This window comes from Gymnogyps californianus, chromosome 13, assembly GCF_018139145.2.
Source record: "Gymnogyps californianus isolate 813 chromosome 13, ASM1813914v2, whole genome shotgun sequence".
Classification (NCBI taxonomy): domain Eukaryota; kingdom Metazoa; phylum Chordata; class Aves; order Accipitriformes; family Cathartidae; genus Gymnogyps; species Gymnogyps californianus.
In genome coordinates, this window is record NC_059483.1 from 5,884,365 (window position 1) to 6,026,445 (window position 142,081).

At 41.3% G+C, this 142,081-nt stretch overlaps 1 protein-coding gene across 1 annotated transcript; it reads left to right on the forward strand.

Annotated features, from left to right (window-relative positions):
* The first annotated feature begins 63,116 nt into the window (after window positions 1–63,116).
* MDFIC2 (MyoD family inhibitor domain containing 2) lies at window positions 63,117–109,123 on the forward strand. Its single transcript, XM_050904957.1, has 5 exons — window positions 63,117–63,204; window positions 90,117–90,155; window positions 98,986–99,054; window positions 104,081–104,302; window positions 108,864–109,123. Exons 1-5 carry the CDS (start codon window positions 63,117–63,119, stop codon window positions 109,121–109,123), a joined length of 678 nt encoding a protein of 225 aa, XP_050760914.1.
* The last annotated feature ends 32,958 nt before the right edge of the window (window positions 109,124–142,081 follow it).

The window sequence follows — 142,081 nt, forward strand, 5'->3', positions numbered from 1 at the left end:
AATTTTACTGCAGATAACAAGATGCCAGCTCCTGCCCTGCTAGACCTCAACATCACGACCAGAAATGCTGATGATGCTCTGCAAGATCTCCTTGATACACTGGAAGCAAGCACACAAAGACAGAAGGGTTAAAAGAGTGAAGTCTTAGGGAGGTCTGGGCAAAACTTATTTTAGTTTGGATTTAGACCAGAATTTGCCATTTGAATAACCCTAACATATACATGACAGAGGATAATGTATGTCCTTTTTCTGGGCTGGTTTACATAACTGCCTCTGTAGACTATGGTCCAACAGCAGTGCCTTTCGGGAATTTCACTGTGGTCAGTAAGATCTTTGTTTTAACAAAACTGCATAACAAAATATAGCTTTTACTGGCTGTAAAAAATTAAGTGGGAAATACAGTGTAAGGAAATAAGAGGCACATATTGAAAAGGGGTGGTGTTTTTTTTAATAAAACTTCCATACAATCATAAGGCATTGGAAGAGTTTGATCCTTTCCCTTTTATGTCTGCACACGCTCTCTGATGCAGAGGAGAAATGTTAAGTTTAATTAGTGCTGCGGACCCTGCAGGAATGTCTTGTACGTAAGAAAAAAAATCACTTAAATATGTGAGCTAGAAAGATTTCATGCGTATATAGTTAGTCATATAGTTAAGTGTTTGCAAGATCACCCCGGAGATTGAAGCCACTCCAGGACAAGGACCTCATCTTCATACTGGCGTCTAATGCACCTCGCACGCTGTTAGTGCTATAATAAATAATAATAATATGTTAGCATTAGGTGAGCATCTCTCGCATGATCAATTTCCTGCTGTTGCAGGAGGGTGAATGTTGGTGGACTTTGATCCTTCCGAGATTTTATGTTTCTATCATAAGAGAATCATAGCACATAAGCACATTTTTTACTAATGCAGTAAGTAAGGTGGCAATATATATTGCACTGACATTAAATGAATATTAAAAGGGATTGAAACCATTTCCACACCATGAGGGAAAAAACCTCCGAGAATTAGATATACAGTAGCTATTCAACAAAGATCCCACTTTTAACCTTCTTCATAGATTAAAAAAGTCGAATCCATTAGAAAGAAAATCTAGTGTTAAAGGTATACAGTAAAGTATCTTAAAATACAATTGTTGTTGTTGTTTCTAAGTCTGTTTTGCCTACTGCCAAATCTCCCTCGCCCTTGTACACACATCCCATCGCTTTTCTGTTTCCTACTCTCTCATCTCGTTGTAACATCTCAATAATGTATTACAGCACAAATCCTAAATGCACGAAGACTTAGTTTAAAGAAAAAAGTGAGATACAGCACTTCTGTGTATAAATAATAAAGGCAGATGTTTCAAAGAGGGATATACATGGCAAAACATCTTATTTGTTGGAGGGCATCAGTTTTGTGTACATTGCACACTTGTAATTTACAGGAGTTTCTTATTTTTGTAACATCTCTACACAGCCGTATATTAAATTAGAGATTTCAAACCAGACTGAACAGTCTTCTTTTTACCCCTATTTTGTTGCATCTTGCCAATTCAATGTTTTATTATGTTTTCTGTCATAATATTACTCTTGTCCTTAGAAAACATGTATTTATTCCCACTTGGAATATAGTGTAACTACTGTAAAGCACTGCTCAAAAGATGACTACAAATTCTGTCTGAGAATAGAAAACTTGAACTCTTCTATTATCCAAATATTTTTCAAAGATTTCGCTTTTGTATGCATGGCAATTGCTGACACACATAATGAGATCATGGGAAAAGCCACGCAGCTGACCTGAACTTTTGGGTATAGAAGTATAAAACTATGAGACCTAATAAACCCAGTGCATGACCCCGTGCGGTTTTCGGACTTAAAGAACTAAATGCTATTGTGAGAGGAATGCAAGCCTACATATTTTTTCCTGTAGCATGGCAGAGTTCAGATGTATTATATTTACAGTTGTCTATAAATGTAACGATATAGCATGAAGCATATAGACATCTCCGGTCTCCAGCCTCACCAAGAGAATATCCTGACACCTTCTTGTCACACGCAAGGCAGATATTATTTTTATGCACCAAACAGTAGGCAGGATGCAGTAACAGACTGACTCTGTGCTACCACAGTTCGTCTGAGAGGCTGTCAGCACATACTTTGCCTACTTAACGTAGCTCTTTCAAATAATATAAAAATACATTGGGCTTCGATTTTCCACCTAGCTCTTGATATGCCCGGCTAGTAAACAGGGAGCCAAAGTTTGGTGCATCATTTGAAAAATAGTTTATATATAGAAATGCTGCTCTAGGAGTTAGCGGTTACATATCTCAGCCGTTGAGCTCTGCATACAAGACTGGTTATTATATTTAAGGGAAAATTTAAGATCTCCTAAAGATTATAAACTACCCTTAATTAACCCCCATGGATCCCATCAACACTGGAATGGGCATGCCTAAATGAAAGGCATCACTGTAGATAAGCTGGAAGCTGTGGAAATCAGAACTTTAGCATATGAGTATATAGGACTAACTCTGTCCTCTGAGACTCAAGGATTATTTTGGTATTTAGGTGAGCACTTCAGAAGAGCACTAAATTCTGAGGGAAATGCAGAAGTCTATTACTGCTTGAAAACTAGATTCTTTCAAACATACACAGACAGAAAAAATCCTTTTCCCCAATAGTACAAGTGATATTAACTTAGAAAGGATGCATTCTCATTATAAGAATAAAATCAAGCACCAAAACTTAGTATAAATGGCAACAATCTAAGGCATGACTATTCCAGTAAGACTAAAAGGGATTTTTTATTATGTTAATTCTTAAAGATTTTTTTTTAATGTTTTTGTTCATCTTTCATTTTTTGTATTCCATTAGTTTCCTATTTAACTATAAATAAAGGGTGAGTTAATGGTTGGTAATGCAAGCATGTTACAGTATAATCAAAGTGTTTATTTCTTTTAAAGTCTTACCCTGTATACCTGGCTTCAATTAAATAAATGTTGAAGTGTGAGATAACAAAATATAAATACCTGCCTAAATTATAAGTTATATATTCATTTTAAACCATGGAAAAATTCTTCTCAGCCCTGCGTTAGCTAGTAGCTATACTCAACATTCGAACATTGTTTATTCTTTACTAACTAATCATCCTTCATGGTCTTTCAAAAGTTCCTGGCATTTCACTAGTTTACACATTGATTGAATACTGTTCCCAGAACTGCTTGTGGCACTGTGCCAAATGCTGTGATAATCAGCTGGAAGATTTATTCCAGTTGAGGAGTGTTATAAACATAAGGATTCATAAGGCTCAGCGTTGAAAATGAATACTGATGCTTTCTTTGAGATGGCTGAAAACTTTCTGTGAGCCTTCAATAAGACGCAATGATAGTCTTTACAATCTCCTTCTATATATAGGCTTTGATTTGAAAAACATATTAGTTTAACTTGATTTGATATAAATATTAATAACTATCAGAGGTTTTAACAAATTAAAATATAATTTTACAGTGGCGTGTGCAGAGCAAATCGTACATGAAAAAACCTTAAGGAAATTCATGGATTAACTACTGTGCATGGGATCAGACACATTTGCTGCAACAGGATATGTTATTATACTGGTAGATGGGTGGAGAAAGAATACAAAGGAAGCTGAAAAAATTCAAAGGGAAGCAGCTGGCAGGTAAATGCACTGAGCTAGAAAGAAATAATAAGGAGAAAGGCAGTGAGTGGAAAACGGAAAGGATAGTAATTTCTTAAATAAAGAAACAAGAAGTAGGGAGAAATGTAAGCTAGAGACGGGAACACAGAATAGCAAACATTCCCAGTTAGAAAGAGGGAAATGCAGTTTGCTTACTGGACTAACTGTAACAGTAAACTAATATTACAGAAACTGAAAAGACTATACTGAAAGACTATCGGCTTAATTAAGAACCAGTGAAAACATACAGCATGGCTGAATGGCATGTCCAATATCTACAAGGCTAAAAAGAGTTTCTATAGAAATTAAAAGAAGTAGTAAAACGAATGAAGCAACTTCATTGCTTTGTATGGCTGCTGCAGTCAGTGAAATGATACCGGCATCAGCTTCGGTCACTGCAAATATCAAAGCCAAGATATTCCAAACTTGCAATTATGGGTGTCCAATTTGATGCATCTGAGAGGCGCCTTATGGTCCTTCCAAATTTCTTTGCCAAATAAGAAGACGTCACTTTTCTTAGTGCATGCAGCTGTGATAAACTACCCCTTGATGATCAATTCCTCAACACCATCTCCAAAACGCTTTTGGGAAGCACACTCTCTTGAGCAATGAGGTGTTCCCCTGCACCTTATATAAACATCGCCTCTTGCACACGTGTTCACAGTCACCCATATACCGAACATTCAAATAACTGTGCATTGAATTAAACCTTAAAGCAGTCATTAGGGACTTCTGCACTACAAGCATCTTTAAATATTTGGTCATACAAAGTTTATTGGTACTACTCAAGGATAACAATTACCTAATAAGGACTTCAGAGTCTTAGATGAACATCCCATGATAATGCTTTCAGAAATGTGATGAAATAATAATTCTAAAACCTATCCTTTATTAAATGTGGCAAATGCAATGGATTGAACCCCACAAATATTATCCTTAATTTAGAAAAAATTGGCAGTGGGGAAGTCTTCAGGAATCTCTGCTTCTGAAAAAGTTATTACTTTTTTATGCCTTGTCTTAGAAACAGGTAACAATTAAGTATTTCATAGATTGGTAGAATGGAGGTGTCACTAATACCTAAAAATATCAGAAGAAGCATACCACAACACAGCCTTGATCTCCAAAACTCTTGCTATATATTGTACATCCTCACTCAGATGAAACCAAGGTACAATACTCATGATGAAAGCCTTGTGTGGGAACTTGTGGTTTCCTCTTTGTTGCATGGGACGTGTTCACCCAACAAGGCAATTTTGGGTGGTCAGTGGCTCTCTACAGCAATGCTGGAGCCAGGGGAATCAGGTGTTTTAGTGGTTATTCATGTGGGCAAAGGTGATGTTTCACAAGAACTAACAGAAGTATACATTTTGAAAGCTGCCAAAATATTATGCAGCTATAGAAAAACAGAAAATACCCAATAGAGGACCTCAATGTTTCAATGAGTGCACATTTTGAATTGTCTGAAGAAATAAGACATAAGCAAAGACTTGCATGTTCTGACTGGGAACGTCTAGATGTTTGCAGCAAGAAGGGGAATTGAAGAGGGAATGAGGAGATACGAATTACAGTGTTTATAAGAAAATAGTTTCTTGGCAATATTTCATCTTCTTTTTAACATAATTGTTATAAGAATGAATTAGTGTTTTGCCTTTCAAAAAAGAACAAAACTTTTTTAAAAACAAAACCAAAGCCTCCTTAGTCCACTTTGCAAAAGAAGTTTGGATGAAGACCTCTTACTGAGTATTCCTGAGCCACTGAGGTTCTGATATTTTATTCTTATGACAAAGGCTCTAATGAGAACAGGAAATGGCAAAACAACAATCCATTCCTTAACAGAGATTTAAAGGAAAGAGAAATAGCGAGAAGACAACTGATTTTCATAAGAACCTAAAATTGTCATTTTGTGGATTTGCTCAGACGCCAAAGGAAGCCTTTTACTATCGGTAGAATTTAAGAGAGAGCGCATGAGCAAAGCAGCAGCGTACTGTTGACAGCATGGCCCTCTGAAAGTGTCAAAAATATTGGTAATACACAGACAAGCACTGAAGATGACTGACTAAAAAACAGTCTCTCTCCATTGGAGTTACCACAAATAGGCCAAAAAATAAGAGGGAAATCAGACATGTTTATGTGTCAAGGAAAATTATGTTGGTGTATCTGCTTTCTGCTGTGTTGATGAGGACCACTTCTAGTTTGAAGCCCTGTAGACGTACAAATGTGGCCAAAAGCATCAGCTAAAAAAGGTTGCATCACTTCTCGTGTCTCTGGTTGGAATCTCATGGGTATTCCCCATTCCCTTTGAAGTATGGATCCCAGAACAGGATATATTGCCCTCTTAGTGGTCTTGACACTGCAAGTGGGGCAAGACCACTTCTCTTCTACTATTTCATATTCCTCTTTTTCTACTTTGCATTGGTGCTTTTTTTTCCACATTGTCTTTTGCATTCTTTATGGAAAATACTGCTGAAGACTTGCTTCTGGGTCGCTAGTGTAATATATAGGTTAAAATAGAGAGAGGTGAATATGATTTCTATTCTTGCATAACATGGATAAGGTACTCTGGATTAGGGGCCAGTTGGGAAGGAAGAGGAGAAGAGGGAAGAAGTGTCTTGCATGGTAAGCTCCTCTGCATGACGGAAAAATTACAAAGAACAAGACTGAAATCACTCATAGTTACAAAATGTATAGAGACATTATGCTACAAATGAAAAATCCACTCATGCTTTAGGCAGCACTGTGGTGGTTCGTTTGAACGGCAAGAGTTTCAACAGCAGCTTCAAGTCATGTTAACGGGTAGCCGCTTGGTAAAGGAAAGCTTGTGATCCCCAGAGCCTGCTACCTATCTTTTGCAGTCAGAGACTGTGCAGACATGAGGCAGATGCAATTTGTTACTAAACATCTTTCAGAAATAAAATGATTTTTAACCTTCAAGTAAACATATCTACATTACCATACTTGACAACTATACTTATACTCAGGTATCAGTTACCTAAGGTTATACTTTTACCAGTCAAAGAGCCTTCAAACTGAAATGAATAACACCCAATCATTACAAAAAAATGATGACAAAGTTATAAATGTCTAAAACTCCCAGTCTGCACTTGGTTTCACATTTAAAATATTGATTGTATCAAAGAGAGAGGAACTGTCAATGTCAACAAGAAGATCGTTCAGCAAATGAGATCTCCAGAAGGGAACAATACAAACAGATTTATGGTTTTTGATGCCAGAAAAGGGGTATCAGATTCTATTTGCATTGCTAACCAATCAATATAACTTATTAATCTAATTCTGCTGGAGTACAGCACAGTGCATGTATTGATGTTATTCAGTGCTTTGTTAGGAAACAGATCAGAAACTATTTGAAGATCTTTAGTCTTATAGTCTTATAGAAGGTCATTATACTTGAGATGATAGATATTTTTTAAATACTCTTTATTTGAATTATAGTAAACTAGGAGTGCCAAGTTTATCAGTATGCCCTTAGTAAGGTGAGACAAAGCTTTCTGTGAAGAATGTACCATAGATATAGTAAAACCAATGTTCTTCAGTTCTTCCTCTGCAATTGTACTTGAAGGTAGCTGAAAGGGTTATCAGCTTCATAAAAATAGATTTTTTTTTCCCCTTATCAGATGGTTTAATACAGATTATAAAAAAGCTTTCTTGCTATCATTTACAAATTCATGAAATATGACATTCTAAATTAAAGACTAAGACTAGTCTGTTTCTAAATGAGAGGCTGCAAATATCCATCACGATGGCTCCCAGCCCACAGGTAACGCTGTATGGGGTAGATGGCTCCCTGACCCTTATTCCATCTCGCAGCACATTGTGGCCTGAGACCTTAATTTTGCCTCTTCTGCAGCTGGAAAGGTCAATGTTTTTACTTCTCAGCGCTCCTCTCATTCCTTCTCCACATTTCTGCAGAGATTGCCATGGAGGGGGAACAGTCTGATTTCTGCGTTTTGTTCAGTCTTTTCCGAAATTTACCTTTTGGGCAAAATAGCATATATATTAAAAAGGAGTTGGATCAGAAAAGGCAAGTTCATATTTTGATAAAAATGCAGGGGTTTTTTTGGTTTTGTTTTAAACAAACCAGGGCTATCTGGCAGGTATTCTTGATGTCTGAACAGTAACTGTTCCTGTTGCAAAAGCATCCTTGACAGGACGAAACAGTCTCTTATTTAGCTATCTATAGTCAAAGTACAGATCAGTAAGATTTTTTGGCTTTGCGGCATTTTGAAAGAGAAGAGCGGGGACCTCCATCAAAACCAAAACCACAATGATGCAGAGGACAACGCTGGTCATATCCGAAAGATGCTGTCCTTCCCCTCTAGTGATACTCCTGTATTTTCCAAACTGACGTTTAGCTAAATAATCCTGTGCATGCCCCAAGAACAGCAGTTTCCACAGGAGGTGAAGGACGCGTAGTGCTGAGAGCAATTGTGAGTTGCTAGCCTACAAGGACTGTGCATCTGACAATCAATCCATAAACATTGGAGAGAGAGCGCAAAATTGGACCCTTTAAGTTATTTCCCCACATTTCAAATCTACTTGACAACAAATCTGAAAGTCAACTGTAATTTTAATCATCCCGTAATGTTTTATGTTAGCCAATTACAGGGCTCCAAGAGATTAGCTGAATGTTTCATGTCTGATAAATATGTGACTCGGACTAATTCACTGGACCCTTCTCTAACCTGAGTTAGGTATAAATGAGTAGAGCTTCACTAAAATCAATCCAGCTGTATCCAGTTATACTGTCACAGAAATTGGTGCTATAGACTTAGGATAATTTTCCTAATAAAAATAAATTTTAAGCAGTAGATTTTTTGACTCATACTTGTAATCTAATATTTCAGGCAATATACAGATCTACTAAATCATCCGCTTTCCCTGCATGCATTCCAGATGAGCTTTGCTTTTTACATCTCTACCTACTAGCAAGAATGCTCATGAAACACCCCATAATTCAATTATAAGTACCTCTAGGAAACTTCTAATTATATGTTAGGCAGGTTAGAAATGAAATAGCCATGCTACCCTTTAGTCTTGGATAACAGACTTGAAACGGTGAAAAGAAAAGTTCATCTGTTCATTAAGAGGCCAATTGTAATACAGTTAAGGGCTTCAGCAAGCTGTTTTGTTGAGATCTGAATATCCGTGAAACAAGCCCCTCCAAAGCTGGAAGGTTAGCGAGCCTTGCCTCTCAGCCACTGCATCAGCAAAGAATGGGGAGCTAGTCTGGAGAGCAGGTACCGTTCATTAGTCATTTGTTTTCTCTTACACTAAATTCAGTTGTAGGAGTTCACAGGATCAGAATGAAAAACAACTACAGGTACTTAAAGGTGCTATTCTTTTCATAGAGATGTCTGCACTAGTCTTAATTAAATCTCCCTCTGCAGGGCTTTAAAAAAAAAAAAAAATCATACAAAACAAGAACGTGTCCATCAGGCAGGTTTTTCTAAGCTTTGACAGCTCTAAATGCAGGCAGCTGCAATACAAGCTTGTCCTCAAATCCTTGACAATGACCTTAACCTCAGGGTGAAAGATAATGTAGTTGCTATGCTCATTCTGTGCAGAGTGTCTACTGATCAGAGGCTTGTGGCAAAATATGTATATTTTTTTCTTATGATATAGACTATTGTTCACTTGCAACTCAAGTGATAGTGCAACATTATCTCTGTGACAGTTTATTTTTTTTATATTTAAATGTGAAGGAATGGCACAAATTCAGGCAGACTTCCACTTCAACAGCTAGACAAATGACTTTGTAATGCCTTCCAAATTAACCCCTCCACAGCCACATGGTTGAAGGTGAAAAGAAAAATTAAGCAAACAAACAATCTAATCCCAGGTACTTTTACAAGGGACTTCACACAGACACCTACACCAATGACAGGGAGATTTCCCGTATCGAGTGGTTCCTATTACACTTAGCACAGTGTTATTTAAGAGCAGTATCCTCCAGTGGTGAAAATGGTCACTTAACTGACTTCCTTGGAGTAATGACAATTTACATCCTAAGGATCTGCCTCAAACTGAGAATCTGCCTTCACTATTTAAAGGCAGATACATTTTGAACTAAGAAGAGAGACAGTCATGTAGGAACACTGTAATCCAAGGTGCATAACTTCAACTTAAACGACAAAGGAAAATTCCTACAGTAAAACTTCACTATTGACATTATTATTATTAACAATACATTATTATTATTTTTTAATGATTATTGAGATTTCAATAATAAATTAAATAGGTTTAGGAACAGCTATGGGAATATATTCTGATTTAATCTGGGGGTACAGTTGCCCCAGTGCCGTTGGCGGTGGGAGCCGCTGAAGGGAAGGAGGCGTTCAGCTGCTCGGCGAGGGGGCAGCTGCACTGCCGGCTCTGCGGAGAGGCTCGGCTTTACTCCTCAGTGACAGAACATATGGAAATTTTAGCTGCTAAATATCAAAGTCTTTGTCGTTCAAGTGCAAACCGCAATTTCTGTCAGTGTATAACCTGGCTAGATTTTGAAGGTTTTCACAATAAAAGGCACGTTATGACATAAAGGCTGTACCCTCATCAACCTTCAAGTCCCTGTTCTGAAGTCTGGGCATAGCAGACCTGTTCAAAAAGAGCAGCACGATTGCACTACTTGCAAATATTTCTCATAGGAGCATACAAAAATAGTAATTTCAAGTGACACTTGTTAAGCACGGTATTTCTCACAAAGAGGAAAATCTTTTTCCAAAGGCATTCTGAACAAAAATAGGAAGAGACGTGGATAGCATAGAATGCACTTACACTACACATACCTTTTGGTGGGTGTGCACTCTGTGGACATGTCTCTTCTTATTCAAAGAGCTGGGTTTTTTTTACATTACATTAGTCAGCTAAGAAATTAAGGAAAAAAAATCATTTTCATGTGGGAGCCAAAACTAAATAATTCAATGCTTAAATGAAAACAGGAAAAGAAATTTCTTTTGGATTTAATTAAAATATTTTACCATAAGAAGGTTTGATTTCAACTTCAGATTCTTAAAAAACATTAAAATGAAAGTAAGCTAAATTTAGCCTTGAAAAACTATGTAAGATTTTTTTAAAAATACTAAATAAATATTTTTTGTATATAAAAAACTAAGATATTAAAATGCTCAAAAATCACTTATCAGTTTTGACCCAGATGTGTATAGAGATTTAATTGCTTTGTTACAGCTTTGGCCAAAATCAGTCCAACCTGACTGTAGTACCGGTGGGATTCTGACAATCAACCAGATGTCACCGTAATCTTTGAACTGATTTCACGAATGATTGCCAGCCTACAAAATGTTTGATCAAACCCAGTAACCTGAGCTTGATTTTACATGTAACAAGTATTCAAAGATGTGGTTGTTTCATTTCTTATGAGAAGACAGAGGCAGAGACACAGTTAGTGTGCGCATGGGGAAACTTTGCGTACAAGCATTCAAAGTTTTTTGTTAAATTGGTCCAATAACAAAATTATTACCCATAACTACAAGCTCTAGCACGTAATATTAATTATTTTTATCTATTCCCTTCTCTTGGTTATCAGTACCTACTGAAAAAAAGACTGGCCTTCCCAACAGGAAGGGAAAAAATTTGGAGATACAGTCCTTGTCTTCACTCATTTTCTGTCCACACCTATTTCAGATGAATAACGTCACACAGATCAGTAATCCCCGTCTGTGGGATCTGACCCTTAGATTAAAATAATCCTGCAGAAATCTATAGCTCCTCTTTTCTCAAATGGCTCATGCTTTTTCATGCCATCTTTCCACTTCAAGAATGTGCTTCTGCTTTTTCCAAGATGCTATTTGCTTGTGGTTGCTACTCTGTTCTTTTTTAATGGTTTCTTGAAAACACGGCTCACGAGATCCTACCAAAATATGTTGCTCCCTGTGTTCCATTAAGTTTTCTGCCAATCAGTTCAAGATTTTACGTTTTAGTTTTATTTTTTTTCCTATTAAAATAAAATCTCACATTAAAATAGGAGGAAAAATAGAATAGAAACCGATACCAACTTATAACTAGAAAGGTATATTGAGACTGTGTTAACATGATATTGTCAGACATTTATAAACTTCTTCCAATGAACTTTGAATTACCCTGGTCCTTTCATATTTTCCAGTTAACATACATACATCTGCTGTGCCATGTAATCAACTGATTGTTACACAAGCATTTGCTAAAGCTATGACAAACTCAGATTTATGAGGTCAAAAAGTTCAAACTTAATCCATTCAATAGCTGCAATTTATCGTCTGATGATAATTGTATACACAAACATTGTAATGATTTAGATGACATAGTGTAAAGATGAAATCCGTTTATTTTAAAAGGGTTTCTAACCCCTAAAATACGTTGCCATGAACACCTTTCTAGGTCCGCTTTTAACAACATAGTTATTATTGTTTTATTGATCAGGATTTTATTACTGATTTGACACTTATATTTCACACTAATCGAAAAAGTTGTAATTTTTCTACAAGAATAAGACTGTAATTAATTATATCATTATTGTGTTTTCAATTCCTTCCATTTAAAGGGGCCTAGAAAAGAGTGCTTAATTTATCATACATGTATTATAAGGAATATGTAAACCTCTTTAAACAGACAGAGAGCATGATCCTTTTGGAGATGATGGGATATGACATAGGCACTATATTTATAGATTCTTACCTCTATAGTGACCTGATTTTATAGTGACAGCTATTGTGGAATGGGATAGTAAATTAGGAACTTAGAAAGCTTGGGTATCTAAAACTATTACTATTCATTACTTTTATAAGGCTTATTAGTGACGATTCTCTAATACTTTCAACAGATAAGAAAACAACCTGCCAAGAGCAGAGAATGGTATGGCAGAACAACAGTGTTATGTATACTATATCATGTGTGTAATTTTATATATGTATTTATATACACACATACCCTCAGTTCACAAATTTAGGAAACAATTGCTACAAATGGACAGCAGCTGTATCCATCTATTTCTTCTAAACATAAAACATGTTAGTGATTGTAAAATTCAGAGAGACTTTAAAACAAGTAGCTAAATGTGAAATTTAAATTGATCTTTGGTTTATTGCCATTGATTTTGTCAATTTTCTAAATGTAAGAGTGTTCACCACTGGGAACAGAAACCTGTATATATATCAGTAAAATTTATGCTTTCAACCAACATAAACTTCACAGGAGGAATGATTGTTCTTGCTGTATAAAATAAAATGCATGTGAAGTGAAGGATTTTCTTCTCTAATTAGACACTGTATATTTTTTTAACATCATGTTAGTAAATCTACCACATAAATTTAAATGCTATTAGCAATATTGCTTGCCCATATCCAGTTCAGTTTCCTTACTATAGATTTTCACAAGTACTTTGTAATAATGGTATTAACCCATATGCCTAATTCACACGTACAGAAAACATTATCAGTACTCATAGAAACAGGCCTCTAAAGTATTTTATAAAAATGTCAGCATAAGCATAACCTAAACTGGCAGATACTTGTATGACTCTAATGCTAATTATTGTTTACCCAATTAAAATACAGTAGATCTACATTTTCATACTGTAGTGTCCACTTAGCCCATGAGTCCCCAAGCACTATGCCTACCACTTGCGAGTGGGGGTTGCTAAAGCTGATGTAAAAGAAAATATCCTGCATTTTCCAGGCTGCTTCTCTGAGTGACAAGTGTGGGATTTTGCTCACTGATGTAGCCGAAGTGCTGTTTCAGTTAACATTAGGAACCCGCCCTCATCAAACCCAGCTTGATCAGTTAGGGAAAATAGCACAACTGTCACAGAATGGCATCCTGAGCGTATTTGTTTTCCTAGGATTCAAATCAAACCACTTGCAAACTTGTTTCACAAACATTAAATATCGGGGGGAGGGAAGAAAACATATAACCTATTTTAAAACACTAAGTGAAATAAAATCAATGGCTGAGCTCATTTTGTGTTAATAGTCTTCAAATGCCTTCATTGTTTCACTGTTCTTAAGCAACACTCAAGACAGACACATATATAAGGCTTTATATTACCAGCCTCAAAAAAAGGAACATTTTTTTTTTTGCTGGTGTAATGTCTGATAAGATATTAGTACACAAAAACATTTGCCTTAAAAGATAACGTCACTTATCTTAGTATTGTAATTCACTGGGTACTGAAAAGATGCCCCTCATATTAACATATCTGCTACATATGCACGTTCAGTCAGTTCACAGGAAAGCATGTTTGTTTCCTCGAAGAGTGATTTTTAAAAAGCATTATGAGCCTTACTGTGTTTTAAGAGCATTATGAGCCAACCTGCAAAACGAGCACAAAAAGGGAGCAAAGAATGAGTACCGCTTTCTGTTGTTCATATGCACATGACCATGTGATGAGCCTCCAACAAGGGGGCAGCAGCCAGAGCCACTGCTAATCACTGCCACCCCCCAAAACTGCTCCAGGGACACAGACCAAGCACCTCACTTGGGCAGCCAGCAGCACTACCCCCCCAAACCCCCCGACCTTCACTCAGAGGTACACCAGTTCCTCCTGAGGATGGAGCAGCATGCGTTTTTTCCCTAAAAATACAAGACGAGGTGAAGAGATGCTGGTGTTGCCTCCCTGCGCTGGAGATGATGACTGGGAAGTACGTCTCAGCGCTGCCCTAGTGTGACCTGTCCTGCGTGTCCCACCTCCCTCAACACTCGCCAGGCACCATGCCAAAGATCTGACAAGCTTTAGGGGAGGATGATTGGGGTGCAGTTCCCCCAGGCGAAGGAGACGTTTCCTGGGTGTAGCTCATTAGCAGAGAGGGGTTTTGCCAGTGCCAGCTTGTGGCATGACTCACTGCTCCGATCTCCTGCAAACTGAAGCGCTGACTCTATAAAATGATTTGCAAACAAATGCTTACAGGTATGATAAGAAATCAAACGCAATTCCAAACTATACCTAGCAAGGAGAGACTTTTCTAACTGTGCCACCGACAGTGCCTGACCCACCATCCTTACAGCATTCACCCTGGGAACATGCATGGAAGTGGTTAGCACCGTCAAGGCTAGGTCAGCTCTTGGCATCTGCAGGGGCAAAACTCGCTCTTCACAGCCACCAGCTTTCTATGCCTCCTGCATTAGGCAGAAGGCGAGTAGGATTTTCAGGGTTATAACTCTTTAAACTCCTGCTTCCATTGCATGTAAGTACTTGAGTCCGTTACTGGGTACAACCTGCAGATCACCCCAAATATGGTACTTTTCCCACCTCTGGCCCTGCATCAAAGGCAAAGAGCACAGCTCCCTCCAACCCAGCCTTTGGATGAGGGTGCTTTTGCAAACAGATTTTTAAAAAAAATTGTTTAAAAATGCTCAAAGTAGAAACTGCCTTATGATGCAACAGGTACAAAACATTCATCTGGCCCCATCAAAGGGGCAGAGAACAGAGTTCCCCAGGTAACGAGACTTGTGTTTGGAAAGACCGACAGACAATGCTATTATCTCTGATTCCTCCTGGATGGGCTGCTGCCGCCTCTCCTGCACTTCTTGATACACACATTTCCCTTAAATATAAACCCACCCGGTCGCGTGTTTTACACGGTGGCTGCTAGCAGAGCCTGTCTTCCTCGAGCTCTTCGATCTCTGTGTTTCAGAAGGGACGGTTACAACGCAACGAGAAGATAAACAAGCTATAATATCTTGTTTTTGCTACTGAACTCATGTTATCAGCAGTGACTTTGACATTTGGTGGGAGCTCTCGTTTTCATACACTCTAGTTCTATTGTGCTTTTTCTGATAAGAAACCTCAGTAACAGAAGTGTACATCTGAGAATGACAAGAAAAACCTCCTACTTTTGCAGCAGCCTGACTGCATTCCCACTTCCACCAGTGCTACAGCAGCTTAGGAGCTGCTTCCAGTTTGCATTGGAAACTGGGAGGGATCAGGGTCAGTCTCCCAGTATCTGAATAAAGTCAGTTTGGAGAATTTGGCAAAAACATCAGTGATAAATTTTTCTTTTTACTAGAGCAAAATGAACCTACTTGACTTATTTGCTGAAGAAAAATGTAGAATTTATCTAACTGGATAAAATCTCTTCTCACCTGCTCTGCAGCGCATGTGGCACCTTTGGCTTCAAAAGCACCACGTTCATCCTAACAGCAAAATGCTGCTCTGTCAATTTTAAATACATATAACAAATCCCTCCACTTTGGGTGAGCGTGAGGCGGTGGGACCGTGGTCCTGATTTCTGCAGCAGTAGGACTGAGATGGAAATCAAACCTTCAGTGGAAAGAGCCTGCGCTGCTTCTGTTTTCCTCTCTCCCACCCTCCAGCTTTTCCAAGAACTTGTTTTCTATAGATTTGCTAGCAAACTACTGTCTCACTTCCTAGATCCCACATCACGAGGGGTATTTTCACCTCTCCTACTGTGGGCAGCGTCTTGGGGATGCAGGTAGAGCATCAAGCGCCTGCCACCAAAGTAGACAAAGCATCCCAGAGCTTTCGTAGCCTGCAGAACAACAGTAAAGGGGCTTTCTTTCTGCCAACTTGCTTTACTGAGGCAGTGGTGAAGGCCTCATCCCTAGATGCAAGGTTTGTTCAGAAACTGGGTGCCGTAGCAAGAGCCCAGCAAGGCACTCGAGGGAGGGATGCAGCACTACCTCGGGGTAGTGAGCTCCCGAGGGATGTTTTGCCTGGTGGCATGCAGCCAGGAGGTGTACCTGGTCCCTCTGCTGAAGCGTGGCCTGGCCGCTCTTACCAAGCAGGCCAGAACGGACGAAGGATTTGAGGTGGCAGCGGGGCTGAGGCATTCCCAGTAGGCGCCAGGGCAGGCAGGTTGCTGAGCTCTGTTTTCTCCTGGTTCACAGGTACAAATCACAGCTGCCTGGCCCTTTTTTTTCATCCTCTCCTCCCTGGAGGGTTGTGTGATGAGGTCAATTTGAGCTGTGCTTACCTGGAACTTATGTTAGTGGAAGGGAAAATGCCAATTACTTATATTTAAAAATAGACGGAGAGAACATGCTTTTCTCCTTTTCTTTTTTTTTTTTTCCTTGCTGATTGCCTGGTGGCACTTATGGCTGAGAGAAAAATCAAAACACCATCACTGATTAGGCATTCAAGGCTTGTTTTTGTTTGGGTAGCAATCTAGAGGCGGAATGAGATGCTATCTGGTGACAAAGGGAAAGTACACCCTACCTCGCCCCAGGCACAAGGCATGCTACTCCCTTCCAACAGCAAGACTTATAAAATCAACAGGCTGAGTTTAACAAATTTTACTGTTTTACTAGAAAGGTTCCATGTGCCCACAGATTTCCCCTGTGCCAATGAAGACTCGTGCCCTTACTGCAATAAACAAGAATGAAATAGAGCCCACAGCATCGCAGCCGCCTGTTACGCAGCTCTTCATGGTAAAGTAACTTTGACTTGTCTGAAGAGAGACCAAAACGCCTTAAAGTTACTTTACAAAACACAGAAGTGACCATGTCACTTGGCTACAGGTGAGTAAACAAGGAGAATTTAGAAACCTCCAACAATTCATCTCAAAGTTTCACTTTGATGAGAGAAGAATCCTTCGTTCGTACGAGGGATGTCGCATCCGCCTGGGGAACAGGCACTCAGAGAATGCGGCTGAGGTCCTTGGTTCATATTCATTGGAAACCCTTTGGACTTCAAACACGTCAGCTATTGTAAGTGGGTGCCTCTGAGACACATCTAGCTTCCTTTTCATTTTGTTTCAGTTTTTGAAGCACATTTGAATTGTTCAATTTTACGGCAGTCAGAGAGGAGTGCTAGGACAGAGCCATGCTTGCTAAGTTATCTTTGTGTCTTCGGATATATTTTAGGGTAACAGGAATTTTAGGAAGGAATTCATAACTATACAAAAGAAAGACTTATGGGCTTTGCAGCCAGTGTGTTAGGGTTATTAAAATATGCTTTGTTATCTTCACACGTGGTAGAAGCTTTATGAATTATTCTTATGGAGATGATTCCTCGTTTTAATGTCTGAAAAGCCCTAAAGTTAGATGACACTTTGATTGCTGCTTTCACTGGGTAAGTACTAACAATATCTCTGCTGCTCAGGAAAATGAATATTCCCATATTTTCCCCAAACCAACCATTGCAGACATGAAAGACAACAACAGAATTTCTCTTTGTTTTTCAAAACTTGTCCAGGGAGCAACCCTGGACTTGCTGCACATACACCAAACTAGAAGAGAACTACTATCCAAAGACAGTGAATGAAACTGTACGGAAGACCCAGAAAATAAATCCTTTAACATGTTAAGATACCTTCTGGAGACGTTTGTGCTCTGTCTGTTACCCAGTCTGTTCAGGATATGGAAGAACAGAAAGAGTGAATGGATGCATCCCTTGCCCTTCTGAGTCAGGAGACATTTAAAAGCTCTATTATTAAGGACTGAACTGGCATCTCGCAACATTTCTTGAGATTGAAGGAGTATCTGCTGCTCTTGAGCCAGCAATGTAGGATGGAAATGCAGGCGTATGCCTTGGGCCACTACAGAGATTATTAGGAAAACTGTGTCAGTGCTTCACTTGGTGCAGTGGCATTAGCTCAGCTGTACGGAGGAAAAGAAGGGGTAAAAATGAGGGACCTCCCTCCTCAGGCACCACCAACGTGTCACACAGTGGGGTGGGAGTGAAAGTGGTATTTCCATCACTGCTGCCAGTGGCACCCGTGACCTGTACAGGGCATGGGGACACATGTTATCCCCTGGGGCAGAATCACAGTGCACCCAACCTCAAACCCAACAGCCTTGTCTGATCTTAAGGGATTTCAAAATATAGGGAAGATAGTTCGGGATTTGCTTTTTCACCCCCAATCTTTTCTTCCTGAAAATTCAATAAGAACATCAGTACACATGTACAGACACATGGACTACGGGTGACTTTTCCAAGCCCTTTTTAAATGTTTGTGTGTCACAGTGGCTATTTGATACTTGTATTGACTTATGGAAATTCTGGCCATTCAGGAAAAAAAAAAGATATAAGGTTTTGGGAGACAGAACTACAAATATATTAGTATCTATAACAGATCCTGAAGAATTTAGTATGCCAAAAATCAGGTATAAGATTTTGAACATGTGTATGATGGTGGATTTTTAATGCATAGAACATGTTTGTTCTTAGAGTAATAGGAACAAATGACTTTGTAGTGCATGAAGCTATTGGTTGAAAAGTGTTTGTAAAGTGGCTGATACAGATGTTGTTTCATCAGTACTCATACAGGACATTAGTAAAGTCATACTGTATTTTTCCAGACACTTGCAGAGCAAGTGTAAATTTAAACAATAAGCTATTTTCAACACATTATGGAGTGCCTAACCACCGGACAGAGCTGACAGATGCATGTGTACATTGGATGATTTCAACAGATTAAAGCACATGTTTGGGGGTTTGGTTTGAGGCATACTTTCCACAGGATGAGATCTCTGATACTTATTATTTGTTTTGCTCTTGCCAAGCTAGAGAGGTTTCAAGATTGATAACAATTGTTAGAGTTTACTCTCTTAAAACATTTACTTAACATTAGCAATACAGAGTGTTACTTGCAGGCTGTTTCTAACACAAAAGTCTATGATATTTCCTATAAGAATTAAATAAGTTTCATTCGGCTCGTTAGACAAACAAATATAATTAAGTTATTTAGCTGGTCATCGGCGCATCAGTCAGTATCATTAATTCAGAACACTGTGTTTAGGTCCAGCCTACACCAAGACCAGAGCAGGTCCTGACACGTGAAGCCCCCTTCAATACTTCATGAGCTTGGGTCTTGGTTGCACCATGCAGCTTTGCATTGCAAAACTGGTCACTGAAACCATCCACGAACAGTGCAGTATTCACTGACATTGACCTACTGGTTTCTGTGTTACTGTTTTTCCAGTCATGACTTATATGTGGATCCACTGAGCAACCTCAGAATAGAGGGTGGTGCGGTGGTGGGCTTGTGGGGTTGGGTTTTTTTGGTTTGTGGTTTTGTTTGGTGGTTGGTGGTTTTTTTTCCCAAGTTCTTATTAGCTAGCTGCCTTTTAAAAACCCCTAATCTATGGATTTTATTAGGATATATTTATCCAAGTTGTTATGGTAATGGTACATTAGAAATCAAATGAAATATTTGTTGGCATGACAAAATTAATTGTTGCCTAGGGTCTGGAACAAACACAACAGTAGAGATAACATGCCACTAATATGGCTTGTTTGAAGTAACAATACTGTATCAATTAAATTGGGGCTAAGCTACGCAGCCTTCCTAAGCTACTTAGCTGATGCTTGGGGATGTGAGACTTTACAGCCTATGCCAAGGGAAAATGGTTGGACTTATTGTGCTAATGAGTAGCTGGAATTTACCATTTTCTGTAATACACACTCACTTTCTTGTCCAGTGTTTGGTACTGTTGCATCCTTCTTCAACTGGGAACATAAACAGTATTTCTGCACCTCCCATAGCACCAGCATTATGGGAGTCTATTTCTTCTTTTTTTTCCTCCAAGTAGCTTGTGGAGTAAATAAAATTTTGACTGAACTTGAGATAAGCTTAAGTCACAGTGTCCCAACATCCAGGCATCAAACTCTCAGGAAAGGCTGGAGCTACAGAGTTGCAGGCCATTGCCTAAAGCCATTGCTTTAGGATTCATGATCCTGTCTCCAGTTCGGTGCTGCTTATAATCAAGAATTTGTTGCAGGGTGATCTCCTGACTAAGGGATACAGAAAGACTGAAATTCTACTCTGCAAAGAGAAAACAAAGGCCAGTACAGCCCGCTTTTGGAGGGACTTGGTGTATTGGTCTTGGCACAGATCTTTGGAGAATAATTAGTTTCATCCCTAGTATAGGACATAAATCTCTGCATAAGGATCATCACAAACACAACTCATAGATGCTATGGAAGCTTTTAACCCTTCACACTGAGCATAGTCAATGGACAAACTCAAGTCCCAAAACTTGTGAGGCAATTTGTTCTTCTCAGGTGAAGCGTCCAGAAAGCCCATGGCATGGGGGAAGTCAGATCTCCCTGGTAGAGTTCCCAGCCCAGATGTGTGAGTACAGGATTTGGAAAATAACAGCTAACAGATCTGTATGCTACCAGTCCTATGTCTATCCAGGTAAAATTACAGTGCATCCTGCTCTAAAGCATACCTCTCAGGTAGCAAGCGGATGCAAACTACTCTGCACTGATCAGACCAGTCTATGCAGCAGCGCATCCTCTTCGTGCCTGTATGTTACAGAACCGAGACTTCAGGTAAAGCCACCAAGGCCTGGGAGGCTTCACACACCTTCCAAGTGCAGTGAGTCATCACAGAGACTCCGCAATCGCCCCAGGAAAAAAATAAGTGGATAGGAATGCAGTGCCCGGAGATCTCTCTTATCTACAGCCCCTGTTCTCCAACCATGTTGCAAAGACTTTATCTGCGCTTTTGCTCTGTGTGACAGGAGGGTCTGGCAGCGTAAGCCATATCTACAGGAGAGCACATTTCAGTGGAAGTCCCACTTTCCCTGAGTTTTAACCCTTGGTCCTGTGGAGTAAAGGCGTGTATGTGACCCATATAGTTGTTACAGTGTGTTATCTTAGATGACTCTGACAGATCTTGACATGAGATGCATTTTGATATGAAAGCACCAAGGCTCTTATCTCTTGCCCAGAGAAAACACCTTTTACTTGCAAAATTCTTCTCTCTATTGGCCATAACAGGGTACAGCTGAGCCTTGTGAAGAAACAGACTTTTTAAAACATATGTATTCAAAATCAGAAATTAGCTGTTAGCAAAAAGACTGGCACATACAGTATAAATGACTCTGGCCCGCAAGTATGTTTAAAAAAAAAAGCAGAGTTGCTGTACACAATTGTATTTCACCCAGTCCTAGGAAAATGCATGTTTCACCTAGATTATGTTGTATGCAGCCCATTTTCCATACAGCTGTATTTACAGCATAATGTAGTCACTGAATGCAACTATGGTACCATACAGAAACCTTTAATAAGACACCATAACTTTTGTGTCCATCCACCAGGAATGTGCTGCCAGGAGATATCATATTTACAATATAAAAGGGGACGTATTTTAGATTTGTCCCAATTAACCTTGTAACGAGATGTATTGGAGTGCTTATTAATGACAGTAATGAGATGCAGACAAGACAATGTATAAAACACCATTGGCATATAAATTATATTCATATACACAGATACCTTTATGCACTGGACATGAAGGGAAATTATTAAGAGGCAATTTTGTAGGAAAAAAAGGCTAATTAGACAAAAATTCAATACTTTTCCTAGCTTGTATCCATCAACGTTAGAAAACCTGTTTGCCCACTGACTGAGGAATTGTTCCCACTGCTTTTACTGTGCAAGTTACAAAACTAATTTTATGATGGTTCTCTTGGAAGTATTTGATACAAACAGCTACATATCCATTATCCTTTGACTATGTATTGCTCTGTTTAATTTGCTTTGGTATGGATGCACAAATTAAAAATAAAATATCTTTTCTATCTTTTGAAAGCTACTCTAGATATAAGTTTATTTCTCATTGACACAAGTTACAAGCACCTTATTTACAAAGATCCCCCAAGTCTTAGATTTTATAAGGCAGCATAAAGGCCCCAATCCCCGGCATAAAAACTAACATAAGTGTTTAAATTGGTAAGTGGGAATTGTCCACTTAAAATTTGCAGATCTACTCACGTGAGTGAAGTTATTCACACATTCAAGTGTTTTGTTGAACTATGGCCTAGTTTTGCTGTTCTGCCATCACATGTCTTCATTAAAGTCATGGCTAAATCCCATCCAACTTGGAAAAATTTAAGGTGTGCCTTTAGCAAAATGGAGACTTTAAAATGATTGTCATGACCAGCAGTAACAACAAACTGATTACCATGCTGAGCTTTATAATAGCATTTCACTTTCTTTTCATTATTAGAATTATAATAAACAGATAAATTACATCCACACATACACAAACAGCTATGTAAGCATGGCTGAAATAGTCAGAAAATCACTTTATCAGAGGAGTGATTGGATCTCAAAGGATACTAGAAATTATGTACAGTAAAAGCAATAGCTCATGCATGACTTATAGTGATCAGGAGAGGCAGGAGGCAAAGGAATAAAGCTTCAGATACCTAAGAGTTGTTCATCTTATTACAATTGTATCCTGCCGTGTTACTTATTACTTCTTTAAAAATACTAAATGAAGGGAAAGTACTTTTTTCAGCCTTGTTTAACTCTGAAAACCACCACACCTCCCATATAACTTTAATGTCCTATATTTTTTAAAATTAGTTGGGAAGGGAGGAGGAATGAAGCCAAAGTGGACAAAGAATGGAAGAGGAGGGGAAGGCAGCAAAAGCCTCGGAAGGACTTAATGCAGTGAATAAGACAAGTTGCAGAGGTGATGAAGGACAGTTCTCCAAAACATCAGAGCCTGTCCTCTGCCTTGCCTCTCTTTGCAGAGCTGTCTGTGACCGTGCGGAGGGATGGGGGCAGTGCTACCCGCTGCCCAGAGATGTGCCACCGCTCCTGCCGAAATGGGACAGGACAGCTATTTCTGCCTGCCCGCTCATCCAGCCAACGCTGTTGAGATCAGGATTGCTCAGCACCCCAGAGTCAGCCCCTAAAGGAGGTTTCCCCTGAGATCTGTACAACGTCTAGCAGAAGGGAGCCCCAGACGTTGATGTGAAACAGCCATTGTCCCAAGGAGTCTATAACCCAAATGGACAAACTATGAAAGGGGCCACCCTAGAGTCCCACTGAAGGCAAAAGGTCAAGTCTTCTGGGTCAGTGCACTATAGTAAGTCAAAGATCTACACTTGTACCAAGCCAGAATTAAGCTAAACTCATGCAAAATCAGTATTTTCCCCCTAATGCAACAGCTTCTGATCAGCACAGATGTCGAAATCAGTGCTGAGAAGGGAGATGAATCTGTTCCCAAAACCTCTTTTCTCAGACTGGTGCCTCTTTTCCAAACTGCAGTGGAGTTTTTAAAGTGCACAAAACTTAGCACATGATCACGAAAGGTTCAGTATCACACCATGCACTGCTTGTTTCAAGTTCACCCTTTGAGTCGCCACAGACAGGTTTAGTGAAAGCTGTCTGGGTTTTACACTCCAAGATTTTACTGCTCATTCACTTAGGGCTTTAAATATGGGCTGATGTCTACTGTGCACAGTATCTTAACTCCTCCATTTTATTATACAATATCGCACTGGTGAAATGATAAATGCAAAGCAAGGAATGGCTGAATGACCTAAGCACTGAATTGGGACTACCTAGGCTGCCAGGAGCCACAGGACTGAATCTCAGCAGGGTCAAGCCAGCTCTTCTCCCTCAACTTAAATAAATTAAACCCCACATAAACTACTACATGGGGTCTTTCACACATGTCTTTAGAAAGAACTTGTGCAGAAGGTCAAATCTCCTACCACTTTTTTTTTTTTTTTAAGAGAAAATTTTATTTTCGTGTTCTTGCTTCAAGTGTCACAGCCATATGTTATTTTGCAGAAAGTTGTGGGTTTCCCCTTATCTGGACTACTACACACCTGCACTTGGCACCTTGACATACAGCAGTCAAGAGCCTGGCCCCGTGCTGAGAATCAAATGGGCACTAATGTCTACTGATATTTCCCTACCTGTATACTTTGGGTTTGTAGAAGTTCACTCAGTTTCAACTCATTTAGTAAAACAGAAAGCTCTGACTACCATCACCACCTCCCCTTAATATGTAGTTATGACTGAAAACAGGAGACCCGGTAAAGCAATTAGCAAGCAGTCTACTTGCAATTGATATATTAAATGCCAGGAGATGGGCAGCATCAGGAATCAAAATACGTTTCATAAATTCTATTTCATAATTCAGGGATTTGTTTGTTCTTTACTTTGCTTTTGAAAATCACAGCTACTAGGTGAACTAAACACGAAAATCTTGCTACTGAACAACAAAAAAGCTAAATTAGTTACTGAGTACCCATTGCTAAGGGCAACATGTTCAACAGAGGATATGATAATGACAGACGAATCCTCACTAAATTCTCTCTCTACAAAATAAGTGCACAATGTCTTAGATATTTTCACTCATGCTCGAGTCACCTTCCTTCCACAGCAGCTGCTTGCAGCTCTGTCAGTGAAAGCCAACAGAGGTATGGTTTCCTGTCATTAATATGAGAGAATCGCCCCAATTTTCAGCTGACAGCACTGGATTTTTATGGCTGTTCATGCCTTTTTCTTTCCTGCTCCTCCTTTGTATTTATTTTTTTCCCTGGGAATTTTGTTCTCTTCCTTTCTCTGTTTCCCCTATTACTGTCCCTTGAGCCAACACAGATTCCTACACCTTCTACATCCCCTTTTCACCTTTCATAGAGGTTGGTTTTTGTTCCAGACAACAACAGAAATGAAGCAATGACAGCACAAGGTGACTTCGTTTAGTCCAGTGTCTTTCAAACGGATCCAAAACACAATCTGGTGACAAGCAACACAATCTCAGCACTGAGTAACAAGAAAAGATTGGTCTGGTATGGGTAGGACTCACTCCTGAGTGTTTAAAAGCCCAGCAGGAAGGCAAGCTTGTGGACCATGTGGTGGTGGGTCCTCCGGGAAGAGTTGATCTTCAACGAAGGGAGAAGCTCAGGTAATCCATAACCACACTAACTGCACTCACAAATGGAGATTTCTGCTATCAACCCTTGTTGACAAGGATTCAGCATGATCCCGCTATCAGCCAAAAATTGTTATCCATTATGTACACTAAGAGACCATAAATTTAACCCATCTCTATACTTTTGCTCGGAGGTAAAAGTCCTGAAGCTGCTCATTAGCCTGGCATGGGGACTTGGTAGAACCACACAAAGTCGAGGTCCTTACTCACTCACACAGGCACAAATCTTGTTGCCTTTCTCACAAGTGCAGCCCAACTGCAGCCATGCCTGCACGTAGCGATTACTCACTGTACTCCAAGATGCAAATCAAACTTTCCCTTTAAGTTAAGCAAGCACATTCTTAACAAAGCCATCAAACCCATCAAAACACGTACTAATTATTAGGAAATCAAATCCTGGTCCATGCTCCCAGGTTTCTGAAGTTGCCAGAGGCCAATAAGCAATATCCGGCAGGAAGTGCATGAAAGTATCTTCGTTAACATTCTTTTTATTCCTTCATCAAATTCATTTTGTTTAGAAAGAATATTTCTCCTTATTTTCTTTTACCAGATAAGCCCAGAACTGGGGAGCTTTTGTAACAAGGGCTAGCAAACAATGTAGAGCATTGGAAAGAAACCATGTTTAGACAGGCAAACCATGGATAACAGTGATATTGTGTGTGTCAGGCGAGAGAAAGGAGGGACTGCAAACTAATAATGACAGGGCTATTTATTACTGAATAACCAGCCTCTAATTTTAGAAACATAAGATCTCCTATTTTCTATTGTTCATTTTAATTAGTATTTTCCCTAAATAGTCTCCCTCTTCCTATATGCTACTTATAGAATTGCAAAGAAAATAAAGTGCATGCAATGTTAGCAGAATGGCAACAAAATGTGCTGTAAGTGGTATGTTAGCTGTGCATTGTCTGGAGCGGGGACAATCTAGGGAATGATTTTGTCTTTTGCAACAGGACATTCTTGTTTCCTTTTAGAGAAAATACTCTGCCTTTAGTATCCCACCATATCACCGCATCCCATAGACACAGAGTTGCAAGCCATACATTGAACTCTGTAAATAGGATGAAACAGGTAAATATGTCTGTGAAGAGCAGCCTTTAGCAGCTGGAGGAATCCAGCCCTGAATTGGGTTCTCTCTCTTTAAAATGCTTTTAATGGTTTTTTTTTTTTCCCTTACAAAGCTGACAAAATGCTTGGCAATGGCTCAGAAGCTGGTGCACTGCAAGATACCCTGTCTTGCTGTTTCCTTGCACTTCCCTCATCTGCTGTAACCACTTGTTTCTTGACATAAGTAGGCGAGAAACCTGTGATTTAGCATGCAGGGCCCCTCAGCTACGCTCTTGCACTCACACAGCAAAGGGTATTTGGGAAAGGGATATTTTCATCATGGGCATACCGGGTTCACTTACCCTCTGAGTGTCTAAACATGCTATTCAGAATGATGTTGTATTTCTCCTTCCTTTTCCTGTAAGATGGCACAAAACTTTCCATCTGATGGCAAGAAAGTAAAAAAATCATAAGAATGGCTGTGCTGGGCAAAGGTCCTTCTCGCCCCGGGCTCTGCCTCTACCACCAGACACAAGCAGAAGCCTGGCCAGGAGTGTAATGACAGGTCAACCTTACATAAAACTTCCTCCCTTAAATACTTCTTAGCTCTGTGGGTTTTTTTTTTCTTAGTCAGGTGTGATTTCTTTCTGTTTAATAGCACCTGTGGATTCCTCTTCCAATAACTTGTCCAGTCTCCACCTGGACTCATGGAAACTCTCAGCATTAAACGTGTTCTTTTGCAAGGAGCTTCTCCTATACAAAAAACTACAAGTTTTTTGTGTTCTTGAACTCAGCTTCTGCTAAATTAATTTGATATTCGCCTATCATGCACCTGCATTGAGGGGTTTGAAAGCAGATTTTCTTTTGACTACAGCAACAGATAGGTTGCTTGTAGAGGTAGGTGCCTCTGCTCATTTGTGCCAGCACAGCTCCCCACCTCACACAACATTTCCATAGGAAGTGCATGCGTAACAGTTTTGACACTATCAGCTCTTACAAATAGGTATGGGAAAGGTGAATTTGGTTCCCAACACAGGGTCTCTGAAAAGAGGGTCCACCTAAAACCAAATTATATAGATCAATGTGAAATGCTGCCTGTTTCTGAAAAGAATCCAAACTCAGATATTTAAATTTAGTGCATCTCCAAGTCTTATAAATGCATATCCCAGGAGGGGAAAATAAATATATAGATAAAATCTGTAAGAGCCGTGTAGATTTCAGCATAAAACAGTCCCTGGGCTGCTCCGACCCCCAAGACCCCCTTGCCTGCCTGTGCTCCTGAGGGTTTGCTGGAGAGCATTTCCCACCGCCAGGACCAACTACAGTTGGCTGCTCGTCCCGAAGTGGCAAGAAAGCAGAGAAAGGCAGTACATCATGGGATGTTTTCCCCTTGGGCAGGGCTGAAACTCGTGTAAGGACTCAAGCGTCTTCCTTCATTGACAGACTCGCTTCAGCAGTCGCCAAAACTGCACTGCTTCTCTGTGAGAGCTGGCAAAAACCAGCTGAATATTCAGTTTCTGTTGTGTTGAGCCATGATCCTCTACGAACTATTGGTGCCAAGTTTTAAGCAGCTCCATGTGCAGCGTTTTGTAAATCACTTCCAGATATGCAAATAGCATCATTAAAACATTTGCATATACCCGTAAGTTTCTACTTCAGGTCCATATGCCCAGGCTGTAGAAGAGGGCAGAAAATAATGCCGCAGCATGGCACGAGGCAGGTACGTGTGCGGAGGGTAGGGAGCAACGGGAGCAGGGAGGTGCAGACCATCTCTGGCTGCCCTGTGACAGCTGCTGCAGGAGCCCCCAGGAGCTGAAACCTATTTTGCAAAGGAACAAAATGCAAAACATACCCTCTCTGCTCTACACAAGGAGCAACTGGCATGAGTGAACGGTATGTGATGTCTCCGGTGATGAGGGGACCTGTCCACAGACATGCACAAAGGTGTGGCTTTTTACCCACTCATCCCACTGACTTTAACACTCTCCCACTCTGCAAGACTTCGTAGCATCAAGGCTTCCTCAGCTACATAAAATGCAGCATGGAAACTTGAGAAAGGTATTTGGAGAAAGATGCAAACCACTCGTATGCAATCTGAAGGGTCATTGCAGGGCTGGAGACCATGAGGACCTCTGAGGAAATGAACAAACTGGGGTGGCTTAGCTTTAAGAAGACAAGGCAGACAGGGCATAGGAGAGCAGCCTTCAAACACATGAAAAGCTGCTGCAAAGAAGGGAGGAATCTATTTTCCATGCCCATGGCAGATAGGAGAAGCAGTAATGGGATTAAATTGCAGCAAGAAAGATTAAGGTTAAACATTAGGGAAAATTACTGAACAATGAGGCTAGCGAAGCACTAGAATAGATTGCTTGGGGAGGATGGAGAGTCTCTGTCATTGGAGGTCTTAAAGAATAGATTAGACAAGTGTCCGTCAGATATGACAGGTACAGGTGGTTCTTGCCTTAAGGTGGAGAGATGGGGAAGATGGCCCCTAGGGACCGATACCTGTCCTGCTGCCTGGGGAAACAGGCAACATAATATGAATCATATCTATGCATGTTCACAATCCGCAAAGATATTTTAAATAACATTTTTAAACTACTAAAAAAGATAGTCAAAATTGTTGCCCTCTTGGAAAAAAAAAATTACACACACTTTCATTTGTAATGCTCTACTAATTGTTTCACAGCCCTGATTTCAGTTTTCACTGGTTTAGGTTTTTGTATCGTCAGTTGTGCTCTGATGAAATCCTTGGGATTTCTCAAAGCTATAAAGAGTCAATTTTGAAAGATTCCAGTTTCTAGCATGAACAATTTCATTATTATTTTTCCTAAAAGGAAAAGCATCAGGAAAAGAAATTATTTCAATGACCAAATATAATGGGGAAAATATTTTTTTTTCAATTTCATGTTTCCCTCAATCATCTTCAATAAATGCTAGAGTTACATACTTCATTCACTGAAGTAATAAAACAGAAAAACAAGCTGCAACTGTCAAATTATTTGTTGAAAAACTGTCTCTTAGCCCAGCTCTACAGTGAAATGTATATACTGATCCTGTAAACCCTTCAACACATGCCTAAGTCCATAATAATCTCGATTAACTGGTCATAATGCCTTATTCCTAAACTTCCTATAACATGCATATATGATAAAATACAATGGCCAAAGCCACTATCCAGAAAAGGCAAAACAAACTGCACTGCACATGTTAATAGAAAAAATAAATGAAATACTTTTTTTCAGCTTCTTGTTCTCCCAGGATCCAGAGCTGTTACAGAACTGAGTATTACTAGCCATATTTTTGAAGGATAAACCAAGCCTGTGCAGCTCACCCCGTCCCACACAAGGAAGCTGAGTCTGGAGAAGAAGCTGTCAGAGATTTTGGATGTGTTTAATTCAATGAGAATTTTCCATCCACTCCCATGAAGCCAAGTTTTCTCCCCAGATCTGCTGTTGCTCCAACAAGTGAGGCATGCTGTCATGTGGCTTCCCTTACTCAGACATACAGACCTAACACAGATGAGTCTATTTATGGATGATTAGAAATAAGTCTAGAGAACAGAGTCCTAGAGAAAAGTAGAAAAGAGATTTGCCAGTGCAATCAGGTGTAGAGCTGGACGATCTGGAGGGGGACCCGCACTGCAAAATTAAGCGCTTTGCAGGACAGCATTTCAGATAACAATGTAAAACTGTTTCAGACCAATGATCAAAGAAACCTTAGCAGGCTAGAGGAATTAACGTGTGGCTTGGACATTCATGTGGAAAAGATTGTCAGGTTTACTGCAATGCTCATTAAACAAGAGTAGTGACTAGTGTGGCTTCTGCAGACCACCTCTCCCGTCTGTGTAGAAAGGATTGAACATATATTGGTTCCTTTACACAAAACACCACACTTTTATGGTCCAGTTATAGCACCTGAACTAATAAGATATAACAGACCCAAAATTCACACTGCCAACTTTATAAACAAATCTTTAAACATCGGCCACAAAACATCCACAAAAGAAACACTCTTGCCTGGCATGAACTCATTCACATCAGCCCATTGAAGAAAATGCACCTTTCTACTAGCTTGCAGTAAAGAACATCTGCTTCAGCAACTCAGCTCAGAAACAAACCACTGCCCTCAGAATAATAAACCCACAACTGCCAAGGTGAAGATACCAACCCGCTACCTTATGGCAGTAGTTCTACCCAGAAGGCACACTCTGTAGACAGGCGGATTTTTCTTAAGAGTCCGAGACAACAGGAAGGTGCGTAAGTGATAACAATCCTAAAAAGATACGGCTGAATTCTGGACGAAGGGATTTCAGAGAGGTGGGTGTCCTGATCCTCCATCCCTGGAAGAACAGGGAAAAGTGCAGAACCCCCCAGCTGACCTGGCATACCTTTCCTCTTTAATCAGAGTAAAATGTTTAAATAAGGGCATAGCAAAAAAGCATCATAAAAAAAGTAGGACGCACTAATTCTTGAGCGAAAATATATCATTCATAACGAAAGTTACTGGTTTGTCAAAGACTTTAAATTCCTAATGCCCCAAATTCTTTGTGAGCCATGTCCTATATGACAGGCTCAATATGACACATCCCTGCAAGCCAACACAATCTTCTGCCTGCGCTAACAGGTCTAGTGGATAGCAAAAGGGATTTAGGATTGGCCTTTTAAAAGAAAACACAATTCAGATTACTCATCTAAGAGCACTAGTTATGCAAGTTTCTGTGTCAAAAGAGTTTCTGGAGAAAGAGTGATCTGTGAAAACAACATTATAATCTGTTCTCCAATTAAAGTAACTGTAGGAGTAGGCATGTTCTCTAAGAGTTGGGTTTTGGTAGGAAATGTGGTCAACTAGTAGAAGATTTGGCTGTGGAGGTCTTACCAAGCCATTCCAGAGCTGGTATACGTGTGCAAATAGTCCAAGTGAAACTTATATACGTACAGATTCAATGACCGATTCCTTCACCAAGAAGTCAACATTCAAAGCCTGAGGTATTTGGTAGTGCTTGGCAGGGAGAAACATCAGTGTCATGCTGGTTTTAAAAGAAGCAGCAGACTTTTGTTGTGTGCAGAACGGGAACACTACTGCCTGCTGGCTGGATCTCTGCGGTGGGACAGAAAGGAAGACAAGAAGTACGTGCCTTGTATCTGGTCACAATATGGACCAGCTTTGATGTTGAGCTTGCCTTTGCTTGGAGAAAGACAGGAAAAATGGGCCTTTGAGAGCGATAAAGAAAAAGGTGATAAAAAAGAAACGGAATGAATCACTGAAGACCACGCAGAAAAAGATACCAGAACAGGTGGCCATCCAAAGCTATGGAAAGATGAATTTCCAGCATGGTAAAAAGTGCTAAAGGAAGCGTAACTACACCAGGAAAAGCATCTTATTAGTAACAGACTTTTTTAAAACAACCCTAATTTTAAAAAGCAGTTTTCAACAGTGCTGCAAACATCTCAAAAGTTTAAAAGGATGGTTTCTCTTATTCTCCATTATCCATATATTACCATATCATTTAGCACAGAATAAAGACCCATCAGTTTAATTATACAGCTAAAGACAGGTGGTTGTTGTTGTTGTTTTCTTTGATGATGATGCACCGCAACAATAAACAGGCCTGTTATTTTTAAATTAGCATATGGGTTCTTTCTTTGATGATACAACACCTGTGGTTAGAGTGTATGTTGAACCGGAGAAAATACCTCCTGGAAACATCTCCACAGACTTAAGATTTCAAATTTAGAACAACAAAAGCTCCACTTGAATCCCCTGTTGTTGGAAGGAACAGCAATTAATTATTAAAAAAGGAACTAAAACATTACCATCAATCCTGCTGACAAGAGGTGCTGGTGGTTACAGTGGACAGGGACAATTATTCACGTATCACAGGACTACAGACAACTTCTGAATTACAATTACACCAAGAAACTCACTACAAATATCACAGATGAATACCTCTGAAAAACATTATCAGGACTGGCTTGAAACATATGTTGCATTAGTGCTGGGGGAAAATAAAGCATACACCAACTTCAGAAGAGATGTCTGTCCAGGCAAATTCTTATACGTTAAAACATTCTGCAATTCTGGAGCCTGTGCAAAGAAATTACCAAAAAAATTCCCTTGTACTGCATTAACTATTTTTACAACTGTAAGAAAGTGTCCAGTTAGGAATTTTTCAAGTGCAAGTAGAAGAAATTGCGGTTTTTTTCTGATGGTGATAGTCATGACCATGATGATGAACGCATCAAAAGAGGATGACCAAAAGCTCCTTGCAAGACGTGCTGCAGCTTGAACAAGCATTACTGCTGCAGATGAGCTGCCTTCACCTGCCCATCAGCTGCATCATTCTCAGGCTATCTTACTGGCAATGCCATTTGCAGAGGATTCTCTTCATTCAAGTCCATTGCAAAATGGGGAGATAGAAGAATGAGAAAAAAAACCCAACCAAAGCAGAGAGACTATAAACCAACTGGGAAAAAAACATCCTTTGAGGCAGACTTTGAAATGAGACACTGCTTGATATTTTAATACCAATATTTTAAAATCAAGCAGGATAAAGGTCCTGGGTATTTGCTATAATGGGATAAATTGGCTTCAGTAAGAGGTAGAGGAGGTAGTAAACTCAAATTGAGCATACCTGTAAGACCAATTGGAATGACCTGGCCCTTCTTTGTGTTAGCAAAACCTTGGGTGAACAGAAAAATGACTAAAGCACCATCTGTACACAGAAAAGGGGAAGAAAGATAGAGGAATAAAATTGGAAGGCGATAATTAGAGAGATGTGAAGAAATCCTCTAAATATAGATTCAAAGATGGAAAATTCAGCAAACAAACTTCAATAGTTGGCATTTTTTATTCTCAGTCCAGCTTTCCTTCCATCAGTGGATCTCAAAGCAGTTTACAAATATTAGCTGATGAAATTTGTTCTTCTGCCAAGTTCCCATTGACAAAAATCACATCTGTTAATGCAACCACGTACTGAAATAGAGTTTAGTCATGAAGATTTGAAAAGCTTTTGGATGTTCAGTTGCAAAATACTGTCTCCAAAGTTCCCTGAAGTAGCTGACCTGGGAAAGGAAAGCTTGCAGGCTGCTCTTAAAAAGTGCAGGTTCCATCTGCAGGGAGTTTGTATAAATCCTCTGGTGTCCCAGTAAAATATCAAAGTACTGATCATTGAGAATAACTCACATATGATAGCCGAAGCCTAGTGGTCCTTTAAGTCAGTCCTTACTAATTAGATATGAAATAGCTCAGCTTGCTATTATGGAATGCTTTAGGTTAGCTGGTCAGATCCTCATCTGCTGTAAATTGGTATCCTCATACTGATTTCAACAGAGCACTAATACTTTATTCCAGTTGAATATCAGGACAAATATCACTTATGAATGTTCCCAGCTACAGAATTTCGGTCTCACAGCACACACAATTTAAAACTCACTCTTTCACCAAACTATTTTAGATAGCCAGTGTTAAAGAAAATAAAAGATACAATATAGCCTGGAGTGGCATAATAGTATTCTGTGATTGTGCTATCTTGACATCATTTACCACTTTTACTACAACCTCTTTTTTGCCATGTTCCCATTCTTCCAGAAAATAAAATCTATAATATGTAATAATTTAGAATTAATATCTTGATTCCCTAGATCCTTTAATGAATTCAAATGCACCTAGGGAATCTAACCAAAGACATCTGTTCATGAATAGTGAGAATTATTACCAAGTCCTGGTGGAGACGGCAAGATGCCATCTCTTCCCGAAGTACCTCCCAGCTGAGAAATCAACTGTCTCCTGGCTGAATTTTCTTGTGTCAAGGTTTTACCGTGTTATGTCTCTTGGGACTACTTACTAACAAGAGCTCCCTCCCAAACTTTTACAACCCCCAGAAAGAAGGAAGATGAGCTTAGCGTTTTTTTGTTGTCCAGCTACACATGCACACTACCTTTATCATATAAAATAATGATGCCCTCAATTAATACTAATTACTACTCCAAAGTTTCACAAATCCCTTTTTAATCATCTTTGGGTTTAACTGATTTACCCTAAACCCCTCTGACTGCCAAAAAAAATTAACATTTCATTAGACAAATCATAACCTACTCCCTATTCTCCAAAATCCAACCCATCTGGAAATATTCTACCTCATCAAATGTCAGACTTGCACAGTATAATGGAAAACTACTTTTATTTAAAAACCACACATACATACACACAGTGAGTGTGATATATCTATACTTAGAGATGCAGATCTAGAAATACCACCACACCCACATCCCACCCACCCCTCACTACACTCCAGAAGATGTCCAGTGCCTTCACCAAGTTACCATTTTACTTCTTCCTCGCTCTTTGCAAATCTTCTCTCTCCCTTCCAAACATCCATCACAGATTAATTTACCTCTACTGTCAGAAATGTAAACCATCAGCAGCTTGTTATATTGAAGAGGTTAAATGAAACTTTTGACATGACTTGTGTTTAAAATCCATCTTTAGCTGATGGCATGTCATCAGCTAGAAAATGTGTAATCAGGAGAGCAGACCTGAAAGTCTGAAAAGTCAGAGAATGCAAAGTTCTGCTGGAGGTTTTTCTTTCCCCTCTCTCTTTTTTTTTTTTTAAATTTAACAAGTTCTAAAATATATTTTCTATTTTTGGCTTCGAGTGTGGCTATGGTCTGAACAGTGACTGTGTAAAAATGGCACCTTCCTACTCAAAAGATCTGCTCCCTGTGTGCATTCTGAGGAAAAAAAAAACCCACTTCAGAAAAACGATGGACCTGATCTCCAGCTGGTTAATCAAGCTATGGGAATTCAACATCAGTTCAAGACCTGTCCTGTGGTTTTCCTGCTTTGTAATTTGTTAGGCCCACATAAATAATACACATATAGATGCATATGTTTTAATCTTTCTCTAAATTGTCATTTTGTCTTTTGTTGTTTTGTTTTTTTTTCTTTTTACAGGTTCCTGTTGTGCAGCTGTCAACAACGCGTCTGGTAGTACACGGCAGGATGGGACGATTACAACACAGGTCCACATCTTGTTCGCACACATTCAGCATTACCCGCCAATGTAAGGGTATCTCTTGGTGCCTTCCAGCGCCCAAAGCACACAGACTCACACAGCTACAGGGATTTTCCCTAAATTCTGCTTGAGATCTTATTACCTGAACATGCATCTTGGCTAGGCATTTGGGATGTAAAGGCACACCTTAGATCAGTCTTATCGACAAAAGGTTAAAGTACAGATTGCAGTGAGCTTGTCTTTACCTTCAGCTTGTGGTCCAAACAGTAAAACACGACCACCTAACTCCCTCTGCCCTTCTGCAGGAACTTGCAACCCCCTTCTGCCTTCCTTACACCGATAGTATCATACGTGAAGAAAGATGATTTATCCGGGGCACTGCAGGCCCACAGAGACCAATATATCTGCTTTACCCTCAATGTGCAAAGCCACTTATTTTAGCTCAGCCCACAATGGTTCTAAGATGCCTAGGACCCTATTTCAGCCTCCACAGCCAGCAGTACAATACGTGTGTAGGCTCACACTTACACAACACCAGCTCCGCACACCTCCCCACTCCGAGAGCTCTATCTGCAAGCTTTCTAATGCACCAGTGAGACAGGAACCACAGAACCCCAAAAGACCTATTCCCATTGATTCCCAAACTACAGCCATCATTTAACTCTTGCACCACTTCCTCCCTGACCCCACTGATTCACAGCCGAACCACCTCGAATTCATCCCTTTACCTGTGAAGCACAAATTAAGGATGTTCGGCCCTTGTTTGATATTACACACGTGTTCTGATATGTTTGGTGTTTTTCATGCTTTCTGACTCACTTTTATCCATAGTACTTTCGTTCCCCACTAAATTATCCCAATGCATTTCATTGAAAACATCTCATCATCAGGCATATTATTCTCCACCTTCTACCTTTTTTACCTCGTGAGGATTGATTAAATCAGCATGATGGTAGCTGAGCAGTGTTCAGGACTCAGTGTGACCACATCTGATTTGTTCATAAAGGATTTTCCTTTCTCTGGATGCCAGAGGGGTGCAACTTGATGTTCACTTATTAGTGCCTTTTCTATTTAGAAAATCAGCTACTGAAATTGTTCCAGATTAGTTTGTTTAATCAAAAGCACCAGATAAAATTAACACAATATTGACAGAAAGAGAACTTTAAACTCTGCAACTGTGCCAGTATTAGGTGCTCCAAGGTAATTCTTACAGTCTCACTGCAACTTGCAGCAAACTTGCGATAATAATACCTTAATAATAATAATACCTTAAATTTATACAGCAGTTGTTCTCCAGAACTATCCGAAGGCACTTTAGTGACTATATATAGTCATTACTTCACCTACCACCAAACTGCGGCTACCTTAGGGATGGAACAAAACACTCGCTTTCAGCTCTCTGCATCTTTTAAAATGTGATTGGAAAGGAAAAAGAAATTCTCCATAGTTTCAGGTGAGCAGCTACGTACACAGAGGGCTGATCTCCAGGAGAACATTCACAGGACAGCACGCCCCGGTCCTGGTCAGAGTTTCCATACTTAACTAGGTGTCCCAAGTGCCTGGGATTGTTATGTTTTCTATGTACATAAAATACCAGTTGTCTCTCTTAATGGAGATGTCTCAACCTGCAGCGAATCCATGAAGTGAGGATAGTGCCCAGAGGGCTAAATTACACCACAAAACCCTTAGAATGAATGTCTTTTCCGTCTTGTCAGTCCACAAAGCCATGGCTTCCCGATATTTGCAGTTCCAAATTTTCTGTGTGCTCAGTTATTTTCATGATAATTTGCACCAGAATTTGAGCCTTTCACCATGTGCTTGTCACTGACTGCCTCGCTGATAAAAGTGGGAAGATTTCATCTTGTTCCTAAGTCCCCGCTTGCAAAAATACCTCTTTTTCTGCATGCAAACAGCAGAATTTGTTGAGTGAGAAGCCTTATTTCTACATGTGCTCTCTCTCTCCCGCCTGCCACAGTCCCTACATGGCTACTCGGTTTCTTGGCTACAGCAGCCACCAGCAAGTTAACAACATGTCCCCCTACATGCTTGGCGAGGATCCACGACGTATCTGCTGGCCCATTCTCTTGCTCGAGAAATGCTAAATAGCATTGCTGGCATTTACATGTCTCTCATCGCTGCAATGCCATCGGCCCAAACACTCCTTTCCTTCCCATCGGTTACTGAAGCAGCAGCAGCACCCGAGGATCATCGTGTCCCCAGGTCGGGTGGTAATTCAAGCCTCGGGCTTGAATGACCATGCTTGCTGGAAGCCTGTTTCTGGAGACAGAGATTTGCAGAGAAGAATTGGTGGAGAGACCACAGGAGACCCATGGCAAAAATATCGGACACGCCATGATTTACAGCACTTGTAACTGGTAATGTGCCGCAAGAAACTGATTCAGCCGTATGGTGTCTCTCCAGAAATAAACACATTACACTAGCTAAATGCTGTTTCTGGGCATAGTGGAAGCATTTACCCTCTGGAGAGATGCAATGTGCTCTTAAGCCTGGGATCGTGCAAGAGCATGCAAGAAGCCTGGGATCAGATGACCCAGCTGTTCCTACCAGGTGCCGTGGTGTCACCCTGAGCAGGTCCTTGTAAAATCTCCGGCTCCTTTTAGTCTCCCCACAACCAAAAGGTCTTGCTGACTGAGCCTTAATCCAATTTGGGTGCACGCAACCAATGGAGCTGGAGCAAGGCCGTGTTTAGCCTTTTATGGTTAGACTGAACCAGAGAATAGCACACTCAAGGCATCTTTCCCCACAATCGAGGCACATGCAATTAGATGACGGCAACAATATTACAGCATTGGGAAAACGCTTGCTTCAGAGCTCTTGTACCTGTCGGAGCAAAGTCCCCATGGGATGTTTACAAATGGTTCGTCAAAACAGAGCCCTAAGCATGTACACAGTACCCTTCGGAGACGCCGCTCGCACCAGTTAAGGAGATAGCTGCGTTTGTAACGCACTGTTTTCACGCTTTGTGTTCCGCAGAGGGTATGAGGTGGCACCAGGCGCTGGTGGCATTCGGTCCCATGGAGGTGCTACAAACGTGTCAGGGCACCTGACGTTGGCACTCCGTGAGCGGTGAGCCGCGAGTGTCATGGGAGGGCTAGCTCTCCCTCCAAATGGAGCGAGACCTGTATGATTAACTCTTAAAGGAAGACTGCATTGTGCTCGAAGGTAATTTTACTCTGGCATTGATTTGAGGTGCAATTTGAAATTCATGACAATCTATGTAAATGTGCTTGTGACACTGAAGAGACACACAGTGCGGATTATGCATGACATCTTAAGAGCACACAGATTTTTTCATAAATACTCATACAGTGTCTGCCTTTTAGACATCCTGGATGTACTCTGCTCTCAGGTTACATCCATCACATTTAAAATAACTCCCATGATTATATCAATACAAAAGAATTTAGTTTGGCCTCTAATTCTATCTGCAGATTTAATAATCTTCTCTGTGTAAATGTAACAGAGAATAAGAAATTTAAGGGTCACAGGTACTGATCATCCATCTTTTAAACTGGGAAATATAAGAGAAAAGGGAAATGTGAGGAGGGGAAAGGAAACGCTAGAGAAAGAAGGAAGGAAGCAGCACCCCCTCTTCACCACTGCTTTCCTCAGCCTGAGTTTTCCCTATGCATCAATAAGATTGCTTGACCACAAACAGGACAGTGGCAACATTCTGCTGTTTCTTGTTGAATTTCCATTTATTCCTTAACACAGTATGGCCTTCCAAATGTCCATAAAACATCCATAGAGAGTTAGGGACAGACACTGACGGCCTAAAGCAGACAGTGTGCTGACACTGTAGATAACCTTAAAGGGGTTAAATCCAAAGCGAGTTACAGGAAGAGGCTCTTTCATGAGTGAGATAAATATGACTAACGTACTTTTACTAGAGACAGTTAAAAATAAAACCTTAAAGAAGAAAAACATGCATTCATTTTACACGACAGACACTATTATTTCTACATATTTCAGATTCATTTGCAAGTTAGGAAAATTGTGACTGAAAAAAAATTGTTAGCAATCACATTTACAAGCAGAAATTCTACTGTGTTGAGTCATAAACTGCCCCCTTGCCTCAGCTATATTACGCTCCAGAGTTAAATCTATTCTTGAGCTTTTTCTTCACCTCATTTAGCAGTGGGTATATCTTTTGGATTAATTAGAGCAATCCTCTCATTCAATAATAGCCAATTGTTTTCTGTTCAACCATTATGCGTAATTGTTTTCTTTGATCCAGACAAATGCCGGCTATTTTTCATGCTTAATTAAATCAGCCAGCCCTCCCGCGCGGAGCTGCGCGGCGGGGCGCGGTGCCCTGCGCGCTGCGCGCTACCCTGCGCGGCCGGCTCCGGCTCCGGCTCCGGTGCCCGGCCACCTCGGCACCGTTCAGCGATACCGGCAGAGGGCAGCCGAGCAAGAATAATCCCGGCCGAGCAGAGGTGCTCGCTGCAGATGCTTGTCACATCAAACAATCGGCCTCAAAAGCTTTCCCCCCCCTCCTTGCTGCCAAACGTATCCCTGGCAGGCCGGCTCACTGCTTACTTAACCAGCGCTCCCCACCTGAATAGGAGGCACTGCGTTGCCCAGATAACTGATGAGATATTTAAGAGACACATCTAATGGAGGGGAGGGGAAAAAAAAAAACCAACCAAACCCGCAAACCCCCAAAACCCAGAAAAGGCGACAAACAGAGCGGTAACTGGTGTTTGCACAAGCTTCCAGTCTTACGGCATGATCTAGTTCTAATAAACGGCGGAAATGAAGTCGCGCTTTTTATCTCCGAATTGTAACAGCAAACAAAGGGAAATGTATTTTTGCAGCAGCAGAACTGCTAGTTAGATCCTCACAGGAGGGCTAAGAGCTAGGGCTCGATCTTGAAAGCACTCATCCACCTGAAGATTGATGCTTCTATGACTATCCTTCATAAGGTTACACATGTATATGTTTCTATAGATATTTATAAACACAAACATACTTACAAAAAATATATACACATACAAAATTTCTTAATCCTACTTACTAAATAGAAATTTCTAATTCCTTAAAGTTTGTGTGTGCTTATATATACTCATGTAGAACTTTGTAAGGAAAAATTACTTTTTAAAATAGGATTTCAGCCATCAGAAATGAATGTGATATGCACAACAGCAAAATAACACTAAAGCATCATCTTAGAAAAAAGCATTCAGACAAAACCAAGAAAGTTACAGGGATCAAACTGCAAGGCTCTCTCTGAACTACTGTGAATGTCCAGCGTAGTTAGAAATAGTCAGTGCATCTTCCAACCTGTTTTACTTTAAGGGGATGATTGCTTATAAAAGTTTCTTACTCCCCACATGGAGCTCAAAAAGAAAAAAAAGCAGCTTGCTTTGAGCAACCAAAATCACTAATTAAGAGTGCAAACTTTGATCAAAAAGATCACTTTAAGCTGCACGTTTTACTCTTTCCCCACGACAATTTCCACCAGCCGACAACCCCGGAGAGCACGGGAGCGGCAACAGGGGTGCTGCCGGATCTGCCCGTTCTCTGAGCCAGGATCCTGCTCCCCTTCCCACCCCGCCGAGGGGCTGCTCCCCCCAGCCGGGGAGGCAGAGCAGGGCCAGGATGCATCCCAGGTCTGGCAGCCCTGGTTTGTACGCAGCCTCAGCAAACAGCCTCCACCTCTTCCCAGGCTTTGCACTCCCCAGAGCTTCTGGCCCTTCAGGTTTTACCACACCGTTTTTTCTTTGAACTACCAAGCCCAGCTCTTGGCTCTGCTCAGGGCTGTGTTTAAAAGCACTAAGGGCTTCCTGGGTACAATAAAAAGACCTCACCTCTAACCCTGCTTTAAAGTGTTGCTATGGGGATGGGTAAATCAAGGCAATCCACAACCTCCCTGGGACTAGGTGCCATCCCACCGCACCCCTCCAGCACCTGCAGAAGCAGAGATGGGCCGTCATCACCCCTCCAATACCTTGCTTTCACAATACCACGGATTCATTCCAAATTTTGGCCAATTTTGGGGGGAAATCTGCTAGTTTTAGGGTTTTTTTTACAGGTCCAACGCTAGGTGCATCCCTTTATATCAACTCACAGGGGATGGTGGTTGTTTTCTTTTTTCCTTTTCACAGAAACCTCTAAGTAGCAGACAAAGGTACTGTCGAAAGAACGTTTTTACAGTGGTGGAAATAATCAGTGCAAGGCTAGTTTTTAAAACCTGCTCCTAAAGTGCTTGGAACATTAAACAATTATTTATGAACACTTGAAACATTAGCTGTTCCACTTGAAACCATTGGCAGGGCTTTAATAACAGCCCAAGCAATGCTCTGGAAGCAACACCAAGGACACTTGCTAGTCACAAACCCTTTATTTCATTTTTAAAGCCGCTGTTGCTGTGCACCAAAATTAAAAGGTTTATCACTATGATTAAAACAAAATCTCATCACCGGCATGAGCATCTATTCCCTTCAATGCTCCTCTGAGACATTTCGCTCACTTTTTGACTGTTTGGCATGCCTTTGCTTTCCTCTGCTTCTTCCTAAAACAAGTTATTCCTGCAGAAAGCTTGACAGGGGCACTGCCTGCCCTCTCTCCCAGGATTTGGGCGGATTTTCACATCAAGGAGGCCAATTGACACCAGGTTAAATAGATTTCCTAATCAGGATTGCAAACTCTTTGATAATGCAAGTACCCTAAACTTGTGCTATTTATTACCAAAAAAAAAAAAAAAAAAAAAAAAAAAAAAATCTTTCTAGTAAGAGTGGGAAAGGGGAATTCAATGACAGAGATTGCTCAATGATGGGAAAGACCACATTTACGGAAGTTTGCAGGTGTACTTTTTCCTGCATTCCACTTTTCCAGGGGAACCAAAAGCATTCAGCCTTTTTAATTTATTTTACTTCATTAACATCAAGATGTTCCAACCTAAAGCAGAATCCCATTACATGGGGTGCAGCACAGGCACGTAGTCCTGTCCCCGGGATGGTATGTTTGGAGAGAAAGGAAAAGAAGAGGCTTGCCTGCTTCGCAGTGAGGAAAGCGTGGTATGGAGAAGCCGAGACCCAGATACAGAGGTGGGTGCCTGTCCCACTGGAAGGGAAACCCAACCCTTCAGCAATCTACCTGTGTTCCTGATCTGGTGCTTCCAAGCAAAATGCAATCCAAAACCCAGCCCTTTCCGTATCCAGCAGCCTAAACCCACCCTACACACAGACCTGAGGAGGGAGATGTTTCACAACCCCCTTTTAAATTTAAACACATTTTTAGTTAAACAGTTTTTGTCCAGGATGTTAGAAAGCTCTGACCCTGCTCCTGGCTTGGGAAGACACAAGCCTACGTGGCTCAGCCATAGCCAGCTACCAAGCAGGGCTCATTTGCCATTCTTCATCTTGTGGTTATGATGTTGCTCACAATTAGGTTTCATAATTTTCTTTGCACAGAGAGGGATGGAGGCAGGAAGGTGTTTCCCACCTTGACAGTAAGTGCTGTTGGCCCTGTAGTTAGGGAGTCAAGCAGTGATCGCCTGACCATGCGTGCTAAAACCAAGGCTGATAAAAAAAGGCCATATTCCACTGGGTCTAAGCAAAAGCAGGCAGCACGGTGTTAAGAAATAACTGAGGCAGAAAAAGCAGCATAAAGAATCTGAAAGACATGAATGCCTGAGGAAATGCAGATTTTGGGGAATCTGTGAGTAAACAGGCATATGACTGACTGAGCCAAAATATATACAGGATATCACAATATTTAAATCATGTATCTTTGTGTTCTTAAAAATAAATTAAAACTATACCAATGCTTACACATGGGGAACTGACACACGCTGGGTGCTACTAAACCTGCAGCCAATGGCCTCATCCTGCAGCCTCCCCATAAGCAGACCCGGGAGGCTGCGCACAGCCCCCAGGACGCTTAACCACTGACACCAGTGGGATCAAAGGCAAGCCAGTTGTGAGTGGTTTGAAACTCCCACATGAAGAGCCCTAACAGCGTCTGAGAATCACACAACAGAACGTGCATTGTCTGTTGTGGACCCCGTGCCCTCTCTTTAAGATGGCTGTTAACTTGCAAAAGTTACTGTGGCAAAGGAGCGGAAAAATGATTTGATCATATTCAGTGATATTGCTAAGAGCAACAGGGAAAGACATTTGAAAAAGTGGCTTGCAGTCATTTATATACCTCTTTCCACATGTTAACCATTTTTACATTCAATAACCATGCATCAGTGCTCTTGCTGCATTACCTTATAACTCCTTTTCTTCTTTATGGTCCTTTGTGGACACATTTTCACCTGCTTAAATCTCTGCATATCTGCTAGGAAAAAAATGCGAGACATACACACAGGTACTCTGTCCTAAGTTATAAATATATTAGGGACATACAAATGTCATCACAACCCTCAAATGCAGCTTCACTGGCTCCTGCTACAGAGACACATCGTGACTTGCTAGAAGTGCACCAGCCAGAATCTGGGAAGGTTTCTAAGACTGGTGCTCCTCTTTCATGCAGGTAATTCGTTACTCAGAGTGTGTTGATCTTATTAAAAGAGCTATTCTTTCCTTTATGACTGTTTGCTGCTATGCTAGTTTTCCCTAAAGAGATGTAAAGCCTACTTTGCTCGTATTGACAAAGAGAGAGAGAGTAATTATCTTGTTGCATCTCTGGAGTTGAAACCCTGGACTTACAAGGCTGCCAGCAACTGGGTAAAGCAACCTCTGAAAATTTACCAGAACAAGTTTGGCCACCTAGATCGGGGGCAATATTCTCGTAAACCATGTATTTGCAAACAAAAGACAGACAGCTATCCGTGTTTCCTCTGCCTTCCTAGTTTAGGTCCATTCACTCCTCCTCTCTAAACTCCTCTGTCATCTCCTGGAGGTGTTGGCCCCAATTCATCTTGCTCTTCCCTGACATAATTATTTATATAATGGAAGTCTCTGCAAAACCTCTCAGGCTCCGAGTCACCTGCCATTATTCTTGCTGACTTGGAAGAGATTTTGAATCCTTCCTGAACATTATTTTCAGAAAGATGTTGGCCCTTCTGTAGACACCTGTGATCACCACATGTTAAGGAGGGTGTAGCATCTGGAAAGGTAGGCTCTTTGGGATTCTGGCTATATCTGCCATACCTGGAGGTGCTGGCCTCGACTCTCGTGTTAATGCCTACCCCAGCTTTAGACATAGAAAAGAAAATTGATAAATCTGAAATAGGTTCAGATTGAAAAGGCAACTTCCAGCTCACGTAGGACTCTCCTCAGGTGCCTCTAAGCTCTCTGATACATAGATCTTACACAAGGTACTTCTGAGTTTAAAAATACTCCTTTCAGCATGGCAAACAGCATGCACACGCCGTTTTCATGGTGTCTCTCTGTGGTGGTATTAGTCACATTCTCACACTGGGTAGAAACACTGCTTCAGATTTCAGCAGGATTTTGGGGAAACACACTTCAACAAGGGGCTGCATTCTTTATTGTTTTCTGTATCCTTTCTGATGCAATTCTTGCAAGCAGATGAAGCTGGGAAATCCTTGTACCTACGAGCAGTCCAGTAAGGAGAGCTGAGATCTACGCAGATGTGGTTGAAAATGTTGGGTAAAGCTTTGGTAAAGCATCTACACAACAGCTAGAACTTCCTTCTGTCTACTCGTATTGTACATCCTTAATGACTGCCTTCAGTAGATTTTCCTAAAGGGATGGACTAAAAACGCATATGAGTGGCTGCGCAGCAAATAGCTTTATCAATGATTTAATTTGCAGTCCAGAAACACCAAAGGGATTTGCAATTCAAAATATTAACACACAATCTTAGGCCCAGGGAGCTTATCACTTCAAACTGAAAGTATATGGAAAACAAAAGGAATGAATAAGATGCTTAGGGTGAAGATGTATAGAATGAATCAAAATTAATCTATCATATTTTAGGACACTGAGCTCTAGCTATGGTTCATCTCTTTCCCAGTTATTGATCAAGTTGTAACTTACTAGTTCTTTATGAAGGAGACAAGACCATTATATTACTACGTGTGTTTGAGAAATCAAAATATCACCAGCATATGAAGTAGTTGGATTTCCAGTTATGAATCATGAAATGGTTTGGGTTGGAAGGGACCTTAAAGATCATCTAGTTCCAACCCCCCTGCCATGGGCAGGGACACCTTCCACTAGACCAGGTTGCTCAAAGCCCCATCCAACCTGGCCTTGAACACTTCCAGGGAGGGGGCATCTACCACCTCTCTGGGCAACCTGTTCCAGTGCCTCACCACCCTCACAGTGAAGAGCTTCTTCCTTACATCTAATCTAAATCTACCCTCTTTCAGTTTAAAACTCTTGCCCCTTGTCCTGTCACTACAATCCCTGATAAAGAGTCCCTCCCCATCTTTCCTGTAGACCCCCTTTAAGTACTGGAATGCTGCTACAAGGTCTCCCTGGAGCCTTCTCTTCTCCAGTGTGAACAATCTCAACTCTCTTAGCCTGTCCTCATAGTGGAGGTGCTCCAGCCCCCTGATCATCTTCATGGCCCTCCTCTGGACCTGCTCAAGCAGGTCCATGTCTTTCTTACGCTGGGCACCCTAGAGCTGAACGCAGTACTCCAGGTGGGGTTTCATGAAAGCAGAGTAGAGAGGGAGCATCACCTCCCTTGACCTGCTGGTCACGCTTCTTTTGACTCAGCCCAGGATACGATTGGCTTTCTGGGCTGCGAGCACACGTTGCTGGCTCATGTTCAGCTTTTCATCCACTAATACCCCCAGGTCCTTCTCCGCAGGGCTGCTCTCAATCCATTCTCCGCCCAGCCTGTATTTGTGCTTGGGGTTGCCCTGACTCATGTGCAGGACCTTGCACTTGGCCTTGTTGAACTTCATGAGGTTTGCACGGGCCCACCTCTCAAGCCTGTCAAGGTCCCTCTGGATGGCATCCCTTCCCTCCAGTGTGTCGACCGCACCACACAGCTTGGTGTCGTCGGCAAACCTGCTGTCTGTGTCGCCAACAAAGATGTTGAACAGCGCCGGTCCCAATACCGACCTCTGAGGAACTGCACTCATCACTGCTCTCCACTTGGACACCGAGCCGTTGACCACAACTCTTAGAGTGTGACCATCCAGCCAATTCCTTATCCACCGAGTGGTCCATCCGTCAAATCCATGTCTCTTCAATTTAGAGACAAGGATGTCATGCAGGAAGCATGCTTTTGATTCTTCAGAATGCTGGAGCCTGAATAAAGGTTAAAAACTCAGAAATAATATTGTTCCTGCAACTTTTGCAAAAATCTTTGAGAGATGAATTTAGCAATATGTGGCTTTTAATGGTGTTACATTAAACAGCAGGATTTCCATATGGCGTGAATCTGCTGAATTGTATCGAAGATGGAGATTTTGTTCCAAATTTCTATGGCATTCTGTGATTGTGTCATTAGATACCCGCAAGCCTTTGCTACAATGAAGAGTACAGAATGTGCCAAGTAAAACAATCTTGAGTGTGCCTTCCAAGGGAAAATACTGAGACTAACGTTTAAAATTTCCTAGCCCCATTTTCTTTGAAATGCAGTGAGTTCTTTTTGTCAGAAAAGGGTTAAATGGAAATGTGTCATTTTCATAATAATAATGTGTTTTATATTGAAATTTGTTCTTCGCGTCTTTTCTTTTCAGTATAAGTGTTGGTGTGTATGAGTGATATGAGGATAAGTTTGTGAGGGCAATTACCCATTATTGTTGAGTAGCTGAGTAGTCCCCTGAGCAAACTCATGCATAATTTGTTTGTTCATAAGATACCGTAGAGCTGAGGCTGCAGTATCTTCTATGCCCCAGCTTATGGGAAAATGGAAGCTTTTTCCTACTACTCTGCATTTCTTACCCTATTGTTTGAACTCTGATCATCCTTCTTGCCCCTCTATTATGGGCACCTTCGCTGAATAGGAATCGCGTATCAAGTGGGTTAAGGTCAGAAATACATCATATAAAAGGGGAAACAGTGAATTCCTTTTACAAGATTCATTATGATAATCATGTCCAAATACATTATTAGAAGCATTAAAGAAATCCTTTTCTAATTTATTTTTGTGCCTCTTACTATCTGCATATCCTTGTTATCTAAGAGAAACAGTGTGGTCTGCAAAGTCGAGGTTACAAACGTGCAGTGGTCTTGGGATAGACAGGACTGGCTTGAGGTACAACTTCAACATTAAATAATTTTCCACTTTTTAAAAAACTCTAATCTTTCCTTACATGGTTTTCTCCCCTTACAGCACTCTCTTCCCTTATCTGTAAAAGGACTTGCCCTTTTCCTCAGGTAGCAGCATCCCTATTACCTCTTTCCCTTACACCCACTAGAGCGGTGATTTCTTGCTTTACTGATCAGTTCTTCTGTAGCTTCACCCTGGAGAAGCCTCACATTTTAAATGTTGCTGTCTGCAGCCCTTCTCCTCTAAAAAGCTGCACACGTTTAACATCATGCTGCATGGGCAATGTATTTTGTTATTAAAAGTACTGTAATAGGAATGTGAGCATTTCAAAATGATTCATGTGCACTAAGACAACGGTATGCCTTGATTTGTAAGGGTTTTCCTCCCACTTTTTTTGTTTTTAAGCCAAGGCAGTTCTATGCTGTACCACAAGGAGGGAGGCAGGCTGATAAACAAGATATCTGTATCAAGACATCACTTTCTTACATGAGTTAATATTTACTGTTACCCAGAAAGCACTTATTTTTGCACAGGGGTTCACAAATTTTTTATCAGTAGTAGCTCAGAAATTGGATGCAGCACCAGAAGCAGTAACAGGGACATATCAAACTGTGTGCCTATTTGGTATGGCTGGCATGCCATATTTTGGAAACTTTTGTTTTAGGATACAGACATTTAAAGGGTTTCTACCAATACTGTTAAGAGATTACATATAAGAAAGATACCTATAATTCTTTGAGTACGTGGCAATATTTCTGTAACTGATTTTGGGTAAGATTTTCACAAGAGATTACCTTTACAAAACCTGCAGAAAAGCTAACCCTAGTTTTATCCTTCCATAGGAGCAGTACTAGGCCAACACAGAACATTAGACAATCCCAGCATTACATTTTCATATTTGGACAAAGCATTATTATCTGGAATGAATTATATTTGTGTTCCACCTGCATCTAGCACATTTTTTATCATGACAAATTGCTTCTTTCTGGAAGTAATGGTACAAATAGGAGGATGAAGCATTAATTGAAACCCAGATATCAAAATTATATATTTCTAATGTTTTTAATAAGACAACTGTTTGGGGAAGATCCTTATTTCTTCTTCAGATACTTTCCATGTATTGTCTCCTGTTGGTAAAGTAGGAAAGAATTCAGTTGAAGGATGATCGTAGGATAGTTCTAATGTAATTTGCATCAAGTCTTAATGCTTCAGTTTTAAAGAAATGCTAGACCAACATGTGCATCCATCCCTCTGTAGCTCTCCCTGGGGAACTCCAGCATAAGGCATTTGTCAAAGCAGCCCCCAAACTCCCTCAATACCTGAGCATTCAACAACAACTCCATCCAAGAAAGAAAAAAAACAAAGTGCCTGAATTCAGTTATCAGCGTCTGCTTGTAGCTTGTGGAGATTCACTAAACATCTTCATTCTAGCTCCAGAGAAATTAAATACTTTACGAAGTTCCAATGTAGGACTCAGACTACCTTTTTCCTGATGAAGTTTCAAAATAAATACTTAAGGGTTCCAGGCTGATTTAAATGACAAAGCCAGTTATTAATTTTGGTACAAACTTCAGATGAGCCCTCCAAGACTTTATGACACCTTCCTTCACATGTGGAACTCTGCCACCAGTGCTTTTATCTCCTCTTTTGCTCTGGCTGATGTTATTAGTATCAGAAATGCTGTTTGGATGGAAAGAGGAAATGGAGATATAGCTAATTTCTTAAAAGGTGGGGCCATTAATCCTGTCAGAGGAATATTTGGATCCTAAGGAAGTAGATACTCTCAAGCTGGTAGCTGTCAGTTATAGATGAGCCTGAACACTCGGTCTCCAAAGCCAGTGCTCTCACCGCAAAGCCCTCAGGTGCAAGGTAAAGGCACAGTCTTTGAGGAAAGGATAAAAAAAATATCCTGAGAATACATGGCACACCCAGTACTGGTGTAAGAGCAGCCTATGGTGGAGAAGAGTCTTTCACCACCATAAACGGGGAGGGAACTGGTTAAGAAAATAGCAGGTTTTAGAACCTGATATATTTGAAGAAAGGTATCAGTGGTAGTACTATCTCCTGGGGTCAAGATAGCCTCTCTGCAGCCCAAGAGAAACTGGGCTTCTTGTGAAGAACTGCCTCTCTTTGAGGTCTGCTTCACCAGCTGACCATGAGCTGCCAATATCAAATGTAAACATAGCTATGGGTGAGCAAATATTTATAAAATGCATTGGTTACAACACGGCAAATTGTGCCAAAAATTAAGAGATCCATTGAGATCACAAGCAAGGAACAGGGAAGTGGTGGGACAAACAGGCCTTAAATGGAGAATTAAATACTGAGAAAAAGGGCATTTTTGCCCAGCATCCTCTGGTGACCCTAAAAATGATTCTGGGAAGGGACTGATGTGTTCTTCAAAAGACAGTGAGTCTGAAAGAGCTGTGCTGCACTTCGTGTTTCCTGCATCCATGGCTCGCTAGGACTTTGTATTACTCGCAACAGCCAAAATTTGGTGGCAGTAAGAACAAACTCTGAGGTGCATGAGACCTTCCCTGCTCCTGTTCACTGTCCTGTCATCTTTTCTTTTCACTCTCACACAGCTTTAATTTAAGCAAATAAAACGCCCAACAGCCTGAAAACAGATACGGTACCAATTATAACAGTTCTAGGGTCTCTATAGATTTTTTCCTAGCTAGATCACAACATATGATCGCTGTGTCTTTTATAGATGGGGAAAATACAATGATTTACCCAGATCACTCATCATGCAAATGGCAGAACAAGGAAAATGGCCCTGTATTTTCAAAGTCCTTAGCTGGTAGCTTGAACTTGCAGTACCACATCTTAGCTCTAAATCATTATTAGTTACTTGAATTTTTACTGTATTTTAGTATATTAGTGTATCTTTATCACCATGAATCCCAAAGAGTGAAAGGAACGTACTCCAAAAGATGTACCAGGAAGACTTGCTACTGGGGAAAAGAAAAATATCTAGATCACATCATACAAAGTCATATCTAAAGACTAGAAATTTCTGTGCTATAGCTATGTGGACTAAACAGCAGCAGGAACACCCTGATGTCTAAGATACTGTATCTGAAAATTTGAAAGTAGTTCTTGATGTCCAAGACAGTTCTGTTCCTCAGCAAGAACTCATAAGAGCTGAGAGGACACTGGGGAATCACGTGGAAAATATGACTTGCAGTTAAGCCCTTGATCAATCAGGGTAGTGAAAGGAGCGGTATCACTCTTCGGAAGTTAATTAGACACTAAGAGTAATACTCTAGAAAGCTTTGAGAGCAGATTGTGTAAAGACAGCTCCCCATATAAATCATTACTATACCTCAACTCTGAATTTTCATTAATTATTAAAGCTTTCTAGGCAAGCTAAGCAGATATTCTGAGATGCATATTTCAGAAATTTCCACATGTTAAAAATTAAGTGCTGTCAAACAGGCTGGGCCAGGCAATGAGAGCCTTTGGAGGCCCCCATCACAATGTACTCATGTCACTCATCATCATCTCCAAGGGCTGTGTCAGGCTCCCTGCTGACGCACAGCGCAGCTCCAGACCCGGCCAGCTCCCTCTGTGCATGTCACCGCCCTATCCAACCGATGAGTTTGGGTTTCCTTTCCATGTATTTGGGACAGACCTGGTGATGCAGGTGTATCTGAGGATGTTCAGAAGCGCTCCCGAGTTCTTCAGTGTACTTTGTGTCAGCAGGGTTTTAGAACATGACACAAACTAAAGGAAATGGGGGTATGAAATAAAGGATTGGGCACAAGGAGGCTATGGAGAGCAGCTTGCACGAAGAACCGAGGCCTGGCTGGATGGTAGGAATAAGACTCTTCTCATTCTTCAAGTTTACCTATGATGTTTTCTTTGGTTTTGTGATCAGACATGGAAAGATCTGGACCAAAGACGTAATTTGAACGAACCCTTCTGGCATTCTCAGATGTTGAGAGAAGTCAGACTTCGCTGACCCTTGGCTTTGTTTTGGAGTTTAATTAGAAACAGAAGTCCACTAAAGTGGTCTCGTTTGGGATGACTGCACTAAGCCTCCTCTAAGTCCAACTTCCCAATAAAGTACTGGGAGCAGGGGTCTTGTTGCTGTTTTTAATTAGATTAATTATTTTCAGTATTTCCAGCTAAGAGTAAGAAAAGTGCAGCTTAAAATATTCTGAAATAGATCTACATCAAACAAAGGTAGATATTTCTCATATTCCTGCAGTAAAACAAAAGAAGAAAATAAAGAGATCTTATTTAGTCATTGCAAAAATGTGGGAAGATAATCCCCCCATTCTGTTCTGTGGGTCTTTTTTTTACATTAAATACAAGAGTTGTTAACTTTACTCATAAATAACATGTAGGCTTGTCCTTTTGTTGGAACAGACAAAACAGAAAAAGATCGGCAATGAAAATGTTCAAAGGAATTGGAGGGAATGGCAGACTTTAGATTTGCATGCAAAGCTTTCAATGTGATGAAATGTACCCAAATAAAGTGTCTCAATTTTCGATTATTCAAATCAAGATGCTGCAATATTTTTGGACACTCAAGACTTTGAGCTGTTTATTTATTCATTTTCTTTCTTTACTGTCTTTGTCCCCTGAGAAACCTAACAACTGAAATATAGCAACAGTGCAGAATATTTATCAGAGAAAACAAGCACTTAACAGGATTGCAAAATTCCAGGTTCTCAAGAAGAAAAAGCAGTAGGCATTAAAACAAAAGCTGCTGATGCTGTATTACTTTTTATTGTTACAGATAAAAGAGACATCTTTCGCTTTCAAGAAAACTAAGCATAGTTGAATAAGAGTGTTAGACTGCTTTTCATCCAAACTGCACAGCAGAAGGAGACCTTTGCAAAAATACACAAATCCTATGTTTTATCTCCTAGGTAATATTTGAAAATACAGTCACTATTGGATTAGCTAAGAACTAATGACTGTTTAGGTAGAAAAGCAGTTGAGAACATAGAACAGCCATGGTGAGTGGTTTGAAACATTTTAGGCAATGACATCAACAATATTTTCAATTGCAATTTTGATAAGGATAGATGGTGCTTTACAACTAAACCAATATAAAGAGCTGACCACTCCCCAGAAGTCAGTGGATATCTGTCTGGTCAGAGAGATGCTGCTCAAGGCGAGAACCACAGCTAAAGAAACAGGTACGTGGGGCCATGGGTGTAGAGGCTGGGCTGCCTGAGTAACCCTTGCGAGGGTTTAACAGCAGAGGGTGAAGTGTTGTCCCAAGAAGGCAGAGGGTCTCCATGTTGGGACCTCACAGATGAGCAGTTCTCTTCAAAGGAGACTTCACTCACATTTGACAGATTTTTTTCAGAATGGCCACACACCTCCTGCTCCTCACATTTTCAGCAAAGCATGTGCAGTATTTGAAAAACTCTCTGAAACCCTGTACCTGGGCTTTCCATGGTAGGACAAACTGTCTTGCACAAATCCTTGTCTAAACCCAAGATACGGTCTGAACTAAAAATTAGTAGCTTCAGTTATACGATCACCTAGTGTCGTGGTTTAACGCCAGCCAGCAACTAAGCACCACACAGTTACTTGCTCACTCCAACCCCCCAGCAGGATGGGGAGAAGAGACTTGGAAGGGTAAAAGTGAGAAAACTCATGGGTTGAGATAAGAATAGTTTAATAATTGAAATAAAATAAAATAATAACAAATTGTAATGTAAAGGAAAATAGCAAAGACAGAAATAAACCCCAAGACAGACATGTGATGCAAATGAAAACAATTGCTCACCACCAACTGACAGATGCCCAGCCAGTCCCTGAGCAGCGGCCCCCTGGCCAATCTTCCCCCTAGTTTATTGCCGAGTATGATGTCATATGGTATGGAATATCCCTTTGGTCAGCTGGGGTCAGCTGTCCCGGCTGTGTCTCCTCCCAACTTTTTGTGCACCCCCAGCCTACTCACTGGCGGGTCAGTATGAGGAGCAGAAAAGGCCTTGACTCTGTGTAAGCACTGCTCAGCAATAATGAAAATATCCCTGTATTATCAACCCTGTTTTCAGCACAAATCCAAAACATAGCCCCATACTAGCTACTATCAAGAAAATTAACTCTACCCCAGCCAAAACCAGCACACCTAGTATGTTAATGAATGAGGGAGTAGAAATAAGGTTGCCTGAGCAACCTCAGTTCTGGCATCGCTGAATATCAGAGCACTTGGCTAAGCAATCGGAATAATTTTCTTTTAATACCAAGTAGGTTTCTTGGACAGATCTAGAGAGCACACTGCCTTCATACGCTACTAGGAGCAAGGATACAAACATAAGTATCTCGCTTCCCACTACCTTGGCAAACTTGGAAATGATCATCCCAACTTAGGGTCCGAGGTTGCCCGCAGTGCAAAGCAGCTCTTCCAAAGCGCTGCCTGAGCTTGCACCAGAGCAAGTTGTTCCCCAGAATAGCTCCAAAGCACATTTCCACTCCGCTCTTGCTATTCCCCTGTTTGTCTCACCAGGAGCCAACTGAACCTCGTAAAGCATCACAGCACGCTTGGCCTACAAGGGATGAGTTGAAAATCCAGGGCAAATTTTAGTCTCCTTTGTATCACTTGCATACAGTTAGGACTGATGACAATTTATTATCTATGTTCAGGTCTAGGGTTGATTGCAGATATAATTTTGCTCTATTCTCATCTGCATGCTTTCTATATATAGTACTACTATTTTTTCTTCCCTTCCAGCAACTTTGACAAATTCTTTTTAAGCTCAGGATGGAAAGGAATGCTGTCTTCAAAACAAAACAGGAAAAAAGAGCCTGTTTCAAATAAAAATATGAATTTGATACTATTTCTCCTGTGACACACCTTCCCCACCCTCCTCCAGCCTGTTACGTATTTGAAAGAATTTGATACTTAAAAATACAATGAAAACATACAAATAACTTTAAACCCAATGATTGTTTTTGAAGTATCATGCTACATTGAATCAGACAATTCTTTCATCTACAGTCCAGAGAACTTCACTTTTTTCCTGAAATTCTATAGCATTTGAAAAGAAATGGTCCCAGTTCAGAGTGATAGCGCTCCAAACAGTTCTTGTGTTTTCCATTAATTTTCAGTTGTATTGGTATTCTGTTCCAATTAGTCTCTGTTAGTGCTTCAAAGCTCTATCTTATCTGCAGATAACATCAAAGATGAGAGCTTCCAGTTTTAAATTTGGTTTGTAGTTATTTTAAAGATACAAAGGCATCATTTGTGAATAGCTGATCAAATAGAATAAATACTTTTTTGTTTTGGCTCCAAAAGGGCCAGAAAACTATTCTTTTTGAAGTTCAGTTTCATTTAGACGTCAGGCCTTATTTTCAGGGTGCTGAACTCCCAGAGCTCACGTTGACTTCAGTTGCAGTTGTACGTGCTCAGGCGGGAAACATATTTCCACTTCCACAAAACTCTGACACTTCACAATTTTTCTCATTTCACAGACCTTTATAAAGCATCTCGTAGAAGCATGAGCAAGAAAGATCTCAAGTAACTCCCATAACCACCAACCTATCGGTTCCTTTAGGACAAGTTCTTAATCTCTCCTGTTAGACCCGTTTCACTCCAGCTAGAAGCTAACATAGTCATTCAGAAGGAGCTTGACCTAAGGTTTCTCATACCGTGTTAAGAAATGCTAGTCGTTTAGCTTAAATAAGTAAGTTTTAAATAGAATGAATTGCTCAGAGTCAACCATTTAGCATTAGGACTCAGGGGTTACAGCATCATGTTGTGCTATTTGGTATACTGTTTGTTTAGCATTACTTAGCATGAGTAGCTAGATTTGCTGAAGCCTTGGGCCGCAAGCTGTGAACTTTCACCTCGATATGCTGAACTTTTACCTAGTTAAGCAAAAGAGGGCCTCCGGAGCCGGCACAAACCTGAAGATAAGGAGGCCACAACCGTCCGCAGAAGCTGCAACTCAGCAAGATAAGAACAGTTAATGGCCTGCCTGGAGACAGAGAAGGAATCCAATAAGGTGTTAGAAGATCCCGGACCAGAAGTCACTATTGGACCAAAAGGCGCGTGAAAGGCGCGTGAGGAGCACGTAAGGGGCAGGTGCATAGATTGTAAAGGTATAATTGCCCAGGGATTTCTTTGTTTGGTGTCCCTCTTCGGAGGCACCCAGCTCGAGGTCTTCGTACTGCTGTACCACTCGATTCAATTTTTTTTTTAAATATAATCTGGCACCTGAGACTCTGCTGCGGGAAACCTAGGGTTTGAACTGCAGGGATAATACCAGACGCCCGGATGGTGCAAATTCCCTTAACAACCCCAGGGATACCCTGCCTAAGAGTTCACAAAGTTGTTGTTCTCTCTCTACTGCTGCCTTCTCTCTGGCCTAATAAGGATTTAAACAAAGGCAAACAAACTTAGCAAAAGAACAAGAAAATCATTTCAGTAGCGGTTAGCTGAGAAATAGTAGTGCTGAGTTCAAGGTAGCTACAAGTTCCCTTGACATCTTCCTGAAATAAGATAGAGGTCTAATTTTGTCTGTTTCTTATAAGAGTAATTTAGACAAAACACCTCCTTCTCAGCTCTACTCAGCACCTCTGAGAAGGTGACCACATTTCAACCACTGTTGGAAGCAGCTTGCTTAAAAGCATGAAGGAAAAACACTTAAGTCAGTTTTCTCTCTGTTTAAAAAGCACAGTGCTTTCCCTGACATCTTATCCGGGATAACGCTGTTTAGGGAGGTGCTGTCAAGCTTTGCCAGTCAGCAAAGGAGTCCGTAACTGCTCAGATTCCTCTTCATTAAGCAATGTTTGCCACTGGCTTTTTACGTATGATGGAACTTGTAGCAAATCACTGTTGCACCTACCTGGCTTGCAAATAGCGTTAAAGACAGTGTGATCTGGTTGTCAGCAATCCCAGTATGCACTCTGCACTCACTGAAAACATGAGGGATTTTTCTCTATGGCCCCACATATGTACTTATGCACACAGATGTGTCATACTGATACTCGGGAAGCTGCCTCTGTAGTTTATCAGAGCCAGAGATTAAAGGTATTCATGGATTCCTGTAAGGGAACAAACTGTGGTGGCACACGTACCATCCATGAAAGCACAGTTTGGGAAAAGTAAAGCTTCATTTCTGACCTACTCCAAATGCCTATGTTGCAGAGGCAAGTGATTTCCACAGGAATTCTGCAAACATCCACCAGCCCAATCACAACAGGTCAGGGCTAAGAAGCACTTCAGAGGACTGGATGAGTTCAAAATGATCTTCACAAACCAGGGAAATACTATGGAGAAGGTTGAGATGAAATTCAGGAAGCACAGCTGCACAATCCTATGCTGAGGTCGGAATAATCAGTTGCATTAAAAAAACCCAACTCATTATGTTGCTACGCTGCAGAACAGAATCTGGGGAACAGGATGGATTATAAACCAAATGTAAGTCAATAATTTTATGCTGTCATGAAAAAGACAAACATCATACTGGGTTGTATAAACAGGAAGAAAGCTCGTAAAACATGCCAGTAACCTCACTGCTCTATCCCATGTGGGCAAAGTCTTAGGAGGAATATGACCCACTTTTGGACACCACATTACCAGAAAAGTGAAGCTCCAACGAAGATCGTAAGATTGACCGTAGGCTAATGAATGTGATCTAAATGTAAGTGTTGAAAAAAGCTGAGGGAACATGTGATAACTTTCCTTTATCTGCTGAAAGGATTGTCGCAAAGGGATAGGAAACTCCGCTTTGCACAAGCAGAACGGAAAGGACAAGAGGTAATGGGTTGAATCTACAGTGAAGGAAGAGTTAGGTTAGACATCACGAAAAGTTTTTGTGTTTGTATTAGGATAGAAAAGCGCTGGAATAGACTGCCTGGAAAGGGCATGTACCTGGATGTCTTCGTGGGACTTCAAGAACAGGCTGTCTGAGTATTGGCAAGGAAACACAAGTCGATCCTGCACTGAGTAAAACAAGGACTAAATGGTCTCCTGAGATTCTTTAAAATTCCTGTAAAAATATTCAACTAGGGGCCTTGCAATAATCCAAGATAGCCAGTTTCTAGACAGTAGAAATGAACTGTTGCAATGGAGATACAACCTTCAATTTTTACACCTGTTACACAAACTCCTGTACAGTCCCATAGAAGTCTTGTAACTACTGTTGGTTACACCCATCTGCCAAAGGATACATCCCCTCCATGAGATGGTCACGTTCCTGCCTCCCTTATACCAGTACACACTGTGACACGGCAGCAATTATTCGGCTTATTTTCCATCTCATGTTATCAAGTCTTTCCCAATTTTTGCTGTAATGCCCAAGAGGCTTTCAAATATTTGTCCAGAAAGGTCCCCTGTAGCAGGTGTCTCTTGGCCTGGAGGGGTCCACCCAAGGGACCTGTTTCACCCACCTTTCCAAATGCACCAAACCAAGACTTTAAAAGGGCAAATTGTCCCATAATGCACTATATATTAATTTTTTTGAAAAGCTCGTGCATTTAAGGTACTTTCCACTCAAATGCACCCACCTAAATGGCAGGGCAATGCAGAAGCATCTATAAAGACGGCACACACAGAGGTAATGGAGAACTTGGCCTGTGATGGACAAAACATGGAACAGTACGGGAGGATTTTCTGCTTGAAGCCAGGATATACAAAAGCACGTATAGCTCGTATGTTACTAAAACCATTATAAAGCCTGGGCTTTAATTTTGACTGGGGCCTCTAAAAGTTTGCTGCTGATAGGAGGGAAAATGGCCAAAGCGTACTGCCGCATTCAGAGGCCCTTTCCCAGCTTGGATGGGGCTTTTGTGGCGCCAGGGTTAGAGGCTGGGTCCTTCTGCCTTCCCCATCCCAGCACCACACTGTCATCCTCTCAACTTTATTTCACACTTGCCCTTCATCCTCTTCTCCTAACATTGTCGCCATCATCACTTTTTAGCGCAGACACCAAGTAACCTCCCTCCTGCCCTCTTGGAAGATGAAAGACATGCAGTCTCTCTTTTCTTTACTGTTCAGTGGAAATATGGAGCATTCTTAGTCTTACTGGTTTGTGCTTCCTCTAAATTATCAGTGACCTCTATGCTACCCACCTTTGCAATCCTTTTCAAGCTTTTATTCCACCCTCCAGTTGAAGCGTATTCCCATACATTCACCAACCTACAGTGGCACTGGGTGGAAAGGTGAAATAAAGCCCCATGTCTCCCCTTGCAGGACACAGAGTTATTGAAAAATTACCTAGAGTGTCTACGAGGCACAGTGATGGGGAATAAAATCCTACTGTCTTTGTACTCCTCAGAGCCTCTGCAGCATATAGATCATTTGTCAGTGCCAGTTTGAGGTAGTCTCTATAAACAGACTGTTTTGCATTTGAAGCACTCACAGGACATGATGGTTTGGCTAAAAACCCATGCATTTTATATGTAATCACCAGGATAATTTGGCTGTATATCGTGTTCCCACAACTTAATATTCTACCTACAGATGCATGATCAAGAAGAGATTCCTTAACTTTGACAGGGCACATCACATTATACTCACTTTATTATTGGAAATGATCACCCCAGGGTGCAAAAGGGAGCAAAGGCATAGTTTCATCATACTTTTTTTTTTTTTTTTTTTTTAAAACCACATTTACTGCAGCGTGGGGTATTCCAAAGCTACAGAGCGCCACTTGCCAGTGGACAAGTGGCTAAATTTTGCCTGGATTGTGCAAGAAAGACATAACTGCTTAATCTAATGCTGTGGAAAATTCACTCTTGAAAATTCAACTTCTAGGCACACAGTTCATATCCTCAAGGAAAAGGTCACGTTAGGCAGTGAAATATAACATTGTAAATGCTGTACCTATGGATGTAACCAAAAACTCTCCTGGCTACAGCTACACATCCTCCTTTAGACTCAGGACAGGATCTGATTCTGGCCTCCTGACCTAACATTAAGTGCACAAGGAAACCTTGATAGCTTTGATGCTTGCTAGGACCAACAATGAGTTTTTTCCTCCGCTTTGATGGTTATTACAACCTATTAAAGTTTCCTATTCTCCAACTCTGCAAAGACTTGAATGCACTCCCAGTTGAGCAGACCAGAAAAATATACTCTCTAATCTCAACAAGCACTTGATACAGTACATTTATCTGGCAACTGATTGATATCACATCTATTTTGGCATTATGATTTTTTTTTTTTAATCCTCCATATAAATGCCCTATTTCACGATCTGGAAGGAAAAGGAACAAGTGATGGCCCATAGCTATTTAATAGCTATAAAATAAAACCTATAAAATAAAAGTGAAATGAATTATCAAACCATAAACTAAAGTTCGGTGTTTAAAATGGGCCATGGCTTTAAGAATTCAATTACAGCTTTAATAGAAACAAGTTTACTCAATATTTTAATGACCTTCTTTCATAATGTTTTTTCCTCCTTTGCAAAGCCTGGCATTACCGAGGATGCATGGCAAGCCTGCCTTTCCTCTAACTACTTTAAGATTGATTAGGAAACAGAAATATTGATGCATTTATCCAAAATAACTTAATTAAATGAGGCAAAAAATAGCACACAGAAACATGTCTCAGTAGAAAACTGGAGTTGATCAAGATTAAGAAAGGTTACATTTAATGTTCCTGGATTGAAAACATTAGGACCATTAACTGAATGTCAGCAATGGAGAATACTCCGAGTAGTAAAGTCATTAAATGTTTTCTTAACTCACTGGTGGGCTGTTTCCTGAGGTTCAGGTTAGGTAACTTCTGCAGATTTGCATGCTACCAACACGCAGGGGTTCTACAGGGCATCTCAGCTGAGAACAGCAGATGAAGAGATCATCTCAGAACAGTAATCTGCATTATCTTTGTTGAAGCACAGATATAAAGTCAGGTTTGTGTTTGCTTGGTTTCATCAAATTGGTATTGTCATGGTTTGGGGGATACATTTAGCAATGGGCTGCCAGCGATGCTGGTTTCTTGCACTCCTAGAGGCTGAGTCTAGACTCAGTCCTAGCTCCTGCCGGTTTCAAGGAGAGCTTAAGTGAGAAAAACCCTTAAGGACAAGACTTCAGGGGCTGCTATTTCAAGCAACAGCAGCTTTCAGGGCTGCTGTTTCAGAGGGGCTTTTCTTGTCTGTTTTACTTTCTTTGGGAGACGTTAGGATTTTGACAAAATCTCTAGAAAAACAGGGAGGGGGTGCCGAATGAACTAGAGAGAAAGAATTTTCTCTTTAGTTTGTTTTGGAAACAGCCCGTATCTTCATTTTATACAGTGCTTCTGAAATGCACAGTAGCATCAGGTCCAAGTTGCAATCAGATAGGTCTAGGCTGATCTGTGCGGAGCCCAGCTGACTTTATTAGGACCCACCAGGAGCTCTGTAGCCTGCCCTGACAAATCCAGCTGAAGAATCAGCACCACTGATAAATTTAAAGCATTGCAGGCGCAACAACATGGAAAAAATAAGTAAGTGTTTCTGGGAGAAAGAAGGAAACTGCAATTGAAAATACGTGATTCTCAAAGCCGCATCCAAGGGGAATGGAACAAAGATCTTAAAATATTACCCCTAGATGTTTCCCCCCTGTGGTTGCAATTATTCCCAAAGTACCCTGCTTAAAATAGGTTTTCAAACCATGCAAGACTAATCATTGCAATTTGGAGATGTAAGTAGGCACTTACCATGCAATTCACAATTAGCTAAAGATGATAGAAGAATCTCAGTCATGTTGGCACAGGAGATTTAAAAAAAAGAAAGAAAACATTTTTTTCTTGCAAGAATGACATGTGATGGGAGAGTAGAGGAAGATAATTGTCATAACAAAGGGAATATGTTATTATTTATTGGCCACACTTAAGCACTGGGATCTTGGATTATAGTATCTGGTGACAAATGCTGCTTGAAATTTTGTAAATATTGCTTAAAAGGTAAGATAACTGAGTAATTCTGAATGTGCTCTGCAACCAACACTTTCAAAATTCAGTTCTGGGAAAGAGTGACATTTTCTTTTTGTCCTATAGAAAAAGAAAGATGCAACATCCGAGCACCCTAAAATCTTGTTCTCTTTAGGCTTCACCCTGCTCCTTCTAACATTAGAGCAATATTGCTGGTAACTATGGCAAGAGAATTTTTAAATCCAACTAATAACCTTAAATTTTTAGTGCCTTCAAGGTACGGGGTAGTTCAGACTGTCCCCATCCTCTGTGCTGCTGACTGTCAAGCCCACCCAGCCCAAGGGCTGTCCCCACTAGAGACCACTCAGCCTTGTTGCAATGGAGGTAACGCCTGCCCATCTCTGCAGACCTGCCCTCCTGCGTGATGACGGATTTCACCTTCCTGAGCTCAGCAGGGTTGCAGCACTCAGCTCCCCACAGGATTAGACCATTTCTTTACCAAAGTGGCAGCTCTAAATACACATTTAGGGTCTAATTTCTACATCCTTCAGTATTTTAACTTAGGTTTAGCCAAAACATTGACACATTTATCTGGTTTGTCGCTGTTAATTTCCTGGTTCCCTCTTTATTTTCTTCCTCCTCTTGCAGATTCACTGGGTTATGAACTGCAGTAATAACCTTTCTGAACCATTTTTTTTCTTTTTGCAAAGCTTTTGGGTTTTTTTTATCACTCCACTAGTGCTGGGATGCTGATTACCCCCCTCCTTCCCTACCCTACCCAGCTCTAGAAGTGCATGCAAACCAAAAGGGGGAGAGGAAAAAAAAAAAAAAACCCTCAGCAATAAGTTGGCTGATTCTGGCAGTAAGACAAATCTAGCACCACACAGCAGGCAGGCAGAGAGTGCACTGCTCATCCTTTCGTTTTTGTCAGTGTATGGGAATGCTGGACATCAACACACAGCGAGGGATTCGGCCGAAAGCACTCTTCCTCGGCATCTGAACCCTGCTGCTTTCACCCCCGGTTGGAAGATACAGGTAAAAAGAGAGAAATGCTTTAGCTAACTGGATTCAGTGAAAATATAAAGCAGTTAGAAGAAGCCCGGACAGCCTAATCTTATTCCTAGCAGGCAATGGAAGTAAACCACAGTGTACGGGCTGATAGCTACTGTATACATAATACCCTCAGGTACTGTAACTTGCATGTTATTCTTCGCATTACATCAAATAAATTGTCGCAAGTGGCAGTAAAGATCTTTTTTTGATACACTTTGTTCAAGTTGACTTTATAAATATTTATCATTATTTACATAATTATACCTCTATCTGACAGCAGGCTTTACAGCAACTTTGAACCACAATAAACAGGCAGACTGGATGCCTCCTTTTTAGCCAGACCATATCTATTCTATGTGTTATATGTACATGTATTACCAGCATGCTATGAGCTTATCACTCATTCATTTCATAATGTAATTTGTAGTTACATTACAAAAGAATCCATCTACAAACAGCAACTATGTAATATTGATAAAGCATTTAGGAACAGAACATAAATTTAACTACTCAAATATTACACAGCATCAATAATCTGCAGAAAAAAAATTCTGTGTAAGTAAGTACCATTTATTATAGCAGGAACCTAAACAGAGAACATATTTCTTTGTCAGAAACTTTCTTTAAACGAACTTGACATCCCAAAATTCTTTTCTCCCCCACAGATGTCAGAAGCCGAGACAGACAAGGTAAAAATCAAACCAGCAGATAGTTTTGAACATGACAAGCAAAATATTTCTTGGCTGAAGAAAGGTAAGTTACATTGCTGAGTTATTAGTTGTTGGTTTGTGTTCAGAGATATTTCTCATTTATTAAAAATTCTTTTTTGAAGAAAAAGGCATAAGAATACCTTATAGGCTTAAATATGGGCAGGAATTTCTACCACATGAATTCCATAGCTTGACTTCTACGAAACATGCATGTACATTTGCTTACAGTGCAGAAAGGCCTAAATTACCAAATTTTAAAGTAACCTGAAAGCTCATTTTTCTAATATCCTTGCATTCCTGGGGAAGTTTTATTTGACCTGAACTATAAGCCGCTAAGAAGTATGGATCATCATCTTAATTCTGATGAAAAGTTTTTATTAACTCAAACTGTTACTGAATCGGATTAATATTTGTTTGGTTTTCTCACACATGAGTAAAGATCAACCCTGAATCTTTGGATTTGGCAGTGTATTATCTTAGAATAAAGTAGCATCAGTTGTCAGCGGTTTATGAAATATAGACTCTCAGAAGTAGAGAAGTTATAAAAAAAAGCATAGGGTACCTTTCCAGTTTTAAAGGCTGAAAAATGACAGGTATTAAGTAACTCATTTGCATCAAATACTGGTATTTCAAATACTACATTCTATTTGTTAAACTATTTTAGAAGAAAAAGACATACGATTGTAAAGGTTTTCTTATTGCATATCCCTGTACACATAAAGAGGGAAGGTTCTTAGGATATATTTCTTGCTGAAAAAATTGATTTGCCAAGATAGTACACAACTTATTACGTCTTTATGTATGTCTGTTGATTATAGCAGAGTCACTTTATTGTATTTCATACACACACAAGAACAACATTAATTAAATAGAGTCTCAAAGCGGAGACTTTCAAGACGCATGTGATACAAATTAAATATCTGTGGTTAGGTGCAAATTATGTTTTTTAATGAGAACAGTTATATTCTAATCCTGATAAAGGTATTTTGAGAAGATTCAACAGGTGACCTCATATTTTGAAAACATTAACTAGGGGGTATTGAGGAAAAGGCTCGTTTATAGCCACTATTATGTCATCTGTAAAATGTGCATCACTATTTTAAGCTCATGTAGTTAATTGTAGGTTAGCTCTTTTAGTTGCAAGAGTTTGCAATAAAGTAGGCCTAAATTAATGTCTCTGCCTTGCAGTCTTCATTGTTTATGCAGCACTTTCACAGAATGAAAATTGCACGCTCGAGCAGAGCTGACTGGCCAACATGCAGACTTTATTTGGCTGGACACCCAAAATCCTCCGCTTGCAAGGTGTCAGCTAACTTCAGTAAAAACTCTGCAAGCAGAAGATTTGCAGTTTGAGCATCACAGAGAGCGATACAGCTGAGTGAGATCTGGGTCTGATCCTACAAGATAGCATTGCACTTTAGCTTGTAAACAGCAAACACGTAACTGAATTGAATATTTATTCCATCAGAAGAGAGTAGACCATGAGAGGTCTGCAACTTTACAAAAGGAGTATAAAGGTACAGAGGACTTTAGACAGTCCATGTCTCTGAGCAGGATAAGATCGATGGCATGGGCCTTCAGTCCCATATGGTTATTTATCTTCTGGTCCGGTCCTACTCCAGTAGCCAGGCGGCATCTCTCTCACCCGTACGTTCCTGAGTTCATTTCGCTTAGTGATGCTAATCCACTATGTTTTATTTCTCTACTTCCTAAGGAGAGACACCACCCAGAGTTTCTAGATCATTAGTAACATTTTGATTGTCTTGTACCTGGAGGAGCTATAATCTCTTTTAGAAAAAGCCTATTGTTGTCTATTGGCACCTCTTCTCTCTAAAGTGCCACAGAGCAGAACTGGGCCTTGAAGGTCTTGTACAGCAGCTGAGTCAATAAATAGCTGAAATGTGTCTCATAAGGAAAGCAAATTTTCCTTGAGATAAGAATATGGACATTATTTTATCTTATATTGAAGTTTGTTTATTGTTTCTTTGCTTTAAGCACTTCTGTGGTACGCGGTGGGTTTTTAGAATATGGTGAACCAAATTGTCCGAAGCAGAAGCTTAACTTCTATGTTTAAATGTTTTAAAAATACCTCATGTATAGATTTCAGGCATTCCAATAAACAATGAATTGTGGAGAACAGACTTGTCAGGCACAGTAAGAAGACTATATGTTCTTTTAGCATCCAGTTTTAAAGAAAAGTTATTTTTATTCATGGTTTTGTATTGATTATTTGTTCCTTCTAAAAGAAACAATCATGAACCACATAGTATCAGAAATAAACAAAAAATATAGACTAGGCTGTGGCTTTAGTAGCTTTCCTAGACTTCAATTTTTTCCTAATGCTTTGCGAAGTAATAGCTCATGGACTGGTAGTGCAGTGGGTCAACAACAAAATAAGGTACCTATTACTCTTTTGTTGGCTTTCAACATTAGAAGCCGTTTAATCAGGGCAGGGGAGGAGGGATTTTAATCTGGCTGACAGCTATTTATCTTCTACTTTTTTTGGACGAAGATATTCTGCTTCTGTCTTGAAGCCTCTAAAAGCAGAAATCAAGGCCTCATTTGGAGGGAAAACTTCTTCCACAAAGCAAAACAGAAACCAAACCAGCTTTGTGAAAAGAATTGTAGAAAAACATTAGGCTGTGCATATAGGATTGTATCTTATTGTATCAGCAGGAAGAGCATAAATGGTCCTACTCATGCCTCTACCTCTCAGTAAGTCATTTGCACCCACTGCTGTGCTCCTGCACCCCTGCCACGAGTGCACCAGAAGACTGATGGGAATTAAAGATGACACAGGGAAAAAAAATAATGCTGCACAAGCCAGCACAGTCTTGGAGAGAAACGTCTACGTAATCATGGCCCTAGACTGTGTTTTCTAAACGGACAATGGCACATTTACCCTCTCCTTTTGTTTCTTGCTTATCCTACAAGCCTTTTTTTTTGTAAAGTGCCTGAGGTTCTCCGCAGCACCTAGCAGATTGTAGAACTATAATGAAATAATAATAAAAATGTAAACAGGGAAGCAGACTGGTAAATGTGTGCTCTAGCTTTGCCCGACTTCAAGAAAGTCCTAGAACATCTCTGTACCTCCTAAGGCACTTAGCACTTAAGTCTGGATGTGGACAACATGAGAGACTCCCTGGGTTGAGAGTGTGAATGAGGATGGTGAAATGATCAGAGTCCTATCCCCAGATGTCTCAGGGTGAAGAATATATACCAGCAATCTTTTCTGATAGTATGGCATGTTCCTCAGGACTATTATTTCTAAAGGTCACACAACAGATGAGAAAACCTGTGTTTGGAGGGTATGCATCAGACCATCACGTGCAAATCAACCAGAATCGGTATGAATGAGCACTGAGAAAAGGCAGTTCTGTTTGCCTGACCTTAGCACTGATGAGAATCAACTAAAGGGAAGCCTGGGACATAGGAGTAAAGCCAGACAATGACTCCTATTTTGTGTAGGAGTGGAGGCAGTTATCTCTGCTTGCTTCTTCCTACGGGGAAGAGCTCATCCTTGGAGACGGGAAGCAGTTTTGGATGGAGACAGAGAGTTCCCCATGCCAAAGCCTACAAAACATCAGGGCAGAGTGAAACATGGGTTCATTTGCAAAGAAGCACTTGCAAAGTTGTCCGTGTTTCTGCCCTGAAAAACTAAAGCAGGAATCCTCAGCACACACATTATCCCCACTTATACACGTTTTGCCCTGACATGCACAAAATGACATAAATGACAAAGTGTATAAAATATGAATATGCATGTATAAGTAAAGAACGACCAATGTAATGAAGGTAATATTAAAGAAATGTCCTCTGCATGGGCCTGTGTCCCCACCTGTTCCATGCACCCACAAGACGTGCAACAAGCAGACCATCGCACTCTAAGCAAGAAACATCTCTGTGGGCTCCTAATCAAGCACAGTTATTAGAGGGTCCTGTGAAACTGGAAGCTACACAAGACATGCCTTTAGAAATGCAGTATCCAACGATGAGTAACACTCCCAGGGGCTGACTCAGGGACGTTCCCACCTTGCACAGCACGGCCACCACCACAGAGCTGCCTCTTCCACATGGACCAGGGGCTCTTTCCACCATGGTGGTGATTTAGTGTCAGATTGGCAGCCATCTGGTGGGAAGGGAGGTCAAAGCAGAGCTCAATTCACACCAGCCTCAGCATGTGGCTTTTGGAGTTCCTTACAAACAAACCTCTTGGTATCACTTGATGATTACAGCCATATGGATACATGGGAGCAGGCAGGAGCTATCTGACTGACCTAAAGCTGTAAAAGGTGACACTGATTTTGCACAGGGACCAGCAGTGGTCTGTTCACTATTTCTGCATCCATTGCAAATGCAAGGGAAAATGTGTGAGGGCCTAATGCTGCCCTCCTACGGTTTCATCCCAAACTGGCCACGGCAGCCCAGGAACGCAGATCCAAGTTGCACAGAAATGAAATTTCATTTCAGGATATTTTCACACAAAGCCCTCCTGTTTTATGCTGCCCAGCTGTGTACACAAATGCCCTCCATATATAACTTCCAGTGAAAAGTTAATGAAATGGCTTCCTTGCTCTCCTGCCAAAAATATAACTGAAATTCTAATCTCAAGACTTTCTCCAAAATAGCCCTTCTGCACTAAAATTCTCATAAATCAGAAACATTTTTGTCTAAAATAAGGCTGTTTTCATTGTCTTGCAAATAGTAAAAAGTCTAGCCTCAATTTCTTTAATCGGCTGCTCTAGCCAGCAGATTTTCGCTGTAGGGTGAAATTCAGCCCTGTACTGAGGGTCAGTACAAGGTCAGCACTTAAACCATAAAATAGGGCTTAAGTGGTAAATAGAGCCTCTGTTCAGGATTATATTTCACCCCTCCAAGGACTACAGTTCATATGAAAAGGGAGATTTACTCATATCATAGATCTGGCTGTAGTGACATTATTCACATTATTCAAATAATACCTTACTCCAGAAGTAAGCCCATCGGGTGAGATTGTGCCACATTTCTTAGCGGTACATCCCAGAAATCCAATACAGGAGTAGACTATTCCTAACTGCACCACACCAGAACATCCCGCAGCCTGGTCCTAGGGATATATTCCTGGGGGTAACAGCAAAATCTTCTTATATTGCAGCACTCAGAAATGCCTTTTCCCCAGCACGGCCCTCTCACTGCTTACCCGGGGGCTTTAAGAGACTTTTGCAAGTAGTAGTAAAGCAGGAAGGGCATAATGCCATGAGACTGGTTTTGCAGAAGGACAGTTGTCCTGGAGACACTCAGGGAATTTCCTAGTTCTTTTACAACCTTCCAGCTTTTTACCTGGTTTGCAGGGGCTGGAGTAAAAGTACAAGTCTTGTACTTTTGCTGAGATTATTCTGAGCAGAGCGTCCTGATCCAGCTTGCATCCCTGCATTTAGGGAGCTAAATGACATTTTTAGAATTTCTTTCTAAAAACTCAGAAGTCAGTGAATGCAATTTTACATACATGCTTGGACACTTGTTTCCTGAGTTTTGCTGACTTGGGTCCAGAAGCTTTTTTCACTCTCTTCTTCCAGTCTGAATTAAGTCATTGGATTGAAAAGCTTTATAGAAGAGTGATAGCAAAGAAATACCTCTGAGTTTCATGCAACAGAAAATGCCAAATGCTTGTAAGATGAATGCTGTAATCCAAGCAGACTGTTTCCAGATAAGAACACCACACAAAAAAAAGCGCATTTAAAAACTGATGACAAGGATCCCAGGGGGCCTGGAAGATGCCTTGTCAGCTTCAGGACTATGACCAAATGAATTAATCAAGACAACCCTTCCTTTAAGTTGTAAAACAGCAGATTTAAAGACTGTCTTCCAATGGAGAGGGAGTATATGAAATCTGCGATGGTCCCAGCTCACCACTCCTAATTATAGTTTTATAAACTGAGTGGTCCTTGATCTTTGAACTGGAGGGTCCTCAGAGATGTAAGACTTTGCATATTGCCACAAAAGTGGAATGAACATACAGTGAAGACAGTGGTACTTCTTTGGGTGAGAGGGTTAAGTTTAAAGTCACTCTCTTATGCTGGATATTGACTGTAAAAATATAAGTGAAGGTTTATTTAGGTTTGATTGCCTTAAGTAGACTTTTCTCTTCCTTTGTGGAACAAATTTATTTCATTCAACTGCCAATGCTGGGGAAGACCTGAAGGTATTGTCTCATTCACCCCTGGAAGTTTTCCAGACCAATTCTATTCTTTCCTGTACTTGGGCAAAATATTCAGAATTTTGCCCTCAGTTGTGTCAGTAGAGCAAACCATGGAATAACAATATAGACACTCATTAGTTGTTGATTTTCTCAGCAACATACATGTTAGAGCAGAATGCACATGTCCAAGGGCCTCCATAGCGCTTCCTACTTAAGATGGCAAACTGTGGTGCACGGAAAATCTTAGCCTAAGGGTCAGTGTCAAAGCGATGAGTAATTCCATTAACGCAACAGAGCTGCACTGGCTTGCAAAAGATTTCATTTGTCCCAGTATGTTTAAGACAGATACCTGTAATCATCTTAGGGCATCAATGAGGCAGGAGGAATGAAGCAACATGTCTCATTTTTACCACTTTAATTCATAGAGGGAAGGGTCAAATGCCAAATTGGTCTCCTAGATCTAAGGCAATACAAGCCAGAAAGATGCCTGTACTAAACATAATTAAGTAACCTGGATGATTAAAAAAAAAATGCAGTACTAATAAAAGCAATGAATATTTCAGAAGCTTCATAATTTTTAGTGTTTCATTGTATAACCGCTCCCTATTAGGGATGTTGTTGGCCTTAGATTCCAATACATGTATCACTTTCACAGAGTGGTTTGCTTCTCTTCAAGGTGGAAGTGGAGCCCAGTGTCAGTTTCTTTAGTCAACTTTACCCTACATTTCCGAAAGCTCAAAAAAATTAATTATTATTTGTATTCCTTCTAATCTGGTGCAGTCATGCAAATGTCCTCGGGGTTATTAACAGTTTCTTCTGGAGGGAGACAGTAAGACCTTTGAATCTAATTGGGTATTAGATGTTTAAAAGCTATGAAAAACAGACATTTCAAACCTATTAATGAGCATTTAGTTCATTTATAGAACTTAATTCCTTGATAGAAATCCCATCAAAACAACCACTATGCAGGACTGATTTACTTTCACCCTGAGCTTGAAGGCAGGATAATCGTGGATGTAAGTGGTTCAGTGCCAGTTTTCAGAAGGTATTTTATAGGCCTGCAAGATTATACACTGATATGTAGAACCAGACTGACAGTCACATAGACGTGTAACAAAATCCTTACTATTGGAGGGGCTCACTGAAATATTTACATTAAAGATAATTAAATTATGAAAAAAATAAGCCTCCCCTCTTCTCATTGAAGATTTGCAATCATTCTCCAAAATACAACTGCTTCTAAGTACTCAAAACAAAATGCAGTGGATGGGCCAAATCCTGGGCATGCTGGTTGTCTATTGCTTATGAAAGATATTACAGTAAAAGTTGAGAGAAAGACCAAAAGTGGAATTAGTTTAAATGTTCATTGTTAGCTGAGGTTCAAAGGAATTATTTTTTCATCTATTTTTTAAATAAGTATTTAAAACTAAATCCAAATGGGAAGATACTTAGACATTAAGAGTGACTGCTCTAAATGTCCAGTAATAAAATACTGGACATAAACCCCTTATCAGAACAGCTTAGTGATTAGTGAGTAGTTCTGTCACTTCAGATCTGGGCTGAAAGCACATGATTGTATGAGAAGAATCAAATTCACACCTTCCAGAAGAAAACTGATCCCCAGCTATCAGATACTCTATGTAATATCGTGGTTTGGAGATTCCCAAGTGTCTATGTCTGGATGGACTACTTAAAGCTCATTGCTCCAGAGAGAGAGGAAAGGACACTACAGCCCAGCAGGTAGGACACCGGCATGAAGGGCAGGAGATTGCCTCTAGTCCCTGCCAGAGAGAGTATTCGGCTATCCAGTAAAAAGTGGAAAACCTTTGACAGGTGCGGAGAGCACCAGAGAGGGATTTGAGCCTGGGCCATGCCCAATCCACCAGCTGCTCTCACCAGCAGGGATCTCACTCACATAGGTGGGAAGGGACTAGAGCATCTCCTCCGGCTCTGCCCCAGGAGCGGTGGCTGACGGAGGTGCCCAATGCAAGTGGAACAGCCATAAGTACATTGGGGTGGTCCTTCTCCCCATTCCTTCCAGCAGTTCTCCTACTTTAATTCCTCTTGTTTCCTCACCTCACCCGTCAGCTTATTGCTGCCAGTTACCAGATCCTCTGCATGTGCTGTACAGAAGGTTGAGTCTGGGACTCTGGTGCCTGCTGGGCAGAAGGGCATATGCAAAAACTAGGTGCTAAAGCCCTCTGAGTCAGCTGAGTTTCTTAATAGCTCTTACTACAACTGAGATTCATCTCTTTGAAGAGAATTGTGCAAGGCCTCTTTACAACCTAAACGATATTTAAGTGTTAGAGATCTTTGCTATCCCCCTAAACTAAATTAATTTTTATTTCATAGGAGTCACACTGTCTTAGGGTCTCCTGATTATATAGTCTCATTCTAATTTCAGTCTTTAATCTGAATAAACACATTAGAAAAACACAGACACAATTAACTTAATCATAAATTCAGATAGATTGTTTATTATCTGTCTACTTAATGTGCTTATGATTGCAGCAGTTAAACATGATAATGTTTTCTTCTCTCACACATAGATGAATATACACAGTACAGAAATATGTGCAGGAAGAAAAACTTCTGCCTGAATACGTCAATAGGCTCCAGAGATAGAGAAGTAGATGCACTGCTCACTGCTGTGCTCTACAGAAAACCACAAACATTGCCATGATAGTGTTGAGACATCCGAGAACTGATTACTGACAAATTATGTTCTTCTTGCTGAAATATGCCTACATGCAGTTTCAAAAGAAAGAAAATGCTATTGCAGCAAAGATGCGTATAGGAACAATATTTGGCTATACCACTGCACCTGTAATTTAAAAGCAGAGGTGTAGATTTTGGGTAAATAAGATCACTTGAGTTCTTCAGAGTAAAATACAGGTCAAATCAATATCTTCCTACCGAAGCAAACTTATCAGACATCAGATTTACAGAGAACAGTTTTCTGCTGTGTGATCTTTGTAAAGATAATGGTCTTAAAAAAGGGGTTAAACCCTTTTAACACCAAATTGTCTGTTTTGTTACATGCCCATGGCAACTAACATGTGCCAAAACGCTACCACATATCCACAAATACTTGGATGCCAAAATTAAAGTTGGAATATGATTCCTCCTGTTCCCACAGCATATTGAAAGTAAATAATTATTTCAAGCATGCGTTCAGTTAAATTAGTGATTATTACTCAGACTTTTCTCTGTCATTAGATTAATTTTTTAACGGCCACATAATATACCACAACAAAGTTATATTTGGCTTTGGAATATTCAAGTTTTAGCTAAATTTAAAACACACTACACTTCTCCCCCCAAACAACGATCATTTATCATCTCCGTTGCCTCACTCTTGGTTCTCAGATAAAGCAGCCCCAACCGCATGTTCTTATTATGTATCACTAAAGCTAAATTCAGACTGGTATTTCCTATCTCTAGCCTTCCTAGGGTTTCTGACTTCTGTGTATTGACAGAAAAAGGGTCTTCGAGGTTAGCTTAACTCTCTTAACCCACGCTTCGTGCTGGCTCTCTGCACGACACTCACTCTTACTAAATAGACCTTAGAAATAAGTTGAGAGGAGTCTTAGAAAAACAGAATGCATCCTCAGGTAATTACAATTTTGTAGGGCTGCTTCATGTAACACACTTCTATCAGGTGCTGTTCTTTCAGCTTTCCACCTTGTGAGCTGCACTTGCTCTGCACACTCATTGAATACCAAAGTAGTCAATACTAAACTAAATCACAACTTCTCTCTTGTTGATTAACAGAAGCCGAACACACTGGGCAATCCACGCTGTTACATGTACAACAATTCTGAATTTGACTCAGACCAAGGTGAAGTTTAATGCCTTTTAAGATTGTCATATAGACATATCACCTATGTTGACTGCTGGTCCTAAACTTATATCATGGCTGATAAATCAGTCAGTATTCCTGACTGAAAAGAATCCACTATGATAGTACATGGGCAAAGGGGAAGAAAGGGGAAGATAAAAGAATGGAAACTCAGAAGTCAGTTTAAGCCTCTTCACTTTCACTTTGCTTCTTCTCAACAATTTCCCTCTTACATAAATACTACAAAACTAAATAAAATTCTATGATAAACTTTTTCCTGATTAAGAAAAAAAGAGATGATGTACGTTACTGGAGTTTTAAATCCCTGAGATCCATGCTTATATTCCAGGAGTGGGCAGAACAATAGAAGAGATGGTGAGAGGCAGGAGAAGAAAGTCAAAAGAATCATAGGAAAAGTAATTACGGCACCTGGTAGTCATTCTGGTTGGACAAAGTTGTGACCAAATGTATTGTCTTCTGATATTTTAAATGTTTACTGTTTAAAAAAATACTATTGCTATTATAAAACAAGACATATAAAAAAAACTAGCATAAAGTATTTGAAATATATCCATTTTAGCTTCCAGCTAAGCAATGGGGTTTTTTTCTAGTTTATTTGTGATTTAAATAAACAAATAGCCTATGAGCTTCAGGTAGATATTCACTCGACTCACACTCTTGGTCCCTAACTTTATGATCAGCCCTGTTCCATTAGAGATGGTAATCACTAAGCAAAGAAAGTCCAAACAGCAATGGAAGCTTCCCCAGCTCTCGCTTGGAGGGAACCACAAACAGTTGTAGAAGGATAGTACAGCCTCCATGCCTTAAATTTTTTTCATGAAAAATAAATAAAATATAAAACTAAGCAGTGGTTTTTACAGTATGACACAGCAGTATTACTTGCATTAGGCCAATTTACCACTTACGATATCAGTAATAGCACTAAAAGCCAATAAAAGCGGTCTGTTCGTTCAGAGATTGGCTTTTATGGCTTATTCTAAATATTATCAAGTGAATCAAAAGCTGTCATTATAGTGTCTAAAAAGCCTTCGTACCTTGTAAGCAAACAGTGTGACTTTGACAAATAATCATTAATATGCCTGTGTGAGACCAGGGCTAAAAGAGAAAGAAAAAGGAAAGCCCAATATTTCACTTTACATAAATCATTAAGATGATTTCATTTAAATCTCACACAAAATAAAAGTTTTATATGTAAAATACCATAGTTTTCCCAAGTTGTTTTTTTAATCTGTGAGCATACTTTTTCATAAAACAAAAACTTGTTAGATAACTGAGCAATGAATGATTGAACTATAACGATATATTCTCATCAGCTTTGGGAAAACAAATGATGCATGTGTCTAGGTAGTGCCTTTTGGGCCAGCATCTAACCTAACCTTCCCTTGGCTCCCATCCTGCCTGCCAGAAGCCCCGACAAGCACAGCACTGCTCCCCCTCTTCTTGCTCCACAAGAGAAGGTATGTTCCTATAGAGCTAGAAAGGTGTAATTTATCTTCTGTTTCATACCTGGCCAGTTACTCTTGCAAGAAGCTCAGGGGAGAAGAGCCAAGGCTCTGGCAGCTCTCAGCTGCACTCAACTCACCTCCTGCCCACTTGAATGTGAACAGGAGTGTCCAGAGAGAGAACTGTGCTATTGTATGCAGGGCAGACGTTGGATATATAGGATTTCCTCTTCCCAGTATTCCCTGCTGCTGCCCAGCAATACTAGGGCAAGTCCTCTTCAAAGCTGCACCCGCTGACCGATGCCCAGTTAGTTCCCGAGCCGCGATCCGCGCTGCCCGGCCAACTCCCCCCAATTTATATACTGGGCATGACGTTCCATGGTACGGAATATCCCTTTGGCTAGTTCGGGTCAGCTGCCCCGGCTCTGCTCCCTCCCAGCTTCTTGCACACCTGCTTGCTGGCAGAGCATGGGAAACTGAAAAGTCCTTAACTTAGGATAAGGGCTACTTAGCAACAACTAAAACATCGGAGTGTTATCAACATCATTCTCACACTAAATCCAAAACACAGCACTGTACCAGCTACTAAAAAGAAAGTTAACTCTGTCCTAGCCGAAACCAGGACACCAAGTCACTACCATTTGCCATTTCTAGTCTTTGAAGATCTTGAACGGCACTGCCCAGTGTGCAGTCACCAGCAATGGTTCAGGATGAAGATTTGGGCTTACCACTAGCTGCCTAAGACAACTATTACTCACAACATTGCAGTGATTCACATGTAACTTCCTGAAGTGGTTGAGTTTGAGAAAGGATGGAACCAAAGACAGGAGAAAACACCTTTATTCCTGTCCTTGTACTGTCACATCAGGGTCCAACATTGCTTCTTCATGCTCTCCTGCTGCATAACCTGATGAACCTTACAGATGCATCACTCAAGGTCACACCTCCCACAGCTAGGTAGCCCTGCTCGCTCTATAGAAGTGCCCTCATCTGTTTTGGATCCCTGTGGGTAGGCATTACCTGGGCTACCTGGAGACAGGGTAAGATGGACAAGGTGGAAACACCTTGGGAACACCGGCTTCAGGATGTCATGTGGGATGGGACATCACGCATGTGGAAAGGGTGAGCACACCACCACATAAGAGGATGGGTACTGGGAAGGTTGAGCATGGATTGTATAACGGTTCTGACTATATAATCAAGGCTTTTCTCAATTAAAGAATTTAGACTGTTAAAACATTGACTGGACTAACAGTAAAATCTCAGCTGCACACACAGCGTGTGCCCCTTCTGCCCACAGAAAGATTTTTTCAGTGCAATGTCAGCAAGAGGATTTGGGAGCCCCAATTATTCTCGGCACCCTACAAGGAGCCTGGCCTTAGGTCTGCAGGCCACAGCGCTTCCTCAACCCCCAAGCAAGCCGCAGCGACTTCTTAGCCATACTGGCAGACATCCAGGCTCTGGACTCAAGACCAGAGTATGCAACCACGGCAAGAACCTGGGACAAACTAAGTGCCTTCAGCCAAGCATGGTCACCTGTCAAGGCTCATGCATTGAGTATAAGCCTTGGGCAGTTGGCTCAAGCATTCACGCTCCCACAGCAAGTGCTGTGTCTCAGGGAGTTTTCTTGCCTATTGCCATTTACAGGTTTTGGGGCCACACTGGAACGGCAAGCTAGCGCGCTTGAAGTTGACGGCGTTATGTGATACGTCGTGCAGCTGCACAGAGTGCATGGGCTAGCAGAAATATGTGGTGCTGCACTGCCAGGGGAATTATTCCCCCAACACAGCTCTTTAAGGGCCACGTGTGTTTTGCAGGCAATTTATGTGAGCAGAAAACCAACAGACCTCCCATTCCAAGCTTCTAATTTCTTTGGCTATTTTTTTTCCATAGATTAAAGAACTTTCCAGAAATACTACATTAACAGTGACGTAGAAGGATCCCAAGTAGAAACTGACACACCAGATACACCTAAGGTATCCTAAAACATGGTAGGAAACCTGTTAGGATCCTCTACATGCTTGCATTTATCCAAGAAATGGTGTATATAATTCATTAAATCTACACCAAATAGAGCTGCTTCCCTAAAAAAACTCCCACTGAATTATGGGTTTGATTATTTCAACCCAAGGAGTGAAAGAGTAGGTAAGAGCTGGTTATCTACTCGCAAGAATAAAAGAACTTTGGTCCGTTTGAATCTCCCCTTTCAGGCAGAGTGTCTATCAACTACCAAGCTCCCTTCCAGACCCAATACACAGACTGAACATCTGCTTTTCTGTGCCTGGGCATAAACTGGTTCAAGAGGGTCAACAATCGAGACCTCGAGAACATAAGCTGCTCACTGAGATTAGTAATACCAGTGTTCCTTTTCCATTTCCACCAACAGTATTTTGCAGTACTGATTTCAGTCTCAAGCATTCCTATAAAATGGTAAGAAAAGATTTTATCGCACAAAGGTTCGGGTGGTTTGGCCTGTTTGCTTTTCATGTCATGGGTCTGCAATGTATGTATTCACCACACACAGTTTTCCTGTATTATTTTTCCCAAGGGTTCAATCCCCCCATACGTTAGTCCCACCTCCATCTCTGTCACACACAAGTTCTTTATTATTGCTGAAGAAAATCAGAGCACAGGACTTTACAGGTTGCTGTGCAACCTGAAACAACCTATACAACGATGACAAAAAGCAAACATTGGATGTGATCCTTTTAACCAAGATTTCAAGAGCAAAGTCGCTAGAATTACTCATATGCCTGAAGTTAGGCTGGTGCTTAGGCATGTTGCAGAATCTGCTTCGGATAGAAGAGGAAGACGAAGAATGCCTTGGCCTAGATTAGAGGCCACATCTTGGGTATAGTGTTGCCCTGTTTCTAATTGCTAGCGTAGCCAAGAAACTGTATCCTTCCCTCCACTTGAGAGACCGCCTGGAGAAATATATTTTTCCCCTCAAACTTTGCACAAGAGTCCAAAACTTGGCTTTAATACAATACATATTTTCCATTTTTCCCCCCCTCTAATGAGATGCATTGATATTTTTACCTGCGTGTACGGGGTTTTGTTAATGGGAAATGTTTCAAACACTGTGTGGTAATGGACTGTGGGATGTGGGATTATGTATTTATTAATCTCAGGAGCACTGTGTAGACTGTACCAGTAAGTTACAATCAGACTGGCAGAACAGGGTTTGAATTCTGGCAGGAGATCTCTTCAAAGCTTGCCCGTTAGGCTGCATTTGGCTCTGCTTTAAAACTTTATGCCGAGCTACAGTTGCTTTGGTCAACTGTGCTACAAACAGGCTGCACTGAGCACTCTGCCCTGGATCAGTCGTGTCAAAACTAGGGTGACCTGGTGGCCGAGGAGATGTGCTTTGAGCAGCTGACCACTATGGTTTGTTGCACAATATAGAAAATGTTGCTATATCCAGAGATAACAGCAAAAATGTTAGTCATAGTGTGTTTCCATTGACAGAAAAAAGCTCTCTCCACACATGGAGATTGTATTTATACACAATGTTGTCTAAATCTATCTGTATGTGAGTTTACACAAGCATGCTACAGTCAAATACACCCTCACCTTCCCTCCCACCACAATAGTCAGCCTCGATTTTTCAGTGTGGTGGCTTTTACAGAAGCGAAAGGCATTTTTTGCACAACTGAAAGACTGTCATTTTAAGATGAAAAAACCTGCTTTCCCCCCCGAGGGAAAGTTGGGGAAAGTTTCATGGATTTGCCCTTTGTAATATTCTGGTTTGTCCGCAGCAAGAGAGGAAATAAAAACTAATGGAAAGAGACATTTCTTCTTGGATCAAAACTGAATACTTCCAAGAATGCATTCTCAGACTGTACTCAAATACTTAGAAGAAACAATTGCTAGGTCAAATGATTCACAATGCCCAGCTCTGCTTGGGCACTTTGTATTTATTTTTTCTAATTAGGTAAGAAAAACCATGACAAAGTTTTACTTTTCATTTGAGAGTCTCAAATTCTTTTCAGCCATTAACTACTAAAACAGCCTATTTGCTCCATGAAGGTGATTAATAGGAGTGGAGGTGAAGCAATTACTTAGAAGTGTGAAATTAATTCTTTCCTAGATTTGGACATCGGGACAGGAACATACTCTACAGCAAACCAAGTGAAAGTTTAGCCCAGAGACTTTTTAAACGTCAGAACTGTTCAGATCCCAACTTTGCAGGCTTGTTTCATCTTCCCCTATGCCCTGTCTTGAGGAACTGAGGCATCCTACAAACCAAGACAGTAACAAAGTAAACTTTTATACCCAATGCTAAATTAGATATACGTTAGATATACGTAATACTTAGATATTCTAAATACCCAGCTTTCTAGGTAGCTGAGACCCTTGACCGCAGTTGCCAGTGCCCAGCACTTCTTAATGAAGACGAGCTCTGCATGTTTCCAAGAAATAAACAGAAATAATTGTAGCACCCAAAATTAGTAGCTATAGATGAGGTAAAGATCACAAAGGACTGCCATTGATTTTAGTGACAGAAAGGTTGACCCCTTAATAAAAATGTCAGTACTGAATTATTAGAATCTGGCTTTCCCTGACTCTCAGTCTCATTTTCTAGTATTTGTTTTATTACTCTTCCAACTCTCTTCCAAAAAACCCAAGTTGCAGCACCTTCTTTTTTGGCCTGAAATGTGCAATGCCAGCCTGTTCAAAATCTTCCATTTAATTTTATGAGCTCTGGACTGTGGCCCTAGAATTGGTTTTAAAACAACTAAACTTTCCCTCCAGAAAATACAACACTTTTGAGACAGCAGGTGCTAACAGCCTTGTGCATAAGTTTTAAGAGGTCTCTTTCCAGGACTGGCCACAGTGACCTCCTCCTCCCATCGGTGTCCCACTGGAATGCAGGTTGCATGTAAAATTAGAACCGGATCCTGTAAGTACCTCCGAATCCTTGATTCCCTTTGACTGCCAGGAAAGTGGCAGTAGTCGTCATCAGCCAGGTACAACACTGGAGTTATTGACATGGAACTTGCCTTGGAATGTATGTAAATTTACCCTAAAGTTATTTAGACAGCTGATTTTCAACTACTTTATTCATCTACATTGTCCATAACGTAGATCATAAAATCCTTATTTGCCCTATGGCGAAGACTACTTAAGCTATGGCTGGATAAGAAGTCTATTTGCTTTGTCTAAGTAGTGCAAGCTCTCCCATATCCAATGACTATTGGAATTATTGTGTGATCTTTTCAGCTTCTAATACATATTAATTTGTAATATACAAAACCATTCAAATAAATAATTGTGCAGACTGAATAAAAAAGCAATTTAAACTTTTTTCCCCCCTAACTGGAGACACTTTTTACAAATAGTTCTTTTAAGTAGTCTTAATAGTATCTCTAATATTGCCATTAAAATTCACTAGAGTTCAAGAGCAGAGCAAATTTACATCTGTTAAAATAATGGAATTGACACTGATATTACATCATTGCTATTTTAAATAATCATTCTTCATAATTCTAACCTACTTGCTTTAAGTTGCAAATAAAGGGCTTGTTCCTACTTTCAAAGTCGATGGCAAAACTCCCTTTGGCTTTCGGGGAGCAGCACCTAGCTTTAAAGACGGGGGCCTCTGGTGATATGCGGTGAGGTTTGACTGCATTCACTAACGCAGCAAGGAATAAATCCCTCTGAAAGAAAAATTACTGAGGACGGTTCTATGAGCTCCAGTCAGACAGGATAATTGTACTGGACTAGCTTGTTCCCAAAAATCACAAAACTCTATAGACTACTCTGAATTCCAAAGTAGTTACAGTTGTTATGCTTAGTTTCACAAGAAAGCAACATTTTATATAGGTGTTTTTTGCCATTTTAGTGCAATTTTGTGGTTTTACTTCCTTAATATTTTGGGAGAGATTGTTTGAAGAGAAGCATAATGGCAACCCTCACAAATTCACCTTCTCTTGGGAGAACATTAGAAGTTTCACTGAAATTACATAAGTGTTCTTCTATGAACAATTCAAACTGAACCTAAAGGAATTAAAAAGATACACTGTACACAGCTGGAAAGCCACCTAGAAAGTGAATAACGTAGTCCTCCCCCTAATTACAGAAGAAAGTGAAGCAAGGATTTTTAAGAAATATAGAGGATAAAGGTTATAAATAAGACTATTTAAAACTGGAGAAAAAAATGCTTTTTACTATCCATTTAACACTCAAAAGAACAAAGTTTTGTACCTGGCTATCCCTAGGTTGCCTTTGTGTTCTTCAGAAAAAAGAAAAAAAGAAATCCATGTCCACACCGCAGCTTATCATCTGTAAAATCGTCACGATTCAGCTACCTACGTAGACCTCAAGTTTTCAGGGACAGGAACATTTCAACTGTATCTGCACTGAGCATCTCGTTTGACAGATTTCTGGCCATGGCAGAAATCACCAGTCACTACAGTTAACTTTCTACTAACACATCACTAAAATATGTTGAACATTTACTGGACAATAACCACCACCTGAGTCTTAACCATAATTTTGCACTGCAGCGTAGGGCCTGTTAGATATTATCTGGGAGCCAAAGAACTTTATTAGCACTGTCATAAAAGCTAAAGCAGAATCAATCCCTTGTTCTATCATCACTGACACTGCCTATTATAAATAAAATATCTATCAAACCTTAGCAAATTTAGATCCTAACTGAAATGGCAATTGCCTTGATGTCTTTAAGAGCAATTTGGTTTTAAAAAAAAAACCACATGAGGGAACAGAATGTGACCCTTTACCATGAAGAAAAGCATAAATAAGCAGCACCACCAAGACCAGGGAGGAAACAAATTATTCCAGAAAAATCAAGTTTTGAAGAACCTGCAGTGCTGACTGCTTTACTCCACTTGGAATTACTTACCCCATTACGTGTCTTTCCGCTTCCACAGCGGGACACCTGCCCTCATGCTTATTTGGGAAAAGAAAAAAAAAAAAAAAAAAGTAGCTTGGATGGTAGGGAAATATCTTCCAAGCAAGGACAATTAGGCAATGCTCTGCCTCAGGAAGCATTTCAGGCACTGTCACTTGATGGTGTCTAAGAAGACATGAGAGGAAAAACACCTAAGGGATTAGCTTATGGAGATTTTCATGTCATGCAGGCTGGGACTAGCTGAAGTAGGAGGTCCTTTCCAGATACATCATCTGTAATTCTTTTTGGCACCGTTCCTCAGCTTTAAAATATACCATCTTCCTCCATGCCAGTGGCACTAACACAACATGAAGGCAACTCAGCCTTCAGGATAGTCTTGAATCACACAGCAAACCAGTGCTGTGCAATTAAATAAGTAACAAATATGGCTTTTGTAAGCAATTTACTTTTTTGTGGCTTTCCAACCATGGTAATAGGAGGAAACAGCATACACCTGACATGGAGGACCAGTTGTTGGCACAACTCTTCAGCACTGGGGGACGGAGGAATATTCAAATATGTCTGTCTATCCCTATCTAATCAATCATATATTATAGAAACTTTTTATATTACAAATAGTCTAGATTCTTCATTCGAACACAATTCTTTTCCAACACTAAAACCTGCTTATCTGAAGACTTCACATAGCTGCAGAAATCTTCATGGGAAGAAATATGTTCTCATGTCATCTATTTTTGGCTTTCCATGCCGTGACAACAGAGGCTGGCCTGGTGTTTCTATATATGAACACTTCTCAGGTAGCGGAACAACTACCGCAGATTGCCTGGCACCTGCTCAAGGATGAGGTGAACAGAAAGTAAAGCGAAAGTATTTTTGTTTCATCGAGAACATCTTGGCCAAGCCATATTCGTAGAAGATAAAAACTGAGAAAAGCGTAAACCGATGGGGAACGGAATCTTTTAATGTTTTGGGAGCATGAAATGGTGAAATCAGAGTTATGAACTTGAACAGGTTTAAGACGGAGTGGAACAAAAATGGCAGGTGCTGGGGAGAAACATCCTTTTCAGGATAAGTATTTTCAAAAGCTGGTAGTTACATTTTGTTAGTTCTAATCTTCTTCTAATGAAATAACTTCTGAAAAGGGAATATAAAAACATGGAACCTGAATGCCAATAGAAACGTATTGTAAGTACGATACATCAACAACAAGTCTACTGCTACTGGGTTAAGAAAAAACCTAATGCACTTAAAAGCATCTTCTTTTGCTTTCTAATACATTTTTTGGAAGATCTGACTTTTTTACTAGAGCAGCTATTAAGAGAAACTAATTATGATTTGATTTTTAAGGGCCTGGATTTTCTCTTACATGTATCATTCTAATGCAGGAGTAAGCCCATTCAAGCAAATGAGATGAGGTTGGTGTGAGCAAATTTAAATGTGATCAGAAGCAGGCCCCAAGATATTTATGGACGGAGTGAGTCATTCTTGTTCTGCTTGGATGATTACATCAGTGGAGAATTAGTCTATCATCATGCAGGGCCCGAGCCTCCTTTCTCTTACATCATCATGCATCAGGAAACATTGCGTGGAGTTCACCAGTATTTCACTAGCCTAAAACCAACAAGATGGAAGAACTGAGCCCACAGCCCCAGTCCCCTATACTAGTTGTGCATTGACTGCAGAGAAGCTGCCCCCATTTGAATGAGCAGATCATCTGGTCTTTCTTCCTTAGTCTGTTTACCTACTAAAACTTCCATGTAAGTTATTTTAAGACCTGTTTCTCATTTAAAATATTAAGTAACTGTGGTCATGAAAGAGCACCTATTCTTTTTCTGGCATCACATTCAAGAAGTAACTTTTCTTCCATCGGTCTCCAGTGACACATCTACAGAGACGGTAAGGAGAAATTGAATAGATAACAAATTTGACTTCTCAAACTCCCTCTACACCAAATGCAGTTCTGTGAGAAATCTTTAGCAGTCCAAGTCTCTGATACAGAAATTGTTGCAAAATGCTCAAAGTAAAACAACTACGCCAGACCCGACAGTATTATTCCCTTTTTAGGCACACACCGGGTTTGGTGGTGCTAGAACAACATGTGATCCATCCATCTTATCTCTAAGAATAGGCAATACTAGCTATTCAAGAAGCCAGCTCAGGAAATGTTGTGGTGGGCTGCTGGGAGTATCTAGAATAGATTCTGAGAGGAGAAAAAACACAGCTGGAAAGTCTCCAGCAACCGTTGGAGTTCCTGAGAAGTTCTTCCCTCATGGCAATGACTTTAAGGCTAATTAGAGGCAGAAAACCAAAATGGTAGCCTACAAATTCCCCAGACACCAGGTGTTTACCAGAAAAATCTGTTCCCCAGCCACACGCTGTCCCTGTTCTCAATGGTTTCAATGGGTGTCTTCCCTACCAGACACTAGGGAGTCTGCCTTCCCAGTACATCTACATATCCTGCCCCTGGCCAGCCAGTGGTCCACCAAGGAGAACTGGGCTGGAGAACACTGGATTTAAATAATTTCCAGTGCAGTTTTACTTCCTACCATTACACTTTTTCCTCAAGGTGTTTAAGCACCAAGCATTGCAGGTATCATGGTTTCATATTCATGGTATACTTTGCTAATACCATGTAGAGTTTCTCTGCATTAAGTGGTGTATTTTATCTTCTCCCACAAATAAGAGACATCTGCACCATAACATATCCTATAGGCACCCTTTTTCATATCTAAATCCCAAGGATTTTTTGAGGAAAAAAGAAGATTATATATTTATTCAGAAATTAAATGAGATTAATAATTTTGAAAGTAATTTACAAATAGCAATCAGCTGCTGCAATGAAGGTCAAAAGAAAAAGGACACATTAGCAATTGAATATCTTCCCTCCCTTTAAAGTTTTAATACTGCATACCTGTTAATAATGGGAAATATCCTTCAAGAGTAGCATTTTCAGAAATTGGTAGGATCCTTTTGCTAATTCTAATCTTCTTTTAATAAAATAATTTGTTAAAAAGGATTATAAAAAAGCATGAAAATGCAATGCCAATAGAAATGTACCGCCTATACAATAAATAGTTAATGTATTTTCTAAATGAATGATTTAAAATAGCTATTAAAGTAAAGAGAATGAGCTTATGTTTCTAGTAATGACTTCTCTGCCTCAGAATGAAATCTGTAAATCCCTGATTGCAATTTCACATCCCAAAAGAACAAGCAGTCCTGGGACCGATGCTTATTGCCTTCATCATTAATACCAGCATACCATATATGTGATTTTTAGATCACTGGTTTGAATATTTAGATTTATACTTGTGTATGCTTTACATTTTAAATCTCATGCAGCTATTCTGTCACAAAAATAAAACTCTCCTTCAACAAGGCTTTCTGGTATGTACATGCATACATGTATACACAGACTTTCAGTATAACTACAATTTTATTCATAAGAGTGCATAATGATTCAGGCTGTGATTGTTAATAAAAATGCATTTCTAACCATCAAATTTGAGTCTATTATTCTAAGTTAATTGCATTTGCCCCAAAAGAGACTTGCGACTGGCTGTCAGCCTATTTGTGTCAGTTCCATTTTATTCATCAGTCAATCTTGTCTCCTCTTTTTTCACATCCCATATATTGATCAAATAGATTTGTTAGCATGCCTCTGCAGCTTTAAAAAAGTTTTTGTTATTTGTCAGGTTTATTTGATTACTATGTTAGTTTGCATGTTATCTTAATTGTTATTTCAATAGAAAATAAATGCCCTTTGATAGTCCCTCAAGATTCCCATTAAATATAATTCATATAACAAGTTAGTGGATGGAGTGAATACGGTAAGAAAATAAACACATTTAACCTATTTTAAAAGACAGGATTAATCTGCAGCTGTATTGTACTTGATCCAAAAGACAGGAATAGAAATAAGTACAGTGTGAAACAATTTTGATAAACATCAGTGCCGTATCATTGCATATTATGCTATGTATAAAATACTTTAAGAAAAAGACGTACGATATAAGATAAACTGAGGTCATATCTGGAAGAGTGGGTTTTGTGGTTGTGTGGAATGGAACGATATTATATATGGCTTTAGACACTAAAAATTAGGCTAGAGAGGCTGCAAGCAAAGGCAGGTGGAAATGCTGTGTTACATGGGGCAAATTTTTGATAGGGAGAGAAAAACCAGCTTTTAGGAAGGTGTTTATTGGAGCAAAAGATAAACATCTAAGCAGGTAGCTTCTTCCTTTGTAAAGATGATACGCTGTTTAGTGAAATAAATAAGAGTTTAGCTAGATTAAAAAATTGAAACAGCATCTTGTGCATGTTAGTCACTCAGTTTTGGTAACAACTTCACGAAAACACAATTTTTACCTCAATCTTCTCAAAGGGGAAGGTGATGCAAACAATATTTCCATATGAATGTCTCAGAAACCTGCCTCTGATACCTTCATTATCAGCAAGACTACATAACCCTGGCTCCTTGCTTAACATTGAACCTGGGATCTCCCCGGCTGGTACCTGAGCTTACATAGTGTCAGAAATAAGTACTGTGGGAAATCAGCAATAATGTGCTTACCACCTCATTAAAAAAAAAAAAAAAAAAAAGATATGAGAAGTCCATGTGTCTTAAGATAGCTACCTAAGACATAGAAGCATTGATTTAACAAAAATTTTAGGGAACAAAACCTTGTGATTTACCTGTACTTAAGTACATTGACCAACCCCATAACTTTCTGAAACTGAAATGTGAAATTACCAAAGTTTTCCAAATTTCTTGTGAAAAGCTAAGTTCTTTCATTCCTTTGGCCAGGATTAGTCTTTGTATTATCTAACTTTAATCACCTAGAAGTTTGGTTTCTGGTCTGGGTAATTATCTATATTTTTGTCTGTAGCCAACTGCAGGGGGGTGGGGTGAGAACAGGGACAAAACAAGTCTTCCAAAGAGCAATTTTTTCCTGGCTTAAACTTTTCTGTCAAGATGGGATGACTTGCCAGCAGGACGGGCTTGTCTTCCGCTGATTATTGTAGGAGCTTAGGCCAGACTGAACGCTTATCATACCAGCTACAGCTGGTATGATGAACATCACCCTAAGGGGGACCTATCTCATTATAGCAGGAGCATTTTTAAATGCCTATACCTAGCTGTGGACAGTTGAAATGTCCAACTCCTAGATTATTGGGTTTTTATCTGGAACCTCTTCAACAGTATTTCGTACTAAACAACCATGCTAAAGCTTCAGATGCCCTAAAATAAAGCTCAAATTTGCAATTGTCCTAGAGCAGTTAGCAACACTTCTGCGATTCAGAAGCACGCAGTGTGATGATAGTTTCAAGCTAAACTGTTATGACCAGCTAGTATGGAATATAAACAGGAACAGATGAGAAGAATACAGCCTCAACGTTTGAGACAACAAAGAAAGAGTGAAATGATTGCTACATAAAAGACATTTCAAAGACCTCCCAGAAAAGCAGGCATAAAAATCCCCAATAAAAAGGCTCAGCAAGAAAACTGTCACACCCCCTAATCCTCAGCAGACTTTAACAAGATGTTCGCATGAGCCAGAGATTGTCTCCTTCCCCAGAAGACAAAAGGCACAGAAAACAATACTGTCTAGCATAGGATTAGGAAGCAAGAGATAGATAAAAAGGATTCCTTAACCTTACAATTAGAAACCCCAACTCTCCAGCCAAAAGGATAATCAGAAACAGACTGCAAACCTGTGTCACAATAATTGCTGCATCTTTCTTTACTCTTTGAAAACTGATATATTTTCTGAAGATTTTTTTTAAATTTATTGCCACCCCAAGAAAAGTTTTGATGGCCACTTAACTACTAGACAACTGCTGCTACCAAACCACAATTCAGCACACATGGCAATAGCCTTATTTCCCATTCTTTATATTTCCACCACCTCCAACCAAAATTATATGTAACGCACCAGTCTTCTAACAAATGATCAGCTTACTGTGCCCTAAACCAGACACACACACACATTCTTCATGCCAAACCTGGCATAAGCATGTGCTCTGATTAAAAAGGAAACAACTTAGTTGTTATAACAAGAATCTTTAGCTTTATTTGGTATTACTAATGCCTTTAAACAGAAGGCAGGGTACTGGCAAGAGTAGAACACAGACTTGAAGGGGGAGGAAACCTACAGGCTAGAAAGAAACTACAGTCTCCAAAGTTTGACCCTCCTGCTGTAGCTAACTAGTGACCATAAGCTGTAATAGCTGTAGAAGTTTGCTGCATAAAAATTTAAGACTCTTTCTGAAGCTGAACAAGGCAACCACAAGACATTGACAACTGCATTTCCAGAGCATATATTAACTTGCAGACATGACTTCAGCACCCAAACAATCATATATGATTAGGAACTACACACGTCCCCGCTTTGTAGGGGATTATTTGAGGCGCACAATTAACTGGTTAGTGCAAGCACTCATTGAGGGACAGTCAGGATTTAAGCAGTCACCACCTCCAATGGGCAGTTGATGTTGCTAGCCTTTCCCAGTCTTTCAGGTACCATCAAGAACAGAAAAGTCAAGCAATTTCTTTTTTCTTCAGGTGCAGCACACTTGCAAACTATTGCTTTATGCTCTTGAGATCCTACTGTCCTTAAATTTCCTGCCTTAAGCTAATGTTCAGTGGTCTTGTTCTGTACAAGCAAGACACTACCTCAGAGCTGCCTCATATGCTGTGGCAGATGAAATAATCCCTCTTTAAGTAAACTACTTGAAACCACTTAGAAAGAGGTTGGCAGAGATGCAACCTTAACCATTGTCCTTTGTTATGGAAAGACGCAAACAAATCACACTTCCCAGAAGAACCATGGCTTGAAATAAATGCATGGAAAAATGCATACGTTTCTGTTATCTTTTTAGTAAAGCTCAAAGAGAGCATAAAGCTTGGCTTACACATACTTGTAGAAGAAAAGGGAGAAAAGTTATCTACAGATTTCTAAGTAAACTTTCTGGACCTCAGTCCAGATGAGAGCAAGTAATTCTCTATGTACATCCCCAAAGCATGTAGCTAGCAGCGTACCAGACAGAGCAATACAGGATGTGAATCACTGCAGGGTAGGGGCGGAGGGTAGTGTGGTCTGCATGGTGGCATAAGCAAATTAATCTCTTCGCAGCCGCACAGTGCCCCAGGGACTCCAGGTCTTGCTTGTGGCATAGTGTCAGAGACTCACAAGCCTTCACCCACAAGCACACTTGTCCCCATGCCATGAGGAGCTTCGCTACTGTCCTGCTGAAAGGCCAGCTATGCTTGAATCAAGAGGCTGGAAGTAGGACCATGGCACCCTGTCTGTTGTCTCAAAATTATTTCCAGATCATATTTTCCTCATTTTATAAGCAAACAAGCTTCTGGTTGCCACTATTACAAGCACAACTTCAGATTTACAAGGTAGGTTAGTTTTTCACAATTTGCATTCAGATCCAGATTTACTGAAAAAACTGCAGAACATTATTTCTTTGAGTGACCCCTGTGTGGCACAAAATCCCACATCCAGTGGGATCACAATGCCACCCAAGTATTCAGTCATTTAGTTAAGACCCATGTCTGCCCCTCCAAGCAGAGGAGAAATGTGTAGTGCTACAAACACCATGAAGTTTTCTGCTTTGCCATCATTACTGATGTTGAGATACTCAGATACCATGGTGGTGAAAGGCACTGCAAAGCCCTAATATACCTAAAAGCAGAGGAAGCATTGCCATGCTGAAACAGAAAAATAAAGATAGGTGAACTAAACTTGAACCCCCACCATATCCTAAAACCATGGTTCAGAAAACTAGACTGCACGTATTACAGTGGTTATGTTTAATAACTTATTCTGCTAGCTTCAAAAACTGAAAGTCCAGCATCTTCATATGTAGCATTGGTAGGAACATGGATGTGATGAAGCACACAGTGATGAGGTCTGCGTTCAGGTTCATTACAAGTGTTTTCGTCAGTTGCGATTATTTTATTGAAGATTTTGCCTAATTAAGATTTGCACAATTTGGCATAGGAAGCAGATATACCACCTGATCTAGTATGCCCTGAAGCCAAATATTTCCATCAACTTTAGTGTGCATAAGGATTGTCCCTTCTGGATCAAGGCAGAACCATTTCACTGATCATGTGCGTGAAGACAACTCAGACATGAGCCACCAAAAAGACATAGCAAAAACCATAAACTTTACCCACTCAGAAACTCAGGGATGAACGCTGCATTAGGGAGTCAGGATCCTCGGGGAGTCTCTGCTCCTCTGGGTAAGACAAGTTGTGTTGACCATATGAAAACCGCCTGTGTCCTTGGCGGGGCGGGGGGGGCGGAAATCATCTCAGTGAGAGGCCAGAGGACACTGGCTCCTTAAAGGGAAGAGTTATCTCCCAGCTCCTCTTAATAGCTGTTTTTTCCATACTTGTGAAGTCAATTAGGGGACTAAGTCTCCAGCCCCAGTAGCCTGACTTTTCTCTTTCCTCTGATGACAACACAGTTTTGAGGCACTTACAAAATGCTGGTGCCTATGTGGGATAACAAAGCCACCTCACCAGCTGAGGAGCTTTTCCTGCTTAGCGAAACCTTCCTCTCCCATTCTTGTTTTCCAGAACTGGACAGCCCCATCCTACAGCCCCTTGGAGACTCAGGTAAGCCCCTCACCTTTTCAGCTCCTTCTCCCCACAGTACATAGGGCATGGCACCACATCTTTGCAACTACTGAAGTGGCCTCTTTCATGCAAGAAAATGAGCTCAATTATTCTAATTCCATGGGGGATGTGAGCAACATTTCTTGCCTTAATATTGACTCATCATCTGTTTCAGCCTTCAGCCCACCGTTAAAATGACACTATTATATGTATTAACAACTTAAACATTTTAAGGTTTACTCAAAACAGCAGAACAAGCATAGAACTGATGCGTAGTGGGCTAAGCCTACAAGCTTTTGAGTACGAGGATAACATGCTTGTAGCCTCACAACCATTTTCTTGTGAAAATTGAGTAAGAACACCCAAAACGTCAGCCTATGAACCGCATAAAACCTGCTTGTTTCAATTTGCAGGATCTCAGTGGATTACTTTGGGATCAGGCAACCCCCAAACTGACACCTAGCCACCTTACAAGGGCTGCTGATTCTGCACCTTACCTGGAGAACAGCCATGACATTGCTCTCTTCCTCTTACCTTTATCTATCTGCTGAAGAAGGAGAAAGGCCCATGGCCCCCTCCCTTCCCTGCTGAGGTTGTTTTGCTGAGTGAGGGTTCTTGAACCAATCTGTACCACCTGAAAGCCTTTAGAAGGGGGAGATACGCCAATTTATCTGCTTCCTACTCAGCCACAGCAGAAGTGGGTAATGCTTATCTGCTCCCTTTACTTCTGATGATGACCTTTAATTGGAGAGTCCCAGCTGGAGCCAACCTGAGAGACCTCTCAGATCTTGGCAGTGGCCCTCAGCAGTCCTCACCGTGACCATTAATTGGGGTGTTGCTGATTAGAGGGTGAGCACACCAGGCTGTGCAGCACCCACAGGCTGGGCTCTTCCAGTAATGATGAGCTGGCTGTGTTAGAGACCACCTCATCTAAAAAAGTTTAGAAAGCACCATGCCCCCATTAGGACCTTTCTTAATGGGGCACCCAAGACCCTGTTGTTGCAAGCAAAAAGTCTGCACCCAACGGCTCTGCATTTATTTGTATTGCAAACACACACGATGCAAACTTTCTCTGCTAGTTAGAGGACACTGCTGGGGCTTTGGCAGGCAAGGTCAAGATGTTAGTCTGCTCTGATAAAGGATGAGGAGGTAAATCATTCTGTGCAACTCAGAAGTCATTCAGATGGTACTTTTGGCATTCCCCCCCCCCCCCAGCTTTTGTTCTGTCAGTCTGAAGAGAACTGTTCGTGTGATGTAATTTAGAATGGAGCTTTTTTAAAGCTTTCACTCAGGAAAAGCTTCGGGAGCTCTGGGGGTATAGCTTAGCTCCGAGAAATAGAAAGAAAGCAAGTTTGCACTGACAGCTTGATCCCAGAGAGAGGTGGCTGCCTGCTTGTCTAACAGGTCCTCTGGGTCTGGATGAGGCAGAGGCAGAGGAGCAGTCATATTAAGTGAACGCGCGCTGCCAATGTTAAAGGAACAATTACCATTATTCTGCATAGTTCACTGTTTGCTACTGCTATTTCCTTCAATAAAACCTCTTTTCACTTGCCAATTGGAGCTTGTCATGTAACAATATTTCTTATGCACAATACACATACTAAAATGCCCCTGTGTTTTTAATACATTTATAGTTGTTAACAATAGCGGTATAGTGACAGAAAAAATGTACTTGCTTTGAATACAGAATAGATTGAAAAAAGAACAAACCAGGAGCCCTGCTCTGAAGGATTAATGAGGGTTAGGTTTTGCCTAATCTGTGTTAAAACAGTGACACCTCTTCCCTTTCATTGACAACCACTTTTTCCTCTCAGGGCCTGGGCTGTGACCTCCTTGCTTGGAAGGGGTTGTGCACCTGAGCCTTGAGCAAAAGCTTCAGCGAAAGTTTTGGTGTGAGGAAGTGTTGAGGAGAGGGTTGAGCTCTCACTCGCCTCCATGCCTGGGCAGCCCCGAGGGGGACGGACGAGGGGTGCTGCTCCTGGGGCTTTGGCGAGCTCAGTGCACCGAAGGTCGCCCAACCAACCCGTTGATCCTTGTGCGTGGTTCACAGACGGGTGGGAGCGTGCTGACCTGCCATCTAGCAACACCTGAAACCTCTGGTGTTCACTGCTCACATCGGATACTAACAAAACTCCTTGGGAGTGCGGTTCCTTGCAAAGCAGGACAAACAGCCGGCGTTGGGGAGAGGCTGGCATTTCACCGAGGTTGCAGGAACTCTGCAGTTCTCCTCTGAAAGCTCGTACAATGAAGACATTGTGCTAGTACTGCGCTTGCCAACATTACAAAGCTAGGCGGAAATGACCACAGAGAAGGTGCCACGGTGAGAAGAAATTATGTGTTTGCGCTTGTGAGCAGGCTGAACCTAATATTTCATGCACCCAAATGAACAAGCAGCTGTTTGGAAACCTTTGTAGCACAGTCATGAAGGAAACTTTCTTCTGCCGTAAGATTCATGTTCTCTAAGAACACTGTTTTGTTCTGAACAAGTTAATATACACAGGAAAAGACATCTTGAGTGTTCCTGGACTCTCCTACACTATCCAGGAATAGTGATAGACAGATTAAACTGTCTGAATAGTGATAGCGAGTTTAAATGCATCCTTCCACTGCACAGCAAGAGGAGTGTATTTAATACTGTGAGCAGAACAGTTATCATGTTTGCCTTTGCCAGAGCCGGCAAGACTACACTGTCCTAAAAGTACTTATTACATAATTAAGAAACAGTGGATGTCATCTGTGTGCCCCCAGAATAGATGTTCTGCATCTTCGGTGTCCCCCAGGAAAAAAATATTTCGTGAAAAGATGTATAGCGTGATACATCTTCTGCTTCAGATATTGCTAATTGCTTTGTCTACAACTCTTTCTGAGGAAAAGAGCAAAGGAACCCAGAGAAGGCTACCATATTGGACGTTGGTTTGGAGCCCAATCTGTTGAGCTCCCTGGAGGTCTTTCCATTGACATCTGGTGATACTGGATCAGGCCCTTGCGGAGCTAAATAAATGGTTTCCCAGCACAGTCCAGCAAAGGCAGCAAACAGCAGCACCTGGGGAGGTGCTCAGATGGTAATAAGATTAATAATGTTTGCTATAGTGGACAAGTCCAGCTCGCAGTTGTGTTCCAGTATGACATGCAGATGAGAGAGGAAAAAATGGAAATGTTTGCTAGGAAAGTCTCTAGAAGACAGAAGACTCTCACAGATTGCCACTAGTTGGATTCGAATCAAAGAAAAGCTTTTATAACTTATTAGAAGACATGGGTTTTTGTAGTCATATATTATCACATGCCAATTTAGCACGAGTAGAGCTTTAAGGACCATCTATGAGAAATGCTGCATCTTATGTGATTTGCAGCTCTATATGACGGCATTTAAGCTGTTTGGATATATTTTAAGAATATATGTGGGTTTGATGGTGTTTTCCCCCACCAAATCAAAATGCTGACAGCCTCAGAGCTCTGGCATTAATGCTGTGCAAGGATATCTTTGTGACCATAACCGTGTGTAATACCTGCTTTGGGAATAAACTCTTGGCACATAACTTCAGTGTCATTCAGAAAGTGGCACAGTTGCCAAAGACCTTGGGACGTGAAAGGAAGACACTGTGCTGTCTTTTCATTGGAAAGTTCACAAGTTCTGCCTAGAGATCCCTCTGATAGTTTCACTTTTCAATAGATAGTGCTTACCAAAAATAAAACTGAGAATTTTAAGCGCTTTCCAAATTTAATGACACAGAGTTTTACGTAGAAAAAAATTCTTTTGTAATAAGCTCAGTATTTTCTGTTTTGCATTACCTATAAATTTCCCAAACTAAACAGAATGAGCCATTACACAAGCGTGTCCATGGGTGAGACGTACCTTTAGTTGCTGTGCCAGTGTATTAAATAAAGCCCTGTCCACTTCTGGCTACTCCGTTCTGGTTAGGATTTTGTTTCTGAAACTTGATCATATTGGCAGACAGTCTTAACCTCATTGATGGGGTGAGTAATTAACCGTGAGAGGAAGGAAGGAAGACTGAATTAATGCAGCAGTGCTGTCGAAGCAAGGACTATAGTAGTAGTAATAATAATAGTAATAATAATAATAATAATAATAATATTGTTTTTTCTTTAATTTGAAAACAACACGATCAGTTCAGATAAAGTAATGCATCGAAATCTCCAGCTTCACACTCTGCAGTGAGCAATAAAGAGAATTTGAGAGTTTTGAGTTATTCCTGCAATACAATAAGCAGCTGCCCGTGAGCACTGGGACGGACCTGCCCCAGCACCCGGTGTGGGGTGTCCACGCAGCCCCATCGGTGGGGTGGCCTCGGGAGCTCTGTGTGGGGCCGGGCGTCCCAAATCCCTGCAACCTGGGGAGGGGCATGGGCCCATGGTGGCTGGGGTGACTTACTGACATTAACAAAAACAAATAGATGCTTAGTCCTCCACTTGGAAGGGGAAGGACAGGGCTGTGTGTTTTCAGTTCGGGTTCAGTTTGAGACTTACGTGCTCTGAGTTTGTTTAATTATCCCTTTTAACAAAATGTCAGGAGAGTGCAGCCTTGAAACAGAAAGGAAGAAACAAAAGAATATGGAAAGAAGACTTTATTTTCCTTTACAAACACTTTTTAGGGCTGTTTCATGTGATAGAGCTGCCACAGCACCTACAAGATCCAAAAATCAATACCTGTCTGGGGCTTAAATTCAACTTCAGAAATAGCCACTCCTTGTCGGAGACTCCCAGAGAGGATGATCTCTTTCAAGAGCTGCTGGAATAACAACAGGGTGTCAGGATGCCCTGATCATAAACTGGAGGAAATTAATTCAAAACAGGCAAAAGAAAAAAAACTTACCTATCAGCAAGCAGTACGTGAAATGCCGCAAGATCCTGCTGCTCTCTGGACTAACCCCAATTACTACAATGGATTTATTTAATGGAGGCAATTTCATACATTCACAACAGCCAGGACATAAATACAGACCTAAAAAAAAACTTGGTAGGAAAGAAAACAGTGGCTGAAGGAGAATTTGGAAGATCCAATCTGGAAACCAACCCTGGGGGCTCCAGCACAGCTCTCCCGGAGGACGCACGGCCGTATCCTGCACCCTGTCCCATGGGTTTCAGTGATTGCATTGCCTGTTGACCTGCTGAGGTTATGTTTCTGCTGCAGTTAACACTTGATACCAAAGCTGTGAAGTTCCTGTGAAAATCCAGTGATTTATCTTGGTGCTTATCAGCCGAGGGCTCCTGAGGTCCTGGCGCCATGCTCTGACACAGAGCGATGGAGAGTGCAGGTCTCTGGGCAGGCACCTGTAAACCATCCAGTGAACCTGCTACAAAAGCAGTTGTGAATTTTGCTATTGTGTTCCTTGAGAGCATGAATTATGTCCGGTGTCTAATGCAGATGATGATGTCTGATGCAATAGGGACTTTTGAATTAGCACGTAAGAACCCTTTCATAAAGTGTTTGGTCCCCCTTCTTGCAAAGTCTGTTACAACTGTAAAGTGTGAGCGAACAGCATAAAATTCACATTGATCCCTTCAATTCTTTTTTAAGCATCCTTAAATCCAGCTTTTTTTTTCCTGCTGTACATCTTACTTTTTATAGTTAAAAGTATTTTAAAGCAAAAAAGAACATAAACAATATACACTGACTCTTGACACTCCATTGCTTTTTTAAACTAGAATAATAAAAATTTGCAAATGAACAAAAGAGTGGGAGGAAGATATCTGATTTACAATGTTTTTGAGATAAAGAACACTATAAAAAAAGATCAATGTGAATAATAAAGCATTGTTAACTGAGTCATGACATTTCTATTCTCAGTGAAGATTTGAACAGTAGAGCTCTGCAAATGAGCACCTTGTGCCATTTTCAAAGTGGGAGGAAGACATATAATTATAATTTTTAAAGTGAAGAGAATTTTTAAAAAATCTCTGTGAAAAAGTTTATTGAAAAACATATCGACATATCAATATGACATAAATTACTTTAATTTTATTAAACTAGGAGGGGGGAAAACCTCTTTTTGAAGACTGGCTGCAGAAAGCATTCCTTGAAAAGAATTTTCTTTATTAAAAACTCTTTTGCTAAGATGAAACAGCACTGAATGTCAGCACTACCATATATTTATTCTGTAACTCTTCCAACAGCTGAGATCTATAAAAGAAACATATTTTCAAAACAGTTTTAACCTCCATTGTCTTGATCATTCGTATTAACATTTTTCATGTCACCTATTGAAATCCCTTAAAGGAACCTTTTATTCAGTCAAAATTAATGAAGCCATTTTCTTAAACAGCCTCCAAAAAGTAAAAAGGACGTAATGATGTTGTGCATTTTATTTGACATACGTTTTCTGCCATTTCACTTATTTGTGTGATGAGAGCAAAACTTCTTATTTATGCTATCAAATCTGCAGAGAAAAGTGATTTGGAGAGAGAAGAAAACTCACTCTGCTCTTGCTGTGTGTGCAATTTAAATCCACAGTGAAAATACAGCATTGATCAGATTACTCCGGTTGAGTCATTTAGTGCTTTGGCATTCCTGAAGTTAGGGCCCAGCTGTCAAATCATAGTTGGGGCCAAACTTTGCTGTTAGGTGAGTGCACATGGCTCCCATTTTCTTCAAAGGGAATGACACACATGGCCAATATTTAACTTTCACCTCTTCCATTCTTTAGCTAGCAAAGCCAGAACCAATGGACTATATGCAGGCAATTCAATAGAATTAAGAATATAATCAAGATTTTCCAGGACTTACTAGTGATTTGGGATATATAATTCAATACACCTCAAAGCGCAGATGCTCAGCATATTCTGAAAATCAGGCCATCTCGAATGTCTTACTTCAAGCAGGTAAAATCCTAAATCACTTTGAATATTTTGGACATTGGATCCTATCAAACAGGGCATAGGATACCTCTTCAAAATCATAAGCTCCAATTTCTAGTTTGGCTGGGATGCCTGGGAGACTTACCACATCCCATTTCGGGTACTGCGTTTGCACACATTTCTCCCCTGCCGTTACCATTACGGGACTTGAACACAGTGCAGACACCCTTCTGCAGTAGCCGTCCCCTCGAGAAAATCTGAGTTCTGGTTCTGCAGATCCCCTGGGATGGACTGGACTGCTAGGATGGCCCACAAGACTTTGAGGCATAAGTGCCACAGAGAGAAAAAAGGATGCATCCCAAAATCTAGCTGCCCCATAGTGTATGCAGATCTTCATTTCAACTCAAGGTCAAGTGGAAAACTTTCGTACCATCCTTGCTGACTCTCCTCTTCGCTTTCCCCCGACTCCATCTGTTCCTCACCCATCTCCTTCGTTCCGCACTCGCCTCCCTCTTCTTCCTGTGTCCATCTGTTCCCTCCTTCCTCAACACAAGTTGAGGAAGGGAAGTAAATTCAGTCATTCACTGAACAGATTTCAAGATGAACCCCCTCCCTCTCCACTTCTAACTTCATTCATCATGGTAAGAATTATAATGAATAGAAATGTTGAGGGTGAAAATTTATTAGGGATTGTGTTGCTTTCTTATATCAAAAGCAGTTAAAGCTGCATATAAACATTGGCTTCATTCATTTTTCTTAATATATGGTATAATTAGTGAGAAATATTAGTGGAAGTGCTTGCTATGCAGTCCATCAACACATGCCTGTCAGAGTTTAGGATCTGGGCCAAAATTTTTTGCCAGTCCTGTGATAGATTTATAATAAGCCTATAGAAGGCTTTACAGTCAGCTGGGTCACTAATTCATGAAGTTAAAACGTATGCAATGAGGTCAAAAATTCACTATTGACAAAATACCCCCTCCTAGGATTGCACCATTAGCTTTGTTACTGCAACAGTAAAATAAAGTAAACCCAAAGCTCCTGTGAATTACCAGTCCACCATCATAAATCAGAAGAGAAGCACTTGCACAAGTTCATGATGTCATATGAAGCCCAATATATATTTATAGCCTTGTGTACTATTTCCTGTTTCCTTACGACAAAAATAAACAGTCTCTAAATCCCCTGTATCCTTATGCCTGAGCTCAGCAAAATGTAATGGGCACAAAACTATGAAAGCACCCATGATATATTAGTCTAGAGCAGCTTGCTTCAGGTCGGCTGTGACACCCGCTCTCCCTCTGGCCTCTCCTACGTGGATGAGAGCAGTTCCCATGGAGTTTGCTCCATCTGCTGCGCTCACTGTAGGGATAGTCCCACACCCCCTCCTACTTTGCCTCCCTGACCCTGGGAGAGGGAAGCAAGGAAGATTTAAGCCTCCAAGCCCCACGCATGGAGTGGATGGCCTGGCAAGCACAGCAGACATGGAGGAGCTCAGCACCCATGTGGGGACCTGGGCTTGCCACCATGAGGACCTTGGGCATCTTGTCCACCAAGACAGCTAAGCCGTGGAGGTTGGAGCTCGGGCCGCAATTTCCTCTCTCCTCCTTTGCTGATGATTTGGGAACCTCATCTACAGTTTCTGGGGTGTTGGGGCATGGATGATGCCCCACATTTCATTGCAGACCTCCCAGCCCTCAAATTTTCTGTACCTACCTGAAACAGGAGCTTCTGTGTTTGCCAGGGATCCTCTTCCCCTCTTCTCAGATGAAACTTTCTCTCTTAGCAATTTGTTTTATTTTTGGCTTCCTTTCCAGAAATGAGAGAGAGGGTAACAGAAACAGAGCACCATCCCATGTAACCTGCCCCTGCAAGGAAGCACACTTGCTTCTATTTGTCCCCAAAGCAACAACTCCTGAAGTCAATGACTGTCACTAAGTGGCTGGGGGTGATACCTGTGCCAAACCACATTTATTTACAGTGTCGCTCTGCAATGTTGTTTTGTTCTTCCACCAAGACAGCTGCACCAGCTCCCTGCCTCTCCCGGCGCTCCCCGGGGTGACGCCGAGCAGCGAGGACCATCCAGGTAGGGTGCTGGCCCTGTGCACGTGTCACACCATGCAGATACCCCTGGCATCCCCTCCCATTGCTGCTGGCAGACAAATTATGTCCTTTAGATTGGCAAGAAAAAGTATTTTGCTTTTCTTTTTACTTTTTCTTTTTTGAAACGTGGCCATCAGAACCTGGCATTTGGGTTTCATCTTACTATGAGTTTTTTCAAACCAAGTGAGTTCAGTTCAAGCCTTTATACTTACAAGTTATCATCCATCAGGTCTGATGTAGCTCTGCCTGCTTCATCTCAGGACTGAATGGACATGGCACACAGCTCTTTCAGTGATGAGCATGTGATATATTAAACAGACAGGTAGCGAGAGCAGTGCATGGCATAACGAATGGCAGGGAGATCAGCCAGGCATTCCTTTGGTTCTTTCGCTGCACTGATACATGAAGACGCCTCATGGTGAAATTAAAAAGCTACACATCCTAAACTGCTAGAGTTTCCCACACAGTTCACCATTAACCCTTGGGACTCCTTGCCACAGGGGTATGAGGCAAAGGGCCACTGCCAGGATGGAGTGGGAACAAATGCCACTGGCGAGTAGAGCCACAGGCTCCCTTGTCCTTTGATGTAAGATGCGTATGAGCCCTACGTAGGGTGATAGATCAGTTCTCCTTCTCTTTCAGTGGCAACTCCCCCTAACCTGTTGCTCCAAACAGCTCTTTGGCATTACCCATATTGCTGCAGTCCCCGTCCAGCAGAAAAGAGCACCTCTTATCCCCCCGTCCCTTGCCAAAAATAGACTTAGAGCCCTTACATGCCACTATATAAAAGCCAATTTCAAAAGCGTGCTAGGAAACTCCAGCCTCCTCTTCTCCAGGGCTGCAAGACCCTGGTTTGTGCCTAAGCCCATGAAGAGAAATAGAGGTCAGGGGACCTACTGTAAATGCCAGTCTTGGTATCACTGCTTCTCGCTATTAACCAGAGGGATCTGGGGCTGGCATCAGTGGAAAGTAAGCAATTTACTTTGTGCTTTCATGAATTTAGACACTGTAGTCAGCCACCTGAATCACCCAACTTTAAAAAAAATAGAAATTTCATGTGAGTATTGAGACTCTCTATCTTTAATACAAACATGGGTGAACAATCCCAGTCATCTACTGCAACAGCCAAGGCAAGCTGCAGCTTCCCCATATGAGGAAGAGAGTTGCTACTTCATGATACTATTTAAAAATGGCACATTGGGGGGGTTTACCTCTAGCTGCCTCTGCCTAACAGTCTAACACTGAATAATCTGAGCTTTCTTTATCATGATACACTTATTTTTCCCTTTTAATTCACTTCGGTGGATGAATTCTACACTTTAAAAACATAGACGTTTGTGGATATCTGAAGCTGAACATAGGCTCTTAAAAGACAGCAACAAAGTTTGACCCTCTGCCCATCTCTAATTGTAGTTGGAAATTTTTTTTACATTCTCATTTAACAGTAATCATAAATAATATCAGTTGTACATCATATATTTTTAAAGCCTAGTTGGCTCCACTTAGTTGTTCCAAACTCTCAACCTACTGCTGTTCCATGCAGCAACAAACTCTAAAAGAAAAAGAAAAGTGCTAACCACTTTTTTTTTACGCTGGTCTAGCATAATCTTTATTTCTTTAGACACTTTGTGCAAACATTAAATTGATAAAAGACATAATGTAGATGGACCCACAGCTGAACTGAAGGTAATTGCATAAAAATGAAATGGAGACCTATAATTGTACACTGCTTTAGCCTCTATCGCACTGTTTTCTGGAAGCAAGGATCTCGCTTGTCATAGCAAGTTGCTTGTTACGGTGATTGCATGAAGACTTGATCTAGCTGTACAAGGCAAGTATAACATTACTTAAAGGGAGCTTTTCAAACTAAGAGTCTGACACTAAAATGTACTGTATTTTCAAAGATGTAGTATGCTTTAACAAACAGAAGAGTCCTTGAATGACAGCTTTTGTTACCCTTTTGTTTGATGGTGCTGTATTGAAAAATTCAGGTTATGTCTATGCCTTTCTATTTCTGGTTTTGATTTCTCTTCAACAGCACTTCAAGAATAAAAATTGACTCAAAGCATGAATAGTAGAAGTCGGTGGATACAGTAAATGTTAGTCTGGCATTTACTGATTACTTCCGTCTGATTTTTTTTCAGTCTCGTTTGTTGAATGCTTAAATGCATTCTGTGGGCTATTGTATTGTTGCAGAAATGGGGAACTCTCAACAGATATATTGCGATTTAAAATATATCCGCTTTAGACTTTTGGGCCAATTTTGAAAGTGGAAAATGTTAGAAATTGTCATTCTTGCCTAGGCCTTTCAATCTGATCCATGTGTATTCAACTGCTCAGCCTGTGTGTAGCTCTCAGCCTGGCCAAACAAGATCCATTTGTAAGATTGGCACCTGAATAACATGTGGGGCATGTGTCTTTTGGACTCACAAATCAATTATTATCCAATAAATCCAATGCCTAAGTGGGACATTGCTTCCTCCAGAGCTCTGCTACTTCAATTAGCACAACTTTTCCTGGAGACGATATGTTATTGAATGAAAGTACAGGAAAAATTATGGTATGTCATTGATTTATAAACACTGGAAAACAGTGGTTACTGTACATGTAAGTACATCCAAAATGCATGAATTTTCACATTTTGGACTCAAGAGGCTGGCCAAGAAGTCAGAGAGGGGAAAAAAAGCTATATTTACTTACTCTAGGGGGGAAACTATCAACAAATTATCACAGATGGGCAAAATCAGATGTGCTTTGCCCAGGATGCTGATTTCCTATGACCGAGTGTACAACCTGCAGGCGAGCACCACTGTGCTTTGCACTGCTGGTTCACACCCAGAGGAGCCACCACCTCTCCTGCCCTTCCCAAGTCTCCCCTGTGGCTTTCCTTCATCACAACGCTTGCAAAACTGACAGTTATAGGTTTCTGAGACTCCTCTCTGCCACTGCTGTCTTACTGTCTTCTTCCCTCCACTTCTTTCTATCCCTCCGGTCACTCCCTGCCTAAGGCCAACCTGTAAACTCCCCAGGAAAGGGAAAATCCACATTTCATTCACAGTAGACTTTGTCATTGTTACAAGTTCAAAATCAAGCCAAAACATCTGCCAACACACATTTTTAAAGCAGTGATTTAAAGTTAAAATGAAAATGATAGCTTAATATTTCTTCTTATCCTTTCCCAAGGTCTTACTCTGCTAACCTCTACCCAGCTTTTCTGCTTCTACATATTTCACCGCATGAAGATGATATAAAACGGCATGAAATCTGACTATGAGTAAAAATTTAAATGAATTGCTCACTCATTCTGTAAGTAAATAGAACCATAGAAACCATAGAAAAATTAGCTTGGAAGGGACTTCTAGAAGTCACCTCATCTAGCCTTTGCCTCAAACCAGGGCTAACTCTGCAGTAAGAGCAGGTTGCCGGGGTCCATGCCCAGCTGAGCTCTCCACGCTTCCCCAGCCTTGCCAGGGGCTGCCCCGGTGCTTTATACCTCCCGTGATGAAGGATTTGTTCCCATATGCAATCCCAATTGCCCTTGCTGCAGCTTGTGACAGTGGCCTCTTGTCCTTTTACCTCTGTGCCCTGCTGGGAGGAGTTGGGGTCTGGCTTCTCCATTACCCTGGTTATGAAGTAGAAGACAGCATCCAGCACCGTTCTTCGCCTTCTCTTCTCCAGGTCAACCAAGCCTAGCTCCCTCAGCCTCTCCTCATACATCAGATGCTCCAGATCCCTCATCACCTTGGTGGTCTTCACCGGACTTGCTCCAGACACCAGTTAGACCTCAAATCCTTGCTTCCCCCCACTTCGAGCCTGATAGTCCCAGTGGTTTTTCACCTACCTTGCAATCCACTCTTCCCATCCACATTTCCTCCTTTTGGCTGCAAGGATACTACGGGACACAACTGCAGTCTCATCAAGGTTTCACTCTCTATCAGCCTTTCCTTGGTTTTTCTTTAATATATGTTAGGGGCCAAAGGCACCTGAAAAACAAGAGATATGCAGGGTCTCTCTTCTGGCTCCTTGCAGCAGAGCGCAGACTAACTGCTTTAGTCAGAAAGTAGTATTTGCAAAACTGAGGTGTTTGTAAAAATTGATTTTCTGTATATAGCTCAAGAGCAAGCATATCGCAAGATTTAAGTACGATAAAAAGTGAGGCTGTGCTTGATGTGAGGTGTAGGAGTTAATCAGCTGTAGATAAGAATTGATGAGGTTTTATCATCCCAGCCACAGAGAGAATGACTGTGTTTCTTGGCCTCTTGATCACTTTGGAGAGTAAGTGAAACTATATATCAACCCATGTTTATCTGTGCCTGAGAAGTTCTTCAAGAATAAATTGAGCTCAGAACTCTTCTTAACCTTTCCCCTAGCTGGGGCTTAAAATTAAGCTCTCCCTGTGGTTTTTGAGCTGCCTTTCTGGCACGCTGACAGCATGTGAAGTATCCCATCTTCTAGTTGACTTCCAGGCCAACACCACAAGTGTGGATGAAGTTATGAAAAAATGAATCTGGATGTTAAACAGAGACCATCTGGCTTCCTTTGCTACAAGATTATGAGCCATGGCGAGCTGGCACATCTGCATCTAGGTACCACCTACACACACATTGTTGGCTGTAAATTTCGGGAAACAGAGCTACTGTTGAAAAATAACAAGATAATTGTTTTGCCTTCTTTTATATCACAAAATGAAGTTAGGATATCACACTCAAAATAGATGTCGACTGAGGCAACAGTTCTGTTCTCTCTCCTAACCTGATCCCACCCAGTGGAAGTGAATTATTATTTAGCCTCCAGGTCCTCTGGGTTTAAGAGAAAACCTTAGAACACAAGTTCACAAATACTTATACTATGAATAAACTTTACTTGCCTAAAGAGACTGAAATCATTAGGTAAGTAGGGTTAGGCCTTGGAAGTAAACAACTGTAGGCTTGGAAATTCTGCATATGTTATTCTTTCAGATCTCTGTCTTAGTATCGCAAAAAAGTCTTTTTTTTTCCTAATCCTGCCAGATAACCAGCTTACAAATGAAAAACATACAGATGAAAAGCCTATGAAAGGCATTGTTATGAGTTCTGTCGCAGAATTCAGCATCACAGACTCATCATCAAAGGGTACCAAAAATGAGAAGAAATTTTCAGATGCGAGCACATCATCCATTGCTTCCCTGGAGAAATGCAGAGAATTCACTTACATCGAAGATGATGCATCAGTACATCAGAGAGACAGTGACGGTATGTTTTATAAAACAGATCACATTTAAGCTGATTTTTAAATAATGCCCATTGCAAGAGCACTACGTGTATCTAACTTGAAGTAAATGCTTACGTGCTGAACAGGAGATTCAAGAACATAGCCAAAAGCAGCATTAAGTTGCCCTGCAGACATTTTTGTGATAGATGAGAATCTGTAGAAGATGACCTTAAATTATCAGTGATATTAAAGACATAGAAGAGGACCTTAGAGCTTATTGTGCAACAGAGCATTTGTATTTTTGTCACGAGTGTTTGCACAGAGGTACTAGTGTCGGTATCCGATAAACAGAATATCTCACATGGACACATTTCTCCCCAATAGCAGAGGCTTTTGTTTTTGCCATTGGTACTGCAGCAGCTGCTGTGGTTGCTGTGTTTGGTGGTCAGCATATTACTTCTATGGAATATGTATACGCAGTTCTTGTATGGACCATTACATCCAACCCTGCTATTCTGCTGACCCATCACCAAATCCTCCCTCTGCCGACTACACTGCAAAACTCACGTGGGTCAGGATGAGGAGCTCTCTTCACACTCTGCCCTGCTTCTGCAGCAAACTGTCTCTGATGCCTGGGCCGGGTGGATACATGTGGATAGGGCTTCTGGTTAGTTCAGTATGCTCTGCGTTTTGAAAAAGCATATTTGAAAACAAAGCGCTGTGAAAGGTAGTTACAAACCAACATTGCAGCGGAAGCCCAATAGTTCAAGTGCATTTTCACAAATGAACATTGCTAAAACATAACTTGCTCTGGGGCTAATAATCAGAGCTGTCTTACCTTTTCTGAAAAGGAGCTGATCCTTTTTATTGTGTAAAAGCAGAAGTTAGAGCCGAATACCTGCATTATTTTTTTTAAGAATTTCAGAGGCAATAGTATAACGAGGAGTTAAAGAATAGAATGGGTCGTGAACGCTCATTACAGACCAAGGGACATGACTCCTGCTAATCTAAATAATATAACACCCCTGATTTTAGTGGAATTATGCTGAGAACCAGCTATTCCTGGTTGTTCCAGTGGATGTGAAAAAAAGGGATCCTGTGAAGCATTTTTTAAGTTTCTTATGAGTGCCTTTTGCAGTAATGGGTAGTGTGTTATATCCAATGGAGTTGGGATCTATCAAGTATATCATTTAACAATTTCTAAATTAAGAATTTCTAAATACAGATCGATACAATAAACCGCCATGCTCTCCAGGAACCACTACCACCTCTATTGTATCACTGATTCTGTAATAAAAGGGATGTCTCTGATACATCTATTAGAATACATTTAATTTCAATGAAGGATCTAAAGTATTTATTTCATTTAGGGGACTTGTCCTCTAGTCCAGACACTTACTATTTTCTGAGTTTGCTGACTATCTGATCGGGCCCCTCAACCATTACTGGCACACAGGTGTGTACCATGTGATGCAAATAACAGATTTCATACTCCTTAAAAAAGCTAAAAGTGAAGGAAATTAACAAAAAAACCAATCTGTGCTCAATTAATAATGTTAAGGGCTGGATGGAAGCCAAGAAAACCAAAGGAAGCCAGATTTGTGGTTGTCACTGCATACTCTGCTCACTCTACTCTGACAAGTTTACTGCTTATTCCACACACACAAGGCCAAATCCTGTTCGCTGGTGCATGGAGAACCTCTGAAGGCAGAGCGATACCTGAGGAAATCGGCGATTATTTTGTTCCCTGCGCTCAGAGAGGAGCAGATCCAAAGCTCATAGGTCTCACCAAGGGTGACCACCATGGCTTCAGCAAGCTCTGGACCAGGTTTGTTCAGGGCATCATCTGTGTGAGCAGAGGGTGAGCTGACAGCCACCAAACGAGAGCAGGAAAATTTAGAGATGAGGCAGGCTAGCAAAATTATTAGAAGTTCTTCTTTTGTGCTAATTAACCTACCAATGTAGAGAATGAGAGCTGAGGTGGTTGTTCTCACCGAGATAAATGCAGTAATGCCGTTTCGCAAACAGCAGGGAAAACAGAGGAGAAAACAGGAGATTGCATCTTCTTTTATGCAGTTTGTGGCTAATTTATTTTCAAATATATAAATGAATGCTTAGGAATGGATGTTTAATTGCTAATATCTATTATTTATATACATTACCCCACTTAAAACAGGACAAAAAAGCCTCACACATGCAGATTTTTCGAAATGTGTTACATCCATTATCACAGTTCATGGTGTGTGCTCTGATGGGAATTTAAAAGCATCTTCACTGCACATCACAGACTCTGTGCAGAAACATTACTTTATTATTAAAATCTTGTGCTTTTTGTGTGCTCTCTTTCCTGGATGAAGCCCTAAGAATCATATCTATTCTCTCCAGATTACATAAGCACCATTATGGTTAACACATTCAGGAAAAAAACTGTTACTGGAAAACAGATCTTCAGAGAGGCAAAAAAAAATTGAAAGATCCTTAATTGATATATAATTTTGAATTTCATCTCTCACATCTATGCATAGGAAGGAAATTTCATAAACATAAGATATCTACAAAGAATAGTCTTAATTACACCAAGGACTACTGGATAAAATGATTACATTTTCTACAGTGTAAATTTCATACAATTAAAGGCAGCGGTGTCACCTTATAAAATGTTTCAATTTTATAATTATTTCAGTTCATTTAATTAGAAAAAAATATAAGCATGAATTTACTAAGTATCACCGAAATCTAGTCATTCTTATTCTACAGAACTGACTTAGAAGTTAGTTGTGCTTGTCTGAACTTAAATAGATCTTGACATATTTAAGTAAGTATTAAAATTTGTAACATCGGTGATGATATGCTACTTAGAAAGAAGTTCAATCACATTCTATTTATTCTTGCTACCTGCTTTAACTGCTTTTTTTTTTTTAGAAAGAAGCTGGAATGATTTTTTAATTTTGTTTTTCATCAAGAAAGCTTTCTTAAAAAGAAAAAAAAAAAAAGAGCATAATTCTGGAAACTTCCTGGCAGTGAACTTTATGTTACGTGAGATAGAAAATGCCACAACAGAACCAATGCAGTTGAATGAGTTCACAGTTAGTCATCCTAGGGCAAGAAATGTGGTTATAACCATATGCTTTCCTGAAAGAACCAATGAAAAGGCATTCATATTGTTGAAGGCATTTTTCCTTTCCAAAAAACAAGGAGGGAAAAAAAAAATTGAAAGGTCTGGGTCTTTGCGCTCCAACTGGATTCACACAAACAGAATCTCACACCCGCTCCGAGCCCTGCGGCACCCGGAGGCAGCCTCCCCAGATGCTGTAGTTTGAACGGTGGGGAGTTATTTTGTTGACTTACAGGGAACAAATATAACACAAAGGTTTTGTCACAGAGACTAAGTTTTCAGGAATATTCACCGGCTCCAGACACACATCCTAGCTGATACCATTTTCCAAACTTCTGTCTCCTTTCAAAAACTAACAAGTCTGTGAATGAAAAGGTGAGAACCCCATTTCGGTGGCGAGGTGGAAGGACCCTGGGCTGAGAATCAACCAGCACGCTGCCCTCTGCAAGTGCTGTTCTCCAGACTTGCTTTTCCTCCCTGTCTTTGGTTAGGCAATCTAGCTGTCATTAAAAATTTTTACTGAGACTACTTACAGAAATCAAACTATAAGCAGATGATGAATCTGTACTCTTTTTTTCTCCCCGTGTGTGTGGACTTGGTCGTGTTCATAAGATCATCTCAGTCCTTGCCCAGGTGCCATACCGAATTCATGAGCCAGGGATGCACTATCCCATGCATCCAGACTGACCACGTAGAAAAGCAAGAAGTAGACCTGGAGAGTCTGAGGGCCTGATCCACTCTCCACAAAAGCTTTGGGTGTTTGCGCACTGACTTCCAGCAAGGGTGGATTCAGACTGGAACAGACTTACAGCCCAGAAAGAAATCGTTTAAATAAGAAGGATTCGGTTCTGAACTCTTCATATGCAGGCAAAAAAGCCCCTGAAAGTTTTTGGGTTTTTCTTTTGTTGATTTTTAAATTTTTTTTTGCCTTCCTAGAAAAAGCAGGAGCAGCCTGATGATTTTTATCTCTAATTGCAAACTCTTGTGAAAAAGAAAATAAACTCCAGTGTCCCGTGCCTTGGTCAGGTAGCACATGTGACATCACAAAGCAGCAGCACTTCCAAACTCCTGCAAGGCTGCAAACCCCACAGCAGAGCATCCCTGCTGCGTGAGGTTCACTCCTGTGCTGAAATTTATAGCCCAAACACTTTAAGAGTATAGAATCATAGAACCGTTTAGGTTGGAAAAGACCTTCAAGATCATCAAGTCCAACCGTAAAGTTGATTCAGAGTACTTGTTCCTCTGAACTTCACTGCCACAGAATATTTTCACTCAAATTATTTTCATGCCACTGTTGTTTTTCCAGACCAAACACCATAGAAAATAAATCCTTTCATTTGACTTTATGGAAGTAGTTATCATCAATGTATTTTTAGCCTACCCTGTGTGCTGTCTTGCATCTCATTTCTGTGTAGTCACACTAGCCTGAACCTGGGTAATCAAGCACGTCCTTTTTCTTATGTTTCGATGCTTTTCCTTTTTCTTAGATGAATGCGCAACACTTATCCTGGCCTGCTTGTTCTGCCAATTTTGGGACTTTCTTATAATGCTGCCTGATACCTGTGAACATTGGCTGACAGATACCTGTTGTCCATCCAATAGATACTACCAGACCTCCAGCGAAGACCACGCCAACAACGACTGCAACTGTGACTGTGACATTGATTGCAGCCTTTTTGAGTCCTGCCACGAGACTGGTGAATGCCTGGAACTTGCCATGGAGATTTCCGAAGTCTGCTATCGCTAATAGTGACAAAATTCCTCAAAACTGCCTGAAAGTGAACTGACAGAGTACAAAGGAGACTTTTTTTTTTTTTAGATAACAATAATAACCAGAGTGTTTGCCTACCAGGACTACGTGCATCATGCTGCTCCCACCCTGGAGGTCTGTATATCCACACCATTCTGGTTGTATGATTTGACAAACTGCTGAAACCAACAAAGAGCAAAAAAGGGTCTTCTCCTTTGCCATAGACGACAACAGAATTCCTAAGTGCCAAGTGTACTCGATGCTTTACCCACTGTCAATCCAAGGCTTTTATAAACCTCTAATTGCTTTAAACATGGATTTCCCCATTCATAAACACAGGATAAATTAGGACATTGTTTTAGGACTGATATATATTAGCTCATCTTCCTAATGGATTCATACCTAAACATGTATTACACATTGTTGGTTATTATAAATAATGTACGATATAGCATCATTTTATAATTAAAAATTTATTTATTCAGTCTCTTAAAACACACTTATATGCTCAGTTTAGGTAGAAAAGAAAATTAAATGAATTAGAAACCATGCTAGCGGTAATTACAGCAAATGTCTCTAAAAATCTCCAGTGAATTTTGTAGAGGAAGCATTTTAACAGGGTAGTGCAATTCGACAATGTATTAATGTGCGTGCCTATGGTTATGTAATAACAGGTTATGCCTATTGTTCATTAGTTATAGGAAAGGGCTCCTTAAGTGTAATTAGCCTAAATGGGAATTGACTGCACACTTCCAGAGGAGAATTACCCCGTGGATAGCCAGTAACTCCTTTGCCTGATTTTCATTTGTAAGATTTCTGCAAGCAGCAGAATATTGCCACCTATTCTAGTGGAAACGGGCATCTCCACCTGTGCACAAAAGATTACAAAATGACAGTATCTACCCTGGTTGTGCTTTCAGACTCCCTCTATCTCTTTTCTGATGGCAGATCTGATTAATAAAAAGGAAATACATATTGCACATTACACGTATGACAACAAAAGCATGTAAATTCGGCTGCCTGAGGGTGCAGAACGCACATATTAAGCACAGAGAAAAATACAGAGTTGCTTGCTCACATTAGATATTTATAGACGAACACCAAAGACAGTGTTTGCTTTGTATAGGCACTAAAACTTCTCCTCCAAACCCCACTGATCTCAGTGCAGAAGTGCCTGGGGAATCTCGAACAAGAATCCTGGACAAGATGCTTGGATACTCAGCATTGCTGCAATCATTGAAGCCACTTGTTTAATAATGAGTTTCAAATCTGTAGTCCTGACACACGAATATTTAATGGAAACAAAAATTCATGTGAATTTCCTTTTTTTTTCCCCACTTCTGGCAAATTCATGTTTTCAAAAAATCAGAATGTAAGAAGTAGGTAGAACTGCTAACGATCTTTGTTCAGGTATCTTATAAAGCTTAGTGACCTAAGGACAACAAACCTTAGAAATGCAGCGAGCAGCACAGCATACCTTGTTTCTGTGCTCCTTCCAGGATATCGGCGGGGAGTAAAAGAGGTTTGCTTATTTTAATGGTGACTTCACATTGCGAGTTTTAGCTACCTAAAGGAACAAAGTCCTCAGTCCTTAATTGCCACACCTACGCTAGCCTGCCGGCTGGGTCTGAACACAACCCCAAAAAGCACTAACCGCCGGCATCCAGGAGGCACTGGTTTTGCACACCCTGAGCTGGGCCACGCTGAGTTTTAATGCTCCAGTTTGCACTCTCCCATAGATTTTTGATCTTAAATCTCCCAATAGTGAGCCTCACAACTAAACTCTCAGTGCAACGTATCGGGCCACAGAGGCTTGGATCATTCCACTTTCTACCATAGGTCGTCTTCAACAAAGTGGCAAGTGGGCATGTATGAATAAAGACACTCACCCAAAGCATTTAAGAGTAGAAAAGGAGAAAACTTGACCCATATACCATTTCTTAGAGAAGTACCAATAGAGATGCACATTGGCAGGCCTTGCTCTTGATGCTGCCATCCAGAAGGGGAGATTTCATGTGTAATAGCTGGAAGGAGCCCAAGAGAGGAAACCAGAGGGTGGCATACCCCAAAATGCTGCCAGCAAGGGACCCAAAGATGGGGAACTTGTCTTGCAAGCCAGGATGTCTTGTTCCAGCTCTGAGCCTGCAAGGTAATACACATTGACCATTCTGGGATCACCCATGGCAAGTGAGGTCTCCGTGCATCAGCTGTGGAGCTGAATTAAGGACTACTGGAACAAATATTTTCTTTTCAACTCTTTTCCTAGGAATCATTATTCAAAAGAGCTTTTTTTCATGTTGTAATCCATAGGTGGGCAAACTGAGGTCATGTCTACTATAGGGCATGGGTAGGGTCAAAGACAGAATTACAATGGTCACGGCCATAGCCATGGCTAGACAGGATGTCCCAACAATATGAATTGAATCACACTGTGGGATAGATTGAGAGCTGCTGTTGTAGTGAATGGTGGTGTTTTAAATAATGCAGCAATATCTCCTTGCCTAAAGTGTACAATGGCACTTTGCTCGGTTTCCTGTTTTAGGAAGTAGATTTTTAGAGGCCTTCTGTATGAGCAATGAAACCTTGAAAAACGTGTTATTTCGTACAACGTAGTAGAAGCAGCAGCTTATGATGACTTTGTTTTCTTTCATAAAATTGTTAATTGTAATACTGTATTTTCATGACACACAGGAACCCTTTAATACATTGACACCAGAGAAAGTCAGTCAGACTTTTCCATTAACTATTCCAGAAACTGGGTTTCTGCTTTGGAGAGCCATCCTATTCCCACACTAAACTGACTTCCTAGGCCAGAGAAATACCCGTTTATCAGATTTGAACATGGGTAGACATTCCAGTGAAACAGAAATATTTGGAACAATTCAAGGCTGTCTCTGGTTTTTTTTATTTACTGGGAAGGAAGGTCTGAGCGCTTGAGTAGGAGGCGTTTGGGTGGATGGCTGTTCTGAACATGTTGGACTCAGCTGTGCTCCCGGAGAGATGTCAGCTCTGCAGCATGTGAAACCAGCTCCTCAGAACAACAAATAGAAGTTACCATTTTGCATACGGGAACATCGCTCTGACACGACGCCTCTCCTCAGCACCATAAATGCTCTGACAGATTGGTTGGGGGAAGAGAGAGACGGCGATAATAACGAAGAGCTATATTGCTACCTTCTACAGGAAGGGACCATGGGATGCTCTCTAAGGATCTCCTCTTGGAAATGACCCAGCAGTCTCATCCTTAAGAGGAAAATGTCTTTTCACCTCCTTTCACTGTGTTCTCAGGACACAATACAGATTAGGACATGAACTCTTTACAGCAGAAATTGTCATTTGCTAAATACTGTACTGCACACAGAGGACTGAATGTGAAAGGCCTCAGGATGCTTCTGAAAGGTTAAAGACCAGTTATCTCAAAGGAAATGAAATTCTCTGACTGAATATAAGCCCTTCCATAATGTCATTCTGGTGCCTTACTCTCCATGCACACTATGAGTCCCTTTAGATATGGGGCTAACAAAAATTAGCCCATGTACACCCCCAAATACAGGGATGGAGCATATTATATTATCTCCTTTGACTTTCCTCTGCTTCCTAAAGCGTTTTGATCGTTCATATTCTCTTAAGCAATCACAACCAGAATGACCAACATCTTCCAAATGTCAAGACAAAGCACAACTCTGCCTTAACTCCAGTGCTGCTTACGGATTCAGGCTGAATGCTACAGCTGAGCTCTAGAAGACTTTGGTTCTCAGGAAGAAAGCAAAATACGGGAACAATTAAGATGTTCGCAGTTGTATTTCTCCTATTGTTATGCTTGTACAGTATCAAAAAATGTTCAATAGTGTTGGACTAAGAATGTATGTATCTATTAAATTTTTCTTTTAACTACATGAAGTGGGTGGTTCCATTGCTTTAATCTTCATCTATATCAAGCTATATTTTAGGCCTCTTAAATGCAAGGTAAGTTTCCTATTATGCAAGAAAATAAGTTTACCAAACAGACTGGGATCTCCAGGCACTGCTCCACTATAATTCACAGTAACTGAGTATTAATCATTATTAATAATCTATCATTCCTGTGGTTTAAAAAAAAAAAAAGGGAGGGAATTATTGAGAAACTGCACGTTCTCTTAGCATACTTCATATAATTGCACAATGGAACAATTCTATGGAATCCATTATTCTGCTGGTAACGATCTAGATTTCCTTAACATTGCACATGAACAGGAATCATTGCCATCTGATGCGTGTTCCATGGCCTGTGCAAAATGAGTTGGTGGGTGCAAGCCAATTCATAATGGATGTGTGCCCATATCACAAAAAACACCATTATAATTGGTACCCTTAGGAAAAATGCCAAGGTCTGAGTGTAAACAGAGCACTTTCTGTCCCAAGAGCTAGCTCTTACGTGGTCAGAGTTGAAGCACAATAGAAAGAGCAATGCTGAACTGCATCTGCTGCCTCTGTAAAGGGCTTCACTCTCCTGAGGTAGCAGTTGGTGCCTCAGATCCACTTTAAAATAAGGAGAAAATTCACTCTTAAGGGACACACTCATTGCGCCTCTTCCCCCCGGCACCCATTAAAGTCATCACGGAGGTTCTGCAAATATAAAAAGAAACAAAGCCAGTTGTTGTTACAGAATATAATTTGTCCTCTTTCTAGGTGTATCCAGAAAAAAACCCTATTGTCACTAAATAAAAAGGGTCTATTCATCAATCCCCATTTGAAATCTAAGAAATCTACAAATCAGAAAATGCCGAAAGTCACTGACTTATCATCTCCTAGTGCTTTCCAGTGGTAAGCCACCATTCTCCTTGTATTGAAGAGGGACCATGGACTTCCAACAGGCCAGTTCACAGGCCACTAGAGTATCTTGCTTATAAAATAAAAAGCAAAAAAAGAAGGTGTCTCATGGACATTCTGTTGATGGCCTGCCTGAGCAGAGCAGTTTAAGTGACAAAGTAATACTGGAAAAGTCCGTTTCCTTATTAGAGAATCTTGCAACTGAAACAGTCATTCACATGCTCATGCCACAGTATATTAAAATGATCATGGTATAAAAGAGAGAAAAAAAACCCCCTACCTTATACAAGCACACAAGAAAATCACCATCAATATCATTAAAATGCAGATTCAATTTATATTGCCAGTTTTGCCATGATTTCTACGAAGTAAAAAATAATGCCAGAGAGCAGTGAAGAAAATATTATTAGATCAACTGTATAAAAAGCATGAGTGATTCCATTAGCAAGCACAGCTGAGAAAAGACAGGATTTAAATCAAATCTAAATATGACAAGATTATACAGCCAAAGTGACATGTCCATTTTAGAAAACATACAGGGCAGGGACAGAAGAAGAAAAACAAAAGTAGAATTTTGGTTTTATGCTGTAAAACATGTTCCATCTTACATAGCATTTAAAAACCTGATGGCAGCATCCTGTTAGTTCCTCAATTTTATACTGTACTTGTTCTAGGTAAATAACAAGTGTGCAGTTAATTTACAGGGACACCCTTTGTTCATCTTTATTGCAGTATATTTGCATCATTCATCCCCTCAGAGAGTCAATGTGTCTTATCACTTGATACAGTCATCATACACACAAACTCTTCTACTCAGGAAACAGCAAAGCTGCCCACAGAACCACAGTTTCAGCTCCTAGAAACTTTTGGGGTGTTGTAACGTGTCTTTGCTCGTGGAGGGTGAAGCAAAATGTGCCCAAGGCCGGTGTTAAATGGGACAGTCAATTGTTTAAAATAAAAGGATCAGGCTTTCTAATCTGTTCTCTTTTTGAACAGGAGAGCTCGCCCTGCACTTCACGAGCCTTTTCTATCAAAAATGTAGCCAGAAAAATCTCTCTCCAAGAAATGTTTTTTAGATAGTACAGCGTCCAACAAAGTCTACTGTATATATAGAGAGAGACAGGTAAAGGATTAAGAAGCAGGAAGAGATGGGGTAGCTTTGCGTAATGTAATTGATAGCAGTTGTTACCAGCTCGTGATCTCCAATTGCTCCCTGGAAGAGTTTTCTCCTGTCAGGGTAATCTCTGTGCTTTCTGCTGCACCAGAGGCAAATGAGCCACGGTATGAAAGCAGGACAAGCATCAGCGGGCCTTTGCCCCAGCTCCTGGAGATTTCTGCTTCCTCACGCGCTGCCCACTCCTGTCCTCGTTTACATCCAGATGGTCTCTCTGAAATAAGTTTAATTTGTAAGGGATTTCAACATAGTTCAAAATCAGGAGTGGAGAAGGACATGCCTCAATATTCATCTTCTCAAAGATATAATCAAATATTAATCCATTTTAAAACCCTTGATTTTACTATGCATTTCAATTTTTCCTATAATCTATAACCCATACACATCATAAAGTCATCACTGAGAGGGGAAGCTGGAAAAATCCAGCTACCTTTCCAAATGGAAATCAGAAGATATATTTTTAGCTACATTAAGCCAACTGCATGCAGCTCTGCACACTTATGTAATTCCAACATAAAAAATAATCCATAATATTCCAGAGGAACAAATCCAATTCTTAGTCGTATAAATTTTCATATAAGTCCATCAAAACCCATTCCAAAAATGTCTCAGTCTCTCTGAGTGCTAGAGTTGGAACAAAAGAGCGAGTCCTTTAAAACGCCTTTGGAGCTTCCAGGGATGTTAAATCTAATTGCCCTTAGCATAGCACCAATTCACAAAGGTTTAAGTCATGGAAAATGTATTTTACCTTTATACAAGATATACTACGCAAAGTTTATCATGGCATAGTAAAGTCAGATCTAACTTACTTCGTGCAAATTTCAGACAGAAAGAAATTAACCTTTGATGCTTCACTTTGACTAACCAGGACAGAAAAATGTGTCTTCTCATTGCAGACACGCAGTATTATATTAAGTTATATGACACAGTATGGTATGATATGATAAAATATCAATTTGTGCGCTTGAGTGTATATATGTATGTAGAAATCCATATTTATACTCATAGATATTTATAGCAATGCCTCTGTGTTCCAAGAAACAAGAAAGGATGGAGAGTGGGCAAAGATTAATTGTGATAGAAACCTTCTTAAAACAAAGCCAGAACCAACATTATTTGTTAATATATTTAGAAGCCGTGTAATTATCAGAGCTAAGGTTGAGCAGAAAGTTTCCAGTAAAACGCTTGTTCATGACAGAGTGATCATTTGCTAAGGCAGACCTTGCGGCATCACAGGCGAGGTAGCATTGGGAACTGCTCGTTTCCCTGGAGGGCTCCACGGCGCTTTGGCAGCCCACAGAAAGAAGAGCGACCCAGGCGCTTACCTGGGAGCCTGGGAAGTTCTTGAGATTCAGGTCAACCATCTGTTCATATTTCATTAAAATATGAAATAAGAACTAGAACAGAAACCTTCCTTTTTTTCCAGAATGAGTTTTCTTTGACAATCCTTCTACATGAGTTCTTTCATTTTCTAACATCTATCTGAACCGGTATTTTTCCCCAAACTCCAGAATCTCTGGTGGAATAAAACCCCCTACCTTTGCCTGTAATGGCTCTGTCACGACCAGTGTTTTATAGGCATGGGAGGAGACTATGTCTGACCCAGAGAGCTCCTAATTTTAAAGACAAAAGAGGGAGAAGTATAAGACTGTACAGTCTGCAAACAGGAAAGCAGAACAAAGGGACAAGGGTGGATTTTTTCCTCCGAGAACTTTATTTCTCAGCTAGAAATCTGATCTGCAGCGAGGGGGGCCAAGGGACAAGCCGTGTTTATAACACAGCCAAGGACGCCGTTCCCTCGGTTCAGTCCCCCGGTGCACTCAACACTCCTAAGCTGCGCCTACTCTATAAAGGCCCAAGAAAACTTAAGCAGCCTTAAAAAAAAAAAAAAGAATTTGCAATGGCACGTCTTCTTAACCAGCATCATGGAAAAGTCACGCTGCTCTGCATATAGCCTTCAGGATTGTGTCTGTAACACTTGAAATCCTGCCCAAGTCTGGCTTCACTCGCACTAACAGGTACTCTGTGTGCTTCTGCATCTTTTCCTACAAGCAAATGTTGCAACTTTCCTATTGCGACAGCTGTAATAGGCATTCACTTTACTCTGTTTTTCCTTAACACTCCCGATTCCTTTTATATCTAGTTGGGAATACACTCAAGCGCTAATGGCACTTGTTCAGCCATCCAGAGAAGGCGCAGCATCACCTTTCTAGCTATTTGTATTTCTTCATTTTGGAAATCTGAACTTTGCCGAGATCCAAATGCCTGATATTTAACTTAGATTCATCCCTCTTAAGGTCAGAAGGCACCATTAAAATTATCTGGCAACACAAGATCAGCATCTACGTGGAGAAAGGAGGTTTTAAATCAGTCATTCCTTCCTCTTACTTCTGTTTGGGCAGCAAGAGGATTCCAGGTGCCAGATAATGAAGTCACCACTGACAGATGAGACAGGTGATAGACCTGCATCCATATGCTATCACTTCTAGTTTGGTAACCTCAAGGGATGTGGCTCATGCTGCGCGATAGTGATCTACAGCTGCTGGTGTTTGCTAATCGGTCAGCACAGGCTCCTTCTGCCACCGCCTGATGGAAAAGTCCTAAGGGGCTGAGCAGAAATGTAGCTTTTAAGGCTCCAGAGGCATCATTGCATGGAAAAGGACCTGCTCTGGGGTTTCAGGCTGCTTTCTGCTGCCAGCCCTGTGGGGTGGTTCAAGACGTAGGGAACAGCATCGGTGCAGTCCTGCACAGCGGCAAATAGTCTGAGCTGCCTTGCAAACCACTTCCAAATTTTTGAATCCATGCGTGCAAATGGCTTGAACGGTATAAGAAGAAGTGGCATTAATAAGCCCTATGAAACCCATTGGTAAAGCAAAGCAAGGAGAGCTGCAGGGGAGCTGAGGGAGTGTGGCGACAGCCAAAAAATTCAGAAACTCCTTCAGCAAACAGGGAGAGAGACATACCACCACCCAGGCAGGTCTGACATAAGGGTTTTGAACAGGAGCCTTCAAAGTTTTATTACTAGGCTCCTTTTTGTAAGGCAGGGCACAGCAAATACTCCATTTAAGGCTTCTGTGGAGTAGAACCAGAAATATCCAGCCTTGCAAATATCCTCACCAGCCAAGCGCGGAGCCGAGACATGCAAAATGAGCGCCCGTCAGCTCGGTGCCAGCACAACAGAAGGCAGAAGTGCTTCAAGGAACTTGTGACAGGTTCTCTGGATGCACCAATTCGAGACGGGCCAATCCCTGCTCGAAATGTGCAAACTCTCACACTCCTTGGCATGACCGCGCAGCCAAAATGCACATTTTTTAAAGGATTCAGAGAAAACACGACCAAAGGGACAGGAACGCAGAAGAATTTGGCAAGGGGAAGCAGATGCTTCCTAGGGAGGAGACAGGACTTAGTTCGGAAAAGGTTTGAGGGAAAACTTTATATATAGCAATGAAGTTGCTGAAGTCTATTTTATTGCAGAATATCTAACTTACAGGGAGCACTGTACTCTAAACAGTCACACCTAGAAAAGCAACTCCACGGAGATTCACTCTAGGGAGTGAGGCAACTTAAGTGGTATAAATGTCACTGCTCTGCTTTACCCATAGCAGCCGCTGCTGGCTGACGCCGCAGGCATCCATCACAACCCAGGTTACCCAGGTTTTGTCATTCACTGCTCTCTAACAACCCCTCTGAAACCCCAGAGGTGACGTACCAGGGATGCCTACAGCAAGAGGGTGAGCTGGTCTGCGGGGCTGGAGTGGGAAAGAGAAAGAGAGGGGATCAAAATGCGTGTAAGGCACAAACCAAAAGTACAGAGGCTCAAGATGAACGCCAAAGTTGCTGGCAAGAAAGAGAAACATGACCATCAGCTTTGAGGAGGGAGGTGGTACAGTCCAGGCTTGTTCCTGCCTAGTGGCACACAGTTTTTTGTTGAACTTTTTGTCTGAGAAATGCAATGGTGCTAAGCACTGAAACGGAAAGAAAATGAAGGACAGGCTGACTTCTGAGGGATGGAGTTACCTACCTGAAAGAGAGAGAAATGGCAGGTTTGAGGGGAAAGGACCCAGGACAGGGTAGAAAGTCCTACAAGAGAAGGAAGAGAAAGAACATCCCTGTTCTCCTTTACTGCACTAAAAAAGGGCTTGCCTCCATCCAAAGGGATCTTACTTTACTTTCTTCTCATAGGCAAGTATGAAATACATTATTCCAAATGGATCTCAGTTACATCTTGAGCTGAGCCTTTGCCTCCTTCGGTTAAAAAAAATAAGACACTTGCGGTTCTCTGGGCGTCAGTCCTTTTCACACTGGTGTTAATTTTATTTTTCAGGCTGAACAAGATCACTCCTCATTCACATCTTAAGGCCTCCTCATAAAATCAGCCTGGGAAAGCAAGACAATTGGGCTGAAAATTTTTGGACTTGCCTTGGCTTTGGAACACTCCTGAAAACCTCTTGTTTCCTTGAAAATCCTCCCCCTTTGACCAAACTAAACCTGCTCTATTTCCACTGTGTCACAAGACTGTACCTCCCTCCAGCGGGACCAGAGAGTTTCCTTCCTATAAAGCCGGGTTTAAAGGCCAGCTGCACTCCCGAGGCTTCAGCAACAGCCTGCAGTCTCCAGCACACCGCGTGCCAGAAACCAGCACCTATACGGGCTCACAAAGGCTGTAAAACATCTTGCGCAGAGTGGAAAAGTGAAAAATAAAAAATGCCAAGGAGCTTTGCCAAACAGTTTCTGCTTATTTGCACCTACGCCAAACGCTTTGCAGTCTTTTGCAGGGGGCATCAGAAAGTTACCCCGCAGCAGCCCCGGGAAGCACGGACGTCCCTTCTGCCAGCGCCCTCGGAGAAGGGCTGGGGCAGAGCTCGTGCTCCCAAGCAACTGCAGTAGTTTTGAGATGTCTGCACAGAGATTAGGCTGTCTGATGCCCTTGGGGAGAAAACTTTCATCTGAGACACAATTTAATTCCAGTCCTGCCACAGAATCCATTTGCAACCCTGCTGATACACACAAGACTCCTGCCTCAGTTTCCCCATCCGGAAAAAATGTTGGTATGTCCTTTACACAGCTGTCTTGGGCACTGAAGGGACATCCACTTCTGAATCACATAGTTTGGAAACCAAAAAACAAACAGGAAAATACAGGACATGAGCTATCCTCTTTTTGAAGAGGACTTGAGCTTCTGCAGCAGTTTGGCATTGCTGCCCACACTGTCCTGTAGGAACCTATGAGACAAGCTCTTCTCCACACCTAGCAAGAATCCTTGGCTTCAGGAGAAGCAGCTTTTCCCAGTCTGGGATGTAGGAGGAGGGTCTTACAGGTAAGAAGTTCCTTCTTGCCCAGAAGGAACAAAGCTTGGAGAGAAAGTGAACCAAGGGGAGAGCTGACTGAGGCTGTGCCCTTTGCTGCTTTGAAAGAAGCTGAGAGGAGCTGCATTCGCCTGTTGCAGAGAGAGAAGAGAGAGTTTTAAGCGCAGCAAATTTTAAGCAGTAGAGAAAAGCCAGTGTCCTGGTTGGGGTGGGTGATCGAGACCATCCTGCACTGCACATGGAGCAAGAGAGACAGCAAGGCACCAGCCAAGCACTGATCAGAGGAAGAGCGGTGAAGATAAGCACTTTGCAGATGAATAGACTTTACCCCAATTAACTTTCCCCCTCCGTATTTTGTTTCCTTTACCAGTGGTCATTCCCCACCAGCTGGTCCTGGCAGCCTGGGATGAAGCACCAGGTATTTTTGCCTCAGCAACCCTTCCCCTGGCAGCAGGGCAGCCCCAGCTCCTGGTGCTGCTGGAAGCTGCGGTGAAGCCTTCCATCAGGAAAGAGTAATTTCTTCTGTTGGGGGAGCATTCAAAAGCCACAAGGGGCCACACAGACGTCCAAGAAGGCATAAGCCTGTTTGAGGAGCTTACAACATAGGAAGGCAACAACAACACAAGAGAAATGGTGGGAGAAGGCACAGACAGAGGGATACAGGATGCTCTGGGGTTCAGGCAGCCAGTCATTAATTCCTTACTTCAGTGTGGTTTTATTATTTCTCTATATAACCATTTGCTTAACCAGCCTTAAATGTCCAACTGTTAGCTCCCCTTCCAACACAACAGAAATACTCATTTTTGAAGGGGAAACACAAAGCACAAAGGTACCTTCATATCTCTGAGCAACCTTAGCCTCCCTCAGAAAGCACGGGCAGAGGCAGGTCCCAAAGCACTGCCCTTGCAGGTCAGCCTAAATCTCTCCTTTGCAAAGGACAGTGGGTTTTGACTTAAACACAGCTGGGCCTTATGCTTGGCTCCTGCAAGCTGGCATCCACATGCTGAAGTGAGAGTCCCTGCTAATGGCTGCCACGGGAGGACCCAGTCCTCTGCATCTGCAGGTGTTGCAGAGGATGCACGAGCATCCTGACGGCACAGGACGGATGCTCCCGGCCACCCCGCGGCAGAAGGGAGATCCCTCCCCAGGCGCCTGCCCTCATCCCTCACACCACCTCCCTCTCGCTCTGCAGGCACCAGCACAGAATCAGCCCCGATAATGAGATCCAGGACTGTCACTTCTGACATGGGGCTGACTTTTGTCAAAACCTATCATCAGGACTCTGTTTCCCCACTGTTTTGAACCTTCTTACGTACAACATTGAAGCCTCAGATTTGTCAAAACACGCAAAGGTGCTGCCAGAGGCTGAGCAACTCATTTTAGTCCCTTTACAAAGCCATTTTAAGGAAAGAAACAACATGTCAGGGCGATGCCAACAACTGACTATACCAACAAGGAGAGATTTGACGTACTTTTCTATGCTGCAGCGACTGTTATAATAAAAGACAGCAGTACATTAGTGAAAGATTTATGCTAGTATTTCAACAATGGAAAACATGAGCTTTGCTATATTCTCATTCACACCGAGACAGGCAGCGAGGGCATGTCATGTAACACTATTTCCAGGAATGATGTTACAATTGAAGAAATGCTGATTTGCTGGTACAGTGAGACAATTCCTGGAAGCAGGACAGACCCTTGTATTATTATCATTGCAGAGGGAGAATTGGACTTTACAGCCTCTTATCCCGGGCTGTTTAGGAGAGACGGCTCTCCTGCTCCCAAAGCGTAGGAAGAAAAGGTGAGCCAGAAAGCCTGGGAGAGCTGCCGCTCCGCCGTGGCCCCCTCTGCGCGGCAGCAGCCTCCCTGGCACCATCAGAGCCCTCCATGCCAGCAAGCGCAAGTGCCAGCTAATTGAATTTGCTAATGATACATTCTCTCGAAACCCTTCACACTGCACCCACCATTTTGTGCTTGCAATTAAATTACAAGCACCAAAAAAAAAAAAAAAAAAAAAAAAAAATGCCATGTGGTGTCATTTGACATTTAGATGTCAAAGTAACTGATTGACAGGGAAAAAATCAACAGTGAAAGGCCCGTTCCTGCCAAAGCCAGCGGGAAGGTTGCCAGCGGCGTTGGGAAGAGCAGGATCGGGGCCCTCATGGGCCAACAGGATGAGGCAAGGTGGTGGGAGAGCGGACAAGCAAGCCCTACGCCAGGTTATCCTGGTCCTGAGAGATGCAGGAGGAGGGAATCAGCCACCTCCGGGAGCATCCTTCTCCATCCATCCCATCCGTTTGGGACCCACGGAAGGAGGGAGGGAGGGAGGAGACACTGACACCTTCGAGGGAGGGTTGTTCCGTGCAGAGCCTGGGAAGATGGGGTTCTCCCACCTTGTTAGAGGTTTTGACGGCTCGCTGTTTTTTTCTGTCCCTGTTCAGGATAAAGAAAGGAGGGATTTCAAAAAAAGATTATTTCTGAGCTGACCATTGGGAAAAAAGCAAAGTTAAGGCAAATCACTCATTTTGATAATTTTGAAATCTTTTCTTCAATTTTTTATCTTAGATAATTTTTATTGTTTTTAGCCTAAAGAATACAGTAATGAAAATTTCAAAGCAAAAAGGTGAATTTTTAAATGTCAAAACCTGGACAGTTTTCGTAATTTAAAAAAGCTTTTTTACCCAAAACCTTTTCAAACTGAAGAGATTCACCGCAACAGGCCCCATCCTGCAAAAAGCTTCAGCCACAGTAAATATGACGTTTTTCCAACAGGATTAAAGTTTCATGCCCAGATTCCTGGCGAGCCAAAGGAGGGAGACCTGCCTTGGGGTCAGCAAAGTGGGAAGGGGATTGCAGAGCCGGGGCCCCAGACTGGCTGTGCACACGCGTGCGCATCAGCACGCTCATCCCTGCAGCCTCCATCAGCATCTGCGCGTGGTCCGGGAGCGCAAAGCACAGCTACAAACACGGGCCTCTGGTTTGAGAAAGGGAGAAGAAAGAAAAAAAAAAAAAAAAAAAAGGGAATTGCAGTTGCAACTTTTCTCTTTCCCGGAGCTTACATGGAGGTTGGGTAAATAAGTGAGGTTTTGGGTCACCCGCTGCAGGCAGTCCCCGATCCACCCGCACGGTGCTCAGCTGCTGGAGGGGTGCGAAGGCACAAATTCCTATAAGAGAAGAATATTAATAATACAAAATTAAAAGCTCGCTCTCCCTCAAGCTCGCTTACTCACTGTCTGTAGCAAACAAGGTACATCAGTGAGCTTCCTTGCCTGCCTTCGTCCCTGCCTGCAGCAGCAGTCTCCTGCAGATCCCACGGACCACCAGTGCCGCGGGTTTTGGTGGGCTTCGGCTCAGCCCCCCGCAGACCAGCGCCGGGCAGACAGTGGGCGCTGGGACTTGTGTGTGTTTTAATGGAATGGACGAGGTATGTACGTGGAGTTAAAAATAAAGCTTTGGGGCTTTTTTCCTTCTCTTAGATGCAGGTGGGGCTATAAAACCCTGTTAGCATGAGTCAGAGAGCCAGACTTGGCAAAGCTTGGCTTGCCACTTTAAAAACAGAGCACTAATTAAATCAAGTAACAACAAAGAAAAAAAAATACCTCTTTTTTTCCAATAACTAATCCAGGCTGAAATGAATTAAAAATATTTTACCTGGACTCTATTCATGTACAGAATAAAGCAAAAAAACATGCCTGAAAAAAAAAAATTGCTTGGCAAAAACCTAATGCAAATTGCTCTAGCATGAAAGTGCAGACTCTTTTTTTAAGCAGTTTATAGATTTAATCACAAAGCTGAAAGCCTCCTTCTTCTCTGAGGAGAGGCCAAGTGAGTAGCCCTTGCTTGGGCGTTCTTTGTAGGGGAGAGAGGATGGGACCGTCAGGGTCATTCTGAATATCCCATTACAAACTGCTACTAACAGGCAAAAGTGTACCCTTTATCTTCCAATGTATATTTTACATCCTATTGCAACTGTAAGAGAGGCTGTGAGTGGGTTCATTAAGGTGATGTTATGGCAGAAGTTTAGGCCTCGGGCTGGTCCTGTATCCCCTGCGCAGAGATCTGCCATCGCTCCTAAGCCCTCGCTGGGCAGCGCTGCTCTCTGCCCCAGAATTGTCCCTGACATGGAGATGCTGAACCGGTCCTTGCAGCACATCTTACGGGCACAATCGACCTGAAAGATTTTAATAGCCGTTACAACGATTTCATTCCCCCCTGTTCCTGCTTCATGCAAATGTTTCAGGAAAATGAGGTCCATTTTGAACTCGCATCAATGCAGAAAAATGTTCATTCTCCCAGTACTCCACAGTTCCTTGGCACTATCCTTACAGATTTTCTTCCAGGGTTTTTTTTTTTTAATCGTATGTTGTTTATTAAAAAAAAAAACCTTCAGAAATGTTAGTATCAGCGAGACACAGAAAATTAGTGTGAAAAACACTCAGTAAAAATACTGGAATGTGACGGGAAGTAATCTATTTTTAAAAAGCAGCTAATTCTTCCTGAGCACGCCACACTTGCAGAATTAGTTAGCAACAGTCAGGTTTCACACAGGAGTCACGGGACAAAGTTATACGGCTTGCATTGTGCAGGACATCCGATCGGCTCGTCACGGGATACACTTGCCTATAAAATTACTTGGGGCAAAACGATGCACAAATCCAGCTCTCTGTACATGACAGTCATGCCTTTAACTCCAATAGAAATCTGCTCGCCTGAATAAAACAAGTAAGACTTGCCAGGGAATTTCTATCAGCACAGTGAGCAGTAATAGATACAAAGCGTACAGCCTGCAGTTATTCATTCTGGAGATTTATTTTTATTGGGAGCTATGTACAGAAGTATCTGCAGCTGCACATTTGCGGATGCTCAGGCCAGCCTGGGCCACAGAGCGTTTCCCCAGGTGTGATCCCGAGCGCAGCAGAGGCACGCTGGCTCCTCTCCCCGTCTTTATCTGCTGCAGCCGGTGCTCTGCGTGCTACGTGCAGGCTTATACCTGCACCCAAATCTGCCATTAACTTCAGAGACAAATTTGGCTGCCAAATAAAAGCGATGTCTGGTCCGGTCGGCTGGGCGGGTGGAGTACACGCCGTGTGCCACGGCAGGGTCTGCATTACCCTTGAAGCCTACACATAAATCCCATTAACAGTCATTAAAATTCCCGGCTGGCGTTGGAAGGAAAATAGACATTGATTGGTATGCGAGGGAGTTCAGGGGGAGGGAGGAGGCACCGGGGAATTGTGCAGCTCCCGATCTGCTGGGGGGGGGGGGTTCTATGGGTCTGGTCTGGGTACAGCTCACCGAAGCATGGGACCCACAACCACAGCAGCTCCGGGGGGCACGATGCCGAGCCCCGTCACAACTTGTCCTCGCGCTGTCCCAAGCACCTCGCCTGTGTGAACGTGGCTCCGTGATATATCTGCAAGGAACAGAAAACTCAAGGGCCATGCCCAAAATTACACGGGAAAAGCAGTGCTGCCTGAGACTTTCCAAGTCCCATCCCCTGCCTCTTTTCACTGAAAGCATCTTTGTTTTTTTTCAGAGTGCTCATTTAAATTACATTTAATAAGATAGGCACGTCAGATTTTGTTTACAGAAGTTTACTGTTCAAGTCAGTAGGGAAAATAAAAATCTATCGACTGTGGCTTTTAAACAATAAGAACACAGATTTTTTTTATTAGCACTTTATTTCAGTGCAGACAGAAACGTCACTGACTATCACTGTTGTTTACTGTTAAAGGCACAGCTCCTACCGCCTTTCCACACATAGAATATTCCCATGGCAATCAATGGAAGTTTAGCATAAAGAGCAAAATATACTCCATCACGCTGTCTCTCTATATAGTAAATGCTAATTTCTTGCCAACTATAAACTTGAAAATTTCTTGCAGTACCTTGCAACACAAACCTATTCTCAGTGTGTAATTTAGATTTTCAAGATGTGTATGTTCCCAGCGGAGAGTCATTTGTGTGTGTGTGTGTGTGTGAGTATATGTATAGAAGAAATGAAATGTTAATGACTTCTCCATCTATGTTTCTATACTTGTTAGCTTTTCCTACTAGTTTTCTTCTGCCCTTCAGAGTGCTAATTGTGCCTGTAAAAGTCCAGAAAACTTGTGTCATAAATAGTTTCTGCCTATTATAGCCAATGAAACACATATTGAAACAAATATATGGGACTGAATCACAAGTTATTTCACTGAAGTCAATGGGGTTACTCTGTATTTTGATTTCGATTTGGCAAAGCATGTGGTCTAAAGTTGGTCTTGGAGACGGGAATAAAATTAAGCACATGCATACATACTTGTCTGGGTTTTTTTTTAAAATTGATTCCATACAGGGAGCAGAACTTAGCTAAATATATTAAATACAATTTCCTTCTGATTTTCATCACTGTAGATAATAGCTTGTATTAGGAAAACTGTACCATAAATATCACACATTTGTCAGAGAATAGGCAAATAGGAAATACTGATGCTGCACTTGAATCAGTAGTAGTGCTGATTTTGATGTCCAGGTTATTGCCATCTGGCCATTAATTTTGCTGGTTGGTTGGAAAATTATATGCTTTTCTGTATTAACTAATTAATTTTGTATTTAGAAGCAAAAAAAAATCCTTTGGTTTCTTAAGTACTACCATTTCTTTGCCATTGCCTTTTCCTCAGTACTTGGGGTGTGTCACCCTCTTTGGTGGGTATATTCAACCCTTAAAACTAAGTTGCTCTTTTTTTTTCCTGTGGTACAGAATTGTGTGCATGTGTGTTTTTAAACAAGGGCACCTGCATAAAAAATGTCTATCCTCATTAGATCCATTTTCTCAATTAAATTCAAGTTTCTATGTCCAAAAGGCATAAATCTGGGTATTGATTTAGTCATAAAATAATGAAACTCCCAGCAGTCTTCTAAACCCATTTTACTTGGATGAGCGTATAAGCTTTTAAAATATCAAGTTATTCCAGTATTTAATACACATAACTGCTTCCAGAGGTCTGAAGGCAATAAGGCATATCTTCTCCACTCCATTTGAAGCGCTACAGTTGGAGCTAGCCAGTCCCTCACTACTGGTTTTAAGGCTTTTGACAATTTTATTCAGTGTGAGTTTGATACTTTCTCAACGGGGGCTATATCCCCCGAAGCCAAAATCAATAACCTATCAAATCAAAGCTCTATAAAATACCAATGGGCTCTTGGTGTTTTGCTCCCATAAATACAGTTCAGCTTAACTCTACACTTCCAAAACAGGCTGAGTCTACATTTACTGGCCTGTTCCACCAAGTTAACTGTATCGCCAACGTGTACTTCCAAAAATCTGGTTTTAGGCAACAAATAATGATCTGTTCCTTGTAAAGTAAAGAATCAAGCCCAATTCCACTTACTTGTACTCAGGGGACAACTCTGAATCTTTTTTTTTCAGAGGACAGTATTTTGCTGCGCCAGTGCATCCTTTACCTTGTTCAAAGGACATGCCCAGCTGAGCAAGTATAACTTCTGTGTGGAGACAGCACGAGTCTGGGTAAAGTATTTAAGTTTCTTGTGGTCCTATTTTAGGTTAAACTGGATTTCATAGTGCATAGATGTCGTGGTTTAAGCCCAGTTAAACAATCTGATCAACGTTGGTAAACAAGCTTTAAGGTACACTGGCCTCTTACTCAGCCCTATCTACCCTCAGGGTAGTTTGAAAATATAGAAAGAATAGGAAATTGAAGCAAAGTTTAAAAATGCCAGTGTGTTTTATTTGAATCTTTCCCACTCCTCACACACATGCTGAAGTTGCTGCTTGATAAAACAAAATCTCAGAGAGATGAGCATTTTATGAGCTAAGAAACATTCTCTTCTATCACAAAGTGTAACAGTGCAAGGAGTAACTTACCTTGCCAAATCAAAACAAATTCAGCATACAATGTTTTTCCCCAGCTGGCAGAGTTTAGCAAACAAACTTGCCCTGCATAATATAACAAACATTCTTCTGATAACTAGGAGCAACATTTCAAATTCAGTGTGTTTGCGAGGTGTTTGATCTGCTGATGCAAGCTGCGGTTCCTTTCCTTTCCTTGCTTGCCTTTAGCACCAGAAAGCTCAGTTCACTACCACGTTATTCCAGGATTTACACTGCTACACAACTGGAGCAAAGGATCCTTACTGCTGGCTGTTTTCAAATGATTTCAAAAGAATCGAACTGTCAGGTTTCACTGAAATTGCACACACGGAAATCTGAAGTAATGTGGTGAAGAATCATCCTCCAAGTACAAGTATTCCGATTATTAATGAATAAGAAATACAATTACTCCTGGCAGTTTCATATCTATAATCTTGACTCCTGTTCAGCAGCAAGACTAGTTTCTAAATACAGTCTTGAGGTCAGCATGTAAAAAATGTAAAGTGTGGCCACATTTCAAATGCGGTTGTATATCAAAAATCAAAATTAATGCCAAAAACTTTCATTCAAATTAGTGTCTTTTGGTTCTGCCACTCTTCTCTCTCATTAATGCTTCTCCCATAAATATAGTGAGGTAGTTGCTAATTTTTATCTCTGGATGGCATTTACATAGTTCCCCTACAGCAAACATCACAGGAACTTATTTACGTATTGATCTCTCTGGTGTCCTCCAAAAAACCAGTCATCTAATACTACATTATTCCAGACAGGTCCTTATATTCTTGACTCTGTTCTGCAAAATTAGTAAGCACATTTTCTTTTATGTTAACAAAAAAAAAGTTAGAGTGATTGTTCAGACCCAGTAATATCATCTGGAATAATCTCCTTCCATTATTAATTTCATCTCTGTAGCTAGCAAGGACGATGTCCAGATTTGGAGGGCTGAACAGCTGCCGAGCAGGACCACAACCTTTGTTTCGTGACATCTCTTGTTTTGACCCCTGCTTTCTGGTCACCAGAGAGATGATTGACTAAGTGCGCAGGGAAGTCCATTTTTAGTACGGTGGACCGGAGCACGGCATGACAAACTGTGATGTCTGAGTTTTGCGTTACACCATCTGGCCTGCCATTTCCAGAGCCTCACATCAGAGTCCTGATGATGTATGTTTAAGCTTGGCACTATCATTTATCTCGTATCTTGTGTTTAAACAGATGCAAGCTGAATATAACAGAGAAGGAGACCTTGATGCAGGAGTCGCTGCAGAAAGCGATGCTCTTGAGCTGTCTACAGACTCCAAGATTAAGTGTAAAATCTGACAGGGAGGATATGTATTAAAAAATATGTGTTGACAGAATGATTTAACTAATATTTTAAAGGCAAAACATCAACTGAATTTCCATATCATTTATAATGTTAGTGAACAAGGTACTACAAAGCAGGCTATCCCCTTCTGTCACCATCATCTTATTCGCAACTTTATTTTACAGATCAAGAATGTTTTAATAAAAGGAAGCTCTGGGGCCTGATTTTCAGCTGCTGTAAATCAACCCAGCTACACTGATAGCACCGGGGTAGCCACATTAATGAAGCGATGCCGATTTACATCAGCCGAGGATCTGGTTCCTAATTCTGATCCAAGTTCTCGTACACAGGGATAACTTGCTGCATCGCCAGGAATACCAGACCTCGATGATTAAAATGAGCCCTTGAAATGCCGTGGGTGGGAACGCATGACGGCCCGGTCTGAACCAGATGCGTTCATCGGCCCAGGCAGAGGAGAGGAAAGGAGAGGGGTCTGCCCTGTGCCACGAGGCCATGCGGTGGTGCTGGGTGTAGGGTCCCCACTGTCCCAGTCGTGCTCAGCTCTTTTTTCCTTCATCCCACATCAAAATACGTGTCTCCTCCTGGATCCAGCTCACATAAATTAGCAAATCCAATGGAGGAATGACTTTTCACACCAGCTTTGGATTCAGCCCCTGAAGCCTAGATTAAGTTCACCAAACTGTAGAAATTCATGCTAATTGCGATGCTTAAATTAGCAGTCCAGGTCTGCACTCCTAATCCACAGAAAGAGGTAGGCACAACCAGAAGGGGATGCAGCCTGTTTAAGATATGAAACATATCTGAAACGAGGGATGCAAACTTCATTTCACTGACAGCAAAGGGAGTGTGGAGCAACTGCATTGTACCTTGGACACCTGGGTCCCGACACCCGAAAGAGAAAATATCCCAGGGCAAACAAGCTAACTGATGGAGGCAAATGGGAACTTCTGAGGGAGAAACTGGAGGCTGGAAGGGGAAGAAAACATGATGAACTGAATAAAAGAAGTAGGTAATTGAGATGTGAACAGTTTGGGAAGACTGACCTGTCCAAAACCTAGATATGTCACCCTTTTATTCCCTCAACATTGCTGTAAGCGATGACAGGGCTTCCATGATGTCCATGGGACATCCTGGTGCTGAAACTGGAGTAAGAGCAGCCACGGTGCTGGGAGGATGAGGCAGCGGCCCCTGAGCGACATACGCCCCGCAGCAGCTCCTGAGCAGACAATTTTCAACCCTTATTAAAATGTTAGCACTTTATTTTGTGAATGGAGCGATACTTTTATTGCATGCACAATTAGCCTTTCGTATTAGCAACTTCCTAGCAACTCTGTTTCTTAAAATAGGGACTTACAGTGCAAGCTTTTATCTTATATAATCCCTTAGAAAAAGATAGCTCAGACACCTTTTGGGGGTTTTAAACATCAAACCTTCAGCTTGAGACCTGTCTTTATCAAAGGAACCAGCAGCTCTATCTAGGGTTTATGTTCTTTAGAGGAATTCCAAATTGCCTGTTTTTTATAGACTACCTACATAACAACCTCCTACAGTATTTAAATTTTTGTAATTTTCTACTCCTAATGTGATCTTCACATTTAAATGCACACAGAGTATTTTACATTTATCTATTTAATATCATAGTTATGTCTTTCTTTAAATGCCTGTTATTCAACAACTTATTAATAGTGAACTGTTTTTTTCTAATAGAAGCCATTTAAATTTAGTCAGTTTATGGTGATTTCTTGTATCTTTTCAGCCAGGAGAAAAGCCTTAATAGCCTAAAAGACTGTATTTATAAAACATGTTTGTCTATTTAACCTCAGATGTATCATCATTATGAGAGGACTAAAGCATTTTCCCTGACTTTTCTTTTCACAGATATTTCATTGCTATGCATTAATAAATGTGACTCCACTGAAACAGACTTGCTGTTTATCACCAATCCTTAAAAATTGTTTTGCCATTAAAAACCAAAGAAGTTCTCCCCCAGAGAGTGTTTGAAGTCTTCTCAGGAAGCTGTCCCAAAGACAAAGGTCACGGCAGAGCTGTGCTTACTTTGACTGTCACACTATTATGGGGTCCCAATGCAACAGTCTCTCAGCCATCAGCTGCCAGATGTGACCCCATCCATGGCGGTACAGAGTACCCCGATGCCTGGGCTATGCATGTGGGGTGAGCGGGCTGAAAGTGGCTCGAAGAAATGTCACCTTGCTAGTGAAGAGTATCTACCATCTCCCGGGCAGGAAAAGATAAGGGAGGAGAAACCAAGTGCAGTGTCATTTAGCATCACACTCACCCCTGCAACCTTCTCACTCCTGTGGACTTGCATTTTGGTGCACAGGTGGGCCATAATCCAGAGCAAAGCCTTTGCATGTGCTGTATGTGAAGAGCAGAAATGCTCACAGGGTTTCAAGGACGTCCTTGGCCACTGCTCTGCATGGGGCCTCCGGAGGCATGCGGCAGTGAAATGTGTGTTTTCCTGACAGGCTCTGGCACGCACGGAGAGGAAGAGATGAGGGCTGAGAGAGAAATGGGATCAGCTGAAGTGTTGTTCCTAATGACCTGTACAGGATCGTCAATGGTAGCTCCAGTCAACAGTGTCATTGGCTTCACCCACATTGTTGACTCCAGAGCATCTCCCAGGCAGGAGCGTGCTGACCCACTCACTTCTGACGGGTGCCTGAACATCATTACTCTGAAACAGGCTGAGCAGGAGGGAATGGAGGGTTCCCCAAGGACGGGGACAACCCAGCCCCCTGCATTCCCACTGGGCCCACAACATCAAGGGATATCTGAGAAAGGTTTGACCGTAGAGGTAGCCCCGAGTGCAGGGAGGGCCTCAAACCCGGAGCATCTCACCCACCTCTTTGGGTCACCCTCCTCCCTGCAGGACTTGAGCCATTCGCAGGTTGTGCAGCTCCTGGTCTTCTCCCTTGCTCTGGGTACCTAACAGCGAAACTTCAAGGAGTCTTTTTCCTCCTTTTTATTTATACACCAAGCATACTTCGCAAGGGCTAATTTATATTTGAGCAGCAGTGTGTATGAAGGTCTACACAAGGCAGATCAGCCACCAGAAAAGTTAATATGTGCTTTGCATTTGCTGTCTCTAATTACAGGAGGGAAGGAGCGGAGGTACAGCTATGCCTGCCTCTGCATGAGCCACTTTGACTATTGCAAAGCTAATTAAATATGTCTCCTGTATATAAAATATATCATCTCCAGATAACAGCATACTGTTAAATTCTTCATCTTATTAAAAGCTTGCATTAATGCTTTTCCAACATAAATTTTAACTGTGGACAGGTACTATTTGAGGAGCCTGACAATAGGACTGACCTAGATTAGGCTGACAGTGCCAAAAGATATATCACCTCTAGCTGTCTGGGGGAGAAGAAGGATGAGGAATACATTCTCCATTATTGCCTAATGCTGATGTGCCGGCATTATCTCCAGAAACCCGGTGTTGCTTCGCCTTCTGCTCTCTTGGTACGGTAGGTGGCTATACCATGCCGAGGAACAATATTCACCGCTTGCCATCTCTTATTTCCCATCTTATAACTTAGGGAGATTTAATGGGGCATCGCATAATGATTTTAAAGCCATTGATAAGTCCCCCTATAGTTTACAAAATTATGGGAGAAGTCAGATAATTCCAGGTGGTTGGGTTTATGCAGCAAGTTCTTGCAGGCATTTAGGTCAGGGCTGTCATCTGTACAGGAGCAGAAAGAAGACTGCCTGTACCACAACTCAAGCCTTTGCAAAGGAAATCTTCTCTAAGGTTGCTTGGACTCTTCTGCTAGGCCTGAGCAAGCAAGGGGCAGTGACGACAGGTTTAGAAACCACAGGGAATTTCACCACATAGGGAACATTTTGTTCTTTTAGTATATGTGCACAGAGCTGACCAGAGATCTTTTCAAGGCATCCCTGTACAGAAAGGAGACAGCAAGAGTGTTCATAAAAGTCCCTTTACTGTCACACAACTTCTAATGCAGAAAACAAGAAGACTGCCGAAGAGCAGCAATATTTCTCACATGCATTACTGAATATTCAAAAGATATGAAAATAGCTTTAAGAGTCTAAGAAAATAGAAATTCCAAATATTAATAGGAACTCTGCCATTGATTTTAGCACAGAGCTTGCATTGACATTGTGAGATTGCTCAGTCTTAGACACTTGATTGACACAGTGATGGCTCATTCAAAGTGTATGCAAAGTCAGTGCAACTGTATTAGACTTTTCTCTTGACTTCAGGTTTTTTTAACTTTTTCCATCGACATCCCAAGGGCCATTGTATTGACAGAATAATACTTCTGTTGCAATGCTGGTGTATGAGAGACTTTCCTTTTTGGGAAGGGGGAAGGGGGGGACTCTTCTACTGCCATCCTCCCGGACAAAGAGCTCAAGATACAGTGAATGAGGTGCAGCCAGAGAGTCTCCAGTGCATGAAATTCCTTTTGAGCTAATTGGTGGGTTGCACACTCAAAAATTCAGCGAAAACCAGTGGGAGCTCCCTCTACAAACCAGCGCCTCTGAAAATGAGACTTTATACTTATTCTGCTATCGGGACGATAAGGCCAGGGATCAGTTTCGGAGCCACGCCTCTTTAAGAGTTGACTGTGGTTGACTCTGTTTCCCAGAGCTGGCTCAAACCTCCTCAGCAGGACAGAAGAAAACCAACATTGTCATCTCCCAAGAGGACAAAACTGCTTCCCAGGACGAGAGTGCCATTTGGCATGCTTCCTCCCCACATACCCAGTGAGTCATCTGCTGTAGCACGGACCTGTCCCTTCCTCAGGCAGTGAGCTCATGGCCCCTGGCAGGGGCTCATTGACAAAGATATCAATGCAGGCACAAGTGGCCTATTCCAGAGGGGAAAAAAAATACTCCATTGCCACCTGCTTTTGCGATATGACTGGGTGAAAGACAAAGAAAAGAAAGAAAAGCTGATGGAGGAAAAGCCTCTCTAGGGGAAAAGTTATCCCTTGAGCACCAGGACAATAAAGTAAAACTTATTATATCTAGGGATTCTGTCCGATAAAAAGAAAATTCAGTGCCAAAGCAAAACTGAGGATTGAAAACACAATGAGCAAGAACTGGAAGGGTCTCAGGATCACTTCCTCGGCAGGAGTAAATGGCTATAACTGCACTGGAGTTAATACCAGACAAGAATATGTCAGGGATCTCTCAAAAATGTCCTACAGAAACAGATGTTTCCACCTACTCAGAGATATGGACAAGAGTCTCAGTTACCCTAAATCCCTCTCATGGTCTTCTAAATATATACCCATCATATGCCCTTTAAAGTGTGAGAATGATGCAAGACTGACTTCATGTGTATGAAAATCTTATCCTGGATTTTTACAGGGAAAAGCATAATTTATCATTAAACTTTTTCCCAGCAGTTCCACTGGCTGTGGAAATTCACCTCCTCATTTTGGAAGGTACGTACAGAAATCTGTCTAACTCAAGGAAGAAAAATGAAAACTGACAATAAACCATCATAATCTGCTTGATCAGCTGGAGCACAGAAATAAAAAATGCTACCTCTTAAAAGAGCAGTCTGAATTATCTTGATTTGTACATAGAAATAAGTGACAACAGTTTCTAGATAGCACCACTTCCTATCCGCATATTTAAACTTAAAAGTCAAGGTTGAGTGAAAAAATATTGCTGCCTTGAAAGATAAATATATTACTTATATTAGCTATAACAGGAATATGTGCTACTGCATAAATATTTAAATTCAGATTTGGAAACTATATATTTTGAAGAAACCAAGGCCAATAAATATTGGATTACAAATTCATATTTACAATTTCCTTTAAAAAAAAAACCTTATGATTTCTGTTTCACTGAACTGGGGTGGCAATAATTTGTCTATGTTGTACAAATGCTCAATTTGCACTCTGTTCTCCAAGCTAACATTTCCCATTTCCTTTTAACTACCAAAAAAATGAAAACATTGTCCTAAAATATTTCCATTCAAATCTCCTAGATTAAATCATACGCTTTTAAATGTCACTCTATGACCAAGACACTTTTCCTGCAGCACTCCAACCCAGCTAGTTGAGAGGGACGAAAAGCAATAGAGTTGCGCTAATAGAGCAACACTAGTTTGCAATAGGTAAAAGAGAAATGCTGCACAGTAGGCAGCTGACAAAGCCCATTGCCAAAAGACATCCCTGAAAGAAGGATCTTAGCAAATTTAAAAAAAAAAATGAAGTGGAAAGAAGAGACCATAGTACATAATTAGAGCAGAAAGGGCTTGACGTCTTAAAATGTAAGACATGCGCCAGCCTGTGAAGAACATGAGCAAGGAGGAGGCATTTCGTTTGGCCTGTTCTTTTGTTTTGACCTACTGTAAAGATTACTGCATTTAGCTCCAGGGCAGCTCTTACGGGTCACTTTTACCTACAAAATTAGGCCTCCATAGCCTGGGGTCTCATACGATCTGATGGTTCCTACATTAATTACTGAAGACCAGGTTCTTCCCTTCTTGCTCAGATAAGCTGCTGTTGGTCTCTGACGGTGCAGACTGTGAATCAGAGGATTTATAGCTGTGTCAGGGCAGGAGTCGGGAAATGATAAGTTACAAAGAAAAGACTGAAAATTAACTTGGCAAGTGCCATAGTACTAGAAGTTTAAAGTATGCAAAGGATGTTTTTATAGAGTTTAGGAAGAATATAGACTCCAGTCACATAGATTACATGGAACAAAATGCTTAGGTGAGGTTAATAGTAAAACAGTCAAGGAAGAAAATAATCTGGTCTTCCTATCCTGCAAACCTACACCTGCAATTGTTCAGGCTGGGTAAGATCCCAGAGGCATGAAAAATCGTGTCACTGAACTTGTAGAGTCCTGTCCCCTCGTGCTGGACCCCCATGTTAGTTCATGCGGGGAGCCAGCACCTCCACGCAGGTACTAGAGGAACGCTAAAACCCACCCCAGTGCAGCTGACAGTATGAACTGCACATCGCTCTGAATTTCAGAAAATGATTGCTGGTTTTAGTTGCTCTTTTTGGGTGGCTGCCCAAGAGAATTGATTGCCAGAGAGCAAAGGCTTGGGCTCACTGTGAATCAGGAGCTAATAAAGCGTCCCAAGGGACAGGTGAAGGCATGCCAATTGTTTTTGAAAGTGTAGGCTTTTAAAGATGACACAACTACAAAAAAAAAAAAAAAAAAAAGAAAAAGAAAAAAGAAACAAGTTTTGTTCATAACCAGCACAATAAAAATACCTGATTTCAGGGGGAAAACAAAAAATATGGATTTTTTGCAAAATCCCACTAGAAAATTGTCTCATCTTTGAGCACCTATAATGCTGACTCAAATACATCAGTCTTTTTTTTTTTTTTTTTTTTTCCCCTGGGAAAACCTAGTTATCTTTTACATTCTTCTCCTTTTCATTCTACAACTGACTGTTGCGACAATGTAGTATAACTCTCGCCCATTACTGGACCATCAGTGACCATACCAAAAGAAAATGCCGCGTACGGTTAGCGCCTCGATCCAAAGGGAAACATAAATGACAAAGAAGTTTTAAGAAGCCTTGGGATAAATTCAGTTTTCACTAATTTAAGCTACTTTACCACTCTTTCCAGCAAGCTTACCTCAGCACTGACAACCCACGGCAATCACGTGAAGCATTGACATCATGTCCATAACTGTAAAATGAACTTTGACAACACATCTGGCTCTCTGGGACGCAGCAGGCTGACCACTGGGCTTCCAAATCCTCCCCTTCTCAGGAAGTTTTTACACTTGCTCATTAATACTTAGCTTAAAGGGTAATTTGCTGCCCACTACTGTGTGGACAGCATTTTTAATAAATAATGCATACTGTGTAATGAGGACAATAAAGGCCAAGGTAAAAAATGTAAAACATTTTGATGGGATGTCTTGATGAAATCTTCTCATCACCTTCTCTAAATACTTCACTTATGATCTTCTAGCTTTATTTTTCTTTTCTTCTAGACTATTTTTTTCTTAGAAACAAGTTCATAATGTACTAATAATATGCTGCTACTTGTTGAAGTAGCAAAGTTCAGATGTGTTATTCCAGCTGTTCTCACTGAGTAAATGCGCTTACGTCGCACACCGAAAGCTTCAGTAGGGTGTAAGTGATACATGTACAGGGTCTTCTTCAGGTCTGCACTGCCTTGGAGAACTTCAGCCTCTCAGCACAAGGGTGGATTCCAGTTTTCAGGGGTGGAATATGGAATAATGAAGTGAAATAATAGCATTAACCAATACCTAATTAACACACAATCTATTTAATTTCTAGCTCCACCATTAGGTTACTATTAAAGTATATTTAGTTGGCCTGTGTAAAACCGCATTATGGCAGCTTTTCAGAGTCAGGCTATTCACAGGCCATTTGCAATTTTCATTTCTCTTCTCTCTTTAATGTCATAGACTTAACTTCATGAAGGTCTAGAGCAGGTTAGTGCAGAAGATTGACGATTACAGGCTAATAGGTTTTTTTTTCTTGGCCCCTCCACAGCATGTATTAGAAACCTGCACAGATTCAGAGCAGCGATGTGTCTGTCTCCTCCTGGCTTCCAAGATAAGGGGGAGCAGCATTTTAGGTAAGAGGAACTGGGATTTCAGGCAGAGCTATGTGGTTCTCTGCTAGGCACCAAAGTGTTTAATATATTTGGATACTCAGGCAGGTAAACAGGGCCAGTGCCTCAAACCTAGGGCCCATGGAACTCACAGAGTCCCATCCACTGTGGGAAGACTTTACATCCAATGCGATGCGTAATGTGTTACATCTCTCTTGTATTCCTACCTCAGCTCCTGTTCGGGTCACGGCCAAGGGCATACTTGTCCATGATGTGTACAACTCCAGTTCTGCATCCCACTAGGTCAAAACACTGTGCTTCCTCCTGACCGAGAAGATAGCTGCATGCAAGCTCCTGCTCATGCTCAGGGACCAGCACAGTTCATCTGCCACCCGTGCACTGAGCAGAGGGGATGGAGCAGCACGAGCAGGTCCAGCGCTGCAGTGAGCACCAAGGGGAAGAGTCTGTGCTTACAGCCCTGGATTTCAGACCAGGTGGGTGCTGGGGCAAGGGTTCAAGCCAAGCACATTGCGGATCAGTCCATCAGCATGTATTCCCTCTCAGTAAGGTCTGGGTCACGTGCATTCACAATTAAACTATTCCATCTGCACCAAGCCTGACTGTGGTGACAGACAGTATGGTCAGCAGCTGAGACCCTGGGGAGTCACAGTCCCCTCTTCTTCCCTGCCAAGAGACCCCGCAGCAACAGTCCATATACTTAGTTGCTAACTTTAGTAAATCATTCCAAATACTGCCTAGCCCATAATATAAAGGACAGCTGTGATTTAGTAAGGCTCTCAGGCTGGGCAGAACAGAGCTGTCTGTGTTACCTCAAGCTAGAAAACGATGAGTTTTCAACAGACCTCCTCAGGATATTTTAATTTGTGTAAGTGCATTCAAAGCATGAAAGCAGACGGACAATATGTGAATTATGAAGTAATTGGGAGAAGATGGAAATGAGAAGGTAAATTTCATTTACATTATCTCCCTTTTTACGCTTGCTAAGGTCTAAGGTAAAGGCTTGGTCTCTTTCTGGTCCATAAAATATGGATTGCTATTTTCAAACTACATCAACACTGCTAATAGCCATTCCCATTAGTCAGCCGTATAATAGCATTATGATGCTATGAAATATTGACATGATAAAACAATGTAAGCCAGAGGTTACTGACAGTGCACACTCTGATATTGACAAATAAATGCAGATTTTTTTAATGCACTCCTTTTGCCACCTTTCTACCTGGCTGACAGTATATAAAAAACATTTTTCCAGATCCTTCACTCGCTATTGCTAATGCCAGTTGATGGCAGAGGACCACTGAAATTAATGGGACTATTCCCACTGATGTTTTCCAGTGTGGAAAAAGAATTCAGGAACTTGGCTAAAATGGGGCCGGCACTGAAGATTTTGTATCTCAGCCAGTGTGGTGTGAGGGAGGCGAGATGGTGGCGGAGGTGCAAGAAACCAACCAAGGAGATGCAAACTTGCTGGACAATGCCCAGCTTTTCAGAAATGTGAGCACACAGAAATGATCAGGGGAGGACAAAGTGATAGACCTGGTTGCTCCAGCACCTCTTTCTTGCACCCACACACCTTCTCTGGAAGGGAGCTGCCCTGTACTATATCTCCTTCACCAGCTAGCTGCAAAGTCATCTTTCTGCAAAACAAATATACATAAACATATACCCAGCTACCCCAAGGGAGTATTCTATAGGGCATTTTTAAATATTAAAATCATTTATAACACCTGTTCAGTGCCTACTTTTCCACCCTAAATCATACTTGCAGTATTTTTTATTTTGTTGGGTTTAGGCAAATTTCATGTAACATTTGATGATACAGTATAGATGAGAGGGAGAAGCCTATTTTTCCTGAAAGAATGATTACTGGTCACCTACTAGAATGTATTCCAGAAACATTAAGTCAGAAATTAACTCTTTAATGGAAAACATATCCTCTGTACCAGAGGCTCCCATTCATTAGTGTTTTCTTTACCTCTTGTCTTTAATTTTACCCATTTTCAATGTGTTACACTTCCTCTCCAACCAAAACATGTCCACACAAAATTTCAGACGTGGCCATCTCTATTTTCCAGTCACTCCAACAATGCCTTCTCATTTGCAGCTCTATGTCCCATCAGAAACTGGGATAAAGACTCCCACCAGGCGATGGTGCTTCGTTCACTGGTGTTTGCAGAGCAATTGGATGTTCCCAGGTGCTAAGGTCCAGAGGCCCTGTCCTGCACGTGTTTCTGCTTCCTTTGCACCCAAGAGGAGCCTAGCACAGTTTTGGGTTTCTCTTGGAGAACGTGTATGCTGGACACACTCTCCTCCTCCCAGGAGTCCACCCTAGGACTGAACTCCCCTTCTCATTCCTCCAACCCATCTGTTTTAATGATGACTAATTTCCACTGCACATAAATCACCAGCTCCCCCTTGTTTTCCTGGAAGAATACTTATTCTGTGGTACGTACCTCCTTATCTGTTCCTGTAACCAGCAACCAGCTGTCCTTCCTTTGATGGTTTCTACCAGGATTGCTACGCAAAATCCCCAGACCGTATAAATCCCGTTCTGTGGAAATGTGGTGATTTTGCCACCGGCGTATCCAGCCCACTCCTGAGATGACAGGACCCGAGGAAGGGTCCGTAACAAGCACTGGCTTTGATGTTGTCTTCCCACACGCTCTGTCGCCTCATGTCTGAGGCTGTACGTACCGCAGGAGGGTACAACAAGGGCAGCCTGAGGAGAGCTTGTCTGGTGGGGCTCGTTCCAGGAAGACGCGTGTTTCTGGTCTCCATTATCTGCAGGAGTCAAACAGAGGACGTGTCAGTGCGAGCTGATGGGTAGTGCTGAGCTAAGGAGAACACAGCTGCGTCTGAACAAATACAGCTCCTGTGTGCCTTTAACAACTTACACTTCACAGGCAAGGTCTGGATAACACAGGAAATTTCACCGCCAGATGCTGTTGCCCCTACCTGCAGATACAGACCACACAAGGGAGTGGAGGAGCACCGGGTGAAGAACGGAGGGAGGGAAGGATGGGGTCACTGCTCACCTCCTGCATCCTAGCACTGCTAGGACAATAAGATCTCCTCTTCCTTCCCACCAACGTGTGACACATCCTCTTGCTTAGGATACGAAGTCTAGCTTTTAGTTACAGAGGCGCGTGGATGCTCCAAACTGCTGTGCAATTAAAGCAAGAATGAAACAGAGAAATAGGAGCAAAGAAGGGAACAATAAAAAGAGAAAGGAGAAACTTGAGCTGGCAGGGGATGTGCTTGCTCCCTGGCCATTGACAATGAAGCCGTGAAGTGGGTCCCTTTGTTGTGCCCACATTACGGGGTGTCACTGCCATCCCCACCTGCCAGACAGGACTCTGCCTCCAAACTGGAGAAGCAGAGACCTAACGGCGCAGTGAGCCCATCAGCAGGGCATCGTGATGGGCGAATGATTCCCCCCGACAGGCACAAGTGCTTGCTAGAAATATCATGCTGCCTCCACTGATGCCTGAGGATCACAGCCCCACATCCAAACAGGCTCTCTGGTTAGCCAAGGCCACCTGAGGGTACAAGCAACAGTTTGTCACTGCGACTGTTGTAGTGCCATAAGGCAGACAGAAATCCTGGAGAAAGCTTACATCGCTGCTAATCGCAAGCATTTTCCCTGGTCTTATTCAGGAGACAGCTCATGTGGACAGGCACTCAAAAATAAACCTTCCCATAAGACTTAACATTACTGGATCTTAGCACAGGTTTGAAACCTTGCTCGGACTAGGATACAATGCTTGGAATATGCTCTCCTGAGTTAGCACTTTGCTCTGCTGATCTGGCTCCTTACCTGAACAATGCTTAATAGCCGTAAAGTAGCAGAAAGCATTCCAAGTTGTGTGCTATGTTGCTGAGCTGGTGGG

Coding starts and splice junctions, on each gene's coding strand:
- MDFIC2 (XM_050904957.1), top strand. CDS start 63,117: ATGTCAGAAGCCGAGACAGACAAGGTAAAAATCAAACCAGCAGATAGT. Junction 90,156..98,985: donor ACAGCCCCTTGGAGACTCAG/GTAAGCCCCTCA, acceptor TCTTCCACCAAG/ACAGCTGCACCAGCTCCCTG. Junction 99,055..104,080: donor GAGCAGCGAGGACCATCCAG/GTAGGGTGCTGG, acceptor TAATCCTGCCAG/ATAACCAGCTTACAAATGAA.